The sequence below is a fragment of the Pogona vitticeps genome, chromosome 4 (assembly GCF_051106095.1).
Source record: "Pogona vitticeps strain Pit_001003342236 chromosome 4, PviZW2.1, whole genome shotgun sequence".
NCBI lineage: Eukaryota > Metazoa > Chordata > Lepidosauria > Squamata > Agamidae > Pogona > Pogona vitticeps.
The window spans coordinates 62,909,804-63,052,428 of record NC_135786.1 but is presented as its reverse complement, the minus strand read 5'-3'; the positions used below and the strand labels follow the sequence as shown (position 1 = coordinate 63,052,428).

General features: G+C 40.9%; 7 protein-coding genes and 5 non-coding genes across 21 annotated transcripts in view; 9 read left to right on the top strand and 3 right to left on the bottom strand.

Moving 5' to 3' along the window:
* LOC110073776 (riboflavin-binding protein) overlaps positions 1–4,556 on the top strand; it is a 17,478-nt gene extending 12,922 nt beyond the window's left edge. For 2 of the 3 annotated variants that reach the window (XM_020783352.3, XM_020783353.3), the window contains exons 6-8: positions 520–631; positions 1,443–1,702; positions 4,379–4,556. In XM_020783352.3, the coding sequence (XP_020639011.3) occupies positions 520–631; positions 1,443–1,694 (364 nt within the window). In that variant the 3' untranslated portion in view covers positions 1,695–1,702; positions 4,379–4,556. The remainder of the gene's footprint in view (positions 1–519; positions 632–1,442; positions 1,703–4,378) is intronic. The other variant, XM_020783354.3, reaches the window with a different exon arrangement.
* A 17,610-nt stretch (positions 4,557–22,166) lies between these two features.
* IPP (intracisternal A particle-promoted polypeptide) lies at positions 22,167–35,933 on the top strand. Of its 4 annotated transcripts, none has more exons than XM_020783347.3 (9): positions 22,167–22,447; positions 23,826–24,169; positions 26,336–26,767; positions 28,293–28,448; positions 28,550–28,717; positions 30,402–30,539; positions 31,115–31,237; positions 32,776–32,996; positions 34,559–35,933. In XM_020783347.3, the coding sequence occupies exons 2-9, from the start codon at positions 23,878–23,880 to the stop codon at positions 34,781–34,783; spliced, it is 1,755 nt and encodes a 584-aa protein (XP_020639006.3). In that variant the 5' UTR covers positions 22,167–22,447; positions 23,826–23,877; the 3' UTR covers positions 34,784–35,933. The 4 variants fall into 4 exon arrangements, with proteins under 4 accessions (XP_020639006.3, XP_072853665.2, XP_020639008.3 ...); XM_072997564.2 differs by having other exon boundaries at positions 22,194–22,443; XM_020783349.3 differs by lacking the exon at positions 22,167–22,447 and adding an exon at positions 22,766–22,812.
* Positions 35,934–38,517: 2,584 nt separating this feature from the next.
* Positions 38,518–42,985, bottom strand: TMEM69 (transmembrane protein 69). Its single transcript, XM_020783350.3, has 3 exons — positions 42,812–42,985; positions 40,728–40,777; positions 38,518–39,295 (listed from the first exon to the last, which is right to left on the bottom strand). Exons 2-3 carry the CDS (start codon positions 40,764–40,766, stop codon positions 38,582–38,584), a joined length of 753 nt encoding a protein of 250 aa, XP_020639009.3. The 5' UTR covers positions 40,767–40,777; positions 42,812–42,985; the 3' UTR covers positions 38,518–38,581.
* Positions 42,986–43,156: 171 nt separating this feature from the next.
* GPBP1L1 (GC-rich promoter binding protein 1 like 1) lies at positions 43,157–93,733 on the top strand. Of its 5 annotated transcripts, none has more exons than XM_078392855.1 (12): positions 43,157–43,736; positions 59,364–60,220; positions 60,817–60,931; positions 75,501–75,630; positions 76,459–76,736; positions 79,827–79,899; positions 81,097–81,290; positions 82,025–82,165; positions 82,334–82,498; positions 88,130–88,251; positions 90,679–90,781; positions 92,830–93,733. In XM_078392855.1, the coding sequence occupies exons 3-12, from the start codon at positions 60,872–60,874 to the stop codon at positions 92,977–92,979; spliced, it is 1,416 nt and encodes a 471-aa protein (XP_078248981.1). In that variant the 5' UTR covers positions 43,157–43,736; positions 59,364–60,220; positions 60,817–60,871; the 3' UTR covers positions 92,980–93,733. The 5 variants fall into 5 exon arrangements, with proteins under 5 accessions (XP_078248981.1, XP_078248980.1, XP_020639002.1 ...); XM_078392854.1 differs by lacking the exon at positions 43,157–43,736 and adding an exon at positions 48,587–48,706; XM_020783343.3 differs by lacking the exon at positions 43,157–43,736 and adding an exon at positions 48,760–48,888.
* A 4,060-nt stretch (positions 93,734–97,793) lies between these two features.
* Positions 97,794–102,074, top strand: RPS8 (ribosomal protein S8). Its single transcript, XM_020783341.3, has 6 exons — positions 97,794–97,902; positions 98,370–98,476; positions 99,328–99,427; positions 100,041–100,216; positions 101,168–101,297; positions 101,912–102,074. Exons 1-6 carry the CDS (start codon positions 97,899–97,901, stop codon positions 102,019–102,021), a joined length of 627 nt encoding a protein of 208 aa, XP_020639000.1. The 5' UTR covers positions 97,794–97,898; the 3' UTR covers positions 102,022–102,074.
* On the top strand, positions 98,198–98,282 carry LOC140707222 (small nucleolar RNA SNORD55/SNORD39). The gene has a single exon (XR_012087141.2). It is a non-coding gene; the product is annotated as a small nucleolar RNA SNORD55/SNORD39 (small nucleolar RNA).
* On the top strand, positions 99,138–99,240 carry LOC140707225 (small nucleolar RNA SNORD46). Its single transcript, XR_012087144.1, has one exon. It is a non-coding gene; the product is annotated as a small nucleolar RNA SNORD46 (small nucleolar RNA).
* On the top strand, positions 100,374–100,446 carry LOC140707224 (small nucleolar RNA SNORD38). The gene has a single exon (XR_012087143.1). It is a non-coding gene; the product is annotated as a small nucleolar RNA SNORD38 (small nucleolar RNA).
* LOC140707223 (small nucleolar RNA SNORD38) lies at positions 101,632–101,700 on the top strand. Its single transcript, XR_012087142.1, has one exon. It is a non-coding gene; the product is annotated as a small nucleolar RNA SNORD38 (small nucleolar RNA).
* Positions 102,075–102,688: 614 nt separating the features above from the next.
* Positions 102,689–102,821, top strand: LOC140707239 (small nucleolar RNA SNORA35). The gene has a single exon (XR_012087159.1). It is a non-coding gene; the product is annotated as a small nucleolar RNA SNORA35 (small nucleolar RNA).
* A 1,251-nt stretch (positions 102,822–104,072) lies between these two features.
* BEST4 (bestrophin 4) lies at positions 104,073–118,727 on the bottom strand. The gene is made up of 9 exons (XM_020783340.3): positions 118,549–118,727; positions 117,054–117,148; positions 113,754–113,987; positions 112,496–112,650; positions 108,927–109,004; positions 108,677–108,829; positions 107,119–107,199; positions 106,094–106,248; positions 104,073–105,087 (listed from the first exon to the last, which is right to left on the bottom strand). The coding sequence occupies exons 1-9, from the start codon at positions 118,698–118,700 to the stop codon at positions 104,682–104,684; spliced, it is 1,509 nt and encodes a 502-aa protein (XP_020638999.1). The 5' UTR covers positions 118,701–118,727; the 3' UTR covers positions 104,073–104,681.
* Positions 118,728–124,090: 5,363 nt separating this feature from the next.
* LOC140706622 (uncharacterized) lies at positions 124,091–140,510 on the bottom strand. Its single transcript, XM_072997562.2, has 2 exons — positions 140,276–140,510; positions 124,091–126,541 (listed from the first exon to the last, which is right to left on the bottom strand). Exons 1-2 carry the CDS (start codon positions 140,502–140,504, stop codon positions 125,307–125,309), a joined length of 1,464 nt encoding a protein of 487 aa, XP_072853663.2. The 5' UTR covers positions 140,505–140,510; the 3' UTR covers positions 124,091–125,306.
* Positions 140,511–142,625: the final 2,115 nt, after the last annotated feature.

Below are 142,625 nucleotides of genomic sequence, written 5' to 3'. Positions count from 1 at the left end.
GTGGAAAAATACTATACTGTGCTATACAAATCAGGAGATTTATATTCCACTTATTCAACTTTATACTCAAGCTATATATAAACAATTGGTGTAAAGATGAAGCCATAGACTAACACGGTGACCTATTTCCCCCCCTACACATATAGATGTACTTTTGTGGTCCAATGATACACTACAACAGTTCCAGAATCATTAAGTGTACCCTTAGGTATGATCTTTGTTTGCAAGAGTTTCTGCTTTGAAATACAATTTGTGTAAATGTGTTTTTCTTTAAGAATTCATCATTAGGAGAAAGCAAAGCCAGTGTATTGTTATTGATAGTGTGGATTTTTGGGAAGCAATTGCCAAATTTGCTTCCCAATATGCCAAATGAAGAAACTCCATATATTTTGTTTTGAGGTAAATCAATGGAAGGAAATATTTTCCACATAAACTGCATGGCTTCCTCTGTGTTGTATGGGATGGTAGAAACACAAGCAAGATTATTATCTTTTGTTTATTTTTCTCTTTACTCTGTAGGTTTGAAGCCTGTAAAGATGATCTCACTTGTGTTAACAACTGGTTGACAGACTGGCAAATTGATGAAAAAGGAGAAAACCACTGTAAAAATGAATGCATCCCCTACAGAAAGGTTGTATATAATATGTATACTAAATAGAAGGCAGGATAGAGTCCTGAATTCAACATCAGTGTTCTAATCTAACAAATATTCCTTTAGTGAGAAAACCTACCTATTCAGTCCTTTCCAAAATTCTGGTATTCTTTAATAGATCTTATATACAGTATTCAGTATTCCTACAGAAGCAAAGGAAACTGAAATTTCTGTTGAGGTTGGCCCACACAGCTAAATACAAAAGCAATTAAACTCCAAAAGGAATAGAATTTGACAGTACACTGAGGATAGAAGGTCTGTTTCAGTATTTTTCCAAACCATTTAGCCTTTCAATACAGCTATTAGCAGCTTTCTGTATGATATGTGCAAATAGCTGAAAAGACTGGTGGAAAATCATTGTCTTATTGGAAACAGTTTGTTCATGCTGCTAGATCTTGTACATGCCATCTAAATCTTGCCAGATAAAATGCTGACCTGGAATTTGCTCTTTGACACAGCTGTGTTAACAGCATTCAAAGGTGGTAGGAAAATGTGGCCCAAATTGCCAGCAAAGAGCTGACAAGAATTGATCCTATGGGAAAATGTGCGTGCGCGATAGTATTCATGCAAGTGGTTTGTGCCCTTTCATGGGGTCCCTGCTGCATGACTGATCACATACCAGTTGTAAAATTGGTTGTGCAACCAGGTGTGCCACTGACACCCTGCCAAGGTTTGCCAACCACTTGCACAAATATAGTAGTTGTGCAGATAATTTATTTGGCAGGATTCTAGGCACAATCTTTAGACTGGATAATTTAAATGTTACCATCTTTGTCTGCCCAACTCCTAGATGTATGCCAATGGAACTGACATATGCAAGAGAATGTGGGGCCATTCCTTCAATGTTAGCGATTCCACCTGCCTCTGCCTGCAAATGGATGAAATGGATGACAAGGCAATCAAGCTAATTGAAGAGAGGTTCTCCAGTAACAGCAGCAGCAATAGCAGTGGCAGAAGTGAAGAAGACCATTACTGTCTCCAGAAGATGGAGAAAAGGAGGGAGATGAAGAAAATGAAAGAAGAAGGCATGGAGACATCCTGAGTTCTGAGGTTTGGTGGAGGGGAGAAGCATATTCATGTTATTTCTCTATTAAATTAAAACCCTGCCATGATCTTAAAAATGTTTCAGGGTAGCTGATAACCACTGAACCATGAAAACAAAGCAGTCACAAAAAATTAAGAATTACATCTTAAAACCCCAGATAAAACATGTACAAATCAGTATTTTAAAAACCAATGGTAATTAAAAGCCCTGTCTAATAAACGTATCTTCATTTGGTAGCAGAAACTTAAATACTGTAAAGTGAGAAGGTTTCTGTTTCATTGAAGAGACCTCACCTAAGGTGTTGGCACTTTCTATGCATTTTGACCAATTAGTAGCAGCCCATGTTGGAAGTCAGATAACTGCCTTTTCATCAGAAAATTCCCAGAGAGCAAACAAGGTACAGGAAAGATGGTATTTAAGGAGGTACCTCATATCCAAACCATTTAGGATGCTATAGGCAATAATAAATACAATTAGTGGTGTAGCCAGTGGCATAGAGTGGTCGTATAGACCAGATGGGTGGGGTACAAATCAAATAAATAAAATAAATGAAAATAAAATAGTGACAAATTTGAGCATGCAAATGCTATTTATAATAGTCCTTGCAGTCATCGTGCTCCACTCTGCCCAGAAGAGTCCAAAATCACAAGCTACCAGATTGGTTCATAACAACAAAGGAGGAACAGTTATTTGCAAGGCTAGTAGCTCTTAGTTGTTTGCTCAAGATTAAACCAAATAGTCAAATACCTGATGCTGTAACAGGAAAATCTTGCAGCAATATACTGATGCTAGAAAAAATCAAGTTATCTCAACTGCTATAACAAATGTAGCTAAGCTCAGAAGAAACAGGGAAGCCAGAAAGGCAACATCATTGTCCATGCTACTCAGAAAGTCCCAGGGTTTTGACCTTGTGAGCTTTAGCTCTACTACACCACTGTTAGTAACATACAGGTGCTTGCAATTACATTTGTAAATTATTCTAAAATGGGTGTAAGACACTCACACATAGGAGTTCCCATGAGAACAGGATGCATACAATTGTGCTTTGGGATGCATTGAAACCTTTAGGTACTCTTCAGTAATATTTATGAAGGCTTTCACAGCTGGGATCTAATGGCTGTTGTGGGTTTTTCGGGCTCTTTGGCCGTGTTCTGAAGGTTGTTCTTCCTAACATTTCCTCAGTCTCTGTGGCTGGCATCTTCAGAGGACAGCGCTCTGTGCTTTGGTCCAGAGCACAGAGTGCTGTCCTCTGAAGAGGCCAGCCACAGAAACTGGCAAAATGTTAGGAAGAACAACCTTCAGAACACAGCCAAAGAGCCCGAAAAACCCCACAACAACCACTCTTCAGTAGCATCTACATAGATCTTATTGCAGTAATTTCACTTTAGCCACACAGCCACATTAGCCACAGCCATGCGTGTCTGGTTAGGCCAAAGCGTGGGTTGCTGTGGCCATCTGTTCTTGGCTTTGGTGTAATCATGTTGGTCTGGACTGCTCTCTCCATTTCAAAGAAGATGTTAATTAAAAAGCAGAATAAATCAACTGCAAGCTTCATCCCTTAACTCAGTGTCTCATAAAATTACAGAGCCTGCTAATTGATACACATTTGGCCAAAGGACTAGTGCACCTAAAAAATGCAATAAATTTCAGATTTATAGAACTAGGTTCTTTCGGGACTTTTTCTGAGGTCTGTTCAGCAATATCAGTGCTGAATGAATTGCCATGGCAACCACCCTCAGCAGTTTGATCCCAGCCTCTCAATTTATGAAAAGGTTCCAGGCTGGCTCTCAGGATTCACAGCTGTTCCTGCTTGTTACCTTTGGGAAGCTTCCCTGAATTTTAACCCTGAAATGGGGCTGTAGTGGTGCTTTCTCTCACTGATTAGTTACTTGGCAAAAACATACTATCTGTTAGTTTGATCTTTGTAGGCCATGGTTTTGATCTATTCTCTTAGAAACAAAATTCTAGCTGCTGAATCCTAATGGGTTCTTTTACTGTTTAAATACCTGAAATTCTAGCCACAAAGGCTGCTGTGTTATCCTACACAGCTGTTTTTAAAAACAAGTAAGAAAAGGCAAACCCTGGCAGGTCTTCTTGAAGGCATTCACTGCCAGGATCTGATGGCTGTTGTGGGTTTTTTGGGCTCTATTGAACCAGAGCAGAGACAGAGTTCTGACTCCTGTCCTCTGAAGATGCTGGCCAAAGAGACTGGTGAAACGTTAAGAAGAACAACCTTCAGAACACGGCCAAAGAGCCCGAAAAACCCACAACAACCACCTGGCAGGTCTGTTTAAAAATAATTCAGAATTGCTGAACTTTCCCCCTTATTTCTGATTCTGTTCATCTGATAAGTCCAAATAATTGTAGTTCATGTGTTAAACTGATGAGGTGCTTACTGGGAAATGAGTATTTTTTTTATTTTATTAAAAAAAAGCGTAGATGTATTCTTGAAGGCAGAGCACAGACAGAGTTCCTACTCCTGTCCTCTGAAGATGCCAGCCACAGAGACCGGCGAAACATTAGGAAGAACAACCATTAGAACACGGCCAAAGAGCCCGAAAAACCCACAACAACCAAAAGGCATAGAATTTTGAACACCTCGTTAGTCATTGAATAAAGCTATTGTAAATGTAATGTGCACAGGAAGTATTACCTTTTGTTTCTTTGTTCATTTCCTGCAGTGTCTTAGAAGTTCCAGGACTCTTTTACCTGCCAGGTAATCTCCCTGAAGATCACCAGAATTGATGCTAAGCCTGGCATGAGGCAACTTCTGTCTTAGCAGAAATCAGAATCTGCACTGGTCAATCTTTCCCATTGTTCTACTAACCAGAAACAAACAACTACATTTAATCCAACATATCATTTGTGTTATCTGTTATTTTAATACAATAATGCCACCATTTGCCATAGGCTTTTGTAGACTGTGTGGCACTTTGTCAGATGCATCTGATGAAACACATCTGATGAAATGGATTACAGTCCACAAAAGCATGCACTAAATAAAATATACTACTCTTTAAGATGCTACAAGACTTTGTTTTTGCTGCAGTAGACTAGTGGAAATAACCCCAGATGGTCATTCTTTTGTTGACAAAAAATCAGCCAGTCATAGACATAAACCAACTTTTAAGAAAGCATGTTGCTGAAATGCTACTATGCTCAACAGAGTTATAGGCTGATCTCTTTCAAAGACTATGTGTGGATGGGAACAAGGGCGATGAAAGAAAATCTTTGAGATGACTACTGTAGTCAGTAGCACAGATGAACACAAAAGCTGTATGTTCAGCTATAGCAGAAACATCAAAGACTTCTTTGGCTACAGTGTCATTTTCCAAGGAAGTGTGTGCCTTTGTAGAATGGTAGTTTCTGCACTTTATACCAATTACATCTTTCCAGTCTTGTTACCCAATCTGGCAAGCTCCTCAGGTTTGTTTAATGTTTTAGAAACAAGTTTGTACTTTTCTCAAAATTCTGTTTCATTCACATTGTATTTTCACATAAGCCTCAGATGTCCCTGGCTGTCTTTTAAGTGTTCTCTGTTCATTCCTTGCCACTTATTTGAGCAATTTCTGCAGTGACCTTGGTGTACTATTCTAAGGGAAGTACCTACCATGTTCTGAACCTCTTTTTCTAGTGGTTTTCATAGTAAAACATCATGTTCTCTATGTATTACTACTGAGCAATCCTAAAAATATTGTCTCTACAATCAGCTCTACATAAATCTTTTTGTTTGATAAAAAGCTGGTAGCCACAGAGAGCAAAAAATGTGGAAAGCATTAGGACAGGCTACATTTATAGAATGACCTACCAAAATAAGGCTACACAAGCACATTGTTAAGATAGGTTTTAAAAACACTTACAGTAGTGAGATAATTAATTTTTTCCCCAAGAACCCAACACAGCTATTTAATATTAAGGAGTGTTGGGCACCTTTCAAAATCTGGCTAAATTTGCTCCAGAAAGCAAAAGAGCACTTTTGAGTCCTCCAGGTTTTTTTAAACAAGGAGTACAGGAGTGCATTTTGATTCCTGGAGGCTGCATGCTTCCCACCTCTGACCTACAAGGATATAACAACTTTCTATGAAATATAGATGTAGCTGATAATTGTGAGGAAGCTTTTCAGATGTAAGATCACAAGCAGAAGATAAGTTTTTGATTCTCTTCTAACCAGGATGTCCTATGTAGTTTAAATGTGAAACAGTAAATTCCTAAACAGAGAACTGTTTTGGAAGAAATTTTGAAATCAAGAATTCTAGATGAATCTCAAAGAAGCAAGGATAGAAAAAAATGTCAGTAATAAAGTTATCATAGTTCTCAATCTTCATAGTTTTACATTGCCTCCGGTACAGAGAAGAGGTTGCAGCAAATGTAACTGGCCACAAGAGAAACTTAAAGTAACAGGGAATGAGCAGACCATGCTTTCTACAGATTCCTGAAAGTCCTTCTGCAAGTTTTCTGAGTGTTGTCCTGTTCAGTGAAGTGAAGTCATGACCTTGCACTTCAACCAACTCCCTACATAATTCAAATGTCATAAAAATAATAATCTGTCACAATTCTTTGAATGCTTGCTGCATAGCAGATGTCTTAATTCTGTTTTTTTAGAAAGATCAAAATTATTAATATTAGGTATGTATAAATCAAGGTGCTTATTGTGAGTAAGTGGAAGATCAAGTTTTAATATTTCAATTATAAATATGAAATGCATGTTATTTTTTTAAAAGAATAATCTCATGTTATATGAAAATACATATAAGAATTAGGAAAAGCACAAAACAGAGACAACAATAATACTTACGGTAACTACAGTACTTTGTTTAGTGCCTTTTATCCAGGAAAGTCTGGACACCAAGCAGAATCATCAGATGTATAAGCTTCCTAGATTTCCTGTGTTTCAAGGTGCTGTCAGTTCTGTGTTACTTAGGTCTCGGCAGCTACAAGCAACCTTGTGCTATACTTTTGTCTTTTTACAGTCAATTGATTACTTTTCACAAAGGTCAGTAGTTACCTGGTATCAGAGCCCATAAATAGATGAAAAGGAATAAACAAGATTATAAAAAGAGGGCTTACGAAAATAAACAGTGTAAATATGTAAAGGGGGGGTAATTGCTACAGTAAATACACTTCTGCCATATAGCAGAAATAACATTTAAAATTGGCTGGGATGAAGTGGAAATAGATAAAATCCCAAATAGATAAAAACCAAACATGATGTGCACAATTCCTCACCCACTGAACATGTGCATAAATAAGTCTGCCAACTCGGACAACATTCTGTGCATCTGGTGAGGTGGTCTGTGAAACATTAGTTTTTAAGGTGTCACTTCATGGGCTCTGTGATTCACGGGCTCTCTTATTCACATGTATGTGTACTTATGAGCCTGTGCAGATCGTCTTGGGAACATTCTAGATCTTTAACCCCTCCTCTTAGTTAATATACCACTCCACCCAAGAGTTGCCCATTTGTTTCCTCTAATCCCCAGCTAGGCAGCATCTTAGGAGTGTTCAGAGCAAGTATGCTGTCTTCGAAATAGTTATTCCTTTTATTTCTGTGTTACTTAATCTTATAACCTACCTTCTCTTTGCTTTCATCCTTCATCAAAAAAACATTAAGTGTTGTTCATTGTTGTCATTGTCCCATTTATGGCCTCTAATGCCCCATTCAAGCACTGTGTATCTTGTGGAAACAAGATACCCTTAACTGACAGCTGCAAGGAGTGTCTCTACTGTCTGGATGAAGGTCAACAAAAGCAGAAGTATAAACTTTGCCAAAATGTCATGAAGGTGGCCCTAAAGAATAGGCAGTTGAGGAAAAAATTCCTCTTGTGAGAGCAGTCACTCACGGACATTGACTCCATCTCTAAAGAGCAGGCCTCAGTTTCAATACCAACACCATCAATTTATCAAACTTTATTTTAAAAATATAATAGAGACTGTCTAGTCAGAGAACAATGAAAGTTTAGCCAATAAATAAATTTTTACCTGCTAAACCAGCCCCAAGAAAGCCTCATTCCAAGAATCCTTAATCTGCTAAACTAGCCTCAACAAAGCCTTATTCCAACTGTCCGGTTTCCAAAATAGCAAAGTAATTGACACCAACTTCTTTGATATTGAAGAAAAGAAAGAAGGTGCCCAAGTTGGAACCTTCAAAGTCTAAAAAGAGAAAGGGGAAAAAAGAGAGAGAGTTGGCAAACAAGGATTGTCCCCCCACCAACATGTATTTCAGATTCATGAGAGATTACAGATATTGCCTGTTTGGATTCGATATCTGACAATAAAGTGATTCCTTCTCAACAAGGTCTGAAAAAAATCACCCAGAAATGATTCTTATACTATCCATATGGAGAGATTTGGTTAAAGAAGATAGATCACCCTTTAGAGAGAGCTCAGTTAATGGGGGGAACCCATAGCTCACCCATATCTTTTCTTTGCCCTACTACACATACCTTTCTATGTGGGTGCAGATTGGCATGTACCCATGTCCTCTTATGATGAACAATGGGCTAGAGAGGTATTTCAAAACCTGTTTAAAGAGATGTTGAGATCAAGGTCTCCTTCAGGGATGTCAAGCCATAAGTACTCAATAATGAAAACATCAGCACCAAGAAAAGCTTCAAAACGAATGGATACCTCTTCAGCATCAGTACTGAAAAGAAGTCACCATTGAGTCTTCTCAGAATAGCATGCAAAAAGCACTAGGGCAGGTCCTCAGTTAGTTTAATGTTTCAGACTCCAAACACCAACTTCAGAATTGACCTCCTACTCCAAAACTGAAGAACCAGTCCGTTTCAAAGCAAATGGGAATGTGTGATCAGGTCCACTCTCCTTTGCCTCTTTTTTCATAGATTCATTCAAAGAAGACAGTAGACCAAAATCTTCTAATAAAACTGGTTTATTAATTAACATATTCTCATTTGCATATGTAGTCTATTCATCTGTCTCTGGCTTCAACAACAAGTCATAATTTTAAACTTTCTTAAAATCAGGTAACTCTCCATGGTATGAAAAAAGGGAAGAACTAACAACTTCTTGGGCCCATCTTGGCTCTGAACCGCACATTTGGGTTTCATGTTTACAGGTCTGAGTTCCGAGGAGGGCAACCCCATCCCCCTTGTGGTTCCCATACCTTTGGACCCGGGTTTGGCCTCTGGCGTGGTCTGAAGGGACTAGGCCCACGGGATCTCCCAGGGTTCATTGTACATCCTTTCTGCTCTTTCTTTTGTTCTTCTCTTCTAACCCAAGCCTTATACTCTTTCCTTTGTTTCCTCTCCTCCGTTTTACCCCAATATGGTGGCTTTCTGCATATCTGTTTCTTCCACTCTTTCTCCACATATTCTTGTGGCACTCTAAATTCTACCCATTTGCCAATCCACGGATCCTCCTGAATTATCTCCACCAATTCCTCTTTTTCTCCTTCTCCTCTCTTCCCCAACAAGCTTCTTCCTCCCTTTTCTCTGCACACCCCTTTATTCTTCTCCCCCCCCCCGATTAGTGCCCTCTACTGTCTCTGTTTTTATATCTAATTGTTTTAATCCCTCTTCAATGATTTTAACCTCTTCTTCTTCCTTTCTTCTGTCAGAGACAGATGGTGCACCCCGCGGAGTCTCCTTGAGGGGACTCTCAGCCTCACAGAATGATAAAGAAAAAAAAGTAAAAAACAAGTTAAATTAAGCTCAAAAAGTACTAATCTAATCACCAGCTAAGTCGCAGGACACTGATATATATTTTTCCCAAAAAGAGTCAATGGAAGGACAAAATGAATAACCTCAATTTGACACAGATAATTGAATTAGAATCCTCTGATGTAGAAGGCAGTGTCTTGTCCCATCTATCTCTGAGCCCAAGATATGACAGCTCCAACAGCCTTTTAAAAAGGGGTCCAAGTACAGGACATTTGCAAGGCCGCAACTTGGTCCCAGCCTATGACTTTTGTGAGCCATTTATAGTTTGGATTTTAGGCAAATTGGATGCATTGTTCACCCATGCAGTGCTGTCTTTTATACTTGCCTGACATTCCACCACCTGGTTAAGTTAGCTGGGGAGTCACCTATGTGTGTGAATCACAGAGACCACAAAGGAGGACAGGTTACTTACCTATATCTGTGGTTCTTCAAGTGGTCATCTGTAAATTCGCACGATGCACCCAACCTTCCTTCTGTCTGTCATAGTACTTCCACTTATGCTGTGGTATCGCATAGAGGGAACAGAGCAGCATTTGTTGGGTGGAATGGTATGTTAGCTGAGAGGAAGCTCCAGTATGTTCCTATCTGTGCAGACACAGAGGTATCCATGTGTGTGAATTCGTAGATGACCACAGAGAACAACGGTTACATGTAAGTAACTTGTTCATCAACTCTTGTTTTTGCTGCAACCCACTACATGTAAACATGTTTCAGATCCCTGGAAATATTTATATTATCCATAAAAATAGATGGTGAAGGTGAACTAAAGTTCAGAAAGCTTGCAAAATTAGGTAGATCTTCAACATGTAATTGAAAAGGACAAGGTGGAGTTCGTTGTGGTGAGAGGTTTCGGGAGAGCTTCTGAAACGGACCGAGGCCCCTCAGTTTTGAGCCCCCCAATTTAGGGGGCAAAAGGACGGCCCACTAGGAAAAGCGGCATCTGAAGCAGCAGAGGTGACAAAGAAGGGGAGAAGAGATGGCAGAAGCTGTCCCCCCCTCCTAAAGTCACATCTGAGTGCATGGACCGAGGAGGAAGCCATTTTGGGCAATGAGCTGGGAACACCCCTTGCAGAGAGTGGAAGAGTAGAATGATTTTGGAAAATATTTTGACCAGGACTCTAAGTCAAGATGTTTGTTTTATATAAGGAAAACCTTTATGGACCTAAAATAATGATACAGAAAAGAGCTGGGCATAATGAGTCAGTGGAAATGGATTAGACCTGTTAATTCTCTGAGCCACGACAGAAGAGAGCCTCCCTCATCCCTCAGCCTTGATTGGAAGGAGAAGAAGAGAGAAGGAGAAAGAAATAGGATGGGGGAGAAAATTATTTTGTGAACAAATTGTATTAATCAAAGGCAAAAACTTGCTTCTGCGGGACAGTTTAATTTTAAACAGTCTAATTACAATTACTACAATGATGGTTGTTAGTAGAATCAGAGACAAGAACTTTTGAATTTTGAAAGAGTTTTAGTTTGTGTACAATCATCAGATTGGAGGCACCTCTGTTTCTTTGGCACCGTGGTGGAGGCAACTTTCCCTCCTTCAGCTCTGAGCAGCTTTGATTAAAGGGGGAAAGGAAAAGAGAAGGATATTAAATGAAGGAAACTATTTTAAAGAAGACAAAGCTCTTCTCCCCAGTTAAAAAGGTAAAGGTTCCCCTTGACAAATGTCCAGTCATGTCCAACTCTATGGGGCAGTGCTCATCCCCATTTCCAAGCCGTAGAGCCAGCGTTTGTCCATAGACAGTTTCCATGGTCACGTGGCCAGCATGACTAGACACGGAATACTGTTACTTTACCACTGTGGTGGTACCTATTTATCTACTTGCATTTGCATGCTTTTGAACTGCTTGGTTGGCAGGAGCTGGGACAAGTGACAGGAGCTCACTCCATCACGTGGATTTGATCTTACAACTGCTAGTCGTCTGACCTTGCAGCACAGAGGCTTCTGCAGTTTAACCCACAACACCACCACTGTTACACACCCCTAATTACTGAGCCTGGAAAGAACGATTGAACTCCTAATGTTATTTGCCTCAAGGCACTGTCTGTTCCTTTAAACACTCCTTGTTTTTATTTGCAGACTCTAAGAACAGTTTTAAGGGACGTGGTGGCGCTGTGGGCTAAACCACAGAAGCCTGTGCTGCAGGGTCAGAAGACCAAGCAGTCGTAAGATCGAATCCACGCGACGGAGTGAGCGCCCGTCGCTTGTCCCAGCTCCCGCCAACCTAGCGGTTCGAAAGCATGCAAATACAAGTACATAAATAGGGACCACCTTGGTGGGAAGGTAACAGCATTCCGTGTCTAAGTCGCACTGGCCATGTGACCACGGAAGATTGTCTTCAGACAAACGCTGGCTCTATGGCTTGGAAACGGGGATGAGCACCGCCCCCTAGAGTCCAACATGACTGGACAAAAATTGTCAAGGGGAACCTTTACCTTTACCTTTTAAGAACATTTTAACTAGAGGGAAGCTCTAATTTACCTTCCGGATTTGCTGTGTAAATAGTGTTGAATGGAAGAAAAGTATGGCAACAAAGATACCTGCTGAAAGGAGACCCAAACGGCATCCTTTGATAATAAACAAACTGGAAGTATGGCAATGAAAGGAGGAAAAGAAAAAAAAACTCAAGAGGTTCACCTGCACAAGAACAAAGTCTGAGTAAGTTATTGGGGCAAGAGACACTTAAGGATTGGCAACAGATATGTTATCTACAGGATTACAGCGAATACAAGGAGGGATGGCTCAGCTATCTGAACAAATCAAAGATACAGTATAGGTATATAAATGACTGATATTAAACACCAAATTACAGAAAATAAAAAAGAAATACCTAAAATAGCAAAAGTAACCCCCCCACACACAAAAACCCAGAAAAAAGAGTGGAGACCATGAATGCAGAGCTGAAAAAGAGACAACATGAAAGAAAGCAAGATTAAATCAACCTGGTAGAGCTATAAATGGAGGGAGCCAACCTCATACTTAGATTCCAGAATCTTCTAGAACAAAAGGGTAAAGACACAGTGCAGTTTGTAACTAATATTTAGCCTCACTTATGGAGATGTGACCAGAGGAAGTACAGCAAAATATAGATATAGCACAAATAATTAGTACAGCATATACCAGGAATAATAAACTCCCCAGAGAAATTTGAGTTAAATTCACGAGTATGGCATTTTGAAAAAAAGTTCTAAGAAACATACAATATAAAGAAAGCAGTATAAAAGATAAAGAAATCAAGATTTTGAAACAGATTTTGTGGGAAATAAGACAGAAAAAGACAATATGCAGCGCTGACATATTTCTTCAGAGCAAATTCAATTATATATAAGTGGTTGATACCTAAAGGTGTCTTTTTCCAATTCCAGTCACAGAGATATTCTATTAATTCAACAGTGAAGGCAGAAGACTTTATGAAAAAAAGGGGAAATGGCTGGGTAGGAAAGAAGAGGAAAAAGGCAGATGAGAAACAAGAAGAGGAGCAATCAAGTGGACCAACCGGATCACATTCTGAAGGAAGTTCAGAATATGAGCTAGAAGACTAAATGGAAAGCACCAAAGGAAAACCCATCATGGAAACAAAAGGATCCAAGAAGAGGAAAGAAAATCTTAATAATAAAGATGGATCAAATGAATTTAAAAATCGCTCAAAATTTTTTTAGTCAGCTTAAATGGCTTAAACTCACCCCAAAAATGTAAAATAATTTACCAACAATTGTAGAAATTAAAATTGGATATTATCTACCTCCAAGAAACTCATATGAAAAGAACAGATCAACATCTATTAAAAATAAAAAATAGGAGGGCACAAATATGGCAGAATAATATTTACAAATTTACAAAATCAGTAAATTTCAAAGAAAATATATATAAGATGTTTTATAGATGGCAAATGACTCCAGCTAAACTTTCTAAAATGTATGAAAATGTCTCCAACAAGTGTTGGAAATTTAAAATGTAGGAGGGTACTTTTTATCATATCTGGTGGACATGTACGAAAGCAAAAAATACATGAAATGTTACCCAAAAAATGTATCTTGTATGATACCATTCAAACCAGAATTGTTTTTTTAATATTATGCCTGAGATTGTACATAAAGAAATGAAATATTTGATAATACATGTAATTATTACAGCAAGGATACTATATGGGAAATATTGGAAGCAACCAGAAATACCATCCCTAGAAGAGCTGACAAAAGATACTGGAACTGGCGGAGATGGATGTACTAACAGAAGCATTAAATGAAAGGTCGTTTCAAAAAGGACTCAAAAACCGGGAATGATTCTATAGCTGGACTCGAAACATGGATTAGAAAATATAGATAAAAGAAGAATGTGAAGGTCCAACTAGGGAATGGAGAGATTAGTAACTATAGAAATTCTGGTAAAATTTGTTAAATTGTTTTTTGTTATCTTCCTCTTTAGCACAATTGTATAAGTGGCTGCAAAAATACTCTCTCGCTCTCTGGAATTTTACCTTTCCGCCACCCATAGCCATTCCTTTCTATTACCCTCCCATCCCCCTACTCCAATCCTATTCCAATTGAAAATGAATTTTTTTAAAAGCATATAACTGGAAAGAATTATCTTCATATGTCTAATACCAGAAGGAAGACTCTTATATTGGATGACACCATCTTAATGCTATGCTCACTATATACAAGCTTTGCTATAGGCACAGACGTTTTCCATGCAGTAGAAGGCAATCCATATCGTACATTATAGCCGTCTTTTGGAACTACAGCCATGTAGGACTGTATACAGAAGCGTGTCCATGGTAGCCATAATTAAAACTTTAACTCAGTTGTAGGATGAAAGCTCATGCTATGAGGAAACACACTGATTAAACATTCTAGAGAACTTAAATGCATGCTCATTGTTTTATAGCATTTTGGTTGGTCCTGTTGCTTAAGCATGTGTTTAGATTTGACACAAGTACAGTTACTACAAATGTGAAGTCTGAAAAGAAGAAAGCAAAGAGAAGTTGGTGTACATGCAGCTTCCTCTTTCTGCTCCTCTGAAACAACTCTGCAGTTATTGCAATATGGGGACCACACCCCTTTAACTCTGAGCCTTGTTTCTGTCCTTAAGTTATCTCTGGTTCTCCCTTTGGAATGGAAATGCACTAAACCCTTTGTGAATTCAGCACTTGGTTTTCTTCTCACTCACACAGCTGTGATGAATTCATTAAATAGACTCTTGAGTTAATTCTGTTGTTAAACTCCTTCCTTTTCAGTAAGACCATTGTTCCCAAGGGGGAAATGATATGTACTACACTCTATAGGGCTGAAACCTGACAAGCTTTTTCTCAGGATGTTTGCTTATACAAACAAGCTGCTTCACTGGATTGTAGCCAGGCTTGGGACTGAAACATAATATTTATCCATACTTTAAAAAAAAATCAGAAGTCAAGCACTATGAGAGGGAAGAGAGAGACAGAATATTAGCTGTTGTTCTGTGTACCTCAGTACTAAGGAATACTTTGAGCAGAAACATAAAGGATAGGGATCTTTTACTACTAATACCTACGTAGGACTGGGAAATTTCCAAAGCAGTTTTTCATATATGTTCCAGCAAGAGTGAGAAAAATTGTATATGAAGCATGACCTTTTTTTTGCTCTTTTGATTTATTTACTGTATATTCCTTTGTGTATATGTTTTTTAGGAGTGGAGTGGCCAGTTTTATTCCTTTCCTCATACTAGCAACATACACTGTAGCAGAGATGGGTCTTATTCAGTCTGAGGAGAGTTAGTAGGAGATCCCTGATACATCCTCCATGTTGCTTTCACTTCCTCCACTTTCAACCTAACAAGAAAGAAGTCCAGTCCCCATGACTCAGATTCCAGATAAACACACCTGGGATGGCTGAGAATCTTCAGAGATACACAGTCAGAGAAGTATTGATAGTTGAGTTTGTACCACATATAATCCTTGTCCTAAACCTCCATTTTCCTCTCATCTGATGTGAGGTACATAAATATAACAAGCTATGACTGAGTACACGTACATGTCTGGTTACCATAAGGGATATTCACTTAAGAATCCCCCCCCCAATTTATTATTATTTATTTATTTATGCAATTTATATACTGCCCCATCAGTGCTGAAGCACCATTCTGGGTGGTTTACAAAAGATTAAAAATAGAGAATTTGTATTTGTATATGAATACCCTTACACAGCTGTACTTAACAAGGGTCCAGTCCCTGAAGTCAGACTGTCCACTCACATGTCCAGTGTAATGAATTGAAGGATACTGGGAGCTGTAGTCATATAAAGATGGAGTGTGTTAGGTCCTGTGTAAGATGAGTTAAAGGCAATGGAATGTGTGAGACTGTTTTTGCAGAGCTGACTGGTTCAGAGGTGTCTGGTACAGAAGATAAGAAGGCAAGGCTGAAGAAGCTAGAAAGGAGCCCAAACAAGAATACCACTTCATTGAGAGCGAGATAAGGCACCTGTGGATCTCATGTGAAATATGGGTGGAGAGTTGGGTTAAGCTTTCTTGCAATTAATTGGTTGACAGATAGATAGCGTCAGGAAGGTGGAGAAAAATGTAGAAAAATGATTGATTGTTTATGTAAAATGTTGGTTTGTGGCATGTGGAGGAATGCTTGCAGAATGTAAAAGAAAGAAGGTTTGCTTTTGAAAAGAGGAGAAGGGGGAGTGAATAGCCCAGCTTGGAAGTTAAAATGATTACTTAGCTTAGATTTTAGTTGTTCTAATTTTAATTAGAAATAGCAGCTTTATTTAACCATTGTAATGGGTGGATATGTTAAATGCTATTGCTTTACTGCAACAACTATATTCTAATGAAAACTACTTTATTTTATTAATAAAACAAATATAATTCTTACAGAGGACTAGTTTATTGAAACAGCAGGACTTACACCTAAATCCAGTGGAGATTGGAGAAGGTCACTAAGTTGCTACCATATTTGAGTGGCCCTACTTTACCAGGCTGTTGTGTTGTCTAAGGAAGCACAAAGTCAATGCTTGTTTACTTGGAAAGTAAGCAAAGGTTTTCTTTTAAGGTCAGGATAGTTCATGGGGTTTCTACACACTTCTGAGGCTTAAAGGACCTACCTCAGAGATAAAGGTAGTAGTTTTGCGCCCACAGTGACTCCCTGCCCAAACATCATACTCTCTTTAGGGGGAGGTGATCCTTACGTCCAGCAGAGGTGGCAGCCTTGGTCAGCCTTCCAATCACTCCCGGAGCACCACTCTCTTTCCACTCATCTAGCCACTCAGCAGCCATGCAGGGAGACTTGTCCTCCCCCACCCCCCGCCTGGAGTTGGCTAGATGAGTGGAAAGAGAGCAGGGCTCCTGGAGCGATTGGAAGCCTGACTGAGGATGCTGCCACCGCTGGACACATGAGTGCAAGGTCCAGGACCTGGGACTCAAGCTGTTAAGTCCCAGCTTTGCAGGGGTATTCATATTTGTATACGAATACCCCCATCTCTAATTAAAAACAAAACTACACAACAGAACACTAAAATTTAACACAAAAAGCAATAATGTGGCAAGAACATTGAAAAAGAATCAGTGGCACCAACAAACTATCATGACCCCTTGTCTGTAACCAGTTGTGCCTCATGAAAATTGAGGGACAAACCTCAGTGTTGAGGGACAAATCTCAATGATGAAGGAGGGGTGGGGGAACTGCTAGGGGGGCAAGAAATCACCCAAAAGCCAGTGGAAAAGGGGATGGGAAAATTTGCTTCCACAATTTAACATACAGTACTTTAGAATCCAAGGCACAATGTAGAAGAGAATTGTGGCAGATGCAATTTATCATCTCATATTGCTATAGAAGTCAGAAAAGCTGCTACTCAGGTCTCATTTAGAGCCAAAACCATCCCAGAACCCAGATATGGCCTATCAATTGATCTCTGGCCTCCTACCAAATCAAGGTGGGGTAAAAAGACATTTAAAATATTCCTAAAAATTGTGATAGACTCTCTACATGAATACAACATTTTAAAGTGCTATTTGCAATGCTTCAAGTCATGAGCTGCACATCTGTAAAACCTTCTTATTCCTTGATGATTGCTAAAATGTAGTGTCTCCTGAATCACTATGCGGAGATCACACAGTAGCATCCAACAACAGAGTGGAGTTGATTGGCTGCCCTTGCATGAACAGCAGATAAAAACATAACATTCTCAGCACAACAAGCAACTTCTGCAAAGCAAACTGGAAATGAATGTATAGGAAGAAATTAATTAGAAAATCCCAGGGCTGTTGCAGAAATTTCCTGGGGAGTAGAACTGTTAGCCTGTTGCAGCAGAAATTTAGAATAGATTTGGAACACCTCAAGGTTGTAAGATAACTCTTTGGATACAGTATATTTGAAGGAATAAGCTACAGTCCATAAAAGCTGATGCCAAACAAAACTTGGTAATCTTTCAAGCTGCAACAAGGTCCTTCATCCTGTTGTTGATCACCATAACAGCAGAACTTGTGGTATATATTGGCTATATTTTTCCAGAAGGTGTAACAGAGCAGTCTGCTTCCCTCTCTAGTACTTACCTACACAGACTAGACTCTCATCAGATGTGACTTTTGTTTCATCTGGGAGGTGTGTGTGTGAAAGGAAGGCTGTGTTAGTTTCTGTTTGTTTTTACTAGATAGTTTTCTTTCTCTCTGTTATTCCTAATAAAAAAGAAGCAGTTTATGAGCCTGTCTGTCAATATTTGAAATTTTGTGTCTATAAGATGATAAAAATGATGGTAGTTGGAGCATTCTTTGGCACTGCCCTTCTTTGGGATTGGGATGTAGACTGATCTTTTCCAGTCCTCTGGCCACTGTTGAGTTTTCCAAACTTGCTGGCATATTGAATGTAGCACCTTAACAGCATCATCTTTTAAGATTTTAAATAGTTCAGCTGGAATGCCATCACCTCCACTGGCCTTGTTGTTAGCTACGCTTTATAAGACCCACCTGACTTCACTCTCCAGGATGTCTGGCTCAAGGTCATCAACTACATTATCTGGGTTGTCCGAGATATCCAAATCTTTTTGATATAATTCCTATGTATATTCTTGCCACCTCTTCTTGATGTCTTCTGTTAGGTCCCTCCCATTTTTGTCCTTTATCATATCCATCTTTGCACAAAATGTTCCTTTAATAGCTCAAATTTTCTTGAATAGATCTCTGGTTTTTCCCTTTCTATTATTTTCCTCTATTTCTTTGCACTGTTCATTTAAGAAGTCTCTCTTGTCTCTCCTTGCTGTTCTTTGGAAATCTGCATTCAATTTTCTGTGTATTTCCCTATCTCCCTTGCATTTTGTTTCCCTTCTCTTCTCTGCTATTTGTAAGGCCCCGCTGGACAGCCACTTTGCTTTCTTGCATTTCCTTTTCTTTCGGATGGTTTTTGTTGCTGCCTCCTGTACAATGTTACGAGCCTCCACCCATAGTTCTTCAGGCGCTCTGTCCACCAAATCTAGTTCCTTAAATCTGCTCTTCACTTCCACTGTGTATTCATAAGGGATTTGGTTTACATTATACCTGACTAGCCCAGTGGTTTTTCCTACTTACTTCAGTTTAAGCTTGAGTTTTGCAATACTTTAGCATTCCAATTCCCTAGAATGAGGAGAACATCTTTCTTTGGTGTCAGTTCTAGAAGGTGCTGTAAATCTTCATAAAATTGTTCAATTTCAGTCTTCTCCGTATTTGTGGTTGGTGCATAAACTTGGATTACTGTGATGTTGAAAGGTCTGCCTTGAATTCGTATTGACATCATTCTATCATTTTTGAGATTATACCCCCATTACAGCTTTTCCCACTCTTTTGTTGACAATGAACGCTACTCTATTCCTTCTACGGGATTCTTGTCCACAATAGTAGATATGATAATCATCTAAGTTGAATTCGCCCATTCCTATCCATTTTAGTTCGCTGATGCCCAGGATGTTAATGTTTATTCGTGCCATCTCCTGTTTGACCACCTTCAGCTTCCCAAGGTTCATAGATCTTACATTCCAGGTTCCTATGCAGTATTTTTCTTTGCAGCATCAGACTTTCCTTTCACTTCCAGGCATGATCACAGCTCAGGATCCTTTCGGCTTTGGCCCAACCACTTCATTAGCTCTGGAGCTACTTGTACTTGTCCTCCACTCTTCCTCAGTAGCATGTTGGACGCCTTCCGACCTGAGGGGCCCATCTTCCAGCATCATATCTTTTAGCCTTTTGTTTCTGATCATGGGGTGTTCTTGGCAAAGATATTGGAGTGGCATTGCTAATTCCTACTCCAGGTGGATTGCCTTTAGTCAGAACTCTCCACTATGGCCTGTCCCTCTTGGATGTCCCTGCACGGCATAGCCATGACTTACTCAAGCCCCTTCGCCATGACAAGGCAGCAATCCATGAAGGGGACGGCTAATAATATTTTTCAACACTGTCCTATGCATGTAAGCTTTAAAGAAAGCCAAATTAAATCGGACTTATTCATGGGAAAGTATGTACAGTATCAGGATGCACTGTTAATTTGTTAAATCAGTCTGAAAGCTTGTATTCACATGTTCTTTCCATTAAAATAAAATACTATGGCAAGCAACTTCCACAACTGTTCAACCCATAGTTATAGTATCAATATATATTTAAAGCATGCTGCAGTTATGCCCCCTGCTGGAAGTATCCATCTTATCATCTTTCTTTATTCATACCACAATTTAAAACTATGGACACTTATGAAATACTGTATAGATAAATGCAAACAGATTTAAAATATTAAAATAAAACAATTAGACTATTTTGACTAGAATCAGACAACTTCAATAGTGTTATCTCACTTCTTTTAGTAAACATGTAACATTTACACATGGTGGGGCACAAATTACACACACACACACAAATGCTGCATTGCTTGAATTTCTCCACAGTCACAGAAAATTTGTCCTGTATCCAAATAGCCTAATTTTCCTTGATTTGATCTTCCTACTTTGCTTCAAAGTTTAATAAGTGACTTCCAGATGGTCCAGCCAGAATCTTGTCCTGGATGAACGCTGTCCACTCTTCGGGATTCATCCATTCAGCAAGATTTGTATTTTTTTGCTCTCTACAGATTTAGCCTAGCCTCTTCTGGTTTAATATTTAGCAGTTCCTCAATCATAATAGAGAAATATGGATTCTTTTCTCTTGCTAGGAAAATTTGGTGTCTCTCTCACTTGTGAATCTTTGGCACTGCAAATGATGGTCCTGGGCTGCAAAATCTTTAAACCACATATCATACAACTGTGATTAGGCCACAATTGACTGTGTGCCACAAGTAGTAAAAAAAAAAATTACAGCATGATTACAGCACAAAATTTAAAATCCATTCAAAACTGATGGCTAAAAAAAAAACCAATACAACTTTGCAATAGTATTGTGTACCTGGTAAAGTGTTTTGTGAACTAGGACAGAAAAAAACAATATAATATTGTTAATGTACATAAATAAATAATTATATAAAGTCAATTCTGACTTATGGTGACTTTTTTCAGGGTTTTCTAGGTATGGAATGCTCAGAAGCCGTTTATCATTACCTTTATCTGGAAGTGTCGTGAGATTGTGCGGTTTGTCCAAAACCACACAGGTTGTCTCTTTCCCAAAGACACACCGTGGGGAATTGAACTCCCAACCTCTAGCTCCTCAAGGAGGTGCCCCTCTCACTGAGCTATCCATCCAGCTTCATGTACACCTACAGGCAGATTAACAGGAACAAATTTCACCATTGAAGTCCTAACAGCAAGAACACCTTGCCGCCTTTTGTAAGATTTATTGGAACAATTTAGGAGGTATTATTTTCCCCAGAGTTCCTCAGGAATGACTATGTAGTCTGTCCATCCTTGCTTCAATTTTTTTAAATAACTCAGTGAAATAGAGATACAGTACAATGTTTTCCAGCGGCATTCTGTTTTTGAAATTCCACATAAAGAAACCGACCGGCAGACCTGGGCTGTAGTCCACAAAAGCTCATGACAGCTAAAGCTTGTGAAATATCACATGAACTCTCATTAATGTGTAAAATACTGTACTGTATAAACTTAGTATCGGGAGAGGGGATATGAGGAAAAAAATGGGACATTTTTCACTCACAGAAAGCCTCGACAATATTGGGACACAGGACGCTGACGAGCTGGGACCATTTCTCTCACAGAGCGTATCCTAGTATTGCCCGGCTAGAGCACTGGTTCTTAACCTTGGGTTACTCAGGAGTTTTGGACTGCAACTCCCAGAAGCCTTCACCACCAATTGTGCTGGCTGGGGTTTCTGGCAGTTGCAGTTCAAAAACATCCGAGTAACAAAGGTTAAGAACCACTGGGCTAGAGCACTGGTTCTTAACCTTGGGTTACTCAGGAGTTTTGGACTGCAACTCCCAGAAGCCTTCACCATTAACTGTGCTGGCTGGGGTTTCTGGGAGTTGCAGTTCAAAAACATCCGAATAACAAAGGTTAAGAACCTAGGGGCTAGAGCAACACAAGACTCAGAAGAAAATTCAACGTATTAAGAGAACAGAGCTTAACTCTCTGTACTAGGAGTAACCGCGCTCGCTACCGCCTTTCCCTCTCTTCCTGGAACCGCAGAGGCTCCCCTCAGAAGGCAGGCCCTTCCGTTGCCTGTAGGCGGGCCGGGCAAAGGAGCCCGGCTTTCAGGCGCTTCCCGCTCCCTCCGCACCGCAAGGGCCGGTTGTTGTTCCCGTCCTCGCACAGCTCTACCAACCAGGCGGGACGCCGCCAGCTCCCATTAGCCTGGTGCCCGGTGACGTGGGCGCCTCGGGTGCACAAGGCCGGCCCCCCCCGGCTCCTCCTCCTCCTCCGTCGCGAACCCGTCCCCTTCGGTGCCTGTCGCGCTGCCCGGCTGGCGGAAAGTGTACAGTACATGGATGGGAAATTTCCGTGTGAGGACCGTGTGCCTTTCCCCCTGCTTCCAGGGTGGATGGACGGTTTCCTCTCCTTTTAGTGCCTTCGGCTCCCAAAAGAAAAGGAGCGCCTCTCCCGGTCGGCTTCTTTAGGGGTGACGCCGCTGTTGCCAGGCGCAGGTGTTCCCAGCTTGTCCTTATGCAGGGAGCTCCGGTCTCCTCGTGAGTAAGTAACGAAACGGGCAAGAGCTTCACACTCTCTCCCGAAAGTCTGCAGCCCTCAAGAAGTGCGGGCGATGGCGAAGGCCGGAGGCTTATCCGGGGCCTGCCTCCAACCTGCAGCGGGGCTTGAACCTTAGCAGCTCTTTTAAAAAGCATTCAAAAGCAATAAATAATTGTACAGTATTGCCGGAGTTTCATTAAGTTTTGCCTGCGGCATCACACACACACACACCCCGCCTCGCCCCATATATCGCTCCTGTTGTAATGATCACGTGGAAAGCTCAAAGCTCCTCCTATTTCCCTCAAAAGTTGTTTATAAAATGAACCGTAATCGGATGTCCGGGTCTTCCTAGCTTTTCCGCAGAAATGGTGTACAGTATTTTTTGTGTCGTGGTCTTTGAATTGATATTAAATTAAGGATGGGCTGTAATCCTATTGACATTAGCTGGATGCAAGGGCTTCTGTAGAACTGATGGCAGGGGTACTGTTTATTAATGATGCCTATAGTTTGTTGACCAGATTGTTGTTTTCTTCTGTGTGAATTTAAAGAAATACTAAGTTTATTATGTGTGTGGGGGCGCGCACACTCCCCTGCCCCATCCTCCACCCTCTCAAGAAAACCATGCCTGGATATCATAGTGTTTTAAGACTGGCTTGAGAAACTGACTACTGAGCAAAACCTGGGTAGGGCCATGTGGATCACAACCAGCACTCTGAGTTGTGCCCAGAAATGAACCAACAGACATGAGGCTGATGAAACAGGAGTTGTATGTTCCTTGTAGCCAGCCCAGAAATGGATGTAACAAGATATCTGTACTTAGAATAAATTTTACAAAATGGAGCTTCCAAAGTGAAGCTTGGAAGAAGTAAGAGCAAACAATAATACTTGTGTGGTGTCAAGTCAATTCTGACTTATGGTGACACTTTTTAGAGTTTTCTAGATAGAGAATACTCAGAAGTGGTTTACCATTCCCTTCTTCTGGGGTCACCCTGGGATTATGCAGCTTGCCCACGGCTGGCTCTACTCACAGGAGGCACAGTGGTGAATTGAATGTCCAGTCTCTGGCTCTGCAGCCAGATACCTAAACCACCAAGTAATAAGAATGCAATGAAGTGGCAGCTAAATACGTAATTGTTTGGTGTAACCATAAGGAAAACTATCATTTAATCAGCATTCCGGCAGTTTCTTCTTTTATAATCACAAACACAGAATTTCAGACCATTGCTGGATTGAGATCACAGATACAGTACTGATATCAGGAAGTGTCTTTAGTTTAATCAGATTACGTATTTGGATTTATAGTTGATTAAAGCTGCAGAAAATGTGTATGATTAGCACTAACTTTGTATTTAGAGCTTTAATTTTAATTTGTCCTTCCTAGGTCAACTTCAAAGAATAGTGGACATGAGTCATTCAAATTTTCTGTGACCGTCATGGCTTGTGTGGCAGGTCCCTGTACAAATGAGTCCCCTTTTTTGGCAGACAGACATGCTCACCTTATACTGGCCCAGATCAACAAGATGAGATGTGGTCAGCACTTCTGTGACGTGCAGCTCCAAGTTGGAAAAGATGTGTTTAAGGTCCACCGGCTGGTTTTGGCTGCAAGTAGCCCTTATTTTGCAGCTCTGTTTGCAGGAGGGATGAGAGAGTCTTCAAAGGATGTTGTAGGGATACTAGGTGTGGATGCTGACATCTTTCAGATCCTCTTGGACTTTATTTACACAGGTAAGCTGTTTCTTACGAAGTTTTGTAGTAAGGCCTTAGTGACATGGATATTTGAGAATGAACCATTTCAGTTCAATAGCTGCTTACTGTTTTACCTCTTACCACTAATAGTTTTATAGGCTACCCCCTCCCTGTTACTGTATTTCAGAAGGTCTTCATTGATAGACAAATAAGTTATTTGGTCATATGCTGTTTCTCCACCCAGTTTTGGTATCCCCAGCTGCTTCTAGGTGACCTGAGTAATTACTTCTACTGAGTAATATTTAGAATACAATTTAAGTCATGCATCTAAAATTTATTCCCCACTGCAATTAATGGGACTCCATGCAAGTAAAGGCAGTTTGAGTTGGGATGCACAGCAGTAGCTATGAAGAATACAGAGTTTCTGTTCCTCAGAATATATTTCAATCTGCACTTCACCACTTTATTTGAAGTTGGAGATTCACACATCTGAACACTCCCCATACAAAAACAATTTCCTGTTGCCCACATGTGGGAGAAGGGTTCTAGTCAATCTTTCTTTCTGACATATTTTCTGTGCAGGAATTTGGGGAGAGAGGTGCAGGAATGTTCAAATCTTACATTTTCTTATTGATTTACTGTCTTGTCTACAGCTTCTTTAATGAGAGTAGAGTTAGTGCTTTATTACCCTAGCACTGGATGCTTTATCATCCGCAATCTGTGGAGAAACCTTTGATCATTTAGGAGACATGAGAAAGTGTGTCCATATTGACAGTTCCTAATGGATTCATTTAAAATTACTATGGGTTCAACTCTTAAGATAATAATAAATACATGAGATTATTTGCCTATATCTCCTCTATGCCCCATGCTGGACTATCTGAAATTAAAATCAAGAGAAAAATATATACAATTCAAAAAGTGGAAAAGAATTGGAATTTATAGAATAAGAGACCTATTTGACGCAGGGAAACCAATGACAATTAGACATTTAGAGGACAAAACAAAGGAAATGAAAACTTGTTGTTTAGTCGTTAAGTCATGCTCGACTCTTCGTGACCCCATGGACCAGAGCATGCCAGGCCCTCCTGTCTTCCACTGCCTCCTGGAGTTTGGTTAAAAAAACAAATAAACAAACAAAAAACTAATTGGCTACAATTAATACAGGTAAGAAATTTGGCAATTCATACCACAGTTCCGGACCTATGAGACTGCTCACAGAACTAGAACAATATAGTGTAGAAAAAGATTGAAATATGTAAAAGGAAGGGAATAATGGTTTTGAAGGTAGTTCATAGATGATATTCGCACCCCACAAAATTACTCAAAATTAATGGAGAAATCTCAGGTGCTGGAGAAACTGACCAGACCAGATGGGCAGGATATAAATCAATCAAACAAACAAACAAACAAACAAATTGTGGAAATAAAGGCACACTAGAACATATGTGGATCTCTTGTCCCAAAGTGGAAGCATATTGGCAGGAAATAATTAAATGGATAGAAATATTATTGAATCAAAAAATAATTAAAAATTAAGCTTTATTATTATTTTCAATATTTAAGGATGGAAATGAAAAATTAATTTAATAAAGACCTAATTGCACACCTTATTGGTGCAGCAAGAGCTGAAATTGCACAAAACTGGAGAAATGCTCAAGATCTTTCAGTACAAAAATTCGAGAACGGAATTTGGCAAATGGTCCTGATGGAAAAGTTGATCAATCAAATTAAAATATACAGAGGAGAAATAAAACAAGATAAATTTATGAAAACCTGGCAACCATTATTAACATGTGGAATTAGCTCAAGAAAAAAAGAATGTGAAATAGGAAGTATTGTATTTTAATTGAATTTTAATTGTTGTAAGCCACCCAGAGACCTTTGGGTAGAGTGGGCAGCATATAAGTTAAATAAATAATATTTTAAAAGAATTAAGTAATGTTAAAATATTGTGAATGTGTAAAGAAAGATGTGCTGATAGACTGTGTAATCTGATTGTATTGTACTACAATTATTCTAACTTGCATTGTCATACTATGGATGTTAATTTTTAAAAAAGTTTTAAAAAAGATAATAGTAATCTGATGTTTGTGTACAGCCATACCTTTCAAGTGACAATCACCATTTTTATGGAAAAGCTATATGTTGTCATTTTGAAGATATTTTATACCAGCTGAAAATTGATCTCCTTTATATATTCAGGCATAGTCAATATTGGCGAGAATAATGTCCAGGAATTGATTGTGGCAGCAGACATGTTCCAGCTTACAGAAGTGGTGGACCTTTGCTGTGAATTTCTAAAGGAACAAATAGATCCTGTGAACTGCATTGGACTCTTCCAGTTCTCTGAGCAAATTGCTTGCCATGATCTGCTCGAATTTACAGAGAATTACATTCATGCCCATTTCCTGGACATCCACAATGGAGAAGAATTCCTAGCCCTGACAAAAGACCAGCTTATTAAGATTTTGCGAAGTGAAGAGCTGAGCATAGAAGATGAGTACCAAGTTTTCACAGCTGCAATGCAGTGGATTCTGAAGGATGTTGGGAAGAGAAAGAAATATGTCGTGGAAATACTGGATACAGTTAGATTTCCATTGCTACCTCCGCAAAGACTCCTGAAGTACATAGAAGGTAACTGAGTGTAGGATACTATGTGAATTTGTTCTTTGTGTAGTTTCATGCCATTCACTAATCCATTGTGGGCTCCAAGTATTGAGTTTGTGAACACTTAGTAGCTATAAACATGGATATCCTAGCAAAGGGAGCCTTGTCTCAGATCTCATTACAGTGGTGCCCCACTTGACGATTACACCGCTTGACGCTGAAATTGCTTAATGATGAGGTTTTTGCGATCGCTATAGTGATGGCAAAACTATGTTTCAATGGGGAAAATCCACTTTACGACGATCGGTTCCCTGCTTCGGGAACCGATTTTTTGCTTCACGATGATCTTTACAGCTGATCGTCGGGTTTTCAAAATGGCCACCCGCTGTTTTCCGGACCTATTTCCGGAAGACAGTGATCGAAAATGGCTGATTGAAAATCCCTGCCACATTGGAACTGCAGGTACTACTGTAATTATTTGGAAATTTCCAACTGTGAGTAGTATTGGGTTCTACTAGAAATAACTTGCAACATGATGCAGAACATCGTGGCATTTCACTTTTCACAGGCAAGGAAGCACTGGATATCTTTTCATCTGAAGGAGAACATGGAATACTGACAGTTTGGTCAGGAAGAGAGGTAAGGCAGAGGAATTATGGAGTAAGTGCCTAACCTATTCTTATGTGGTTACTGAATTACAGTACAGTGGTGCCTCGCTTGACGATGTTAATTCACTCCAGTGAAATTGCTGTAGAGCGAAATCATTGTCAAGCGAAAAAAAACATAGAAATGCATTGAAAACCATTCAATGCGTTCCAATGGGCAAAATATCTGCTCGTCCAGCAAAGATCCTCCACACGGCAGCCATTTTCTGGTGTCTGTAATGTGAGGAATCCGTCCCTAGCACAGCAGGGAGCCATTTTCTACAGCCGGTGGCCATTTTGAAACCCGACGATCAGCTGTTTGCTGATCGTCGTAAAGAGAAAAATCGGTTCCTGAAGCAGGGAACCGATCAACGTTAAGCGAAATTCCTCCATCTAAACATTGTTTTGCGATCGCAAAAGCGATCGTAAAAACTTCAACATTAAGCGGATTCGTCGTCAAGTGGGGTAATCGTCCAGCGGGGCACCACTGTATTGTAATTGAAATATTGATGGGAAAAACTGATGTACTGTATTAGAGGGTAAAAGCTCATACCAAATTCAGTATACTATGACTACATTGTTTAATCTCAACCTTTCACAGAGATCAACAGTGATGTATCCAACTGCAGAAATATAAGCTTAGGAGCCTGCAGATAATTTCCTTCCATCAGCTAAAGAAAATCAGAAAGGCTATATGGCATTTTGCTTTATTCTGCTTTCAGTAGTTGAGGTTAAACAAGTAAGAAGAAAGGGACATGTATTTAATATTTTCAGATTTTTTGGAATCTACTGTTCTTCGAATGGAGACAAACTACAGTGAAAATGAAATCACTCAGATTGCATGCATATCTTTTATTTGTAGATTGTTTATAACAAAATGTTTCATTTCCCTTTTTTTCCTTCCCAAGGTGTTCCTGATTTCAGTCTTAGAGTAGCTCTTCAAACTCTCTTGAAAGAATACTGTGAAGTGTGCAAATCTCCCAAAGAGAACAAGGTTAGCAGTTTCCTGCAGGCAACTAAAGCTCGTCCCCGGAGGAAAGCCAGGAAGTACCTTTATGCAGTAGGTAGGGATCCTCATTAGTATTCAGATATATTTAAAACCTGAAATATTGAGAAAATGCTTTTGGGCAGCTAATCATTTGTGTCTTCTCTGCTTCTTGAATAGGTGGTTACACTCGCTTACAGGGAGGCCGTTGGAGTGACAGCAGAGCTCTCAGTTGTGTGGAGCGTTTTGATACTTTCAGTCAGTACTGGACTACTGTGTCTTCCTTGCACCAGGCTCGCAGTGGGCTGGGAGTTGCAGTGGTAGGAGGCATGGTCTATGCAATTGGAGGTAACATGAAGGATCTCTGGGGCTGGAAACAGGCTACTTAATACTTTAAGGAGCCAGAAAATGGAACTTGGGATCTTCTGCATGTGGAACATTTTCCCCTTATTATTGCTGATGCCAGACATTCATGGGAAGTTTTGCGCCCCAAAGAAAGGAACTGTGCTTATCTCGGCGACATGTTGATAAGGAGTTGGGAAAATTCACATGGGCAACAGGATTTTGCCCATTGAATATTATGCAAACATCCTATGCAGACAATTTCAGGAATGAAAGTGGTGTAGCCAGTGTATGTGATTGAAAATTCTGTATACAGTAATGTAAAAAAAGTACCCCCTCTTTGAATTTTATGTTTTTACATATCATGACATAATAAAAAATCACCTTGTCCTTAACAGGTCTGAAAATTAGGTCAATACAACCTCAGTGGAACCACACATGACATATTACACTGTAACTGCAACTAAAATAATCATGGTGATTCCCCCCAAAATACTTTGCAATGGGGTCATTTATTTATTTATTTATTTATTTATTTATTTATTTATTTATTTATTTATTTATTTATTTATTTATTTATTTAATATCCCACCTATCTGGTTGGGCGAGGACCACTTTAGGCGGCTAACAATCATAAAATAATACAATAAAAATGTAAATAGACAGTTCTAGATCATAAGAACACTACATTACGATGCACAATAAACAAAACATAAAACAGTAAGGGAGGAAAGAAGGGGGTCATGAGTTATGTGATGGGAAGGCCTGCCGAAACATCCATGTCTTTAATTGCTTCTTAAAGGTACCCAGCGAGGGAGCCCCGCAAATCTCAGGAGGTAGGTTGTTCCAGAGGCGAGGAGCCACCGCCAAGAAGGCCCGATTTCTTGTTTTTTCCTTCTGGGCCTCCTTCAGCGTTAGGCTCCTCAGCCTCACCTCCTGGCTCGCATGAGTGACACGGGTAGATCTTGGTGGGAGTAGGCGTTCCGCCAAGTATCGAGGCCCTAAACCGTTTAGGGCTTTATAAGTAAGCATCAACACTTTGAAGTCGATGCGGAATCGGATGGGCAGCCAATGCAATGCGGCCAGAGTGGGTGAGATATGTTGGTGTTTTTTCACTCCACTAAGTAATCTGGCCACCACATTCTGCACCACCTGTAATTTCTGCAGCAGCCTCAAAGGTAGCCCCACGTAGAGCGCATTACTGTGGGGCTACAGTAATCTCGAGATTACGAGCGCATACACCAAGGTAGTGAGCGCCCCCACATCAAGGTAGGACCGCAGCTGGGCTATCCGCCTGAGGTGAAAAAAGGCAGTGCGGACCACCGACGCCACCTGGGATTCCATAGTGAGCGCCGGGTCCAGATGGATCCCCAAGCTGCGGACCCCATCCTTGGCAGGCAGAGTCACCCCCCCAAAAGAGAGGGAGCTTCCCAAATCCCCAGCTGTGGGGGCACCCACCCTCAATACCTCCGTCTTGTCCGGGTTCAGCCTGACCCCCATGTTGGGAAACCATGATTTAGGGCTCTACATTGTGAGAGGGAGAGTGTCTTAGATTTGGCAATGACACATAGTATGTATACTATAACACTTATATTAATGAACTATTGGTCTTTCAATGGCTGAGCCTTGTTTTGAAGAGGTGTTATATAAAACAAATTTAATTACTCTCTATTCTTGTTTTGCTTTAAAGGTGAAAAAGACTCCATGATTTTTGACTGTACCGAACGCTATGATCCTGTTACAAAGCAGTGGGCTGCTGTAGCTTCCATGAATCATCCTCGCTGTGGATTAGGAGTGTGTGCCTGTTACGGGACTATCTATGCTTTTGGCAAGTTCTTCAGCTACTGAATCATTTGATTTGTGTATCATTGAGAATTAAAATAAGAGCAAAATGTGCATAACAAAAGCTGACTACTGGTTTGTGTAATAAAGTATCCTTTTTGGCTATAGCCACACACATTTTTTTCATATAGTAAAACCTTTGTTTAATTTAATTAATGTCTACCCCATTATTCTCCCTATAGGGACTTTTAAAACTCCAAAAGCAAAACTACTTGCTGAGTTAGATGAGAACAGTCTACCTCCAGCTGCTCTATTGTATTGTTTATTTGTGAATTATGTGCAATAGTTTTAATTAGAGTTATACAGCATATAGAATATCCAGTGGCTTTAAACAAGATAGAATAATGATGAAACTTGTATTAAGAACATTAAAGGTAGACATAAAATGGCTTTAATTTAGATGCCTTAGAAGCCTCTCTTTTAAAGTCTAATATTACACATTGCATTCTGTTGCACAAACCAGATAATATTTTAAACCAAATACAAATGTAGCTCCTTTAAGCAGATGGGAAACACATAATTCCACTGCATTTCTTATCTTCGTAATCATGTGGTTTACAGGAGGCTGGATTGGAGCTGAGATTGGAAACTCAATTGAACGTTTTGATCCTGAAGAAAATAGCTGGGAAGTAGTAGGCAGCATGGCTGTACCACGCTACAATTTTGGGTGCTGTGAAATGCAAGGTAAATGGACTTGAATATTTGGGTAACAGTAAGGTAAAGGTAAACATTTACCTTGACATTTAGTCCAGTCGTGTCCGACTCTAAGGGGCGGTGCTCATCCCCGTTTCCAAACCGTAGAGCCGGCGTTTGTCCTTAAGACAGTTTCCGTGGTCACGTGGCCAGCACGACTAGACAGAATGCCGTTACTTTCCCACCGTGGTGGTACCTATTTATCTACTCACATTTTTACATGCTTTTGAACTGCTAGGTTGGGTAACAGTTATTATTAATTATAGTTGTAAAGTATCCAATGGGCAAAATCTATTGATAGCTACATGAGTGTAACTCAGTGTTATTCCCATGGTAAGTACAATATTGCCAAGGCAGAAGTACTACCCACAAAGCACTTCTGCTGGTGCATTGGGCAGAGATCACAATCTTTCTTTATTCTTATTGGAGTGTTGCACAATTTAAAACTATTGTAGTGTATGAAACATAAAGTTCAAACCAATTTAAAATGTTAAAATTAAACTATTCTTGACCAGACGTGGGTTACGTCAATAGCATTGTCTCAACCATTTACTAGATCTTTAGTACATGTGGTGGTTGCAATGGGAATCATACAATCAGAGTTTGCAGTTCCCTGTTACTGGGTATGACTGCCATTTATATAGATGTGACTTTTTGTTGCATCACACAAACAGGATTTTGCCCAGTAAGTATTTATTATGATTTACACTGACATCATAATAACGCTGAATGTGTTACATGCGATGTAATGTTACATTTCCTAGATACAAAATATTGTGTATAGTTCTACAGTCCTGTCCACAGTTACTTGGGAGTAAACCCCATTTGGCTCACTCAATGTAATTTTGAGTAGACTTGCTTAGGACTTGCTGGCAGTATTGGAGAAATTAAGTATTTTTATAAAGGGCTGTGTTTCCTTGAAGGGCATTACAGTGTGTTCTGTTTCTCAGAGGAACTCAGGCCACCCACCATTCCTTCAAATAACTCCTTGTTTACCCTGTTTCCCATCAGAATTTAAAATTATGAGAAAGAAGACATGTGAGGAGAATGCTTTCTTCAAGCACAGTCCCTAGAAGGAAGGTTGGGTACAGCAGCTGTGGCTGGGCCTTCATTTTTAATTTCCTATGATAACTGCTGGGATGCAATTCCTGTGATGGTAACAAAGGTGAAGGCTCCCTCCCACTCCAACAATCTGCATCAGAGGTGTATTTAGGGAGGATTTAACCTCACTTCCATCCCAAAAGTTCTGCTTAATTTTGCTGTGATGGAGGCAAAGCTGAAGCCTGTTCTCCACCACAGTGATCTTTAGCAGCAAGTATGTGCGCACATGTGAGTGGACTATAGCTTCTAATGGTTTCTGGAAGAGGTGTCCAATACCCGTCCCACTTCATAGAGTTATCTATTTCCACAGTAAGAAGAAGCCATTAAAATTCTTATGAATAGCTGGCCTGTGAACTGTTGTTTTTTATATGTCTCTTTACTAATAACTGTGTGCAGGTGGGTTTAATTGAAAATCTTTATGTCTCTAGGTTTAATTTATGTTGTTGGGGGCATTGGCGGTGAGGGAATAGAACTGTGTTCTGTGGAAGTCTATGACCCCATATCTAAGCGGTGGTCTGCCCTCCCTGAAATGGGCACTCGAAGAGCATATCTAGGTGTGGCCACTCTGAACGACTGTATCTATGCTGTTGGAGGATGTAATGAAACTCAAGATGCCCTTCCAACTGTGGAGAAATACTCTTTTGAAGAGGTAGGATTCAGTTTTCACAAACCAGATTACAAGTCCTATTCATTTCTGTTTGACTCTCAGTAGAGTTTGTCTTGTTAACTGCACTAAGAAAAATGACAGCCAAACTGCCAGTAAGTCTGATGATGAATGGTGCTCCATATTGTGGTGCACTAGGTCTCCCTAAGGAGTGACTGGCACTTGGTCAGAGAGTTCGACAGGCCACTTACCTACCACCTTTGTGGTGGGGCAAGTCCCAAGACCTCAGCAGTGCATAGCGTAAGCCCTTTGAACAACTATGACTTTAAAAGAACACTTTACGTTTACTCAGTACTTTGCAAGTACAGACACATGGGCTTTGTGATTCCTCAGAACTCACAATAGCTCAGTTAGGTAGGACTCTTAAAGATAGCTAGTTTGTGGCCCTCTCCACTCCCTAGATTTAGCCAGTCCCTGCTGTTCAAGAGACCAATCGGTTTGTAGAATTTTCATAATTAATTTTTATTAGAAAAATAGTTTCATAGAATCAGTTTATATTGTAAAAGCTTTAGCATAAAGAACATATTCAAAGATCATTACAGTTAAATAAAATAACGATTTCCCATTAAAATAATAAACACTACTAAGCTGGGCTACAGTGGGCTAGCCCCACCTCCTTCTTTCTTTGTACTTACATCCTCTATCAATTAAGTCACATACTTAAACCATCATTATGGAATTGAATCGCAGAACAAGACCATCTCCATCTCCCCCATCTTCTCTCACATCTATTTTCTACACACTCTAATTCCTCCCTTCTTCTTGACAATTCTGGCTGTTAACCAGTTAGCCTCAAGAGTCTGTAACACCTTCCTCCTCCCTTAATTCCCATGGAAGTCCAGGTGTTTTATCTCTTCTCCAATTAGCTCAGAATGTTAAGTCTTCCACAGGCCTCTTTGTCCAATCTTCGGTGCTATTTCGAACCAGGCTGGCTTCAAAAAAACATTCTCAAAACACTTACAAAAACATATTCCAATGTCTCTCAAATCATCTTCACGCAGAACCTGTCTGACTCCGTCTTGCATTTCTCTGACTACATATCCCATCAAGACACATATTCTTTGGATTATGATCAGAGAAGTGAATCACACAGTTAGCTGTTAGCAGCTAGAACAGGCACAGCGCTTTTAAGTGAGTTCGTTCCAAGATTGTCCACTGTTTGATTAAGTCTTGTGACCATGATCAAGCCCTCTCTCTCTTATCTTACCTCCCAGTATGGCTTCACACAGTGCTGACTGATTGACTCTAGTGGCAGCCATAAATACCCTTCTTACCCAAAGCACCATGTTGTCTAAGTAAAGCCAACTCTAGAGCTAATCCATTACATGAATCAAATGTGCTATTCTACTTCAGACGTTTCTTATAATTTAATTATTTTAATAACTGCAATCTCTTATCCTTTACTAGTAGGAGAATGAAGAAGTCAGTTTGGCAGAACCACTACAAAAAGTTTGTATCACCAAAATAAATGTAGAGCATACTGTATTTCTGGAGAGGAATGTACTGCACAGAAAACTTTTGCTTTGTTGTGTTATTTTCCTCATTAGGAGAAATGGGTGGAAGTTGCTTCGATGAAGGCCCCAAGAGCTGGAGTATGTGTTGTAGCTGTGAATGGCCTCCTTTACGCAATAGGAGGCAGGACTGCAAGCTACGATTCAGCTGCCCCAGTAACTTCAGATACTGTGGAGGTTTATAACCCACATATGGATTCTTGGACAGAAATTGCTAACATGATCACAAGCCGCTGTGAAGGAGGTGTGGCAGTGCTTTGAAAAGTAAAGGATTTTTTAAAAGCAAAGAAAATTGAGTTGTGAATATAATCATTGAAGAAATGGTAAGGATTTGAAAGTCTTCTAAGATAATGTCTCTACAGATAATTATTTCCAAAATATGTACAAATGTCCATAGCAGTTGCTAATGACTGTGCTGAAATGTTTACACTTCTGATGCGTTCATAAATAATTCTAGCAGCAGCAATGTCTTTGAATTAGCAGCTACCTTTCATATACGTGCTCTGGTATTTTGTCATTAGTATAACAAAGTAAAAATTAAATTAGAATTTGTTATCCTCTAGGTAAAGAAAAGAGCGAGTTATGTTAAACACACTGGTCATCAAGGAGGATCCTAAGTGACATGGTTTTATTGTCAAGTCTGTTGACCTTTTTTAAGAGCAGGCTTCTGCTTTGTATTGCATAAATTGATTTACTTGAGAAGGACATAAAAAATAAAAGCAGAGGTTTTGTTTAGAAACTTGTTTGGGAATTTTGTTTTAGACAGTGAATTTCTTAAGAAATAGAAGACAGAACTTTTTAAATTGAAACCTCCTTCCCACTGGATATGTAAGACAAAAAGATTGGTAGTATATATCTTATTCTTTTTCCTTGCTTCCACGTGGATAGCAAGAACCTATTATCAGTTTTGGGTGTACTGCTTATACAGTATATTTAGTTCCTGCCACTTTTTTCTCCTAAAGGTCATGGACATTGTATAGTATCTGTTCAATATCAGATAAGAGGGGGTTAATTTCAAAGTTCTTTTTGCTGCTAAGGCTAAAGAATAGCTTAAAAGAAAAAAATGTAGAGAGGTCTGTAAAATCCTTTAATTCTAGCAGCAGAAAGAACACTGAAAGGACTTGCCTCATAGCCGATACTTTCCTGTTGAAGTGAACAAATTGTATAAAATTAAAATAAATGATTTTTATAATAATTGAAGAAAGTTGGGAGAGGAATGTGGCAGCAACAAAGGATAGTGCTGTATTCAGCTGTGTGCTTGATGCAGCTAACATGTTTTGTAGGTTACTCAACAGAGGCACCATATTTATAACAGAGTGCTGTTAACGGCAACTGGAAAACAGCTGGCTACTGCCAAGATTTTTGGTTTTGTTTTGGTTGTTTGATTGGCCTAATAAACAGATTACTGTAACTTGGATTTTGGAATTTCTTATACCGTCAGTTACTGCCCCCTTTTTGATAGAATGTTCAGAAGTCTTATTTTCTTCCTATGCTGGCTAATTTTACTTGAAAGTAATACTGATTTAAATGGAATGGCCAGTATCATATGGCTAGTCTCAGAATCTGAATCACTTACTGAACTGTAAATCATTGAGTCCATAGGCCTCCTCCTGTTGGGGTTAGGAACAGGTTACTGATCAATGTGTTTTAAATTAAATATGCTTAGATTGCTTTGGTGAAAGGAAACTATTTTCTATTTTCTTGCAAGATAGTGTAACATGCTTGGAAGAGGTGCAAGGAAGAGGGAAATACTTACTCATACACATACGGAGGATATTTTCCCTTTTGCAAGTAAAGTGCAGTGGGAATGCTAGTTTGGTGTAGGTCACACATGTTATCTTGACACTCATATAATAAATATGTACTGTATGTTATGTGGTATCAGTCAAGAATACAGACACAGTGGTAAGAAAAATGCAGTTTCCATTTTATTCCCACGTTTAAGCTTGAACCTGATTAAATCCTCACAACTTTTTGTTTAAAGTGTTTATTCTAGGGGTATGTTCTTGTGTGTTCTTACAGCAATTACTGGTAAGTGCAACAAAGAGGTCCAATACTTTTATTCACATTGATTACATTGTTTTTTCTTTTGGCAAAAACAAGAATATGACCAATATTTAGCACAAGAAATTAAGCTACACTTATAACATTGATTAACTTACACTGGAAGTGATAAACTACAGTTTAAATTACAAAGAGAAAATGCTTAAAGGGTATCCTTTGTACCAATACAATATATCAAATATATAATGAAAACACATTGTTACATATACTACCCTGGGTCTTTTAAAATGTCTAGAACTCATGCACTAGCTTTTTGACGACATTTCCTCCAAACGTCTCATTGTTTTCCTTAAAACTTCATGGCAATTATAATTAGCATTAGAGATGGTTAACTGTCAAAGGTGAGTGACGTTTTTAAAGCCACTGCTGTTCTTATGTTTTACCCCTCTAATCCCAATACATAAGCCTCTTCACAAAGCACCAAGACCAAATGATTTTAAACAATTTTATCTATTGGTAAGTATGTCTTAAGGAATGGTCTTAGTTGTGTTTACACATAAATATCACGAAACTTAACTGATAAGCATGCAAGGAGTTGCAATCTTAACACCAAAATGTAGTCATTCCTAGGAATAATTGAATGTCACAGAACATCTATTGTAAAATAACAAAAATACATGTTTTTTTCTGTTCAAATATGTATAGCAAATGCCTTGGAAGTACTCTAACAAAGGAGCTTTGAACAATAACAAAGACATTATCTGACTTCCTGTATCTTCTCACAATCATCCATTAAAATTGATTGTAATAAGAAGTTAAACTGTGACCAAATTGCTTTAAAGCAATGTATTCTCTATAAAACAACTTCATGAAAAACTCCTATAAGATGGTTAAAGCAGAAGCTGAAAAAGAATTCTGAGCTAAAGGCATGTTTGGTCTCATTCAGCAGGGCAGTTAAGTTCCTATTCGAATTTTCAACCTCCAAATGACTGTTCTCACCAAAGTACAGTATCTTACGTGTTTACTGCCTGTTTTACTCAAAGTCTTGTCCTCTGTCTGTGGGATTGAAACTAAGCTTTAAGGCTGAAATTTTCAGCATGTTTTCTGAAGTGTAAATGTTAGTGTGTTCAATAGGACTTCTGAGCATGTTTGCCTAGATGTAGCCCTTCGAACTGGGTGATACAATTACATTTAAGTAAAAGCAGTATCTCTTATGTAGATAGGTATGTCTTAGTATTAAAGAAGAGCATGTCACAGTTGTGTTTTCTTTTAATTAATTTCAAGCAGTGAGCCTCTCCTTCTTATTGAGAGAATAGATAAAATGGATAGAGGGAAGCTCTTTTCCCTCTCACGCAATACCAGAACCAGGGGACATCCACTCAAATTGAGTATTGGGAGAGTGAGAACAGGCAAAAGAAAATATTTCTTTACCCAGCATGCTATGAGTCTGTGGAACCCCATTGCCACTGGATATGGTGATGACATCTTGCCCAGATGCCTTTAAAAGGATTCATATTCCTGGAGGAAAAGACCAACGCAAGTTATAAGCCATGATGGGGATGTATAATCTCCAGGCTTAAAAGGTCCTTCAAAATGCCAGATGCAGAGGAGTGGTATCAGGAGACAGGTACAGTATCTAGTTGTCTCTTGCACTCCCAGAGGCATCTGGTGGGGCCACTGTGAGATACAGGAAGCTGGACTAGATGTGCCTGATCCTGGTCTGATCCAGCAGGGCTCTTCTTATAGTCTACAGCAGTGGTTCTTAACCTTTGTTACTCGGATGTTTTTGAACTGCAACTCCCAGAAACCCCAGCCAGCACAGTTGGTGGTGAAGGCTTCTGGGAGTTGCTGTCCAAAACTGAGTAACCCAAGGTTAAGAACCAGTGGTCTACAGTTATAGATGCAAAGAACTCAGCCACATTTTCCTCTCACAGCAACCTTCCTTTCAAGCTACATATTTTCATAAGACAGTCTTGTGAATAAGCCCCTCTAGTACATGGGCCACTTCCTTTTTTTAAAATGTTATTTATTAATTATTATTATTATTTTGTTCATTCATTTCAATTTGCTATTTGTTCCCCTTATAGTATCAGCTAGATGTTTCTCAGGGAAAAAGTTCATAATAAATATTGTGGCCAATAGGGAACCTGCAGCCACTATAGTTAAGATTATCCTCAGGCCTTTAAACCAGCTGGGATATGTGGGAAAGAATGCAAGGTCATTATGTAGGGCTATTCCTAATCCTACAATAATCATGAATCCAGCTTCAGTAGCACTATATAAAAGCAAAGCAAGCCAGGATATTAATGGAGGAACTATGCCAAGAAACAGATTAAACCAATCAGGCTTCTCAGGGCTGCCTTCTGGAAGAGCAAATCCCCATCTGATCCCTCCCAGGAAAGATAGTATAGACGCACCATATGCAATCTGAGCAAACACTAATTCTGAGTAAGAGACCTGCTGGATAGCCATTACTAATGGCATTGAAACAAATGGTATTAATCCTGCAAAACCCAAATAAAGGGCAGGCTTTGGAGAGTCCTTGAGTGATAGTATGTTATACCTTGCCAAACTGAGGTTGTTTAGCTCAGGTTCTGGAAGCTTCTTTTTTTTCCAGCTGCATCCAGAATGGTGGAAGTCCTGTGCTTTGATTATGCTGGCAGGTGCCTGTCTTAGCAGCTGAAGTTTTGGCAGACGACAACTAGAAGAATAAGCAGAGTAGATGATCTCTCTCCTTCCCAGCTGCAGAAGTCTTTGATGATACACTACCTGCAATTATGCACATAAAACATATTAGTATACAATAAAGAAGCAACTGCTTCACAGTTGGTCTCGGATGTAATCATTTCAGTCTTAATAATGTAGGGCAGTTTGAGGAACTATCAAAGTCAGAATACATGAGACGAAGAAATGGGGGAACAATTTCCAGGTACCAAAAATTGCCTGCCCTTCATATGTTCTACAACAGCATCTTACTCAAGGACAACTGGCAATGGTATGAAAATTCCACAAAGATGGTCCAGAATGCAAACAGCTCTCCCACCTAACTACAATAAAACAAAATCAAGAAGAAAATGATTAACTGATTTTCTTTTTGGCACTCCTGATGTGAGAACACTAAATACTTTATTTACTGATGGATAAATATATTTGGTCTCCAGAACACAAAGCATACAGAAACTTGGGTCAATTTGACAGGCTCTTATTTGAGGAATGCAGGTGTCGCTTGCACGCTTGCCATCATGGCATTTAGGCTGTACTTTAGAGGCACACCAATGATAATGCCAAGCCTGACAAAGGACTATGTCACCAACCATAGTATATCTTTCCTATAGGGCATACTAGGGACTAATTATGAGCTCAATGTAGGAAAAAAATTGACATGCTGTATGCCAACTTACTAGAAATAAATATTGTTCTTGATGGATTTCTGGCCTAAGCTATCAACAGTTTTTAAAAGTTGCTTTAGGAGAGAGAAGAAGAAAAACCCTATGTTCTACACTTGAAATCTAGCCACAGAACTCACTATTGTCACAAATGTTTATTTCTAAATATCCTGCATGGCCCACTCAGCCCAGTAGCGGTCTCGCAGGACTATTGAATGTCACAGAAAATCCTTGCAGGATTAAAGGAACATTTTATCCTGTATTTGTCATAACCAACCAGCCATTTTTGCCAAGTCACAGAAAGAACACAATGGAACTACACAGAAACAGATAACAGCTGCTCTCTTCTGCTGTACTACAGAATCTACTGTGACTGGTCTACTGCTTTTCAGCAATTTAGTAGTATGCAGTACTTCGTCACAAACATTATACAGTTGTTATAGCGAAATAACGCTAGTTATTTCAACTGTTGTGTTTATACAGGTTTTTTTCCTTGTGATCTCCAAGATAGTACTAGAAGAAAAACAATGAACCCAAAAAGCAACTGCTACTGCATGATGTTTTTTATATGGCAATCAAAATAATTTAAGTAATAAAGTAACATTCTACAGTGATGACAGGATGATATAAAATCCCAATCTTGCTATTTGCACAGACCGCTTAACATATGAGAAACCTACAGAGAAGAGTTACATGCTTTCTATGTATATGAAGAAACCTGTTCTGGGTTTTTACCAGTAGAATTCCTTTCACTGCTTTGAATATCAGTTTCTGCAAAATGAAATTTAAAAATAAATTGTTTTTGAGAACTTTACCTTGGAAGGAATTTGGAAACGTTGGAAAAGATGGAACATTTTCTGAGATCCTGAAAAACAGAGCATGGTTAATCTGAAAATGCACTGTGAATTGCCTGGAGGCATGAATACAGAGTAGTATCACATCATTGTTATTCTATGCTGGAGCAGTGCACTCATGTGAAATCCAGAAGATTCCAATCACAAGTGAAAGATTAGGTCCATGAATCAATATCACTAAGAGAGCTGAGAATGTGAAAGGACACTTAACCTCTAAATGAACTGTAAGAGATCTAAGAATGTGAAAGGACATTTAACCTCTAAATTAATGGGAGCAACATGACACTGATGGTTGTTGTAGGTTTTTTGGGCTGTTCGGCTGTGTTCTGGAGGTTTTTCTTCCTAATGTTCACCAGTCCCTGTGGCCAGCATCTTCAAAGGATGAGAGTTAGAACTCTGTCTGTGTTCTGTGGTCTGGGACTTCTAGCTCCTGTCCTCTGAAGATGCCAACTACAGAGACATGTGAAATGTTAGGAAGAAAAACCTCCAGAACACAGCCAAACAGCCTGAAAAACCTACAACAATCGGATCCCAGCCGTGAAAGCCTTTGAGAATAACATGACACTGGTTTGCAACAACCACAACAGCTGGAACATGCACCATTCTGCACCTGTACCTGGAGATGACTGATCATGGCCGCCTATGTTAGTGAGGGATATCAACAGTTGAGGAGGAGTGGATAAAATCATAGATCTATTTAAGATACAGGAGGACCCTCTCTCCCAGCACAAATTTATATCATCTTTGGCATACAGTTAGACATTCTGTTTATTCCTCACTCCCTTCTACCCAGAAAGCTGCATTTGAAAACTTTTTATGGTCTCAACCACAAAACATATATATATATGTTATATATATTCGTGGTTAACAGAAGAGCAATGGATCAAAAATAGCCTGAAAAGTGGAATTATGACTTGCAATATCAGAAACTCAGTGGAATAATTCATGTCTCATCTGTGTAAGTCAATATCAGCAAAAGGTAAGAATTACAATCATGCTCAGATGCACTTAAGCCTTAGAAACTTATCTCACTATAATAGTACTAATATATTGCCAGTGTACTGTAAACTGCCCAAAAGTTAATTCTGGAAAACCTGCCAATAATGTGGGAAAAAATAACAGGAAAATATCAGCTATTGTGGCAAGTTATTATTATTGTCAACCTTCATGGGTATCCGTGAAAAATTAATTCATTAATTTCATTTATGTTGGTAGCGCCATATATTTTAATAGCAATACCTAGGAAGGATAGTGAAAAAATAACAAAATGCAGTTGACATGGTACGGGAAACAGCATTATCTGAGAAGTGGATATAAATAAAATATTTTAAAAGGAACTGAAAAAATTGACAAGTAAACTGCAGTATAGCTTCATTATATTTACAAATTTAGAAAATACAGTACATCACCAAGAAAACATTTTAAAAATTACTTTAAAAGAATGTTTACAAGATAATGAATTTTGTATCCTAGAATTCCTGAATTCCTCACTCAGTTGGACTGAAGACTGAAGCACAAGATCATGGCTAAACGTTCATGGTTTATTTGAATTATTCATACATTCATTGTTATAGTTAGCTGTTTTGAAAATGCACCTATAAAAATCATGGTATAAGTACTAAAACAATACCACTGCTTTTGAAGGGAAAATGAATATAAAAACGAACCATAGAAAAATGCATTTAAACACATGCTTGTACTGGAATGAGAAAACTAAATAAAAAGAGAAGAAAAAAACGTACTTCAGTCATGGAGCCTACCTAGCCAAACTACCAATTCAGAACAGATTACGTCCACGACATTTTTATAAAATAAAAGACACGTGTACTACTGTATACAGCTCGTTCAGATGCAGAACTTTGTTTTAACTGGTGTAATCTGAAGACATTTCTACTTGCTCTGTCTTCAGTATTTGTACAGAAGAATCATCTCTTCCTGAAATTCTTGGAGGTGTTGGAACATTGCTCAGTTGGTTCTTTGCTCTCTTTCCCCCCAAAACTTCCCTGATCCCCAACCTGCTGCTTGTCTATAGATACAGTACTTACTTTGCAGAAGCAGTAAAGAAACAAGGAAACCACAGAAAGTTCAAGCAGCAGGCAATTTGAACGTTACTTTCAACCGCGCCGTTCATTAACTCTCAGCGGCAACGGAAGTTAACACCTGCGACTCTATCGCTTTGCTGATTTGCCATAGAAAGCATTTCCGGGATCGAAGGGTATCAGGCCGGATGATAACAATGGGTTCCCTGGAATTGTACGAGGCGAAGAGCGTTCAGTGTCTTTGCAGCTTGACTTTCACAGCTGCTGCCCACGTATAATTCACACAACTGGAGACAGAGGGAAGGAGCTTCCGGTGCTCCCATTTCAGTCCACGGGGCGATCGCGTTCACCGCTTAAAGCTCTCGGCCTGAAAGAGGCTGCAAAGCTCTTCCTGCCTGCAGAGGGAAGCGAGCGTATCTACCCACCCTTCCCTTCTAAAAGCAGCTACTGCACCCTGCTGCCTTCACTTCTGTACGAGGCGGATCTCGTCGTGAGAAGTGCGATAAATTGAGGCAAGGGATCTACAAATGTATTTGAATTGGAAAGCCGTGGACTAATTTTAGGACGAAATAGAACTTACTACTGTACCCGTATTTGGGATGGGGTTTTAAGCCTTCGACGTTAATGGATATTTTAGGATATTTATTTATTTGAACAAATTTAAAGGTAGGTATTAAAAAGTATTCCTGTATCAAACAGCATAGAAGGAATGGAAACGCGTGGTTTGCGAGTATAACTCGGGCGTTCTGCAGTGGCACGCAGCACACAAATCCTTTGCTTCCAGAAGAGTTGCGCTGAAACAGCACCAACACACCCACTTCATGGACACCGACTCCCTGGATGATGACTGAAGTTAAGGAAAAGTTTCTGCACACAACTCAAATCCTGACAGCTTCTGGTCAGGAATAGTCTGATTGTCTTGACATTTTAGGTGTGTTTTCTTTTAATTCTGCGTACTTTTTGTGTGTGTCCATGGTTCTGAAGTATGTAAGAATCTGATTGGAATAAAGAAAGCGCAAACTAAAGAGGAAGTCTTGGAGTAGCATAGCAATTGCACCAGAGTCTTCATGCAGATATTAGAGCTGTAGTCTGTTGCTAGCAGATAACTCTCATCTAGTCTTGTAGACTGGAACGTAAGATAAACACTCCTCTCATCTGGTCATATAGTTTGGATAAACATTTCAGTCACAAAGATCTAAAATTTTTTAGATATCTTAAAACAAAAAGCAATTATGAAGAACTCAAAAATATTTTTCATCTCACTTCCATACTACCAGAATCTGAACTCATCTAGTAAAGCTGCATGGCAAAAGATTCTGTTCAGATGAAAGCACAGACTTAACACAGCACATAGTTAATTTATATAGTTGTCTCCCACAAGGTGTAGTGATGACCATCAGTTTAGGTCAGTGTGAAAGGGTATTATCCAACATACACAGAGAATAAGACTATCAGTGGCTACTAGTTATGATAGTGATATGTTAACTAAGAATTTTGTAATTGTTTTATTTTATTTTGGATGGCAATTTCACAAGTGCCTCAGTTTTGGCATATTGGGCTGGAAGATTCTGGGATTTTTTTTTCTTCCAGAAAGTAACATTTTCACATTGTGGAGGTAGCATGTTTTTGAATCAGTAACAGCAATGATAGAGAACTCCCAGAGAGAGTGGTGTTGATGAATAAGGAAAAGCCAATACTCTTACCAGGATAATACCTTTATTAAGCCAACAGTAGAAAGAAATGGGAGGGAGCATAGTTATTGTTACCCTGAAAGCTTGAATGCAATTTCATGACTTCTTCTCTCCCTCCATGTTTGGTTGGCCTCATAAAAGTATCACCATCATCGTTCGTTATTACAGTCTCAGACCAGCAAGATTATGGGAAAACAGAACATACAGAAAAAAACTGTATGTAGTACAGTATATTAATCCTTCTTTCAATGTGATTGCAACATTTCTCTCCAGTTCTCATAGCAATCAATAAAAATTTAGACACCCTGTCAGTAATATAAGTGGACGCACCCTCTAAGCAGGTCAGTATCAAATCTGTGGGGCTACCATGCAGATAGACACCTATTAGTGGAAAGATTAACTTCTTTCTACAATCATCATACATTCTGCAGTGAAAAATAATTTATTTGATTTGGCTTCTTCATTTCCACAAGGACGTTCCGTCATTAAATGGAATTTCCCTAAATTGCCCATCTAGTATAGCTGAAGGCAATACATTCAAGTGAGCTAACATGAATGCTCTCCTATATTTTGGAATGGATAATGCATACAAGGATGGACCAATTAAGAGTCCGTAATTATTAATTTTATTATAGATCAGTGGAGAGCAGCCTTTATTAGCTGCAGTTTTTAAGAGCTGTAGATCCAAGGCTATTAAACAAGGGATTTAACCTGATAATCATAACTACCCACATCTTCTACTGAAAAATCTAACTTAAATAGTTTCTTCTCCATCTTTCTCTACCATTGCGTAATATAGGTATTGTTAAGCAGTAGAGAGATATAACTTCCATGGACTGCTAGAAAGTGTAGATTTAGCCACCATTTAAAGGCTGTGATCCATGCCTTACATTCTAATGATCGAATGTGCAGCTCCAGATAGATAGCAGCAAAACCCACGCAAGATGGAAGGCCCAAGAGTTTCCTTAAGAAGGCAGATTGAAGTTTATCGACTTGGGAATTGAATCCCAGTACGTATCCAAATAGGGATGCCATAAATAAGTTGGTCCAGAGTCTTGGCCTTATAAATTTCAATAGCAGAAGGGATATATTGACCCTCTTGCATATAGAAAACCTTAGGATCTGCTGCTGACTAGAACTAGCTGACTAGAACTCACCTGCCTTCACTGTTCTACCCAATATCCCACAGTTGTATGCTTAAATAGTTTGTGCTGGCCACTTGCTTAATGGCATTACCATTTAAGGTCCATCTATATTGTTTACAAGCTTCAGAGAACACCAGGACTTTTGACTTACTATAACTGATGATCAAATTAATCTCAGAGCAATAATTCCCAAAGGCAGAAAGTAGCCTATTTAGCCCAGTTCTTTATATTGATAGCAGTATTGCATCATTGGCATACAAGAGTAAAGGTATCTTGGTATTTTATAGTTTGGGAGCATGAAAGTCAATATTGCTGAGATAAAAAGGCACATCTTTGAAAAATATGTTAAAGAGGAGCCCCCACAAAATACATCCCTGTCTTACACCTTTTATTACCAGGCTAATAAAAGTATCACACATTTTTGTGTTATTTTTCTTTGGTCCCCCCTTCAGTTAGTCCAATAAAGGTGTCACCTAAGATGGAGTTTGAATTTTGAACAATGAGAGAGGGCTGTTGCCATCATGTTCAATTTATGAATTTCCCACAGGTTGACCACTTTAGAAAATGGGATACTTAACTAGATAAGCCTATGGTCTGATCCCGCAGGACTATTGATATATCCTTAGGTGCATTTGCTAAAAAAAAAGTTGTGTTTATACGGATATGTAGGAATATACTGTAAATGAGATGTTTTGTGTGGTTTGTACTATACTAAATAAAAACTAATATGAACTATAATACCTATCAGACATTTCAATTTCTTAAGTTTCCATGTTAATTATTTTACGTATGAATGTTTATATTAACAGTTGAGGATTTAATAGCTGGTTTCCTCTGATTTTCTTTTAAGGCAAGTTTCATTCTAAAAATAGTTTTTACCAATTTGTCCTGTTTCGCAATGAATAAGGAGGTTTGGAGGAATCTGCCTTTAAAGGGAAGTATATGAGGAATCACACATACTGTATGGTGTAAGCACATTGTTGGCTCTTCTGTAAACATATATTGTGAACATATTTAACTAATGCTAGTCATTTTACAGCATGTTTCATATTAACCCCCTTATATCTGCTTTGCTAGGCAGTCATAAAATATTAGTTCACTGCCACTTCTTTCTACCTCTGCTTTCAGCATACGCAGTTTTTATCCTGTATTCATTAGGTTTGTTACTGATCTTGTGCTACATAAATTATTAGACTCAGCATAACACACATAGAAGCAGATGGACAGGAGTGCAAAATGTTTGGATGTCATTAAAGAGCTAGCATATTTTGCCTGAATGCACAGCGAAGAAAGTCCAATGAAGATTGGGGAATCATGTACAAATACTATATAAAGTTTTCTATGTTTTAAAACAAAGCTGACATAGTTGTTTATTTTTGCCAGCTTTATAGTCTTATTGAAAATTAACTGCTGTACAGTCATATATGATAATCTTAAATGAGTATGGGAAGACCAAATTGCCTGGCTTGTCTCTTTTTGTTCTGCATTATTTAAAAGCATTAGGTGATGACATTTAATTAGCAGTTTTCAAAAGGTTTGTCATGTTCAACTCAGAATGAATAGCTAAAATAAAAACCAAACAGTTGGTGGGTACTTTAAAGATAAACAGATTTGCTTCAGTGTGAGTTTTCTTGCATTACAATCTGCATCTTCACACACATGTATTTGACTGGACTACAACTCATAAAAGCTCAAATATAAATCATCTGGTCTTTCAGGTGTCCCAAACTCTATTGTTTTTATTTTCCTATAAACAACTAACTACTGTCTCTGAAGGTCTAATCCACTTTGAGCTGTCCTAGCATACAAGGACTTAAAACAGAAACTATTAGCTGGTTGCCTTGTATGGAAAATATCTTCTTCTTCCTCAATTTGACACTGTAACACTTGTTTTAATGTGTATGTTTTTGAATAGTATCAGTGCATTCAATGCTTTTGATCAGAAAATTATGTTTTCGGACTACAACTGACAGAAAATCGATATGGCTTGGCCATACTTTTCAAGAGATTCTGGGAGTTGCAGTCCAAAAAAGTAACTGTCACATGTTTTGGGATTGACATACAATTTATTTAAGTATGACCTTATCTACAGGAAAATAAAAACCAAATTGTATTGCATTTTGATTAAATTTAGGTCATTTATGTTGGAGCATGCTGATTAACAACAAACCTTATACAGAGCAACTGTTCTTACACTTGGTTGTTGTAGGTTTTTCAGGCTGTTTGGCCATATTCTGGAGGTTTTAATTCCTAACGGTTGGGCACTGACCGGCATCTTCAGAGGACAGGAGTTAGAACTCTGTGTTCTGGTGTAATGTGTGGGATAGTTGAGTATTTGTAGCTGTAGGATCAGCTTTTTTTCCTTTTCAGGAGATTGTGTGATTATGGTGATAAGGGTGTTTTTTGTTATGGGTGCATTGTTGTGATCTGTCACTGTGATAGATGGGTGCTGTTAGCAGTGATCACCCATCCTTGTGGCTGGGTAGAGTTTGTTGGCCTTTTTGCAGACTGTATTTTTCAGTGCTGGGAGCCAGGCTTTGTTAAGTTTTAAACTTTCTTTTTTGTTGAAGCTGTGCTGATGTTCGTGGATTTCAACGGCAAGAACACATTGATCTTATGCTTATTTGCAAATGATTGGCATTCCAAATAGTAGAGAAACGAGTGCTAGACTGTTTAGCGTAAGTTCCTTGAAAGACTATGTATGAACGTCTAACCTTTTATAAAAAGGAAGTTTAATCAGGACTGTTTGACGAGGGGAGAAAAATAAAACAGGCTACAGTATATTACAGCACGCAACAGATCTTTACAAGTGCAAGCTGAGCGGAAGAGGAGCAAGGAAGCGAAACTCATAGGATTGCGGAAATAGGAGTTGCAAGTTGTTTTGTCGACAGCTTTTATTAACGTAAGCGGGACATTGACGCATGCGCAAAATGGGCTCGCGCTCGCGTCCGTGGGTACTCTCTAGCTAGCGCACGAGAGACGGCCTACCCGCCTCGGAGAACGAGACCGCGAGCAGCCAAGAGGAAGTGCGCATGCGCTGTACGCTTTCGCACAGGCAGAGCCAGGTGGGTGTGTTTCTGCCCTCTTCTTCCTCCTCCACCCCTCCCCTCGCGTGAGTAGTCCCGCCCTCTCCGGCCCCCGGCCGGGCAGGGCCGAGCAGCCATTTTGGGCAGAGCTTTGTTATGATTCGGTCTGGGGAACTCCAGCTACACGAAGAGTGAGGGGGGGCGAGTCGGGGCCTGGTCCGGTAAGCACGGCCTTTCGTGGAGCAGAGGCAAGAAGAGGTGGGCTTTAGACAGCGTTGAACGGCAGCTAGTGTCTGTGTTGAAACTGAGGGAGGGAAGGAGTGGGGAAAGATTCGAGCAGGCAGGGGGGCGGGAGTGTAAATAAGAGTTGGTTCGGTGGAGGAAAAGGGTGGCTGAAGGCCTCCTGTGCGACTTTGACGACTACGGTAGTAACCTGGGCAGTTGGAGGAGGACTGCTGCGGAAAGCCTTCGGAAGAGAGCCTTTGGGACGAGCGCCTTGAGGTCGGGGAGCGCCTCTGAAGTCGTTCGGGGACTAAAGGGGAAGGTGCTGGCCTGCGGGAGGAAATTGTGTGAGACCTGATTATTTTGGGGTGGGGGGGGTGACCGCGCGCGGCCAAGCAAGCAAATGGGCTTTGAAGAAGAAGAAGAACACGGTAGGGCGAGACCTGGATTCAGGAGGGGGTGTGCGAGTGGACCAGCTGGGCTGAAGAGTTGGGGAAATAGAAGAGCCGCTCTAGGCCTCGCAGTGCAAAGTTGATCCACGGTGGGATGGTCGGAGGAAAAGCGGTATGCGGTTCGGAGGGTGGCTGGGAAGAGGTTTGTAACCGAAGGTTAAAAGCAGAGGGAGCCCTAGGTTAAAGTGCGGGTGTAGGAAGGGAGGAAACGACGGGTGCCTCCTTCGGAGAAACGAAAGGTGGTTGTGAGAGGTGGGGTAAACAGGTCTGGACGGGTAGATTAGGAAGTGTGGTGGTTCGGAAGGACAGCCCTTTCAATGCTGAGTGAAGCATAGGTTTTTGCGCCTTGCGATGGGGGAATCGGGGCCGCTCTGGCTTGTTGTTGGGCAAGTTATTTATGAACTAGAATCAAACACATATGATAGGCTAAAACCGGGACAGTTTAGGTAAAATACGTAGTTCAGGACTGCTCCTTTTGGAGCAGTTTTCACTTTCTTTTCTAAGTCCCGAACTGTATGTTTCAGGAACAGTGCCATGGGTTTGCTGATTATCCTTGCAGACAGAGCTAATGAGGACTGCCCTATAAAGTAATCTAGCATACTTCTTGCTGAGTAGGCTGAGGAGGAGGGGTTGATTTGGGGTGTGTTAGGGAAACACAAATAGGGTGTCTTGAATATACAGTATATATAAGAAGGAAAGGTTTATGGTTATGCAAGACTTTTGGTCACAGATACTACATTAGTGCAGATGCCTTTTAACTTAGTGGGTGCATGTTGATTCTATATAGTAACTTTGGTTTCAGACTGCACTGGTAAATATTTTTCTATTAAGTAAAATATACATTCCGTGCTTTTCTTGTTTGATACGGTTGATGTTTGAGCCAAAATGTTGCTCTTAAATAGGACTAAAGTGCAAATGGTGGATATTGTTTTTGTTTAATGGCTGTTTTGCCTACCTTGCACTTATGTTACACAGGATATACTAATACACATGTATACTTGGCATGCTAAGAATAGTTTGAAGGGAAGGAACACTTTTTATCAATAGAAAAGAGTATTGATTATAATATCAGCACAATTACTTGTTTTTTTAAATGCAGTAGGAGAAAATTGACAAGTGTTCTCTTAGGTTATTATCATAGAGTGGGGGCTGGGAGAATTAAGATTACAGTATCTTGGATGGAGATGGTGTTTTGTCATCATTTTGATAATTTGATCATACAGTATATGTTAACCTGTACAAACTGACATGGAGTGTTCAGATGTCTATTACAGATGTAATTCAATCTAATAAGTGGTTTTGGGAAGACTTGTATTTCAACCAACAGTTCCTAGTAGGAGCCAGTTTACTTTTAGCATCCCTTGTACCTAAACATGTCAATGCAAAATTTGCTGTGCAATCTAATGAATGCTAGAGAAATACTGTTAATATTTCTGCTGATGGCAAAGATAAAAATAAAGTCTGTTTTTACTTCTGTTTTCTCAGAATAAAAAATAAAAATAATGGGAGTATTTGTGGAGTTGCAGCTGCTTGGAGGCTGTTTCATGTAGAGTGCATGTGTCATATTCAGAAGGTCTAGAGGAAAATATAAAATTCTGGTACCTATCTCCCTATACAATATATGTTTCCCCAGATTTCAGGGAGGCCCTTTTTGTCTTTGTCCCACTGTCCTTATAGTTGTGCATAGTGAGGACACAAGAGAAGAATATTTTTGGTGGCAACTTCCAGCTGATGCAGCTAACTCCTTTTTATGGGAAGCTAGGTTACCTGCCTCCCTGCTGATATTCTGCCAGCAGACCAAACTTTTATCTTCAGGCAAACTTTTCGCCAATGAATTGGCTACAGTGAAAACAGTTTTTGATGTGGGTGCCTGTCCTTCTCTTCTTTTCTTATTTTTTGGGAATTTTTTGCAATGGAAATGTTTAATTACATTTTAATATTGCAACGTATCTTTTTTCTTCTTTAACCCATTTTTAGACTTCTTGGGTATTTGCACTGGGAGACAGTTAAGGGTATATAGAATAAAATAAATATTTTTTTGAAATAGAAACATAGGAAATTATCTTACATTCTATCAATCCATTAGTTTATCTAGCTCAGTATTGTTGACTCTGACAGGTAGTACCTTGGATCCAAGGCAAGATGTTTGTTCTCGCTTTGCACATGTTGTGTGATACTGTGCTGAAAAATATTTGGAAACTGCAGGTTTCCCACAAGAGCTAGGATACTTGTGGGAAAAAAGTGCTTAGAGCATAATGTACATTTCCTGTGTAATTGATGTTCATTGCTAATCTGCTTCTGGACTCCATTTCATTGTCCTGATTTTGGTTGTAAAAGTTCTAAATACAGTAGTTTGGAACTGTATTATCCAAATAGGTGCCTGTGCTAAAGGAACCCCCCTTCATGGATTGCTGCCTTGTCATGGCGAAGGGGCTTGAGTAACTCAGAAAAGCTATGGGCTATGCCGTGCAGGGACACCCAGGACAGACAGGACATAGTGGAGAGTTCCGACTAAACGCAATCCACCTGGAGTAGGAACTGGCAATGCCACTCCAGTATCTTTGCCAAGAATGCCCCATGATCAGAAACAAAAGGCTAAAAGATATGACGCTGGAAGATGGGACACTCAGGTCGGAAGGCGTCCAACATGCTACTGAGGAAGAGTGGAGGACAAGTACAAGTAGCTCCAGAGCTAATGAAGTGGTTGGGCCAAAGCCGAAAGGATCCTGAGCTGTGATCATGCCTGGAAGTGAAAGGAAAGTCTGATGCTGCAAAGAAAAATACTGCATAGGAACCTGGAATGTAAGATCTATGAACCTTGGGAAGCTGGAGGTGGTCAAACAGGAGATGGCAAGAATAAACATTGACATCCTGGGCATCAGTGAACTAAAATGGACAGGAATGGGCGAATTCAGCTCAGACGATTATGATATCTACTATTGTGGGCAAGAATCCCGTAGAAGAAATGGAGTGGCCCTCATAGTCAACAAAAGAATGGGAAAAGCTGTAATGGGATACAATCTCAAAAATGAAAGAATGATTTCAATATGAATTCAAGGCAGACCTTTTGACATCACAATAATCCATGTTTATGCACCAACCACCACTGCTGAGGAGACTGAAATTGAACAGTTTTATGAAGATTTACAACACCTTCTAGAACTGACACCAAAGAAAGATGTTCTTCTCATTCTAGGGGACTGGAATGCTAAAGTAGGGAGCCAAGAGATAAAAGGAACAACAAGGAAGTTTGGCCTTGGAGTTCAGAACGAAGCAGGGCAAAGGCTAATAGAGTTTTGTCAAGAGAATAAGCTGGTCATCACAAACACTCTTTTCCAACAACACAAAAGGCGACTCTATACATGGAAATCACCAGATGGGCAATATCGAAATCAGATTGGTTATATTCTCTGCAGCCAAAGATGGAGAAGCTCTATACAGTCAGCAAAAACAAGACCTGGAGCTGATTGTGGCTCTGATCATCAGCTTCTCATAGCAAAATTCAAGCTTAGACTGAAGAGAGTTGGAAAAACCACTGGGTCACTCAGGTATAATCTAAACCAAATCCCCTATGAGTACACAGTGGAAGTAAAGAACAGATTTAAGGAACTCGATTTGGTGGACAGAGTGCCTGAAGAACTTTGGATAGAGGCTCGTAACATTGTCCAGGAGGCAGCAACAAAAACCATCCCAAAGAAAAGGAAATGCAAGAAAGCAAAATGGCTGTCCAACGAGGCCTTAGAAATAGCAGAGAGGAGAAGGGAAGCAAAATGCAAGGGAGATAGGGAAAGTTACAGAAAGTTGAATGCAGACTTCCAAAGAATAGCAAGGAGAGACAAGAGGGCCTTCTTAAATGAACAATGCAAAGAAATAGAAGAAAATAACAGAAAAGGAATAACCAGAGATCTGTTCAGGAAAATTGGAGATATTAGAGGAACATTTTGCGCAAAGATGGACGTGATAAAGGACAAAAATGGGAGGGACCTAACAGAAGCCGAAGACATCAAGAAGAGGTGGCAAGAATACACAGAGGAATTATATCAGAAAGATGTGGATATCCCGGACAACCCAGACAATGTAGTTGCTGACCTTGAGCCAGACATCCTGGAGAGTGAAGTCAAGTGGGCCTTAGAAAGCCTGGCTAACAACAAGGCCAGTGGAGGTGATGGCATTCCAGTTGAACTATTTAAAATCTTGAAAGATGATGCTGTTAAGGTGCTACATTCAATATGCCAGCAAGTTTGGAAAATCCAACAGTGGCCAGAGGATTGGAAAAGATCAGTCTACATCCCAATCCCAAAGAAAGGCAGTGCCAAAGAATGCTCCAACTACCGCACAATTGCACTCATTTCACACGCTAGCAAGGTTATGCTCCAAATCCTACAAGGTAGGCTTCAGCAGTATGTGGACCGAGAACTCCCAGAAGTACAAACTGGATTCCGAAGAGGCAGAGGAACTCGAGACCAAATTGCTAACTTGCGCTGGATTATGGAGAAAGCCAGAGAGTTCCAGAAAAATATCTACTTCTGCTTCATTGACTATGCAAAAGCCTTTGACTGTGTGGACCACAACAAACTATGGCAAGTCCTTAAAGAAATGGGAGTGCCTGACCACCTTATCTATCTACTGAGAAACCTATATGTGGGACAGGAAGCAACAGTTAGAACTGGATATGGAACAACTGATTGGTTCGAAATTGGGAAAGGAGTACAACAAGGCTGTATATTGTCCCCCAGCTTATTCACCTTATATGCAGAATACATCATGTGGAAGGCTGGACTGGAGGAATCCCAAGCCAGAATTAAGATAGCTGGAAGAAATATCAACAACCTCCGATATGCAGATGACACCACTCTGATGGCAGAAATTGAGGAGGAATTAAAGAACCTTGTAATGAGGGTGAAAGAGGAGAGTGCAAAAAACGGTCTGAAACTCAACATCAAAAAAACTAAGATCATGGCCACTGGTCCCATCACCTCCTGGGAAATAGAAGAGGAAGATATGGAGGCAGTAACAGATTTTATTTTCCTGGGCTCCATGATCACTGCAGATGGAGACAGCAGCCACGAAATTAAAAGATGCCTGCTTCTTGGGAGGAAAGCAATGACAAATCTTAACAGCATGTTAAAAAGCAGAGACATCACCTTGCCAACAAAAGTCCGAATAGTTAAAGCTATGGTTTTTCCTGTCGTGATGTATGGAAGTGAGAGCTGGACCATAAAGAAAGCAGACCGCCGAAGAATTGATGCCTTTGAATTGTGGTGCTGGAGGAGACTCTTGAGAATCCCCTGGACTGCAAGGAGAACAAACCTATCAATTCTAAAGGAAATCAACCCTGAGTGCTCACTGGAAGGACAGATCCTGAAGCTGAGGCTCCAGTACTTTGGCCATCTAATGAGAAGAAAAGACTCCCTGGAAAAGACCCTGATGTGGGAAAGTGTGATGGCAAGAGGAGAAGGGGACGACCGAGGATGAGATGGCTGGACAGTGTCTGCGAAGCAACCAACATGAATTTGACACAACTACGGGAGGCAGTAGAAGATAGGAGGGCCTGGCGTGCTCTGGTCCATGGGGTCACGAAGAGTCGGACACGACTAAACGACTAATCGACGATGGCTAAAGGAACCTGCTTAAGCCTTAAGATCGTTTTTCCCTGATTCATTAGCTATGCTGATCACTGATTAAGCTGACAGGAACCAAGGATAATACTGTACTTTCTTGGTGGCTCCACATCTTTCAAATCTCTGCAGCAGATAGAGAATTTCATAATTGCAGGTTGAGAAAACAACTCTGAAACTGCATTTAATCCTTTATGCCTACAGTTCTTGGTTAAAAAAAGAAATGTCATTGTATTTTAATATTTAGAAGCCACTGTGGCCTGAAAGGCAGGTTAAACAACTGTTAAATCGGGTGGACAACATGTTTGATTACATATAGCCCCCTCTCTGGTATTGTGTTATCCCTAAGGTTGTTACTGTTCCCAGCTGTTCTGTTTGTAAACAAGGTGTGCATGAGTGTGCCTGTTTAAAGGGAAAGCTTTGCTCTTTCTGCCTCTCCCCAACAATGAGGCAAATTTGGTGGTATTGGTGGGGTTGTATGTTGTCCATTGGGCTAAAAAGTGTCATTGTGCCTCCAAACTTGACAGTTTAGTTTGTTCACCCCACATTGACTAAACATATACGCCAATTGTAACAGCGATGGTTTATTGCTCATATATAATGTGCAGTGTATTCACCAATAAATGTGGGTTTAATTATCGTATGTCAGTTTTTCAGAAAGACCACTCAGGGTTCAGCTGTCAGGATTGATGTATGTTTTCCAGAAAAGTAAAACTGAAATTTTTTTCCAGAACATTTATCAAAACTAAATGTTATCTTATTTAGCTTGTTTGATGTAAATGTTGTATTCAGACATGTTCAAAGTTTTATGCAGGCAATGAATGTTGAAAGGTAGCTCAGAGACATTTTAAATAGTAGCAGTATGAAATCAAATCCTAACCAATGTCTAAATCCCCCCCCCTCCCCAGGAAATGTACCTGGAAATAAATTGAACCTCAGTTAAATTTTGAGATGTCTCCTGTTAGTGTGCTGCTATCTGTTGTGATAAGAGTCTTCATTTGAGAAATCTGCCTGATCAGATTCCAGCTGGCCTATGAATTATTAGCCTCTGTTCCACTCTCTTCCTCCTCAATGAAGTCATATTGTAGTCATGTTTTACACATGCAGCCACTCCACTTGTGGTAGACATGTCTCTACAGCAGATATCTCTATTCAGCTGTGGAATAAAGAGGTGGGCCTGGAACTGTTTTTGCTCATGCTTTCAAACTCACAATTTTTTTTAAAAAATGTCTGGATAGGACTTCAAATACAGAGAAATGAGTGCTTCATGAGGACCTTCTGAGAATAAGTAGCCTTAAATTTGAGGGTGCCTTAAATTTGGATATGAACATGAATAACAGGCCCAGACTGTCATAGAAATAGAAAACTCTAGATAGTTCTTCTTTTTAGTATAATTATTTCTAGGAAGCCTGTAGCTTCAACGCTTCATCTAATATGAAACCTTTAGCTACAGATAATTATCCAGACCCAACTAAAAACATGGTTATTCATTCAGGTCTTCTCTCCTGTCACTAGCTAACTTTTTTTTCCCTTCCATTCAATATTCGTTTATTATTGTATGTGTTTGGATGTATGTTTTATTGTATATACCTTTTTGGAAGCCGCTCAGAGTGGTCGACCAGACCACATGGGCGGGATATAAATCAAATAAATCAATAAATCAATAAATCAATAAATAAATAAATAAATCGTAGAGAAGCAAATTGTCTTGGCCTGTTCACATTTAATTCAAATTCTGTGTTCCAGGCAGTTTATTGTTTTTTCTCATGGCTGGCTAGAGGGCAGCTAAATTTAAAGTAGTGAATCCAAATGTTTGCTTTCAGTTTTTTGGGTGGTGGAAACCAATTTCTAACCCGGTTGCATCTATTTGATAGCCTCAAAAAGTAAACAGGTTTTAAGTCCCTGAGCAGACTGCTTTGGGCGTGAACATTTTTTTTTAAAATGTGTGTGCTGCAGTAATGTATGCTACCACCTTCCTGGCTACGATTCTGAAAAGAATAAGATCAGATAATGCACACAGGCAATCGGGTAAGGAATTCACCACCACAACAAAGGTACAAAATAATATACCTCTGCTGGTTATGCGAAAATGTTCTGAAGTTACACCATTGGCCAGGAAAATGTCTCCATCTTGACTGTACGTCATGTGACCAGGAAAAAAAAATGAACTGGGGGATAACTAGAGAATATTTTCCTCACGTGACCAAGGGCCTCGGTAGGCTAGGAGTCCATTCACTGCAAGCCTTTTGGCAGAAGCAAAAATGGGAAGTCATTTGTGACAAGACTTACACTGATAGGAGAGTAGCAGAATTGGTCATATTCTTTAAGAGGAGAGAGAGCTTGAGCTACCCAATAGTTCAAATATGGATTGTTGCCAAGAAGAGCTCTCTGAATGGGACTAACTGCTTGTTTAAAAATGTTCCACTTCTGAAAGTGTAACATGATATTTTAAACTTGGCATAGATAGCAGACATTTGCTTGAATTTCTATTTCAGAGCTCCATGTGCACAATAATGATGAGCATCAGCAGCAAATAACAACTGATTAAGGGTGCACATTACTTGCCCACAATGTGTTCCATGATTTCAGCCAGTAAATTAGCTTATTTAAAATCATATCTGTTCTATCTGCCCTTGTGGCCTACTTTGAGAAATTTGTACTTCTACCTGTGCTGTCATTTGAATAACAATAGCAGGTATGGATGTGTCCTGTGAATCAGACATTTATTTTAAAAATACTGGACAACACCAGCAATTATTACATTAGACTGCACAGGGAAGCCATTGAAACCCACAAACCAGCAGAGCTTCAACAAAAAAGAAGTTTAAAGCTCAACAAAGCTTGGCTCCCAGCACTGAAAAATACAGTCAATGAACTCTATCCAGCCACAAGGACCGGTGATCAGTCCCGGCTGGACCCCCGCCGCCACATCCCTTCCCTAAACCATTGTGTTGTTATTGGGCTGAATAGTGAAATACAAGTAAGGATGTGAGGAGTGATTGGTTATTCATTAAACCAAGCATATAATTGTGTGTTGTAAAGACTATTCTGACTTATGGCAACCCTTTTTCAGCATTTTCCAGGTAGAGAATACTCAGAAATAGTTTACCATTCCCTTCTCTGGGAAAATCCTGGGATTGTGTAGCTTGCCCAAGGCCACACAGGCTGGCTGTACCTGCAAGAGGCACAGTGGGGAATCAAACTCCCAACTTCTGGCTCCGTAGTCAGGTATCTAAGCATAGCCAGTGTTGATACTCTGGAAATGAATACATGCAAGCAAAATTAAGGATTTTATTAAAGTTCAGTCAGACAAGGCATGTTCCTGTAAGTTTCCTCAGGAGCAGATTGGATTGGTTAAGTGTGGATAATAGCAAGATCCTCTGAATTTGTTAACTGTGTTCTATTTCTCCACTTTTCTTTTCCTAGCTGCTATAAGCAATTTCTTTTCTAACAAGACTACAGTTATATAGGCTTTCAATAATGCAATACATAGTTTGACCTAAAACAATTAGTGTCATTTTTCTTCCTTCCTTCCTGTCTCCTTTTACCCCCTCTCAACCTCAATAGTGATGAAGTCAAGGAATTTAGGTTTCTTATTCTATTACATATTCTTTTTGTTGAATAAAAATGTTTTAGGGTGGGATGACAGATACACAGTATATAGCTCTACTATGTGTATGTAGAGCCTTGATAAATTGGAAAAGGGAAAGAGTGCACATCAGAAACATGTGGCACAGATTTGGGTAAAAGTAATTGCAAACATTTGTTTTCTGCAGGGCAAAAAAATCTGTTTTAGAAATAACAGATTGAATGAACACAAATTAAACAACATGGTTGGAATAGATACCACTCATGTCTAAAATTAAAGGGGTGGTGATTATGTGTGGGAAGCACATATATGTAGTTATATCATCCTTAGTTCTTGTTTCTAAAGGTTTCCTGAGTGTGCTGATTTTTCCATCTTGTTTCACAGTGGGTTTCTCAGAGGCTTTTACTTGGCTCCATTTCTGTAGGTACTGTCTTCTTGGTTTTTTTTTAACCTAAAACAGGAAAACAGTATGAAGATCCAGAGAAATACCAGTGTATTCTAAAATTGGAGAGTGTTGTTTAGTGACAGAGTAATCTGAAATTGTTACTATGCCATGAAGCATACTGGGGAGCCTTAATAAATCAGTTTCTTAGCATAAAGTGGCTCACAAAATGTTTATCAACATAGCATAAGATTTTATCCTTCAGAGGTGGGTCAACTTTAAATTGAAGAACACTGAAATAAAACATCAAGTGAAAGTAGAGGTACTATAAAAATTATAGTAGAAATTGAAAATGATGTGAAACTCTTTAAATTCTGTGCTGTTTTGGATCCTTTTTCTGTAATTAGTGATATATGTTATTTTTCCCCTTCAGATACTACATCGTGAATTCTACTTTTTTGACAGAAGAAGATTGTCACCTAAATGTGAACTCTTCGTTATAATACAGCACATTCTCTATTTTTTTCAAGCAAGAATTCTAGTAGACGTTTAGAGGGAGATTGCTTTCCAACCTGTCCCTTTATTTTTATCTTTAATTCAGTGTTTAAATGGGAGCTACAGAAAGACAGACATAATTGTGATTCTTATATCTTCATCAAGTTGCTGACAGTTTCTCTTCAAGAAAATTTAAGTTGCATGATCTGAAAAGTTTTTCAATTTGCTGTTTCTAAGAACGCTAAATACAACATTATTAACTTTAGAAGTGAAGATGAGTCTTGTATTTCAAGACTTCTGAAAAGAGAAGTTCCATACAAAGTTCTATAATCTGCAAGACTTGACAAGATCCACTCTCTTCATGTGTCCATCCCCTGCTGGTTGTTGAATCTGGATTTCTTGTGAAAGATGAATAGAGGGATTTTCTGGAGTTCACCATTAATCATGGTGTTTTTCTGAATGCTATGCAGAACTGATAAGTATTTTTGTAATGTAATACCTGGGTTACATAGTATTGTGACAACAGGGAAAAGTTTAATGAGGTGAATGTGGTTCTGGCTTTCCAAAAATGCACACTCCCTTTTAGGAATATTTTTTCTCACATGAGTGCAGAGAGCATCTAAGATGAGCAGCTAGAGAAGTTGAGGGGTGCAGTCAGCACGAAGTGCGGCTTCTCGTGCTTCCTTTGGGACTCACCGTTGCCACAAAGCTGGCAGAGGTGCTCCCTGGAGAAGAAAGGAACCTGGAGAGCCAAAAGAAGTGCTAAAAGGGAGAGGACTGCAGAGGCCAAACTGGGTAAGTCTTTGTGGGACTTTGCCACTTTAAAATTGTATGTAAGTACACAATTTTGGTATGTATATCATGTGAAATACTTCTAATAAGTATGAATATGTAGTATTCCACAGAGCTTGGGAATCTAAAATATTCTAAACAATCTGATAGAAGTCTTGTATGACAGTGAGCGCTAAAAAAGTCATGAGGGAGGTCTGACAGTTATGAGCACAAAATTGTTCCTTAATCTCTTCTAGCAGAAACTGGATGCTTATAGAGTTAGAAATCTCTGGTCATCTTGGCTGAAGTGACCATTGGGGGTGGGGGGTGGAAGTTGACAGAAGCTATAAAGCAGCAGTGACTAGAATCTTATTTACACTGCCATAAGTGAAATATTGCTACTTAATAACAAGTTGCCACTGCCATTCTTTGTTATATACCAAGTTGTGTGACTTGACACATGATGAGAATGTAAGTGGCAATCCATGAATTACCAAGAGTCCGCTGCCACAGTTTGTGTTACTGCATTTACACACATAAAATACCCAATAGAATTCTAGACAGTAATTTGAAAATAAGCTGTTTTCTAGTTTTAGATTCCCCCCCCCCCTTTGTTTCAGATCCTGGCGATGAGGTTTGATGCCTCGCTTTATTGAAGAGAGACACTGGACCTAAATGGCGCAGCATGACTTTGTTCCTGCCTGGCTTAACTTCTCTACACCACAGTCTTCCAAGGTAGTTATCACCTCTTGGATCAGTCCCTTGCCCTTTGTTAAGGGCAAAGTGAGGCCACAGTGGGACTGGGGAATTACTTTCGTGTATCTAAACAAGTTAATTGGTCATGTTTGTTTTTATATTTTTGATGCACCTTTTATTTTATGCTTCGTTTCTCTCAGCAACGGGACTCAATATTCAGTCTTCTAAAAAATATAAGTAGTCAAATGGTAAGAGTTTAAGTTTATCAAATAAGCAAATGTTGTTTCTGTTCTTCAACACTGAGAAAGTATTTAATTGAGCAGAATTGCATTTCTTATTTGGTGCATTAAAAATCGTATGAGAATCTTTTCCTCTGTTTCTAGGAAATTTTTGCAACCTTTTGTGATAATTGGAGTAGGATTACATCCAATTCCTTTTGGCAGGCGGTTAAGGCTAGGATGCTATCTCTCAGCGTTTTTGTTTTCTGTTTGTTTCATTTTCATAAAGGTTTGTTCCAATAGAAAAGTTTCTGCTATTACAACTAGCACTATTTTCAGAATATATTTGCACTGCACCTAATCCTTTGTAATCACTACAGACTATTTTCAGTAACAATAAAGTATCTGGATATGGAAACTAACATAGCAGTCAGATGTTTCAAATATTAATCACTATATTAGAGATGAACATAATCAAAACAGTGTTATTACTGTACGACAGAGCAAATAAGTGTTCCATAATCCTACTTTAAAAATGAGGGCATCCCAAACAAAAAAAATCATAACTTTGAATCTGGGCATCTGATCATCACCAGATTTGGCACAAATGTAGCAGACATTCCACTCTTGTGCTTTACCACATTTGGGGATGTTTGGGTAAATAAGTTTTGAATTATGATTTTTAAAATGTAAAATCATTCCCCCCTATCATGCAGACATTGGCAACCTTTTCTGTCTGCAAATTTAAAACGGATTAAATGCATTGAAAAGACAAAACTTGTATATTTTGAAAGAGGATGGTTGGTCCCAGCCCCTTTTATTTGGAAGAATCAAAGTATGGTGGAGAGGTTAAACTGAACCTGAGAAAAATGATAGAAATTGACTTTCTGATCTTATAAGGCCAGTGTGGCTTCACAAAAAGCTCAGGGAGGACCTAAAAACCAAAAGAGAGATGTACAGTAAATGGAAAGAAGGCCAGGCTACCAAGGAAGAGTACAGAAAAGTAAAAAGGAAATGCAGGGATGGCATTAGGAGGGCAAAAGCTCAGAATAAGCTGAGGTTAGCTATAAACACTAAAACCAATAAAAAAGCATTCTTTAGGTAGCAGTAGCTATCCTTCAGTCTCGAGAGACTATGGTAATGTGCTCTGTATGGAGGTCTTGGAACAGCATCTAGTGTGGCTGAGAAGGCCAATTGGAGAGTGACAATTCCTTCCACACTGAAGACAAATACAATCTGTCCCCTGTCCAGCTCCCTGGTTTTGCTGCTTTCAGGACTTCCTCTTTGCCTCGGCCTGCTAGACAAGGGTCTCTTCAAATTGGGAGAGGCCATGATGTACCGCCTGCCTCCAGGCTGAACGCTCGGATGTTAAGGTTTCCCATCTGTTGAGGTCCATTCCTAAGGCCTTCAGATTCCGCTTGCAGATATCCTTGTATCGCAGCTGTGGTTTCCCTGTGGGGCGATTTCCCTGCACTAATTCTCCATACAGGAGATCTTTTGGAATCCGACCATCAGCCATTCTCATGACATGCCCAAGCCAACATAGACGTCACTGTTTCAGTAATGTATACATGTAAAAAAGTCCTCCTTGTATGAGGGCTACTCTATTTGGAACTTTGTCTTGCCAGGTGATACCAAAAATGTTTCAGAGATAACGCATATGGAACATGTTCAGCTTCCTCTACTGCCGTGCACAAAGGGTCCAGGACTCACTGCAGTACAGGGGTGTGCTCAGCACACAGGGTCTATAGACCAGGATCGTGGTGTATGCCGTCAGCTTCTTATTAAACCATATTCTCTTTGTGAATCTAGAGAATATGGTAGCTGCTTTGCCATTGCGTTTATCCAGCTCGACATCTAGGGAGAGAGTGTCAGAGACCGTTGAGCCAAGGTACACAAAGTCATGAACAACCTCCAATTCTTGCATGGAGATAGTAATAAAGGGAGGTGAGTCCCCACCCTGGCCTTTGTGAGATCTATGAAGGCCACAAAGAGCGGCTGTTGTTCCCTACGTTTCTCCTGCAACTGTCTGAGGGAAAATACCATGGATCTGTTAGCTCGAAATCCACACTGTGATTCTGGATAGACTTTGTCTGCAAGCACCTGGAGTCTCTTCAGTACAACACGGGTAAGCAGCTACAATGCTGAGAAGAAAGATACCACGGTAGTTATTACAGTCGGCCCTGTCTCCTTTGTTTTATACAATGTGACAATGTTTGCATCCTTCATGTCATGTGGTACTCCACCTTCCCTCCAGCAAAGACAAAAGACTTCATACAGCTCGGTGATGATGATCTCTTTACAACACTTCAGCACTTCAACAGGGATGTTATCCTTCCTGGGTGCCTTGCCAGAGGCGAGGGAATCCAAGGCCGTGATAACGGAGAACAAAGAAAAGTCAGAGGCGCTCAATTCCTATTTTAGTTCTGTCTTTTCCTATAAGAAAATGAACTTCCAAACAAATTGGAAATGGAAGGTGGGGGGACAGGATTCCAGCTGGAGATAGATAAACAACTACAGTGGTGCCCCGCTTGACGACAACCCCTTTAGATAATGAAATCTCCTTACAATGAGTTTTTTGCGATCGCAAAACGATGGTTCCTGTGGGTTGTTTGTGTTTTTTTTGCTTGATGTCCTATTAGGTGCGTGCTTCGCGAACTGTTTGTTCGCAAAACAATGATTTTTCCAGCTCCGCAAAATGGCTTCCCTTCGTAAAATGGCTTCCCTCCCTTCGCAAAATGGCCGTTTTCCGGACCCCTGCTTCGGAAGACAGCGATTTTAAACAGCTGATCGGTGGTTCTCTGTGGGCGATCTTCGCTGGGCGATGAGGTATTTCCCCATTGGAACACATTAACCGGTTTTCAGTGCATTCCAATGGGTATTTTTTCGCTTGATGACGATTTTGCTTAATAGCGATTTTCCTGGAACGGATTATCGTCGTCAGGCGGGGCACCTCTGTAGTCAGGGAATACCTTACCACCTTGAATGAGTTCAGATCTCCAGGGCCAGATGAACTGGATCCAATAGTACTGAAGGAACTGGCTGAAGACCTCTCGGAACCGCTATCCATTATTTTCTTGAAATCGTGGGAAATGGGTGAGGTGCCAGAGGATTGGAGGAGGGCCAATGTTGTCTCTGTCTTCAAAAAGGGCACAAAAGAGGAACCTGGGAGCTACAGGCCAGTCAGCCTGACATCAACCCCAGGGAAAATTCTGGAACAGACTGTAAAGCGGTCATTGTGCAAGCACCTAGAAAACAATACAGTAATAACTAGAAACCAACATGGATTTGTCGAGGACAAATCCTGCCAAACTAATTTGATCTCGTTTTTTGATCAGGTAGCCTACCTGATAGACAGGGAATGCTGTAGATGTAGTATATCTTGACTTCAGCAAAGCTTTTGACAAAGTGCCCCATGATATCCTGATTAGCAAGCTAACTAGGTGTGAGCTGGATAGACAAGCGTCAGATGGATGCACAATTGGCTACAGAATCATACAAAGAGGGTGATGATTAATGAGTCCTTCTCTAACTGGGAGGAGGTAACTACTGGGGTACCCCAAGGCTCAGTCCTGGGCCCAGTGCTCTTCAATATTTTTATTAATGTCTTGGATGAGAAAGTACAGGGAATGCTTGCCAGATTTGCAGGTGATACCAAATTGGGCGGAATAGCTAATAGCTTAGAAGACTGTAACAACATTCAAAATGATCTTGATAGGATGGAGCACTGGGCCAGAAGCAACTGAATGAAATTCAACAGGTATAAGTGCAAAGTACTGCACCTCAGAAAAAGAAACCAATTGCACAGTTACAAGATGGAAGATACCTGGCTCAGCAAAACTACGAGTGAGAAGGATTTTGGAATTGTTGTAGATCACAAGCTAAATATGAGCCAACAGTGTGATGTGGCTACAAAAAAGGAAAATGCTATTTTAGGCTGCCTTAATAGAAGTATATTTTTCAAATCCCGCAAGGTGCTACTCCCCCTCTATTCAGCACTGACTCGGCCTCACCTTGAGTATTTTGGCCAGTTTTGGACACCACACTTCAAGAAGGATGCTAACAAATTGGAACAAGTTCAGAGGAGGGTGAGAAGGCTGATCAGGGGGCTGGAAACCAAGCCTTATGAGGAAAGGCTGAAAGACTTGGACAGTTTAGCCTTGAGAAAAGAAGACCGAGGGGTGATTTGATAGCACTTTTCAAATATTTGAAAGGCTGTCAAACAGAGGAGGAGAAGATCTATTCTCAATCATCCCAGAGTGCAGGACACACAACAATGGGCTGCAGTTATAGTAAGCCATATTTCAGTTGAATTCATCAAGAAAAACTTTCTCACTGTTAGAATAGTACGACAGTGGAACCAGTTACCTCGGGAGTTGGTGAGTGATACAACACTGGAGGCATTCAAGAAACTTGGCTGAAGAGAAAGGTCTTTGCCTGTTTTCTGGAAGGGCAGCAAAGATGGGGCCAGCCCAGCCATCTGTGGGGGGGAGTTCCAAAGTCTGGGAATTGCAGTAGAGAAGGTGCTCTCCTGTGTTTCCACCAAACACACCTGTGAAGGTGGTAGGGCCAAAAGAAAGGCCTCTCTTGATTATCTTTAACACCCAGGTAGGCTCACAATGGGAGATGCAGTCCTTGAGATGGATTGGAACAAGTACTTTGAATTATACCTGGAAACAGATTGGTAGCCAGGTGATTTGCTGTAACAGGAGTAGTGGGGTATATGATCTTTGTGACCAGTCCAAGTTAGCAATCAGGCTGCCATGTTTTGGACCCCTAAAGTTTCTGGACACTTGGTAGGATAGGCTCTGGTTGCTCATTTTTGCTGTAGTGAGAGTTCAGGCTTGACTTTTTTGCTTTTCTATCTCTTTTGTATATGTACAGCTCTCCATCACATTGTAAATGAGTTACAGTGGAACCTCTACTTACGAACTTAACTTACATACTGAAGCAACTAATTGTTGAAAATTGAGGGAGGAAGAGATTGTGTGTGTGTGTGCGTGAGAAAGAGAGGGAGACAGAGAGACTTGACTCTTTCATGAAACCATGAAAAAGGAACGTTCCAAAATTTAATCTCCACTGCATTTAGCTCTGCAGTTTCTGCTGAGAACAGCAGAAGTCTGAAGTGTGTAGCAATCATGTTCATCTATATCTCTTCCCCAAAGCAGACAAGAGTATCATAGTTTATTCCCAAAATCTGAATCCCAGTCTTTCTGCTCCTGGTCCTACTTTGACTGCAGCACCAAATAAAAGACTATGGGTTTCTTTATTGAGTCATTCCATCTCATGTGCAGTTTTCCTCTTTTCCTACTGCATTGCACTTTTTCCTGCATTGCTGCCTTTTCCAGTGAGCTTGCCCTCTTATGATGCCACTGTAGTAGAGTACCCTTTGTTTGGTTATTTTAGCTTCTAATGTAAGCTCACACTTAATTTGCTTTACTTATCTTTCTGACAAGTAATAATAGGTTTGTCATCGCTTTCTTCCCAAGAAGCAAGTCTCTTTTAATTTTGTGGCTGCTGTCCCCATCTGCAGTGGTCATGGAGCCCAAGAAAGTAAAATCTGTCATTGCCTCCATATCTTCCCCTTCTATTTGCCAGGAATTGATGGGACCAGTGGCCATGATCTTAGTTTTTTTGATGTTGAGTTTCAGACCGTTTTTTGCACTCTCCTCTTTCACCCTCATTAAGAGGTTCTTTAATTCCTCCTCACTTTCTGCCATCAGAGTGGTATCATCTGCATATCGGAGGTTGTTGATATTTCTTCCGGCAGTCTTAATTCCGGTTTGGGATTCTTCCTGTCCTGCCTTTTGCATGATGTATTCTGCATATAAGTTAAATAAGCAGGGGGACAATATACAGCCTTGTCATACTCCTTTCCCAATTTTGAACCAATCAGTTGTTCCATATCCAATTCTAACTGTGGCTTCCTGTACGACATACAGATTTCTCAGGAAGTATATAAGGTGGTCAGGCACTCCCATTTATTTAAGAATTTGCCATAGTTTGCTGTGGTCGACAGAGTCAAAGGCTTTTGCATAGTCAATGAAGCAGAAGTAGATGTTTTTCTGGAACTCTCTGGCTTTCTCTATAATACAGCACATGTTAGCGATTTGCTCTCTAGTTCCTCTGCCCCTTCGAAATCCAGCTTGTACTTCTGGGAGTTCTCAGTCCACATACTGCTAAAGCCTACCTTGTAGGATTTGGAGCATAACCTTGCTAGCGTGTGAAATAAGTAGCGGACAAAAAAGCTCTACAGAGAACCATTAAAATTGCCCAGAATATAATCGGGCTCCAGCTACCAACCCTGGATGACATCTTCACATCCCGCTGTCTGAGGAAGTAACACAGCATCCTGAGAGAATCTTCCCATCCTGCTTATAACTTTTTTGAACTGTTACCGTCTGGCAGAAGATATAGAACAATTAAGACTCGGACCACACGTTTTCTGAATAGTTTTTATCCCAGAGCTATAATTGCAATTAATAATGAGCTTAAAGGCCACCAGTAGTGAATAATTAGTTGGACTGTGTTACTTGGCCTGCGGTGTAGATGTTTGTATTTTTAGTGGGGGACTTCTAGTGGGTGGGGAGTGTTTGGGGAATTTTATGTGTGTGCATGTGTCTGGTCTCTGGGTGTCTGTGAATTTCGTTGTATGGGTACTGTATACTGTGTATATACTTTCAGTGACAAATTATGATGATGATGATGATGATGATGATGTGAGGCTTTCCCTTCTGTGGTGTTGGAAGGCATATTTAAGAAGATCCCGAGGGAACAGAGATTCTGCCTTTGTGGATCTGATGAGATAGAATCTATTGAGCATATGATGTTCAGATCTAACAGGCATAATAAGATTCGAGGAAAATATATTACAGCTCTCCTAAAAGATACGGCAGGTCAGTTGGACTCGGAGTAGTGTAATCAATTGTTAATCGACCTAAATTGGACTACTACGGAACTGGCAGCGGAAATCTGGGTGGCATGCTATAGTAGCCAGAATAGACAGCTAAATCCTTAGACTTTGGTCTTATATTGCTATATTTGCTGTTTTAGATATTTTACTTTTTGTGTGTGTGGTATGGCTCTTTATAGTACATGCCAGTCTTTGAAGTTTTGCATTCAGTTTTGTTTTATGTATAGCTCGATGCCGTAACAATAAAGTATGTATGTATGCTTCTCTACCCATGATTGAAAAAGCTGGGAAATTGCCTGATATTGCTGCACAACATAATGTCCGTATTGTGAGCAGGAAAAACGATGCCAAGCTTTACATAGCAAAAGGCAGCCTGAATGTTAACAACCTAAATGGGAGCAGTCAGTATGGTCTACAGATACACTTTCTACTCACCACCATTCAGGCTTTTTGAAAAACAGCACTAACCATTGCTTTGTATTTGGGTTAGAAGTGGTTAACTGATGAGTATAGGAGTCATCTTCTGGGATTCTCCCTTGCATGGTATAACTTTGTGAATGGTAGTGAGCACAAGAAGGTATCCTGTAGTGTAGACCAGGGGTGTCCAACCTTTTACCTTCCCTGGGCCACATTAGAAGATGGAAATTTGTTTTGGGCCGCAAATAAATTTGTTTTGGGCTGCGTGGGGGGGCAGCCCTAGCCGTCCTCCGCAGCCCTGCTCCAAGCGCACTTACCGGCAGCTGCAATCTCAGACAGCAGAGGCTGCCAGCTTCGACTCCAGCGGCTTCATGGGGCCGGAAGGCGGTCCACCTATTGACGGGGACGGCGCAATGCAGTCACGCAGCCCCCTGTCCCCTCCCTTCCCACTCCTTCCTTCCTTCCCTCTCTCCCCCTCTACTGTTGTGACATGCCCCGGCCACATTCCGGCCACAAGCGCCAGCAGTGTAACTTGAAATTTTGGAATTACTTTAAAATAAAAAATTGCACTGGGCCGCATTACGAGCTGACCTGGGCCGCATGCCTGGTGTAGACCATCTTCCCCTGCTTCAGTAGTAGGTACATTACTCTCCAAATGAGTTTTCAGTAGAGGGTATGTGGAGATGGGGTTATTAAACTACCATTTAAAACGTTGTTATGCAGTCAAAAAAAGGATCACAAAAACTCAGTCGCTATGCGGATTTGTCGTTAAACAAAGCGCTCGTTATGCGGGGCACCACTGTATTGTGCAACTCACATACATGATCTATATTACATATTTATTAAGTATACATCAAACTTAAATTTTGTATTTAGCTTCCTCTAATTGGTTTTAGAGTAACAGTTCTCAAATCTTGGGTAGAAAAAGTAGGAAGAAGCTGCACAAACTGTCAAATGTGTATAATTAAAACTGTGTATTTAATCTGCTTTAAGGGATCATAAGTATGTGCACCCTAAGCAATCATGTTGAAGTTCTGGGAAGTTCAAATGCTGTAATATTACTGAACCTAAATAGTTTTTAGACCTAGATGGAAGACTGCAAAAGGAAACTGTTTATAATTTGGATAGTTTGTAATATCAATTAAGAATGTAAATTCATAATATTAAGAATTTAAATTTGTTCTTTTTCACATTTTGATATGTGCACAAGTTGGTCTCTTAGAAAGGAGAGACCTGGTCATAGTATTTCACTATACAGTGGTGCCTCGTATAACGAGTGCCCCGTTTAACGATGAATTCGCATAGCGATGGCATTTTGCCATCGCTTTTGCGATCGTATAACGAAGGTGCCTATGGGGAAAATCGTTTTGCGATGTTTTCCCCATAGGCACCATTTTTCCCCAGCTGAGCGGCGGGAGCCTCCAAAGGAGCGCTCCCGCCACTCAGCTGGGGGAAAATGCCTGCGGTGGCCTTCGAAGGACCCTTCCGTGGGGGGAAGGTGGGGAGACCCGGTGCCTGTCAGGCATCCTGGGCTCGGCAGCGCAGGGCCGCAGGGACATGGTGGAGGGGTCCTGAAGGTTTCCAGGCTTTTGCCTGGAAGCCTTCGGGATCCCCCTCCACCCTGTCCCCTTCGCTGGCAGCCACCCTCACTGCTTTCCCCAGCCTGGATCGGGCTCCTGGGAGTCCGATCTCGGCTAGGAAAGGCAGCGCGGGGCGGCGGGGACAGGGAGGAGGGGTCCCGAAGGCTTCGGGATCCCCCCTCCACCCTGTCCCCTTCGCTGGCAGCCCCCCCTCGCTGCTTTCCCCAGCCTGGATCGGGCTCCTGGGAGTCCGATCTCGGCTAGGAAAGGCAGCGCAGGGCGGCGGGGACAGGGAGGAGGGGTCCCGAAGGCTTCGGGATCCCCCCTCCACCCTGTCCCCTTCGCTGGCAGCCCCCCCTCGCTGCTTTCCCCAGCCTGGATCGGGCTCCTGGGAGTCCGATCTCGGCTAGGAAAGGCAGCGCAGGGCGGCGGGGACAGGGAGGAGGGGTCCCGAAGGCTTCGGGATCCCCCCTCCACCCTGTCCCCTTCGCTGGCAGCCCCCCCTCGCTGCTTTCCCCAGCCTGGATCGGGCTTCTGGGAGTCCGATCTCGGCTAGGAAAGGCAGTGTGGGGCGGCGGGGACAGGGAGGACGGGTCCCGAAGGCTTCCAGGCTTTTGCCTGGAAGCCTTCGGGATCCCCCACCCACCCTGTCCCTGCCAGTTTTTAGTCCATTGGAACGCATTAACCAGGTTTTAATGCGTTTCAGTGGGCTTTTTAATTTCGCTTTACGATGTTTCCGTATAGCGACGTTAATCCTGGAACGGATTAACGTCGCTATACGGGGCACCACTGTATAGCATGATCCAGATTGGATTATCCTAATGTATTCCACATGGAATGTTTTTATAGACGATTTGGAGATTTTGCTAGGTTTAGAATGTAGTTGCCTGAATTCTAACTAGAGACGGGCAGAAAAAAGTATATAAGTCCAGTATATACAGTGGTGCCTCGCATTACGGCATTAATTCATTCCAGCGAAATCACTGTAGAACGAAAACGTCGTAATGCGAAATTTAAAAGCCCATAGAAACGCATTAAAACCCAATTAATACATTCCTATGGGCTTGAAGCTCACCATCCAGCGAAGACCCTCCATAGCGCAGCCGTTTTCATGCCTGTGCAGAGAGTAATCCGTCCCAGAAAAGAGCGGGGAGCCATGTTTTTTACCCGGCAGCGATTTTGAAACCGCCGATCAGCTGGCCGAAAATCATCACTTTGCGAAAATCGGTTCCCGAAGCAGGGAACCGATTACCACAAAGCAAAATTCCCCCATAGGAAACATCATTTTGTGATCGCAAAACCTTCAACGTAAAGCGATTTCGTCGTAAAACGGAGCACTCGTAATGTGAGGCACCACTGTACTTTAATAGTGTTTGATGAACACTTTAGGATTCTTTTCCAAAGTGTTGATTGTTAGCATTAAAGATGTAAATAGCCTTGAATGGCATTTCTAAAGGATTGTTTTTTCTCATATATACCTACTCTGCATAATTTGATCAGCAGTAAACAGCCTATTCTTCTTCGTGGTCTCTGTGAATGCACACTAATGGGCTTTATCTGCGCCTGCACAGAGGTTTCCGGAATCTTCTAGAGCTTAACACTGTTCACGAGGACCGCCCCCTAGTACACATGGTCCGCCCATCCTGGCAAGTGCCTCAGTTCCTTTTTGTCGCCACTGAGGTTTCTTCTCTTCGACAAGCTCCACTCGCTGTGGCGTTCAAAAGGAATTTGTGAGAGACTTTGTGCTTTTTTCTCCTCTCCACTGCTCCCTTCCCCCCTTTTCCCCCTGTTTTCACTCATCCCTTTTTCATAGTTTATGGTCTTCTCTGGGCCTTTCAAAAGGTGCACTTCGTTCCCCAGTAAAATTCCTCTGACGGACGGCCACGACTCTTTTCTCTTCTGTCTCAGCAAGGGCCACCAGCCAGCTTCTTGCCCTATTTGCAAGAAGTTTGCTGAGCAGGCTCTTAAATTATGACAGCAGCATCTCCATTCTTACTTCTGGGAACGTTCTCTTTACCCTTCACCAAATATGGGATCGGTACAGCCGCCACCACCTCCATCACCGTCTCCAGACGCTTCTGCGACCTCCTCAGTAAAGTCCAAATCCAAGGCTAAACTGCTTTCCAAGAGTAAGTCTGGTGGTTTGACACCCAAATCTACACTGGTACCGGAACAGCAGCCAAAACTGAAGAAATCCAATTCTGCTGCACAGCCTATTAAACATCAGAAAGACAGACTGGTCTCTTCAGTACCACTTCATGAGCGGCAGACTATCTGCCTTGATTCCGTTTCAGTAGACGATGATGATTATCTACCTCCACCATCGGGACAACCACCATCACCTCTGTTGGCACAGTTCCTGTCTTGGGCCAATACTTTGGCTGACGTTACTGTGCTTCCAAAATATGACCAATCGAGCCCCTGTGGCAGCCTATCTCTGCACATGAGGAATTTCCATCTTCTCTTACATAGACGACTAGTTACTCATCTTCAAGCTCTGCACAACATAGACTTTATTCTTTCCCTCCTAGAGAATCTGGGCCTAAAGGTCAATCGAACCAAATCTACACTCATTCCTTCACAATGGGTGAACTACATCAGGGCAATTCTAGATTTTCGATCAGCGAGAGCCTTTCTTCCCCGAGAACAGGCTATGAAACTGTACAATGTGATTCAGCAATTCCGTCCCAATGTTTTGGTCACCACACACCATGTCCAACGACTACTCGGACTCATGCCATCAACAACATCAGTGATTCAGCACACACACATGAAAATGCGCTCTTTGCAGCCGTGGTATCTCTCCCTCAATCTCAACAAACTTCATCCATCTCCCTCTCATACCTCATCAACTCATCCAAAACCAAGGTCGAACCTTTCACCCCGACCTTCACACTCCATCTTACGGCATGGAGGATTCGCCCACTGTAGCTTCTATCCTAGCGAGTACCAGAAATCCTATGACCATTTAATTATATTCATATAAGTGGTCACGACTCAACATCATCTTCCTATTATGCCTACGATTCTTACAGCTGTCATACAATTTCTGACTCATCTCTTTAACATAAAGCTTATTCTTTCTACACTCAAGGTCTGCTTATCGGCCATAGTAGTCCATCAGCCACAAGACTCAGATGCTGCTACGCTCTTTCGCCACCCCACTGTAAAGCAATTTCTTAGGGGAGTCACCAACATGCAACCCACTATACCCCACCTCCGTCTGCACTGGTCCTTGCACACCATCCTCCAACGCCTGCTACCACCATTTGAGCCTATGGCTATGACTTCTGACTGCCTTCTTATGCTTAAGACCCTCTTCCTTGTCACCATCACCTCCATTTGCAGAGCTTCAGAGATCACTGCTCTTCGCATTGATCCTCCCTTCCTTCAATTTCACCCAGATAAAGTCACCCTTTACCCTGATGTGTCTTTCCTCCCTAAGGTTGTCTCAGATTTCCACCTTCGTCAACCTTACCTACCTTTTTTCCATCGCCTACCTCTGATCTGGAACGCTCTCTCCACCTTCTGGATGTTAGGAGAGCACTGGCTTTTTATGTCTCAAGATCTGTGTCTTTCAGCAAATCCAAGAGACTGTTTCTTTCTACACACTTACTGCATAGAAGATCTCTTATTTCTGCCCAAACTATCTCTAAATGGATAGTGGCAACTAACTATATGCCTTGCGTATCAATTGGCGAGCAAGCCTCTTCCTGCTGTAATTAAGGCTCATTCTACAAGGGCAGTAGCCACTTCTACAGCTTTCCTCAAGGGTGTTTCTGTCCCTGTTACCTGAAGAGCTGCCACATGGTCCACACTGTCCACCTTTGCCTTGAATTACCATTTGGATTTATGGGCAAAGTCAGATGCTGCATTTGGACGAGAGGTTTTGTCAGTTGTTCTTCTGTGACATCCCTCCTCCGGACAGGTAAGCTTGCTAATCACCCATTAGTGTGCATTCACAGAGACCACGAAGAAGAAAGAGAGGTTATGTACTGTAACTTTGGTTCTTCGAGTGGTCATCTGTGAATTCACACTTCCCACCCATCCTCCCCTCTGTCCAACACGCCAAAATTTTTATACAGTGGCAGACTTTGTGGGAACTGAAGCACTTGCCAGGATGGGTGGACCACGTGTACTAGGGTGGCGGTCCTAGTGAACAGTGTTAAGTTCTAGAAGATTCCAGAAACCTCTGCGCAGGCACAGGTAAAACCCATTAGTGTGAATTTACAGATGACCACTCGAAGAGCCAGAGTTACGGTAAGTAAACTCTCTTTTTTTTGTTTGGGGTTTGAGGTAGGCATGCAAGGCAGGATTTATCAGTTACCACACCTCGTTTATGAAACGCTACCAAATGAAGCTCACTGTTTGATCAATGTCTTTTGGCACTTGTCCCAAAGCTTACTTTTTAAAAAGATCTTTTGTGAAAACTGTGGTTTGATTGTTTGGTCATACTGAAATACTTTCACTTGTATTTAATTTTGCCACAGCGTGTTACTAGATTTATATTTTTAACTGAGGAATAGATTTGTGTGCTTATCACTGTTTAGCTGTCTGGACAGCTCTGTGAACCAGGTATCTGGCTGTAGAGCCAGAGATTGGGGGTTCAATTCCCCACTGTTCTTCCTGGGAGAAGAGCCAACCTGTGCAGCCTTGGACAAGCTACACAGCCCCAGGATGCCCCCAGAAGAAGAGAAGTGTAAATCACTTCTGAGTATTCTGTACTTAGAAAACCCTGGAAAAGGTCGGCATGAATCAGAATTGACTTGACAGCACACAATTATTATTTATCACTGTTTGTGTTTCCTAGTAATTTGAAAGTATTGTGTTTGCAAATGAGTCCAGATCTATTGACATAATCAGTCGATGCAGAAAAAAGTATCTGACAAGATAGCTTTAAAATCCACAATAAAATAAAAATAAAAAATGTTCTCTTTCTTTGTAGCCATGCAGACTAGCCTGTGGTCCTCCTGATTATCATTATGATAAAGGCTATCTAGATGAAGATGTATAAATATTTGGCATGTAGTACCACTCTTATGTTTGAGGAAGTGGACTTGTCCACAAAAGTTCATGTTAAAATGTAGCAGTTAGTCTTTAAGGTGCCACAATGTTTTTCTCTTCTTTATTTTTTCATTTTTCTTTTGATCTTGCTTGACATGTTATCTATTCTAGGTGGTTTGTTATGGAAAATAAATGTTAAATGGTATTAGCCTGATTGATGTAGTTATAATAAGGGAAAATATGTCACAGTATTTTTAAAATGCTTTAGATGATGTCTGAAAATATATTCTGACACTGCAGAATTGCGTTACTAAAGCTGGTTTATAAATTTTATAATTTTGTAGCTAGTCTTACTGTGTATGGCCAAAAAACTTTTCAGCAGAGCACACATCATCTATTGATACAGCCTAAGGCTTTACTTATAGATAATGTTGGAGTAGAATTTTTTATGATTTTAAATTGTTTTTCATTTACAGGCCCCTGGAGCTGCCTTTGAGAAGCACGGAGAGCATCTTTCTCGGGGAGAGGGCCGTTTTGGAGTAAGCAGGAGGCGCCACAACTCTTCAGATGGCTTTTTTAATAATGGGCCCCTCAGAACAGCAGGAGGTATATAGCAGGGCTTATGCCAAGTCTACCATACATGTTTTTTAGATTTCCAGTTTCATCCTTCAGTCAGGTGCTATAAATATTAAATGCAGTGAAGGGACAGCCTGAAGTAGTTTATTTTATTAGAACTTTGAAGGTTTTCAAGTTGCACAGAGGTTTTCTGCTTCCTGTGAGAAATCTTTCATTCTATTAAAGTTGCTGGTACTCTTTAAGGTGTGGCTGGATCCAGCTGCATAATGATATGGCTCAGTAACTTTTATTGACTGCAGGAGGTTGGCTATAAGAAAAGTCCACAGTCTTCTTGTATAGGTAGAGGAACTTTGTTCACACTTTATATTAGGGAATGACAACTTCTGATGGTGTAAGGAGTATTTTTGCTCTCTCCATACCTTCATGGGCCACACAAATATATAACTTTCACATACCCGGAGTCTTCCCCACCAAAAAAAATTAGTCGCGCAAATGACAAATTTGTTTTCTTACAAAGGCATTTTCCTAACCAAAAGAGATCTATGCAGAAGAGGATTAAATTTAGAGGACAAATAATGCTCCATTGGAGGCTTTGGTGAGGTTGATTTTCCTCTTTTAACAAAAAAATAATTCTGAAGGTTTGAAGAGAGTTGGAGGGGTTGCATCTAGACCACTGGTGTCAATTTGCCTACCCTTCGGAATGGCTATAGACCTTATGTTTAGATGAAACTGCATTTTCCAGTTCTATATCAGAATAATCTCTTTTTCATTTGGGCTTCTGCAGTAGCGGAGTTGCCATGTGGATCATTTGTAGATGCCAATTAGATTTATTCACACAACTGCGTTCTTTTTGTGTAGATTGCTGGCATCAGCCTTCCCTGCACCGTCATGACTCTGTGGATTCTGGTGTATCTAAAGGAGCTCATGTTGGGCTGGCTGGTAATCAGCCTGGCTGGCATGGTTCTTCAAGAGGCCATGATGGTATGAATCAGAGAGGAGGAGGGACAGCATCTCATCGGCACTGGAATGGCAATTTCCACTCCCGAAAGGGTTCAGCCTTTCAGGAAAAGCCACCTGCTGAGGCCAGAGAAGAGAAAGAAGAGAAGGAGAAACTGCAGTTTGAAGAGGAAGACTTTGTAAGTGTTCTAATTTTTTCATTAGGATTCAAGGGCATCTTTAAAAAAAAGCAGTCAAGGTACATTTCAGGAACTGAATTGGTTTCTTCTGAGCTATCATGCTATCATCTGATTTGAATGAAATATTTTATGAGACTCTTGCTTTCATAAGTTGCATTGAATGTTTTTTTCAGTACCATAGTACTGCAAAAAACCTCTGATGCTTTAGCCCTATTCCTTCATTATCTAAGTGAGCCCACACACATTGAAAGAAATGTTCCAGTTCCCCCATTTCCATCACTTTCAGCACATAAAAATAATGAGCCGGAACCCCAGATAAGAACACCCTCTCTCTCTTCATACTGTTACTTTCATCTGCTCTGAAAGCAACTACAAAGGGGCTCCACAAAGGGGCTAGCATACTCCCTGGGCTCCACATTCCATATTAGATTCTCCCATATATTTATAACTGTATCTTCAGTGATAAGTTATACAGCAAATAATATATGGGCTACAAGGGAATCCTGCATGTGATCATCTGTCACTATTCCCCATTCATACCATTAGCATATTTTTATTCATCTTCCTCTGAGGTCAGACATCTTACGAGATCAAGGATTTTTATTCGTTTACTATTAGGAAACAGTACTGGCCTTTCCAAATAGCAAGGGAGGGAAAGTATTGTTTAAAGTTCTATGGATTGAATCCAGTGACAACATTCTGTTCATGCAAAGTGTTTATCAATGTTTTCATCCTTGTACAAGTGTCAAATCCAATACTGTACTTTAATTTCACTGGCATAAGCCATTCCATAAGTCATTAACATTTTGTTAAGGAGCCTGATGCCACAGTGGTTAAACTGGTGTACTGCAGCCAAAATTGTGCTCACGACTCTGGGTTCAATTCCAGGTAGTTGGCTCAAGGTTGACTCAGCCCTCTATCTTTCTGAAATTGTTAAAATGAGTACCCAGCTTGCTGGGGGTGGGGGGCAGTGTGTAGCCTGCATAACTTGTAAACCAGCCAGAGTGTTTTAAGAACTATGGGGCAGTATATAAACAATAATCTCCCCCCCCCACTTCATTAGGATGGATATGGTTTCTATTATTTCCATCAGTGGTTGCACAAGCATCATTCAAACACTACTTTTCCCCCTCACTAGCTTAATATTGGGTGTCTTGTTATATAGCCTTGGCATAGATATTCTAAACTGCTTCTGGCAATAGAGTTCAGTTTCTGTAGAAGAATCTGTGATGTAATGGACAGATTCAGCTATTCAGGTCAATGAGCAGCTGGTGGAAGTTGGCAGTTGGCATGGGAAACTTCCATAATTCTGTATGACTGAAAATACAGTAATGTGAGACAGGAGGCTAAAAGAGAAATTGCCAGTCAGTTTAGAAATAGGGATGTAACTTGGAAGATAATTTGTTTATGGCATTGTGGACCTGAGGGCAGAGCATGATTATTAGGCTTGTCATGTATATAATGTAGAAGGTTGTTACTTCTTTCTGAGAAGTTGGGAATTTAGACAGTGTTGAGAGGTTTTTTTTAAAAAACTTATTTCTCCTTCAAGCAGGACAAGTTGAGTGCATACCTTAATTATGAGCATGTCAGATACTCTATATAGGATGGGTTCCCTTTGTAATGGGAAACCAATCAGTTCAGAAAAAAAAGAATCACCAATGGTTTCTTCACAATATCCTCCTTTGAATAATTGTTTTTCAGCAGTTTATATCCTGTATTATTGTGCTTGCATTCAAATGCTGGAGCATCTGAATTTTCTTCCCCTCCTGTCATTCTGTAGCCACTGTGACACCTGAAAACCAACTCCAGAGGGTTCTTTTGTCCTCTAGCACAGATTTTGGGGTGTACAGGGGCTGGAAAATGATCATCCCTCACTTAGTCATGGGTCAGAAGAATAATCCTGCTGGCTCCTACTTAAACAGTGCATTTGGAGATATTTTGACATTTAAGTCGCAAAGAAAAAGTTTAAGAACTAATGTAGGAAGACATTAACTAGACATTTTGTATTGTGAATGGGAAATAAGTGATCTTTTGGAAAGATGTAACTTAAATTCATTGTCTGTACCAGAGTATTGAAAGGTAGCTAATGTAACATCATTTTTAAAACAAGAATGAAGGAGAGATGAAGTGATCCAGTAATTACAGATATGTTAGTTAATCTTTGCTGCAAGTAAATTGGCTGAGAGGTTGCTTTCCTATACTTGCTTGGGATCACAGAGCAAAACAGCATATACAGTATTGCTAAGTTCATATGAATACAGTTGAGTTTGAAGGCTAGAATTATCTGGGGAATAATTATTATAGTTTATGCACAAAGACGCTGTTGTAGAATTTCAGTGACAATTTATTCAGATTAGGATTAAAAACCTACATACTAAACAGTGTTGGGGCTATCAGTCTATATTAATGTAGTTTATGTCAAGGAAGTAACAGCCTAAGGATTAAATAAAGAGTAGAAATGTGCTGAGATTGGAAGTGCTTAAAATATTCAAATTACTATTTCTTTATGGCCATAAGATGCTCCTACCACCTTCTTGCAAAATCTGAAACAAAACAGATTTTAAGTGCTGGCAATTGAGTGGAAGCATGTTGGAAAATGACAGACTACAATAATGTTACATTATATTAAATTGTTCTAATTTTTCATCTTGCCACCATTCCCATCTACAGTTTCAGAGTAGCAGCCATGATAATCTGTTGCAGCAAAGACAATGGGTTCTGTAGCACCTTGAATACTAACAGGTTTTATTAAGTGGAAAAGTCTTTGCATGGCCCATACATTCACATAGGTGATCCAAGACTAAAATCAGAGGAGATGGAAGGAAAAGGAATGCATATGTTAAATAGCCACCTAGAATGGTCGAAATGACTAGATAGGCAGGGTATAAATACAATAAATAAATCAATATGTTACAAGTAAAGAAAATCATTACAGGTTACAAAGTGTGTGTGATATAACACTTGTTAACTTTTAATGTGCCACAAGACTGATTTTCATTACTGCTGCAAAATTTCTAGTTGCATATCTAGAAAGTGAGACTAAAATTGTCACATGATATGAAATGCATGTGTTTTCTTGTTCTTTTACAGCCATCATTGAATCCAGAAGCTGGAAAACAGAATAGCCAGTGTAAACCACTTGGGACTCCATCTGGTGTTTGGGGTAGGTATTGAGGCAATATCAATGGGGTATCTTCCATAGAAATATTAGATCAAGATGAGCTTTAATAACAACAACAACAACAACAACAACAACAACAACAACAACAACAATAATAATAATTTAATGTCATTGTAAGTATATACACAGTATACCCATACAACGAAATTCACAGACACCCAGAGACCAGACACATGCACACACATAAAATTCCCCAAACACTCCCCACCCACTAGAAGTCCCCCACTAAAAATACAAACATCTACACCGCAGGCCAAGTAACACAGTCCAACTAATTATTCACTACTGGTGGTCTTTAAGCTCATTATTAATTGCAATTATAGCTCTGGGATAAAAACTATTCAGAAAACGTGTGGTCCGAGTCTTAATTGTTCTATATCTTCTGCCAGACGGTAACAGTTCAAAAAAGTTATAAGCAGGATGGGAAGATTCTCTCAGGATGCTGTGTGACTTCCTCAGACAGTGGGATGTGAAGATGTCATCCAGGGTTGGTAGCTGGAGCCCGATGATATTCTGGGCAATTTTAATGGTTCTCTGTAGAGCTTTTTTGTCCGCTACAGAGCTACTCCCAAACCATGCCAGAATGCCATAGGTTAGGACACTCTCAATGGTGCTACGATAGTATGACAGAAGTAAATGCTGAGATAAATTTAACTTCCCGAGCATTCTCAGGAAATACAGCCTCTTCTGTGCCTTCTTCATTAGCATGTTGGCATTTATATTCCATGAGAGGTCCTCTGAGATGTAAGTACCTAAAAATTTAAAACTATCAACACTCTCCACTTCCTCACCATTTATGTACAGTGGTAAATGTACATTTCTCTTCCTCCTAAATTCAATTATGAGTTCTTTAGTTTTTTTGATGTTAAGTGTGAGATGATTTTCTTAATGATAAGCTTGCATTAGTACACATAAAAGAATAAACCCTTACTATCTTAGGCCTGTTCTATTTAAAGGATTTCATGGTAACAAACTTTACTTAACTTGTTTCATCAGATTGCAACTGTAAAATCTGCTTTTAGTGAGTGTTACAAATGGGGAGGACTGCATTTGAATAGCACAACTTTCTTCTCAAAACTAAAGTTGAACTATTGATTTACTAATCAATATGTGTAGTAGAGGTCAACTAGATTTATGTGTGCACAATTTCTGAGCACTCGACATATTTTGTTTTACTAGAAAATCCTCCTAGTGCCAAGCAACCTATCAAGATGCTGGTCATCAAAAAGGTTTCAAAAGAGGATCCTGCTGCTGCTTTCTCAGCTGCATTTACATCTGCTGGTCCTCAGCTTTCAAATGGCAACAAAACAACAACCATTGTCCCAAGTGTCTACAAAAATCTGGTTCCTAAGCCTGCAGCACCTCCTTCAAAGGTATGAGGATTAGTGGACGAGAAGATTAAAGAGGGAGGTGAAAATACTATTTGTTGTCCTTAGAAGAATTTCTGATAGTAAATGCTAAATAAGTGCTGTAGAATTTGTGGTTGCTGTTTGTGTATATGGAAATAAGGGAATTAATTATACAGCACTCGATTGTACACTTTACCATTCTTTTCCGTCCATCCCTGTGAATGTGTATCCATCCTGTTCTTGGTAGTCTGTGTGTCTGAATGCATGTTGAATTGCACAGTGAACTGTTCAATTGACTGTTCAACTAACTGCACACTGACCCTACAGCTGATAGTACTACTGCACCCTGGAACTGCTTCCAAGGTACAACTGCCATATTGATGCAAATTTTGCAACAGCCTGTGCAACTTCCAAGTTACGCAGGCATAACTAATTAACAGATTTTCAGTCATGGAATAGATGTGTGTTATTGATATTTTTTGACAAAAGAAGGGAGCCTGGTATTGAATTTTCAAGAATTTTTGATTTGTAGATTTAGAGGATTTTGTCACTTATTGAATGCAAACTTTTAGACCAAAGAAATTCCCTGCAGTAAAAGATACTGTATGTAGTCTATTCTGTTGTGCTACAAGTGGTATTTTAATTGCTCAGTCTGGAAACATGCAGATCTGCAAAGCTGAATTTTCGATTTATTGTTGGTTTTGTGCAGTTTGTTGCTATCTAATATTACTGTATTTGTTGTTTCCTTCTCATTATAGACGAGTCAGTGGAAAACTAACAGAAGTGAACATAAATCAGGCTCACTCACCTCCACGCGAGATTCTGCTTTCACCAGTCCAGTATCTATAACCAAACCAGCTGTATTGGCTAGTGGCTCTGTTCTTTCCTCTTCCAAAGAGGTAAGCATGTAAAATTGTAGCAAAAATATGATGAATTGGAAAGAAGTTAAAGAACATACTCTAGGATTATCCCGGTTGAGTGCCATATGTGGAAAGGAGAACAGGTTCCACCTAGGAAATAACCAGTGCATTCTGGAAGATTAGCAAACACTATTGTTTTCTTTCCAGAGTCCCTCAAGCACCACCCCTCCCATTGAAATAAACTCCTCGCGCTTGACAAAGCTGATGCGCCGCACCACAGATAAGAAGAGTGAGTTTTTGAAGGCTCTGAAGGATGACAGGAATGGAGAGTTGCCAGAACGCCATGCAAGCAACAAACTGGAGGATGCAAAGGTGCACCCCCTTCTTTATATTGGAAATATTAAAATATGTATTAATAGTATTCATAGTATTAAAGTATTAATTTTTATAAGTGTGGACTGCTATCTTCTCTCAAATTTTCTGCCAGCACTGGCGGAGGCCCCACTCTGTGTGTGCAGGGTTGCGACCACAGCCAGAATCAAACAGGCGACAACACAGCTGCACGACAACATGGCTGCAGGTGCATGGCACCAATGCAGCGCTGAGTAGCCGTGCAGTCATGGTACTTACAGGGAAAGTTGGTGGAGGGTAAAATTACTTAGCATAGTAAATTGTAACCAGAATTATCCCATCAGTGGAACTTAGAGAAGAATCGAGTCCCCAAATCCACACTGATTCAGTGGGTCTGTTCCAATTGCAACAAGATTTCAGCCTCAATGTTACAAAGCTAATCTTCACCAAATATTCTAGAATGAGACTGAGAATATAGGTTTTTGTGGCCCTGGGCTACTAATTTCCAGTTTCTATAAAACATAGTAAATAAAAAATATTACATAGAAATGCTAGTGAAAGATAAGGCATATGTGTTGATTGTATTGATGGTATGAGTAGGTACAAACTAGAAAATATTTCCAGAAAGGTATACTCTGAGAACTAGGAAGCCCTGATAAAGGTCACCATATGTTGGAATTGATTTAACTGCACATTAATTGTATATTTGATTATAGGAAAAAGGCAATGTGATCTTTAAACAAAATAAAACTGACACAGGAGGGACCCTTCATGTTAAAAAAAAAGCCCCAAAACAAAAGAGGATCTCTTTTGTGTAATTTATGTTCTGTTGGCAGTTACCAAAAGAGAGCCTCTTAAACATGAATGATTCATGTTTACAAGAAAGAGACAGAGAAGTTTTGCATTTCTTTTATGTTTCCTCTTTCATGTAATCTTTTTGCGCTCTTTCTCTTTTGTCAAATTACCTGAGAAATGTTTCATTGACTAGCACCACAAGAACTGTTAGCAGCCATCCGGCCAGTCAGAAGATGTGAGGTGGTAGTGGAAATTTTGAATCTATAAAGTGGCCTGGAAATCTGGGAGGAGTGCTTTTTTGCCTCAGTGTTACTTGTGAGATTACTGTGTGCTGAACTGGTGCTCTCTGTCTTTGATTGCTGCCTGCCTGCCCCCGTGCTTCCATCTTGGACCCTTTTTTTCTTGATTGTTTGGGGAGGACTCCCCCATTTCTTTGGACTATTTTGGCTACTGCCAGGCAGCCTTCCTATGCCACCATAACTCCTTGAGTTTATTTTTAAGATCCCTTCCCCTGTCCCTGATTTCTTTGGGAGGGGGTGTTCCTTCTCTTTTTTTATTGGTCTTTTCCTTTCTTGGATTGCCTTTGCTGCTGCCTGGCCTGCCTGATGTTGCCTGCTGGATTTAAAGAGGAGATGATAAGGTATCAAGTTGTAGTGGGGAGAAAAGTCTCCCAATGTTCTAGTAGTATTGCTTGGGGGGGCCAATATTACTAGAAGATTGTAAAAAAAAAATCTGTATTTGTTTGCTTTTCTTGGTTTTTGGGAGAGCAGGCTTTTAAAAAGAATTTTCTATTTTATTCCTCTGTGCAGACTTATTAAAAATGATTTGCAGGGCTTGAAAAATTTTAGAATGTCTCACCAGTCAATCAACAGTCAGCATGACCGGACTATACCTGTGTAATTTATGTTAACAAATTTAAGCTAGACACTTGTTCACTTTTATTTCTACGTAACAGTGCGTACAAACCCAAAATAAATTGTATTATGTACAGTACATGGTATTCGCCTCTGTCTTCTTCGTAGAAAATGGACTGCTGTCAGAGGTGTTGCACTTGTGTCCTTGAACATGCCTGGTAGTTTTAGCACTGAAATACTATTTATCGATGGCTTTAGTAAGGTTAAACTGTGGTAGTGGAAAAAGCAAAAGCGCCCTGCTTCTTAAGGAGCCACGGCTCCCTCCCACCCCAGGATGTATCCTCGTTTGGTTGAAATTAGGAGCAGGGAATCTCCATATTCCCCAGCATGGGACTACTCTATCTTCTCCTGCAGAGCTATACCTCTATGTGCCACTCGAACTTTCTTCTCGGGGGAGGACTGCAAGATTAGAGAGAGGCAAAGGGAAAGGAGGCAGGCAGGGAGGGAGCTGTGACTCGTTGAGCAGCATTTTTCACTCGTCACAGACAAGTGGACAAGTGCATTTTTCAAGCCCTGATTATTTGGTTAATTTAATATTCATTTAATATATCCTGTTAAATGTGTATATTTTTAGGGTTCTTTAGGAGACTGTCTTACAGTGGAACCTCTACTTAAGAACTTAACCCATCCCAGAAGATGATTCTTAGTTGAAACTTTCGCAAGTAGAAGCAAAATTTCCCATAGGAATGCATTAAAAACCATTTAATCAGTTCCGGCTGTTTTTGGTTCTTATCTAGAGGTGCCGTTCTTAAGTCGAAGCATTAGTTCCTATAGGAACTAATGCAAAACCGGTTAATCTGTCCTCTACCACTAGGGGGAGAATTTTTCTTCTTTTGACCTAAGATGAACTTAGATCAAAAAAAGGGCAGGAAAGGAGGGGGGGGAGGGATCACCTTCTAAACAGAACACCTTTAAAAACAAGTAGCTTTTAAACAAAATTAAGCCAAGCCAAGCACCTTTTCGGTAAAAAAAAGGGCAGGAAAGGAGGGAGGGAACAATGAGGAAAAGAAGAAAGAAAGAAAGAAAGAAAGAAAGAAAGAAAGAAAGAAAGAAAGAAAGAAAGAAGGTCATCACTGGGGCACACAGACCCCTCAGACAAAGCTTTGTGCTTTAGAGCAGTGGTCTCCAACCTTGGGCCTCCAGATGTTCTTGGACTTCAACTCCCAGAAATCCTGGCCAGCAGAGGTGGTGGTGAAGGCTTCTGGGAGTTGAAGTCCAAGAACATCTGGAGGCCCAAGGTTGGGGACCACTGCTTTAGAGCACAAAAATAGAGAAGACAGAGAGTTTGGAGTCTAAAACACATTTTAAACAAAACACATTTGAGTCTAAACTGCAGTTTAGAGCAAACCAGCCAGCACAGCCCCCTCACAGAATATTTTCTGATTTTAAGAAAAAAAGACTTTGGAGTCTAAACTGCATTTTACAGCCTGCCTGCATCAACAACCAGCAACTATTTCTGTATTCCAGCACAGAACTCCTCATTACAAAAAGAGAGCATGGGGGGGAGGGTAGAGACTTAAGTCTAAACTCCATTTTAAAGCCTGCTTGCACCAACAATCAGCAACCATTACTGTATTCCAGCATAGAACTCCTCATCACAAAAAGAGAGCATTGGGGGTGGGGTGGGGGGTTAGAGACTTAAAATGGAGTCTACACTCCATTTTAAAGCCTGTGCCTGCCTGGCTGCCTGCGTCTACAGCCACCACAGCCCCTCACAGAGTACTGTATTTTCTGATTTTAAAACAGACTTTACAGCCACATTTTAACCACACACATTTTAAAACTAAAATCTACACTGCAAGACCCATCAGAGCACAGAAACATAACCCCCCACCTAGCCCTACCCCCCCCCCAGTTGCCAAAAACCCTGTATAGTAAATACAGTGTACTCACCCAGAACAGGCAGTCTCTCTGTTTAAAAAAAATAAGTAAAAAATCAAAAATTAAAAAAGCCAAAAAAATACAGTCCATACAGTACAGTACCAGGCAGTACTGTGCCGTACCAGGCAGTCTGAAGACTCTCTCCCTATCCACTCTCTAACCGCTTGGACAAGCGATGTTGCAAACAAGCTGGCCAACGGTCAACTGAAAGTTCAAATTTCACGCTTTCCCCACCTCACCCGTGGGTTTTTTTTCCCCGTTCGTATGCTGAAGCTCCGTTCACAAGTAGAAGCAAAATTTTGCAAACGGAGCTTTTTGTAAGTTGGATTGTTCGTAGGTAGGGACGTTCGCAAGTAGAGGTTCCACTGTATTTGCTTCTATGTAGGGGTGTGAGCCAGGTGGTGGAGTGTGCCAGTATGCCATTGGGCTGTATGGTGGTAGGTGCTGTTGACTGAACAAGCTTGAGGCATTTCCCTCTTGTTCTTGATTGCTGAGTGGGTTGCTGCATACCTGCTTCCTTGTCTTTTTTTTTTTTCATTGCCGTGCCCAGGCCCAGTGGTTTTTTATTTTGGATGGGTGGCTGTGACCAGCCCCAGCTCAGGCTTGTCATATTTTGAAACATCTTTTCAGTAGTGTATCTGACACCAGCAATTAACCACACTAGACCTGGTGGCTAAAGAGTGAAAATGATAACTTTTAATTATATAGGAACATAAGACTGGGGAAAAAATTTTGATCTCAGGTTTTCTTCAACTACAACAACCAATTAAGATAATTCATACCCACAAATTCTTTTTCTTTCTCCCTAAATTTAACATTTGCTTAATTCTATATTCTCCCTTTTCGTCATAACCTTTATATTTTATATTTTCCCCCTTTTATTCCTCAAAATCTACAGGCTCCTCCCTCTTTATTACTCCAGCCGTCGAGCCTCCTCCTCCTTCAGGCTCCAGGATAAGCTGACTATATACACCACCCAGCCAGTCACATTGCTACCCTGTTAATAAGCGGATTAGACAGGGTTTCCTTCACAGTGACACTGAACTCATACCATGTTTTAAATGTGATAATATACACTAGTGCCTGCATAGGATTGATTATGACTTTTCTCCTCATTACTGTTAACTGCTTTTGGAATAGATTGATTCTTTGTTATCTTGCCTCTGATTTTTTCAAGTAATTTTAAAGGGTTATTTAGATATTTTGTGGTGCCAAAAACATGCAGATGAAAGGACATATATATAAAAAAATACAAAAATGAAATACACATCCCTAAACCTAACCTATATTCAAATTTTATAATTTTTTAAAAAAATTAAAAAACCCAAGAAGAGATTAGCTCAATGAAATGCTTCTCCCCCTGTGCTAACCCAGCACTTTGAACTATTTGCTGTGTTTTCACCTTGAGAAAGAGATAAAGAAGGCAAGACTGCTGCCCTTGGAAGCAGAGAATGGTTGTTTTCCACAAAGTTGTCCGTGGTTTGATAATTATGCACAATAGCTTCAGCAGATTGGGGTGATCATGCTTCCATCTCTGCTGTACTTACTGATGGTTTGTAAATTCAGTTAAAGGCGAATTGCATTTAACACTATGATGAAGATCTGTACATAATCCTGATTGCAAAATGTAAGTATACAGCCTGGGAATTTGCACAGGCAGCATGCCTTGTACGCCTGAATTTCACTTGTAGAGTTGTTCTGCCATTTTATTAGCATCACCAGAAACATCTTTTTAAAAAGTCCCTATAACATAAAAGCTGATAGAAAACCTGGATTCATATTGGCTCTTTTGTTAAGAGTATATAAACTGGTCACAATGTAATCATATGTGTACTTTGTTCAGACATCCCCTTATATTAAATTAGGCTTATTCTGAACTAAGTGTATTTAATATAGCTGCTGTAAGTCATACATGATAATACTGGAGTAGTTGATTTTAAAGTCCCACAGAATATCCATCTAACTCTTCACACCTCATTACCATGTGATGTTGAAATTTGTGATTTTTGCTTCACATTCCTCAAATCATTTCTCTGTATTTTTCCCCCTCCTCTCCCACTAGATGGAAGAGGGCAACACACCAGAACCAAAGGAAAACTGGGAAGAGAATTGCCATCAGAATGGTCTTTCTCTGCCTCTGGAAGAGGGGAAAAACCTATCTCATTCATTAGAAGCAGAACACAGGTGAGTGAAGGCAACTAGCTAAGAAAGATTTCATTCCATAATCACTGTGTATCAATAAAATTGATGAACTAGGCTTTTGTGTATGTTCTATGCCGTCAAGGCAGAACTGACTTATAGCGACCCTAATAGGGCTTCCAAGCAAAGCAGAAAGCAAGCAAACCCCGCAAGACCCATCGGAAATGGGGGGGGGGACTCACAAAGCAAGGAAACCCCCCAAGACCCATTGGAAATGGAGGGGGACCCAAAAAGCAAACAAATCCCCCAAGATGGTTATTGTGGGTTTTTCGGGCTCTTTGGCCTTGTTCTGAAGGTTGTTCTTCCTGACATTTCGCCAGTCTCTGTGGCCGGCATCTTCAGAGGACTGGAGTAGGAACTATGGACAGAGTTCTTACTCCAGTCCTCTGAAGATGCCAGCCACAGAGACTGGTGAAACATCAGGAAGAACAACTTTCAGAACATGGCCAAAGAGCCTGAAAAACCCACAACAACCATCAGATCCCGGCTGTGAAAGCCTTCGAGAATACCAATCCCCCAAGACGCATTGGAAATGGGGGGAAAAACCCAAAAAGCAAACAAATCCCTGAAGACCCATTGGAAATGGGGGGAAAAACTCCAAAAAGCAAACAATTCTTCCAAGATCTATCAGAAATGGAGAAAAGAAACCCCCCCAAAAAAACCCCAAACCCATCACAGCACAGAAACATAACACCCCCAGCCCAAAACCACACTGCAAAACCCACCCAGGACAGTTTTTAAAAAGCAGAAAGCAGCACATTACCCCAGGCAGTCTGAAGCCTCCTCCAATCGCACTCACTCTAACCATTGGGGCGAAAGAGCTACAATGAAGCAGCCTCTTCGCCTACCAACGGTTAGCAATTTGAATTCCCGCTTTTTCCCCCTGCCTTTTTCTGTTTGTAACTGGAAGCTCCGCAAGTCAAAGCAAAATTTTGCGGCCAGAGCTGGTCGTAACTTGAAATTGTAGTAAGTCGGGACGTTCGTAAGTCAAGGCAAAACTGTTTTGAACTCTATTCTCCAGAGTCCTAGTCCATCCCTTTATCCACTGTACCACACTGGGAATCTTTTACTGCTTAGACAGGAGTAAAAGAGAAAGTGTATCTTCATGTGCCATTATCAACACATACCGTTCCTGTACATGTTAAACAGTTTGAGCTCATTCTTCTGCAATATTGTGCCCTCCTGCTAACCCTCTGTGCCTGCTCATACACTGGGGGAAGTCAGTGTAAACCAGTGCGCTGGGCAACTGTGGTTTTCTATATGTTATTGGATTGCAATTCCCATCAGCATAGCCATGGGGGCGGGGGAGGAGATTTTGGAAATTGCAGTCCAGCAGTACTTGAAGGACCTAATGTTAACAGTGGGATAGATGTATTTTTACCATTCATTGCATGTGAGTACACTACATTGTTTTTATGAGAGACAGTAACAGGATTCCCCAACCTGTTCCAGGTAGTTATAAACCTAGATTTTTTGTTTTGAAGCAGCTCATAATCTCATGAATCCTCCCCAGTGGTTCCTGAGTGTCAGTATCACTGAAGGAAGTCTCTGCACAGAAATAATTCCACCTGTGATGTTTAGGGGTGTCCATATTTGAACAGATGAATTTAAAAAACAAGATGTTGTCTTGTCTTTTGCCCTTGCATGGGCTCTGTTGACAACACTGCTGTTGCCACCAAGTAGACATTGGGAGACCTTTCTATTACATTTTGATTTAGCAGCATTAGCAAAAGATAGAGAGCATAATGGGCTGGTTTAAACAGGGCCTGCTACTCACTCATTTCTCTTACGATTATGCTGACAAGAACATAATAGGTAAACTAATTCCTATATTATTAATGTACCTAATGTTGCTTGAGGCAGTTGTTCTAATTAAAGGAATTGGGTGGTGGTTGTGGGTTTTTCGGGCTCTTGGGCCGTGTTCTGAAGGTTGTTCTTCCTGACGTTTCACCAGTCTCTGTGGCCGGCATCTTCAGAGGACAGCAAATTGCTGTCCTCTGAAGATGCTGGCCACAGAGACTGGCGAAACGTCAGGAAGAACAGCCTTCAGAACACGGCCCAAGAGCCTGAAAAATGCACAACAACCATTAGATCCCGGCCGTGAAAGCCTTCGCGAATACATTGAATTGGGTGGTGATTTTTTTTTCTTTCCTCTTCTCTCCATGGTACTTTTCATCACAGTCTCCTTCATGAATGCATGAATGGTTCTGCTAACTTTTTACCCAGGCTCTGTCCTTAGACTATTCTCATCACTGAATAATATGGAAACACTACACAGAACTTAACAAATCACTGCTAAGATCACTGGTAGATAGCAACAGGAAAAATAGGAACACAACTCATCTTTTATTTTTTATGAGGGGTGATCTCTTTTCTCCTTTATCTTCCATCTCTGCTTCTTTTATTTCCTAGATTACTGAAAGCAATGGGATGGCAGGAATACCCTGAAAATGATGAGAATTGCCTTCCCCTCACAGAAGACGAGCTCAAAGAGTTCCAAATAAAGTCAGAGCAGGTAAGTACAACTTCTGTGGTTATGTGCTTATCATATCAACTCTTTAAAGACTAAGGTCTGACATAGGAAGTCTGACATGGGAAGCCATAGTGATTATGACTGCAGCAGAAATGTCTGCTGAAAGTTAAATGATCTTCTTTGCTGTATCTGATAGGCAGTGATTTGGAATTGAAAATTTCCTAGATGATTTTCTAGTGCATTATTTTTCCTCAGAAAATTTTCCATTTCTAAAAAAAAGTTTCATAAAATTAGTTAATACCGTAACAGTGAATAAATACCAGTACAATATTAGGCAAGCTTGACAGTTTCAAAGCTATCATAAAAACATCATTCTTGTATTCTTAAGCAAAACTTAAGTCGGAACCCAATTTAGTTACAGTGGGGTCTCTACTTAAGAACGTCCCTACTTAAGAACAATCCAACTTAAGAACAGCTCCATTTGCTAAATTTTGCTTCTACTTGAGAACAGAAATCCAAGATAAGAACAGGAAAAAAAACCTTTCCTGCTCTTTTTTTAACCTTAGGTCATCTTAGGTTAAAAAAAAAATTCTCCCCCTAGTGGTAGAGTACGTATTAACCAGCTTTGCATTAGTTCCTATGGGAACTAATGCTTCAATGTACGAACGCACCTCTACATAACAAAAAAACAGCCAGAACAGATTAATTGGTTTTCAGTCCATTCCTATGGGAAAGTTTGGTTCAACTTAAGAACGTTTCAACTTAAGAACACCATTCCAAAACGGATTAAGTTCTTAAGTAGAGGTTCCACTGTAGTTTCTATGGACGGAAAAGAGCAGATACGGATTAAATGGTTTTCAATGCATTCCTATGGGAAATGCAGATTCAACATAAGAACGTTTCAACTTGAGAACCACCTTCCAATACGGATTAAGTTCTTAAGTAGAGACCCCACTGTACATTATCTTTGTTATGAGATTATATATAGGAAGTATGTCTGAGAATGCATATACAGTATGTTTTACTGATTTCTCAATTAAAACTGCAGATATACATAATCAAACCAGTGTCAAGTTATGAACTCATGTTTTGACAATGCAGGTCCGATCAAAATGGAACTGGTGTGAATCCTATTGACAATTCTCACATGTGTAAGGGAAATTAGATACAATTTAGTGGCAAATTGGGATGTGGCAGCGCTGCGGGTTAAACCACAGAAGCCTCTGCTGCAAGGTCAAAAGGCCAGCAGTTGTAAGATCGAATCCACGCGATGGAGTGAGCTCCCGTCACTTGTTCCAGTTCCTGCCAACCTAGCAGTTCAAAAGCATGTAAATACGAGTAGATAAATAGGTACCAACATGGTGGGAAGGTAATGGCATTCCGTGTCTAGTCGCGCTGGCCATGTGACCACGGAAACGATCTATGGACAAACGCTGACTCTACGGCTTGGAGACTGGGATGAGCACCACACCCTAGAGTCGGACACGACTGGATTAAATGTCAAGGGGAACCTTTACCTTTACCCAGTGGCAAATTGCTGCTCATTACCACGTCCAGGAATGCTACCAACACCTTGTTAATAAGCAGGAATTTGCCACGAAGACTTAAATGATTTCCCTTACACAAATGTAAACTGTTGTGCACAACAAGCCTGTTAAGTCTCTTATCTACCACACTACATTTGGCCTCCAGTTAAGATTCTGTGTGATCCTCCACTACATTTTAGATTTACAAGACAGGAGTGCAGGCATGCTAAGGATACCTGTCAGTGAGAGAAAGGTACGAGAGAGAGTGACTTGTCCAGGATCACACAGTGATATCACTGTGCAAAGAAAGGTATTCAGAGTTCAAATATTTATACACTGTTCGGAATATGGTTTACTAAATTTAATTCAGATAAAATATGCTAAATGAAATCAGTTTACAGCATTGAAAAATATTCCAATTCAGAATTCCTCAGAAAACCCAGAGCACTGTTAACACAACATATATGCACTTTGTATACGAGTATAATTTGGATGAAGTTTGCTTTGATCTTAACTGTACAAGGAGAGAAACAAAACATGAAGCACATTCTTTCTTTTTTCCAGCTAAGAAAAAATGGCTTTAGGAAGAATGGATTTCTTCAAGGCCGTTGCAGCAGTCAACTGTTCTCCCACTGGAGAAGCACTTTTAAGTCAGAGTTTGAAGAATCAGACACAGAAACAAGCAGCAGTGAAACTTCAGACGATGATGCCTGAACATGGGCACCTCAAAATTCACAGTATAAATCCAACCCAGCAAACTCAGTTTGTAGTTCAGCACATAAATGTTTGGGGTTCAAATGAAGCAGAGTTTATTCTGTCTCGAGTCTGTTCAGTTTCTTTTTATTGTTGAAAACTTCATGCACAAGGGAAAGAATTATATCCCAAAGAAGAAGGCTATTTGGCTTATTAGTTTTTTGTTTTGCCCTATGCTTCATAGAGACCAGTCCATGCAGACGGGTGACTCATGGCCTTCTGGAGCAAGGCTTCAGTTCAGTCTCATTGGGAGCAGGATTTAAGGGACTGAGTTGGGCAGCCACAAGCTTCTCATACTGCCGTCCACATAACAAAATGCTGTGCGGCAATAATGTGCTAAAACAATCATTGTCAATGACAAAATGGCTATGGAAGTTCTAATTGTGTTAAATTAATGCTAATAACATGGAACTTTTTTATTTTCTTGGCGGCTCGGGGAGCTTCATCACTTAACCAGGCGTGTTTGGTTTTTCTTTTTTGGGTACAGCTGTAAAATATTTGGATATAGGAATTGTTTGTGTTCTTCTTGCAACCTTGATATTCAGGGTGGATTGTAAAATATAAATTTTTGTGGGATTTCAAAGATTAAGATTATTTTGATAACATTATTTACAGATTTAAAAAAGTGACTATCACATTGAGTCTGTATGAGGGGGAAAACTACTGCATCAAAAGATAACTAACTTGGAATAAATATTTTGCATCAGTTTGCCAATTCTGTGTCTCATTTCTCACAGAAAATTCCTGGAATTTCTTAATACTGTATTTTGTTTTAATTTGATCTTCTTGTTACCACTACCACCTCAAAAGCATAGTAGTACCAGGGTGCATTCCTAAATAATCAAGATGGCTGGAGACAGCTGGGCTGAATACAAACGCTTCTCAGCCTAGGTGTGTTGGGAGACTACTTTGAGACTTCTGGCCTAACTTTTGTGTCAGCAGATGTTGGGACCAGGTTTCCTGGCATGAGAGGATTTAATCCATCCCAAATGCAGTACAGTCAGCACATCTATGGATGAGGAAACTATTGGCTATTGTGATCTGTTAAGCAAGAAATACCAGCTCTATCATGCTTGTTTCTTTCTACATGTTCTTTATCAATAATGTATTATTAGACCTGGTCTGAATGGAGAGAAATGTTACGTGTCAAACACCTATAAAAAGATAACTAGGTAATGAAAAAATTGATACTGAACATAACAGAGTGGTGTATAGTACACTGATATTTATGTTTTACTTCAGGAAAACTGGGATTTTATCCTTTAATCTGAGACACAGGATTTCAGAAGGATAGGGTATTGCTTTGAACAAACAAGAATGCTATTACATATGAAGACACTGAGGTACAGGATGAGGGAAGATTGAGTGCTTCAAGAATTTTTCAGCTGTTATTTTTGTGCAGTTGGAATCCAACATCCGTAACACTGATGAACAAATAGTACTGTACTTTCATTTTAGGCTTGCTTAGTCCTACTGATTGTAGAAATAGCTTCCATTCATATATCATTGAAAGTACACATTGGCTGACATGCAAAGATCTGTATAACTACTTTCTTATTGCTTGTCTCTTGACTATAATATTCCTAGTACAGCAGTTCTCACTGCAAGTGACATGGCAATTCATTTATTCACTTAAGAGGACAATATAGTTAGATAATGTGGTTCAACAAAAGCAATCAATGTACACATCCTCAATTCTGCAAAGCCAGTCAGAATAGTGATATTCAGCAGCCTCTTATGCATGCAACTGTGTAATGCTGCATACTCCGTTTTTTAATTAGTTCAGTCACTTCTATGACTAAAATACTTTGATTACATGTTCGGATCATAAGGGGAGTATCTGTAGGTCAGTGTAGCACAAAGGTTGTGTCCTTTCAAGACAAAAAATACTCTAGTTTGAAATATTTTGCTGCTAAGTAGTAGGCATCCTTCAGTCTTGAGAGACTATGGTAATGTGCTCTGAATAGAGGGAACAGTGTCTAGTGTGGCTGAAAAGGGCAATTCGAGAGTGACAGTCCCTTCCACACTGAAAACAAACACAATCTGCCCTATCCAGCTCGCTGATTTTGCTGGTTTCGGGACTGCCTCTTTGCCTCGGCCTGCTGAACAAGTGTCTCTTCAAATTCACGGAGGCGAAGTATGCTGGGATAAATTGTAAAATGGTTGCAATAATCCAGAATATATCTACAACCTCTTTCAAATGTTTGCCAATAGACCTAAAATTGAATCGAAATTCCTGGATTTTCTAGCACTGGAGATGGCGTCTTCTCAAAAGTCTGATGTGACATGAGTAGAGTCCTCCTCAACTGATATATATATATAAATATACTGTTAAGGAATGGAAAGCTGTTTCTTTTACAAAACAGAGATGATAGTAGCTAGCCTAAGATTCTTCTGAATAATCTGGCTCAGATCAGTTCTCAAACAACTCCAGATGGAGGAATCTGAGAACACAACACTGCCAATAAAATGGAAAAGGGAAGTGCATAGAAGACTACTTACTGTGACGTGAAGGACATGCTATAGGAGTAGAAGGGAAAAGCAAGCTAACAATGAACTGATGTGCAATGTTTCTATGCTTGACATGATGTTTACATCTTACACTTCAGTATGATGAGTAATACATCCCTATTTAAGTAAGTGGTCAAGCAATTACGAGTTTGGTCTTAGTGTGTCTTACAGATACATTGGCCTACAGCTCACACAATGGTTTGTTCACTATAATGGCTAGCTTCTATGAGTTGAAGTCTATGGATAGTTTTAGTTGACTGAGAGAGAGGAGGCCACTGACACGGGTGCCCTTGTTGACAGGTCCTCGTTTGGTCCTTGGACCTGCTGAATTCCGAAGTGGTTGCTCTCTGGTAGGCTTCAGGGAGATGGGTCTAGCAGATGCCATGCCTGGGGAATCCAGACTGAATCTTGGGCACCTTGAAGGAACCCAGCTAGAAGTCCTTGGGTGGAATGAACCCGACAGCTGCTAAGGCTGAGTGGAATGACTCCTATAGCTGCTCAAGGGTGCCTGGGACTTATGCAATACAAGAGAGCCACTGGAAAGAGAAGGGAGGAGTGTGCGAGAGATGGAGCAGGGTATATAAACTAGGGTCCTACTTCTAGATGTGACAGAGGAGAAAGTTGAAGGCTACCAAGTGAAGGGAGAACCCCTCCCACCTGGAGACTGGGAGTGTATTTACAAGGAGTACCTTTGGACTGGAGTGCATGTACAGTTAAGGGCCCTTCTGGATGAGGCAGATAAACATCTGAGCCCCTGGGTGCCTCCAAATCCTCTTGTTCTGGAGAGCAGTGGAAGCAAAGGCGTAAGGAGCAATACACCCGGAGGAGCCCTTGGCAATCCAGCTGTGATGGAGGCAGCACCAGTGGGCTCTACAAGGCCAGGAAGCAGCAAACCGTTGATCTGTCTTTCTCTCATCTCACTTTTAAGTTGATTCTGATTTGATGGTAGGACACACAACAAACAGGAGAAAGAAAATTACTGTAGTCTTTTCCACTTGTTCTTCATATAAACTAGAAATCTTTTCCTACAGAATTGGATTGCTACATTGGCAGAAAACAAATTCCACAATTTATTTTATTTATTTATTTATTTGATTTATACCCCGCCTATCTGGTCCAAACGGACCACTCTAGGCGGCTAACAACCATAAAAATAATATAAAACAACGAAAACAGACAATTCTAAAAGAAGAAGGCACTACATTAAATCATATAATACACAAAACAAAAAACAAAAACAAAAAAGAGGGGGGTCAAGAGGAGTATGATGGAAAGGCCTGCCGGAACAACCATGTCTTCAATTGCTTCTTGAAGACACCCAGCGAGGGAGACCTGCGGATCACAGGAGGTAAGTTGTTCCAGAGGTGAGGAGCCACCGCCGAGAAGGCCTGATTTCTTGTCTTCTCCTTCCGGGCCTCCCTCGGCGTTAGGCTCCTCAACCTCACCTCCTGGCTCACGCGAGTGACACGGGTAGATCTTGGCGGGAGAAGGCGTTCCGCCAAATATCGAGGCCCTAAACCGTTTAGGGCTTTATACGTGAGCATCAACACTTTGAAGTCGATGCGGAAACGGATGGGCAGCCAATGCAAGGCGGCCAGAGTGGGTGAAATATGTTGGTATTTTTTTCACACCGCTGATTAATCTGGCCGCCGCATTCTGCACCACCTGTAGTTTCCGCAGCAACCCCAGAGGTAGCCCCACGTAGAGCGCATTACAATCTATACTAAGGTGCAACTTTCATTACGCCAACCAAAACTGAACACACAAGTCCTGAATGCAATCCAATGATGTGCCAAACATTCTGCCTTAAGGCGACACTCCTAGTGTTTTCTAGGTATAAAGCAGTCAAATCCTGTTTACCCGTCCCTCCTCCTTCAGCCGCCCTTCTGGAACCGCGCAGCTTGCCCACAACACAGGTGAGAGGACGTGTAACCCCACCAACCACCTGCATCGCAAAGGATTTCCGTTGATCTGTCTCTCTCGGCACGCCTGGGATTTGAAACGGTTCAGCTGTTACCCACTGAACTACAGCAACTTTGCGAACATACTTAAAAAGTTATAAAATAAAATAAATGCACAAACATCGCAAAGTATTCGACAGCGGTGCAGAAGGGCCTCTGCAAGGTATAAGCTCTTGTCTCCCCCATCCCCTGCCTGCCCTACATCATTGCACCTAAAGCACCACCAGCTACGCTTCCAATTTCTCTTTGCCACAATCTCACCCTCCCGTCTCGTATTGATGACGACAACACTCAGCCCTAACTAAACAGTGCGACGGCCTTTGAAAACTAACGCGAGATTTCCTACCCAGCAAATCGCCCCGTGATGCTTTGCGGCTTCCTCTTTGCAGTCGGCGCCTCCGGAGAAGGATGGGTGAGTAGTTTGCTGGCCGGGCGGGAGCGACTTTTTTATCCGTTGCCATCCAACCAAGGGTTTGTCCGTATCCCTCTGCAGCTCGGGCATTGCGGAGAGAGACGTTCGTACGTTTGGGAGCCTGGGTTATGGTGCCCGGGCTCTCGCTGTTCCGCGGCTTGTTGAGGTCGGGGCCTGCCTTTGGCTTGGGCCGCGGTGGTACATGGCTGTCGTCCTGCAGGAAGAGAGACTGCGCAGAATCAATCCGTCTCCATGTTCAGAGTGCCCGGGCCTTTTATGTATTCCTTTGCCCCTTATTGCAATGATGAAACTTTTTCTACTGCTGCATGTGGCCGAGTACACCATGCGGAAATTTTTTTTACCTTGGAGAGCTGAGTAATCTGGGGCATTAGGTCTCCTTCCAGATGAAATAGAACTGCAGAATGGCATACTCTCGTCTTCACCCTTCGGCTTTTCTGTCCATCCAGGTATCTCCAGGGATAACTGGCATAAGCGCCGTAAGACTGGAGGAAAGCGGAAGCCCTACCATAAGAAAAGGAAGTATGAGTTGGGGCGACCCCCTGCCAATACTAAAGTAGGTGATTCTTGTGGGAGATGGGAGGGTGTGAAAAGCTGTTTGTCTGGATAGCAGTTTTTATAGTGCTTATGTATTAGCTTCGAAATTCATGAGAACTAGTTTAAGTTAGAAACAATTTGTCTGTAATGCCTCCAAAAAACTTTCAGTTGAGTAACCTGAAAGAGTTCAGGAAGTAGCCTGTATTGGGGTTTAATTCTAGTTTGTCTTCTTACTTAGAAGGATAAATCCAAAAATTTATACAGATGATTGTGTGTTAAAAAAACGTTGTGCCTTTGTTTTGGTCCTGATTCTGAAATAGTATAAATGTGTTTTAAAAATGAGGGTGCATTTGGAGTAGAGGTAATCCATTACAGTTCTGTGTGTACTACTCAGCTTGATCTACAGTAATTTCCCCAGGTTTTTGCAATCTGTCTGATTATAATAAGCAGACATTTTTTTCTAAAATCAAATATACTGCACAGCTTGATTATGCTTTATGTGTGTTTAACTTAATATTATGTACACAATCATATTAGAACTTGTTGAAAGACACTTTAGCCTTGAAAGAGTTTGTCATGCAGCATGAGTTAATAAACACAACACTCATAGTGCCATGAGTATACAGTACTTTGTTGGTTGCACAGCTCTTTAGATTCCAATTATTCTCTGGCTGGGAGGCGACTGGAGTGATGAAAACTACACCTTAGGTGGGTGCTGTAGGCCGTTTTGGTCTTCATTGCACTCACCAGTGCTAGGGGTTGTCATAGTTACACTGACCATGTTGCCATCTAGATTGGGCAGTTATGAATCAATTTCAGTTCTCTTGTGTTTCTGTGTTTTGACCCAGTGCACTGTACTCTTTTTTATAGATTGGTCCCAGAAGAATTCACACAGTAAGGGTACGTGGTGGGAACAAAAAATACCGTGCTCTGCGTCTGGATGTTGGAAACTTCTCTTGGGGGTCTGAGTGTAAGTCTAAAAGTGGATGTTTTGTATAGCTGTTACATACAGAGTGCTGCTGGCACTTCATAGGCACTGCTAAAAGATGTGATGGTAACTTTGACCCCAAGAGAACTTTGGTGAATTCCTAAGCTCTCAGTGATAGGAGTGTCATAGTTACTCTGAGTGTACATGCTTTACTCCAGGGACCGTTAACCTTAAATTAAAGGGATATTACAATTAGTTGTGTGCGTGTGTGGAGTATTGTTGAATAGTTGTGCAAATGGTGGTATGGATCACAGATGTTGACAAATATTGGATAGTAGTTTAAAAGTGTAATTGCATACTATTTAACAGTTAAGATACAGTAGAATGGGTGGGAGGAATATGTGTGCCAGAGAGCAAAAAAAAAACTGTCAACAAAAATCCTAGATGTGTTTAGAGAAAATTCAAGTACTTGCCTAATGCTTATACATTACGTGTATGCTTGTATTCTGGATGTATTAGTTGATTTTGATTAACAGTTTAGCTGTTATTCCTGCTGAAGTTTATTTAAGAAACTGTGAGTCTGCTATTATAGAATGGAGTATATGACAGATAGATTATTGTACCATAAATTTGTCTTGGTCTCTTTTCTTTACAGGCTGTACCCGTAAAACCAGAATAATTGATGTAGTGTACAATGCATCTAACAATGAGCTGGTGCGCACAAAGACGCTGGTGAAAAACTGCATTGTACTCATTGACAGCACACCATACCGACAGTGGTATGAAGCCCACTATGCCTTGCCCCTTGGGCGCAAAAAGGGTGCCAAGCTGGTAGGTATAAAGTAAGCTTAGTGAGCTTTTACACAGCTCATCTTGTTTCCTTCCACTAGGAGTTGCAGCCGGCTGTTCTGTTAGATTTCATATCATTTTGTGCTCTTGAATTGTTTTATATTCAGCTGTTGTTTCCTAGAATGTGTGACTTTTTTGTCTTCTGTTGATGATAACCTTTGTCCAGTTCTGCTGCTGAATAAAGAGCGATGACAGGTATTGATCTGAAGAAGACAAAAGGCTGGCCTCCACAGGGGTTTTTGCCTGTATAAAGCTGGATGCTTTTTAGCCCTCCAGCTGTACTGCTGCCTCTGGCATCCTTAGCTAGCATAGCCTCTGATGAGTGATAATGGGTTTTGTAATGCACCAACAAAAGTTGCTTGTCCCTAGTTTACACTGTCTCATTTTAGGCTAATGTCTTGAATAAAATATACACTCAAACTATTAAGACTTTCTTTTTATGAACATTAACTTATTTGTCAGTGTCCATTGCCCAGGTTAAACAAGTGAAAAAGCTTGCCAGAATAGAACCACTCTTTCATTTGTATGATAGATGCTAGAGAAGAGACGATTCTCCACCTTTCCCAATATACAGTGGTGCCTCGCACAGCAAGGGTTAATCCGTTCCGGATTAACCCTCGCTGTGTGAAAGCATCGCTGTACGGATCAAAAAAAGCCATTGGAACGCATTAAACAGCGTTTAATGCGTTCCAAATGGTCAAAAACTCACCGTACAGCGATGCTTTTCCGGGTCCGGCAGCCATTTTCGCGCCCTCGGTAAGCGAGGGGAGGGCGCGAAAACACTGCGCACAGCCATTTCAGCCGCAGCGAGACCGCGGATTCATCGCTCTACGAGGCGCCCGTTGTGCGAGGCACCACTGTACTTTGGTGAGGTATGCTTTGTGAAGTGGTAGTAATGTAGCCATTTTTACTTACCTTATGCTCTCATTCCAGACTCCTGAGGAGGAAGAAATTTTAAACAAAAAGTGTTCCAAGAAAATTCAGAAGAAGTACGATGAGCGGAAAAAGAATGCTAAGATCAGTAGTCTGCTTGAGGAACAGTTCCAGCAAGGAAAGCTACTTGGTGAGGGCCAGAAATAGAAAAGAGTGAACTAACTAGGTGTCAGAAAAATGTCTGCAAAGGTGTTGTGTTTGTCAGTATATTAGGTTCATCTGCAGGGAATGGTATCAATTTAAAGCTTGTGTAAAGCTGGAGCTGTTTGTAAGATGTAATGTTCATGTTAATACTCCAGTCCGAAGTTGCAAAGAGGCATAGCTTATTTGCAGACTGCTCATTTGATGAGGTCTGTGAAATGGAACTAGACAGATTTACTAGTTATAATTATACATGAGAAGAATGTCGTCAAAAAAATGCATTGGCCAAATGACCCGCGTGATTCAGTAGAATTTTGAAGTTGACCTTGTGATGAAAAATTTGTCCAGTTCTGCTACTGAATGCAAGTGGTGACAATTTGGATTCTGAAGGTTGCTTTGTCAGTAGAATGTTTTCCTGGGCTTTTCTGTATGAGCCTTGCAGTTTGATAGAAGATAGGACCTTCAGTTGTTTAATATGGTCCAGTTAGGAGTAGACTACAGTCTTGAACTCCTGAGATTACCAATTAATAATCTGATGTGAAAGACTGAAGCAACTTGATAGTTCCAATTGATACTTCTCTAATAGTGTGTTTTGTTTTGCAGCTTGCATTGCCTCCCGGCCTGGACAGTGTGGTCGAGCAGATGGTTATATTCTGGAAGGCAAGGAACTGGAATTCTACCTGAGAAAGATTAAGGCCAGGAAAGGCAAATGAACAGTCACTGTACTTACTGGGCTAAATAAATACAACCAGAGTCTTCTAATAAACTATTGATGTGATTATTTGAGTCCAGTGGGTGAAGAGGCTACACAAAATTCTTCAGAATTATTGACTAACTGACTTACCTTTACAGTGTTGGGAGGGGGATGTGAAGGGATTCTTAAGAGGGCAGAATGGATTTTCTGTAATGGAACACTTCTAGTCACTGTTGCTGCCTCTAAGTATATGGATAGGTGGGGGTTCCTTTTTCTTTGTTCAGGAAAATTTAGAACAAGAGCATCATTGTAATGTTGTCCAGTATCTAATTTTTGCTTCCAGATATTTTGGAGTGTAATAGCAGACTTATTACTATACCCTGGGGTGTATGGAAGGATGACCATCAGCAGTAAGCTAGCTTACATTCACTGAGTTATTCAGTGTGAGCCTAGTAGTTGTAAATATCATGCTTCATTTGGGTGCTTCAGTGGACCTAGGAAATGTGCATTGATCATTTCTTCAGAAGTATAGAGAATGATACTTCACAGTGATCTGCCTAATGATCTGATATAGGTACAATACAGTAAGAGTAGTCGAAGGAAAAATTATAGAGGATTTGTAGAAGTGAAGACACTTGAGCTGTCATGAGTATCACTGCATTATTAACTATTGAATAGAAGTGTTGATGCACTGCTAAGTGACCAGGCTGTCTCTTTTATGACTTTTTGGTCTCATTCCAGTGCAAGATAAATCCCCTTCTAGCAGAAGGGCCAGGCTTCCTTCCAAAGGCCTGGTTCTTTCGAAGGCTGGGTACAACTATTTTCTAACATGTTTACATTTTTATTTTTGAGAGCCTTTTGATATGAATGGGAGCATGAGGCCATAAGTGTTAGTATCTTCAGGCTTAAGGCCATCTTCCACATGATATCCTGTGAAATAATAAAGCACGCAGCTTTATACTTTGATGTAGTGTTCATATGCCTCACTTCTGTGGGTTGGGACAGAAAGAATCTCCTCCAGACCTGCATCTGACTTCCTGTGTTCAAAACATACTTCTTCCAAGGTTTGAATACATATTTGCAGTGTTTTATGGGCATGAACCCAGTGATGTGGAATGAAGCCAGTAGTGGGGAACACAATATAAGTTTACCTGGGCAACTTCAGTAGAGTAATGGTTAAATTTGAAGCCACAAATCAGTTTACTCTTCAAATGACTGATTCTAGGAAATGCATGCAATTTACATACACATTCTCCTGGTTTCAGGCATGTTTTTCCCCTTAAAAGTGAAGTTATAAGCACACTAAAGAATAACCCCCATGGAGCTCAAGATTAACTTATAGCTGAATGAATACACAGGATTATCCTGGCAAAATCTAAATGTACGGTAATTACACGCATTTAATAAAATTAATGTTGGAAGTAAAGTTCTGAATTTGTTTAAATGAAAATTAAGTTATTGGTTGTATATACAGTGGTGCCTCGCACAGCGAGGTTAATCTGTTCCGGATTAACCCTCGTTGTGTGAAAGCATCGTTGAACGGAACGTAAAAACCCATTGGAACGCATTAAACATGGTTTAATGCGTTCCAATTGGGCCGAATACTCACTGTTCAGCGATGCTTCAGGATGGCCGGCAGCCATTTTCACGCCCTCCGCTCGCTTTACGAGGGCGCGAAAACGCTGCACGTGGCCATTTTGGGGCTTCCGGTGGCCATTTTGTAGCCGCCGAACAGCTTACCGACCTTAGCGAACTGCTTACCGACCTTCGCTCTGCGATTTTCGCCCTATGCTGGCACCGTTTTGCGATCGCAAAACCAGCCTCGTAGAGCGAATTCATTGCTCTGCGAGGTGCCCGTTGTGCGAGGCACCACTGTATATCATATTTCTTCTCATAACAATCCTCTGAAATGGTTCAGGTTGAGAATCACTCACCTTGTGGGAACTAATCCTTGGATCTCATAAGTCCCAGGCTGCTGCTCTTAACACTTAAATGCCTTGTGAATCTTTTGCCATAGTTGAATAGTTCCAACTACATTTGCTGCTGGAAAAAGTACCTGATATGTTTGTCCAGTGTGTAAAATAGCAATTTCCTGCTACATCCTCTTGCACACTAAGAATTTGAATGGCTTGGAAAGCTTTGTTTTCAAAATGTGGGGTAAATTGGATCTCTAAGGAAAAATATAAAATGTTCAGGATCAAAACTCCACATTTCTTTTGAGTCCTTCAGCTTAAGCCTTTCTTAATCCCTTGTGAAATCCATTGATAATCTAGATCATTGGTTCTGAAACTAGCGTCCCCAGATGTTCTTGGACTGCAGTTCCTAGATGCCTTCACCACAAGCGATTCTGGCCAGGATTTCTTGGAGTTCTAGTCCAAGAACATCTGGGAACCCAGGTTTGAGAACCACTGATCTAGGTTACTAAAATGATACAGTTTTGTGTGTGTGTGTATGGATGTGGCAGTACTGCAAAGTAGATATGTTTGTATTATGTACTAGCACAATCCATGTTTCCTGTATATAGGAATCTAGCATATATCTGTAAATGTTATTATTTATTAGCCAAGACAACTATAATTAGTCTACAAAAATAATAGGTATACTTCTAAATTGTTTCTCATATTTGTTGAGATGTGTTGAATCTTGCACTGGTTACCCCAGACCCTGCAGTTGATGAGCTTAGCCAGATGGCTGGTCAGATATGCTAATACTATCATCGAGGGCCTCCACTACTCTAATAAGGGGCAGATCCTTCCTCTGTGTCTCTGTACTGTCTAACTTCCATGAGTTTGGACTAGGAGAGTTATTAAGTTTAGTTTCATCATCCTCCATCTCTTCATCAATGCGACCAACTGTGTCCAGATCCTCCCTGCGGTAGAAGCTAGGACTGCCAGCAGGGAAAGTGCCCTCTGTCCTCAAACGCAGGAGTTGAGCATGGTGACTGCGGCTGCCCTTGCCAAAATTTTTGAGGCTAACTGCAGGGGAGGCAGCTGCAGTGAAGAAACGGTTGAGCAGGGGTGTCTGAATGCGATTCATACTGGGTGAAGCATCTACCTGCTGACTTTGCTCTGGATCATCATTCATCCTGCCAAGGAGGGAAAGTGGATAAAAGAAAAAGAACAATGTTACAGCTCTAGACTGCTAAGCTGCGTACACGGGCTTTTCTACTATTAATAGCATAATGGGTAGGTGATATGCAAGGTTGATACCAACTGAGCAATTGCACTTTTACTGGGCTTTTCAGTAGTACAGGTACTCTGCGCATGTTCAAGAAGGTTTTCACAAAAACTAGCCATGCCTTCACTGAGATAGAATCTCATCAAGCATGGTACTGTGCCAGTTCCTGTATTCAATTTGTTCTTTTGTGTCTTGTTCTGCCTTCAGGAAATATGTCAGATGGTTGTCCATTTTTCTCTTTAATGCCTCTAGTGTTGGAATGCTCAAGATGATGATCAAGAACAGATTCTGTGCCTCTGTATGATTACTTTTCAAGTATTTAAAAAAATGCCATCATATTTTCCCTCAGCCTTTTTTCCTCCAGGCTAAATATGCCCAGTTCTTTCAGTCTTTCCTCAAAGGACTTGGTTTCCAGTCCCCTGATCATCTTTGTTGCCCTCTAAACTTGCTTCAGCTTGTTGGCATCCTTAAAGTGCAGTGTCCCAAACTGGACACAAGATTCTAGGTGAGGCTAAGCAGTGCTGAATAGAAGAGGACTAGTATATTGCGCCTATTTTATATGGGAAATTTTACATATCTTTTTAGAAGTCTAAGGTATGTAATACCTACTGTTGACCCCTAACTATGTGCTTGTTAATTGTTTTCTGGAACATTGCAGTCTTTACTTGCAATGGACTTGCCCTTGCTGTCTTCCCTATGTGGTCTTTGTGTTCTTGGAGGGTCTGCAAACTGAAGCAGCTTTGTCAGGGGGAATGAAGTCTGGTATACCAATGGCTCCTATTCCCATTGGTGAGTGAATGTGGTTATATTTTGCTGGTTGAATGTTACTGGGCATCCTTCACCTTTTCCAGGTTTGGATTCATAGGTTTTTGTTGGGATAGAATAATAGCATTCAACTTGCCAAGTGCACTTACCTCATGTCAAAGGTGGAGCCCATAAATGAAGGTTTTAAGGTCTCTGCCACAGTGGCCATTGTGTATGGGGGCTGAGCTGTAGTCTCATTCCAGTATTTGTCCTTGCCAGTAGGAGGTAGGTTCTGGTACATATCATCCACGGAAAGGAGCGATACCTAGCCATATAAAACAATATTTCTGAGCCAAGAAAAGCTGGATAAAACCCGTATTGAAGAGAATCGGGACAGCAATATACAGTAAGGGGCAGCTAAATAATAGAGAACTCTGTTTTGAAGGACCATGAGGTCTGCTAATAGGGTGTTGGGGAGTATGGATTGTCCTGATGTCAGACAGCTCAGCCTGTCAAACAAATGGGCAAATATATTCCAAAGTCCATAGATACATAGTCAGAAGCTGTTGGGAAAACTAATGAATATTACATCTAAAAATAGTTTAATGTTTATTTCATGGGTAGAAGCAGGATGACTTAATGGCTAAAAGAATAATTTATGAATACACCTCACCAAATCTTTCATTGCATTAGTAATTCTCACTTGAACTTTTGGAAGAAGGTTAAGACTTGGGCTAGAACAGTGTAAAAGTCATAAAAGGCATAGCTGTATATCAGAAAAAGTTTAAATAAATGAAAACGGTACTCTGAGATGCATGACCTTTTTCAGTACGTACTTGGTTTCTATTTTACAGTTGTTAAATGTATCCACATTAACAAAGATACATATTATTTCCTTTTATCTCTTCTTTTTCAAATGATATTCTATATTAGTTGAACTGAATCATTACATTTCTCCTTTCCATCTTGCCACAAGCTATCGTTGGCCAGTAATCATTCTTGGTTACATCTTTCATCAGTTGCCATGATTACACTGTGTTTAATGAATTATTACATTATTAATTGATGTTCTCTGTAATTCCCATTCCTTTTGAATTTGCTTAATTTCTGCAAAATATCCAGTTTTCTACCAGTTATAACTTAAGTCAGGTTGAAGTGTTACCTTTTGTTTCCTATCCTTTTGTACAGTGCTTACCTGAAAGTTTCTGTCTATCAGTTTATTGGTTTCAAAATCATCATCATCTTCTCCAAAGGGATTGATTATCTGTTCTGCTACCTACAGAAAAGGGAAGGTAGGGTATGTGAATATACAGTATATTAAGCATTCAAAGGAACACGATTGTGGTGTTCAGCTGTGCTCTCACCTGTCCGTCATAGCTGGGCAGGGGAACCTCAGCCAATGAGAGGATGGAGGGTGGTGCAGAAGTGGGAGGAGCTGGGTTATATAAGGTGTGTGTGATGTGTGAGAGGAGATCAGTTTGAGAGATGAGTGATTAGATTGATAGAGAGTGAGAAAGAGCCTGTCAGTGAGGGAAAAAGTCTGTGTGAGCTAGTGTCTTATAAACAGTGATTGACAACTTGATTTTATACCTGTGATTTACTCCTTTTATTTTTGTCTAATCAATAAACATTTTTATTTGTTTGAAAGAAACACTTGTCCTTTTGATTTTAAGGATAGGTTGGTGGCAGCAGTTTTGGTGAAAGGTAGTGAGCACTCTTAGAGGCCTGGATGGGTAAAGGCTTGAGAGTGGCCTGCTACAATGATAGTTCCAAATATTAGAACCGTCCTTTTAAAAAATTTAAGTTCCTTATGTTCAACTAGCAGTCAATTGGACTGAATTTTAAAATGCCTTTATCTCACTTGTACCAGAATCAAGTATCAGAAAATGTCAGTTATTCAGCATTCTATTGAGAATCCCCAGATTTCGCCTTTTGAGCATTGGTTGGTTGGTTGGTTGGTTTGTATACTGCCCCATTAGTAGAAAGCACTATTCTGGGCAGTTTACAACAATCAGTAAAACATACAATATTAAATAATTTTTAAAATTTAGACAGTAAAATTAAAACAAGGGCACTTAAGCCCTCCCATTCAGTTTCAAGTAACGAATGAATGGGACTCAAGAAACAAGGCTAGATTTTCAATGGGATGGGTAAAATATTTTCAAGGATTTTTACTCCTTTGAAATTTACATAATCCCCAATAACTACAAAAGAACTGAAGTTTCAGCATAATTGAAACAAAAGACCCACTTTTTCAGATAAGGCACTTGCAAATTTACATACATCTAATTGTTCCATGCAGATACACTAAGCATCTAAGCTTAATTGCTCTTTTGATGTGTTGTCAAGTAACTTCAAATTTAGGGTGACTCTGAGTTAATGACCTCTAAAAGATCCTATTATTAACAATCCTAGCATGCTAAAAGGTCACACATCAATTTTATAGTTTGATCAGTTTTCTTTCCACAACAATGTTTGTGCTCCCCTGGTGTTATGTATGTCACTGGTTAAGAGGTGCTCCCATGAAGCTGACAGTGAGACCTGGGTTTGGAAGCCCTGCTTTCAAATTCTTGTTCCACTAGCAATCTTAGGATATCCTTGGTTTAAGAGTGCAATTAAATAGCGGGGGAGATGTGAATGGATCCACTGCCAAGTTGCACTAGGGGAAAAGGATTTCCTTAAGTGAAATCACTTTAGGTAACCCCATAGGAGTCAGCAAAGAGAGCAGAGGGAATAGGCAATAAATATCTCACCTTCAGCCAGCCGGCATAGAAAAAGAACTGTAGGAGTGTGGGGAGTGGAACATACATATCTAGATCTTCATGTTTTTCTCCATCTGGGAGTTGCAGGAACTGACGCCCAACCACACAAAAAGCAAAGAAGGAATAGACAGCTATAGTGACCACCTATGGAGAAGATAATATATGGATTAAAATTAGTATTTATCCCACTTACCCAATTTTAAAGAAAAAATTAGCATTAAACGCACTGCTGCTCACTGACCTGTGTGTAAACCAGGGGGATGCTGATCCAGTCATAATGAAAAAGCATGCTGCATTTGGAACGGTAAAGGTTCAGCTCCTGAGCAAAGAAAGGCAAAAGATTTTTTTCAGAGTCTGCACTGCTGGTCAGCAGATTGTGCCACAAACAGCTGGTACTTGAGAGGAATCCCAGGCTTCCTGGCCTATTTTTCTTCCCACCTGTCAATAGGCATAAATTGAAGACACATACTGTAGAGGATTTGCTGCTGCCAGTGTGTGCTAGGATTTTTGCAGCATGGATGTCAATCCTTACATGTCCTTTTCATACATATCACCTACGAACAACATGTGGCACCTTTGCTGCATAGTCAAAAGGACTGTTACTGGGGCAAGCTTAATGTGTTGTTTGGCATTAGTAGAGTTGCCAGGTCTCAGGACATGGGCTAAATTTTCAGGGTTTTTTGGGTCGGCAGATGGCACAAATACCAGGGCACATTTCAGTGCGGGGGAAGTATTTTGTGTACGTGACACGTCTTTAAACCCCAGACATCACTCTGCAGCTGTACAAAGCTATCCAGTGGAGTCTTTTCAGATGGTCAAGGGCCTGTTGCACAGATATCCACAAGAGAGATGGTATATGTGAAGATTCTCAGTCTTCCAGGTGTGGTTATCTGGAAGGTGAGTTATGGCAAATGGACCTCTTTCTTGTTAGGTTGAAATGTTTCACTACTCATTCAAACAGCTTCTTCCGTCTGAGAAGAGTTGGTAGGAAATCCTTGATATATCTTCCAGGTTGGTTTGAACACGCTTGTTAGAAGGACAAAGGATTGGGGGTGAGAGATAATCCCACTTCTGCAGTCCTTCTCCACCCATTGTCATGGGTAATTAACGGTAATTAACAGTGGTCTTTCAGGTGTGTGTGTGGTCCTAATCTTTCTTGGGACGGATAAAAGGGCAGCATGATAAATAGAAGATGGATTGTATCTCAGGCATCCACCCCCTTTAGTGAGGGATTTTTTTCTGAATTTTTATTCTTTTCAATGGGAGTAGGATTATGGGGTAGGCAACTCTCCTCAGACTGAAGAAGCTGCTTGGATGAGTAGCGAAATGTTTCAACCTAACAAGAAAGATACTGTACCTAGTTGCCACGACTGGACCTCCAGATAAGAGAGAGATGGTGTTTGCACAGCACTTTGCAAAGTCACTTGGACACACTCTGATTTAGATGCTGTCGTTGACACAGGTCCTGTTGATATAACTTTGTCCCCTGCTTGTCCTGTTATAATTGATATGTTTCAGTTGGTGCAGCCTGAGGCTAGGGATCGGATCTTTGGAGAGGTTACAGCCATGACATCTGCACTGGGCCCTTGCATACCTGGCTTATAAAAGCAGCCAGAGGGGGACTGGCTGTGAGTTTGGGAAGCGGTGAATGTCTTATTGCAACAAGGCAAGAAACCAGAATGTCTAAATGAAGCAGTAGTAAGACTTTTGTTTAAAATGCCCTCCTTGAATCCCACTGTATTGGATAATTATTGGTCAATCTCCAATCTTCTAATTTTGGGCAAGGTTTTGAAGCCTGTGGTGGTCTGGCTCCAGAAGTTCCTAGATGATGTAGATTATCTAAATGCAGTCTGGCTTCTGACTTGGTTATGGAACCGAGACTGCTTTCATCACCATGATGGATAACTTAAGCTGGGAACTAGACAGGGGAAGAGTGTCCCTGTTGGTTCTGCTGGACCTCTCAGCAGCTTTCAGTACCATTGATCATGGTATCCTTCTGGACCATCTCTGTGGGATGAGACTTAAAGCATTGTTTTACAGTGGCTCCAGTCTGTCCTGAAAGGGAGAACTCAGAAGGTGTTGCTGGGGCAATCCTGTTTGACACTCTGGTAATTGGCCTCTGGTGTCCCTTAGGGCAGTGGTCCCCAACCTTGGGCCTCCAGATGTTCTCGGACTACAACTCCCAGAAGCCTTCATCACCACCTCTGCTGTCCAAAATTTCTGAGAATTGGAGACCCAAGGTTGGGGACCATTGCCTTAGGGTTCAATTCCATTCCCTATGTTACTCAACATCTATATGAAACTGCTGGGAATGGTTGTCCAGAGTTTTGGGGATCAGCGCCATCAGTATACGAATGACACCCAACTCTATCTCTCCTTCCTATCTGACTCCAAGAAAGTAGGTCTGTGCATAGACCAATGCCTGTGGTCAGTAATGGACTGGATCAGGGCTAACTGAAACTTAATCAAGATGAGACAGATGTGCTCCCTGGTCAGTTTCAAGGCAAATTAGGGGACTGGGATCTTGCCTGTACTGTATGGGGTTACACTCCCCTTGAAAAGTCAAGTTTGCAGCTTGAGTGTGCTCTTGGACTCAACCCTGAGCTTGGATGCATAGGTTTCATTGATGGTCAGGAATGTCCTTGCACAGCTAAAGCTGGTGTGGCAGCTGTAGCCATTCCTTAAGATGTTTGATCTGATGACAAATACCTTACTTCATCTCATCTGGATTGCTGCAACTAACTCTATATGGGGCTGATTTTGAAGAGTACAGTATTCAGAAACTTTCACCAGTTCCAAACTGCTGACTGGTGCTGGTTACAGGGAGTTTATAACTCCCATATTGCAACAACCTCACTGGCTGCCTGTCTGTTTCCAGGCTCAATTCAAAGTGCTGGCTATTACTTATAAAGCCCTGTACAGACTATTTGAAGGATTGTATTACTCCATATGAGCCTTCTCAGGTTTTAGGATCTTCTGGGGAGACCTTTTCTCACTTCCACCACCTTCCCAAGTTTGCCTGGTGAGGACACAAGAGAGAGCCTTCTCAGTGTTTGCTCCTGTGCTTTGGAATGCACTGCCTCAAAAAGCCAGGTTGGCCCCCTCCCTCTTTTCTTTCTGTTGTCGGACAAAGACTTTGCTTTTCAGGCAAGCTTTTGAGCAATAAGTGGGGGTCTAGGGAACACTCTCTTTATAAAATTTTAAAATGTTTTAAAACTGTTTTTAAATTGTTTTTTAATATTGGTTTTAATATTGATATATGCTTGTTTTAAAATATAGTTTCTATGGTATTTTAAACTTATTATTGTACAGTTTTAATTCTTGCAAGCCATCTTGGTTCCCTTATGAGGAGAAAAAAAGCATATAAACAAACAAACCCATTCCCAAGGGATATAAGGTCTCACTGGCTCAACAGAAAGGTCTTTGTGAGTGTATGTCATTCTTGCTCCTCACCCAACCCTTGCCTTCCCTGCCTGTGTCACATGACAAGGACCCAATCTTCTGACATCACCCGGATCCATTGCCCCACCTTAACTTTTGGGCCTGAAATCTAAGGGAATGGGATGCCTCTGTTTCAGTAACCCAAAGTACTGTCGTGCAAGGCCCTTTAAACAATCAAGGATCAGGTTATCCGAGAGACTGCATTGCTTCTCTCCCTCCTGCCTAAACTCTTTTATCTCTGAGGAAGCCATTCTCATTAATGCTTCACATTGCTTTGATTAATCTGGCAGCAGTCAGAAAAGGACAGAGAAGTATAGGAGTTGCTCTAAATGGCCCAGCTAGCAGTTTCCCTCTTTCCCTAGCACTTACATCAATGAGCAAACGGAGTGCCACATCATCTCGGACCCTTCCATCCCGTCGTGCCTGGGCTGCTAGATTGGTGAACCACACACAAGGGATCCAGTACTTGTTGAAGTCCGAGTGGAGACTCTCAAACATCTTGCGCTCATCCTGAGTCATGAAGCCTGCAAGAAAAAGGTGAAGGAAAGTTGACTTTCTGTTCTGTCATACTAGGAGGGACTAAGGAAATGAGATACTGCTGACCCACAAGTCCTAATAAGGTCTTCCATTGATACAATCAGAGCAAGCCTCATTCACCATTTTCCCTCATCAGTCATATGGAGCAAACTGCATAATACATGCTAAGAATGTGGGGATATAAATGTGGTGGCAATGGAGTCAAGCGTGCCATAATGTGGCACCACAAACAAAAAGTAATTGTCCTTCATGTTACTTACTGGCTGGCAATATGCCAAGATGGGAGGAATATCATAAAACACTAAGGTAGTCAGTAATGTTAGTGATACTACTAATGATGACTCACAGGTATTAGCTAATCAGGCTCATTCATGGATCTTTAAATTACCAGCAGGTAATTTTCTCTCTTTTTCTGGAGGGAAGGGGGAACTGATTGTGAGGGTATAAAGGACCTAGGGCTGAGAAGAAGAGTCCTTGTCAAGACAATGGCTGATGAGGAACAATAACTCACAGCTATTGATAACACAGAGACATGAGTAATACATCTTTTTTAAAATGTTATATTGGCTACTAACAAATTTTTGCACATATTTTGTTGGTTGAGTTTTACCCAGTGAAGGAGTCCTGTGACTTTATACTGACTTTTCATCATCTACTTAAATTAAAAGAATATGCTGCGCTCCTTTCTCATTAAAGTGTAATAAAACTTAACATTTATAGATAAATTCCAGCCTATCCAATGCCCTTTTTGCCTTCTCTCATACCAAAGAGATGTCCATTTAAGAAAGGGATAGAGCAACCTTCAACAGTTTGGGTTCTAGTGTAGTGAACCCTCTTTGTCACTAAATATTTCCTGCTATGAGAACACCACCTCCTGTCTGTAATTATAGAAAGAGAGATGAGAGTTTGGAGGTGGTTTTAATACTAAGAAAGTGAGTATTAAGCCCTTTCTCTATTTGCAGGCTGAAGAAACAGCTTTATCGCTAACCATGCCACAATATTATTTTTGACAAAAGTAGAGCCCATTTGAGACATTCATTGAGGTATTCATTAATCCAACATTTTTTTTCAGTCCCAAAGTCAAACTCACCAGCTTCTACTATGTGGTCCATGGTGGGAAATCTTTTAAGAACCCTGGTGCTGACTGAGCGCAGGATGAGCACAGATGACAAATTGGCATATCTGATGAGAGTCCTTCTCAAGATGCGGCCCTTGTCATCCCGTCCATGCACATTGCTGGAAATGACACACATCAGCTGGTCTGGCAATGGAATGCTGGTGTATTGGGCCCACCAGCGGTTCACAATCAGTGTGACATAGAAACCTGCCCAGAAAAAAGAGGAAGGGGCTTTTATTGTAGAGACTGTAGTTGGCATAAGCATGTTTGCTGTCTTGGCAAATCAGTACTATTACCTGAAAAATTATATTCAGTTTAACTCTAGCACCTAGTTCAACATATTTACATTTGGATAAATTATTTTAATATTAATATTTTAGTAATATTAATTGTGTGCCACTGTTAATTCTAGCTTTCACTGATCCTTCTCAGGGCTTTCTAGGTAGAAAGTACTCAGAAGTGGTTTACCATTTCTTTCTTCTGGAGACATCCTGGGATTGTGCCGCTTGCCCAAGGGCCCCACAGGCTGGCTCTTCTCCCAGGAGGCCCAGCAGGGAATTGAACTCCCAACCTCTGGCTCTGTAGCCAGAGACCTAACCCGTTGAGCTATCTTTACTATTGACATTTTGATATTTATTTGAGTTTTCTAATACAATTAAAATTATTTAAGTAGAAATTTCTTAAAATTAAGATGTATAAAATATTTTGGATCAGAATACATTTATTTTAACAAATTAACAAATGGAAATTAAAACTGAGCTTTTACAAATATATCAGAATCTTGTTTACATTAAACATTTGGTAATTAAATATATAATATAGATTTGACATTTGTTAATACATAACCAAAGAGTCCAAGTGTGCTTAGAATGCAAATGTTCTCTACTGGAAAAGGAACTTCCCTCCCCCCCCCCCCCAGGGCAAACCCTTATTCTTATCTGTGTTTGCTCAGCTACAACACACACAAAGATGCACACACACAATGTTTTCCCACTGCTATTACAGGTTTTCTATAAAAACAATATCTACAACTTCCTGTTTTATATAGCATGATCTGGGTTTTCTGAACCTGAAATAAAAATAATTAACCTGCAGGATTCACTGGGGCTAGGCTTTACTGTCCTTCTGCAAGCAGGCAAAGAGCTTTCTCTTCAGGCACGTATTCTCTGAGTGACTGGCTGCCTGAGTGGGCTTTTTAAATGGATTGTTGTATCTTACTGCATTGAATGTGTTTTTGATGTTACTTTTTTTTAGTATGATATTTGTTAGATCAGTTTTTGTATTTGTATACTCACAATTTTTAGCTTTATTTTAATGATCTGATACGGCTTTCAAACTAATAAAGTTATTTCCCTGTTATTGAAGCTGATATATGTTGTTTCTTTTTCTAGAGAAAATCAAGATTCTTTTAGGCTGTTTGTTCTCTCTGGAGACTCAGACATGTGCATTTTCCATTGGGGTAACCAACATGTAGGACTCTGTGTACAGTACTGCTAGACTCAAACTCAGGTCTGTCCTAGCTAGCAAAGCACTGGGAATTTGCAGGCCAGCAACATTTAGAAAGCCACAACTCCCACTTCTTATTTTGTATTTTCCCCCTATTTAGCTATGCATTGTTTAGACATAAATTGTCTTTCCTGTCGAGCTGCCCTTTAAATTTTCCCTACTCATTTCTGACTCCTTCACTTCCTCTTTTTTAGTTCTGTGTGCCCCTTGCACAAGTTATCTGTACACACCCCTCTTTCCTTATTTAGTCCTTGTCTTTCCAAGTATGCAGTATTACTTTGACTCCTGGTATGCAGTATTACAGGATAGCTGTTTAGCAGCAGCAACAGAAGTTCATAGCGAGAGAATTAGGTGAGAGGTAGGCATGGGTATTAATGACGCCCACATAAGTGTGAGGAAAATTTTGAAGTGGTTTCATATCTATTGCCAAGAAAATAATCTATGCATTAACAATAATAACTCTAAGGTGGTTGTATTTGGCAAAAAAAGAGAAAAACCCACAAATGTCTATAAATTCCAAAGATTTACAGCAGGTTAATGCTGCGAATGGTGGATTATAAATTAAAACTGCTCCTGGCTGAAGTTGGATTTACAATTGGAGTGTTAAGTGGGAGTCTGGGTCTGGACTGATTCATTTAACATGAAGAAGGACTGATTAATAGTTTGACTGTTTTATGGCTCCTAACTGAATTGGGAGTACAGGAAGGGGAGGGAGCCTGACTTGGTGGACGTGGGGCGAATGGGAGAGAAAACACAAGCAGAGATGGGCCTGCTGATTTATAAGAAGCAGTAGTGAAATATTTGCACTTATTAAAAGCTGAATTATTTTACTTTTCAGCAGAAAGTGTTATTCTGCAATAAATCTATATCCAAGAAGCAGAAAGGACAGCCCTTAGTCAATGTACAAGTCCATCAAAACTTATAATGGAAGATTCTTTTAAGAACTATATACAGGAGTTTCAAATTAACACTATCAATCAACTTAAGGATTCTATTAAAACCCAGACCCTTGAAATTACGGTGGTAACTTCAGGATATAAAGAGGATGCGGAAAGGAATATGCAGATGGAAGACCATTTCACCAGAGCAGCGGAAGCAGCAGAAAAAGAGACTTTAGAACCAAGATTGAAGGGAGATAAAATAATGGCCCTTTATGAAAGGAAGGTACAGGTGGATGAGTTGGTGATTTACACTAATGAGAAGATTACTAAAAATGTATATTAGTTTGACAGAAGAGAATTTAGAGAAGGAAACATGAAAGCAGTGATGATGGAAGGGGTACAAAATCTTGGCTGTAATTCAGATATATATGACTGGATTTGAATGTTGAATGATAATTATAGATGGATTAAATCAGTAAATTTGAGAGAATGTGTGTGTGTGTGGTTATAAAATATTTAGAGTTATAAGGTGGATTTGGGATTAAAATAGGATAGCTTGTTAGAGATATTATCTGAGACATTATGGTAAAGAAAACTGAAAAAATGCTTTTTATCAAGCCCAGAAATAAATATGAGTAGAAAATATAGCATAGTTTAAAGACTTTAGTACTGTAACATAGTTATGTAGTTAAGATTACATATTAGATATTGTATTATGGCAAACACTTCAAACTAGAAATGGTCTTGCTGAATTTAATATTAGAAAGTCTTGACTTGAAATATATATAATAAAAATGTATATTTAAAAAAAGCATACTGATTCCTCCAAATAAAGCAATTAAACACAGTCAGGCATGTAATCGAGAGCACCATAGATAAACCATACCTAGCACAAAAGACAGGGGTATCAGGTCCAGGGACCGGTTGCAGTATTGAGCTACCTTTTCGAAGAGACGTTTTTGATTCTCATTTAAAAGGTGCCTAAGAGGAGGAGGAAAGATTGTCAGCCTTTGTTTGGTAGGTACATTCTTCATATGTCAAACAATATCCAATGTTTTACTGTATCTTTCCTACCAAAGCCATTCCTCATTCACTGATCATCCTTCCTTCCCATTAAAGATAAAAACCAAGACAGCTAACACTGTACTTAAAATGAATTAAGCAATATAACTACGAAATCACAGAAAGCTAGCAAATAAAACTGTTAAAATTGGAAAACATTGGCTGGTCTTTGGCATACATTTCATAAGAGCTGTAAAATCAAAACTGATTGTAAAACTCTAAGAAATGTGTATCCCACAATCTGGGGGCAATGTAGGATAAAGACCTATTCCATTTGGCCATCAAGCAGGCCTCCACAAATGGTGATATTCTCAAGAGGGTCTTTTCTGAAGATCTTAACATCTGGGTGGGTTCATAGGGGGAGAGGTAGCCTCTTAAATAGCCAGGTCAAGCTACTTTGGTCTTTAGTAGTTAAACCAGCATATTGTAAACTAAGCACTGACAAAACAGTCAAGAGCCAAAACCAATATGATTCTTATTTATGAGGAAGAATGTATCTTTCCCACCAGACTGAAAACTAAGTTTATGGATCACAGTGTATAAGAGAATAGCCTTTTCAGCACAAAGGAATCAACATTTGAAGCCTGAGGTAGAAATGTACTCTGATGATGTACTTCTCAGTTGATAGTCCCACACAGGACCAGCACTAAAGGTTTTCAGAACGCCATAGCCTTGTCATGGTTGGAACATATGTTCAATGTTGGAGGAAATGCAGGGTACTGAATGGATGGAATGGTGGCAAAATGACACAAGAAAAGAGCCATCCCCAGACCAGTGGAAATTATACTGAAACACATCCTAGACCTTTGGAAATTTTGCACTACAGTTTGTAAGATCACTCAGTCAGCAGGAGCAGTAACCAGACAGTCTGTGAGATTTTGGGAGCTGCAACCCAAAAGTAACTTTTCCAAGCTCTGTCTCTATATTCTTATCAGATCCTAGGGTGAGCCTTGCCCACCTTTTCAGACCTCCCTTTTTGTACAGTCCTAAAGATCAGAAGAAGTGTCTTTTTTAAAAGCTGTAAATTTCCAGAAGATGCTACATTTTGGACTTTCCTTGAGTTTAAGAAGAATTGCAGATTGCTTGGTTTCCTGCATCCTGTGGAAATTACTAGTAGAAGAAGGCTTACATTGTTTCAAGGGGTAAAGTTCTGTGTTGAGGACAATTTGTTTTTTGAGACTAAATTCCCAGAACCCCCTAGCCAGCAGGAGCCATGGCCATGTTAGCTGGGAGATCCTAGGAGCTGCCATCGAAAAGAGGAAAATTTCTATACCCTACACAGCTAGTGATTTTAAATTTTAGAGGTGCTGTCAACTCACCTGTAGGTAGCACTGAGCACTGCATAGAGCATGATGAAGACAAGGAACTCCTTGTAGAGTAGCTTGTAGATACTCCCTTTCCATCGGAAGAGAAGCTTGGAGAAGCCTCCAAAACGAGCATTGGCTACTTTCAAGGTATATGAGATGGTCATAGCTGCTTCATCTGCTTCCCATGCAGGCACAAACTGGGCCAAAAAGAGAGATAATGTGCAGGGTGGAAAAATATCACATTGCTTTTCTCACCTGCTAATTTGATTATTGAATGCTGAACTCGGGATGTTGCTCCATAGCAAAGCATTACTGAATGTTTACATGCCATGGAAGCCCTTTCTTTAGGTATTAATGACAGAGATATTACAAAGATTTGCAGAGGTGTTTGTCCAGAGGTGCAAGGCATTTAAGCAAAGGGAACTCACTAGCCAGTTTCATGACTGGTGTTTGTTTTTGCCACTTGGCTGGTCCACAAGTAGTCCCTATGCAGTTGCTTGCCACAGAGCAAATTAGTTCATCCTAAGAGAAGGCAGTGTGTGTACAAAGGAAGGTAAAATTCTGACCATCTTATTCTTGCTGAGTCTCACGATTTCCCACTGACATTTTGTTCTGTCCATTTTTGAATCCAATCTCAAGACATTGCACACATGTTCAGCACAGAGATTCATGCACATGGTTTTTTAATGAAAACGGGCTAAAACTATTGTATTGCGGCAACTTTAAAATTAACAAATCTATTTCAGTGTTAGCTTGTGGGTTACAATCCATTTTCTCACAAACATGGATTAGTTGTTCCTCAGACTAATTCATGAAAGCTCACACTGGAATAAAGTTGTTGGACTTACATGTATACAATCCGACTGTGTTTGAAAAAGTGGATTAGTATCTTTAAAAGGTCACACTGAAATAAATGTGTTATCGGCTGCTTATCCCTAATGTCCAGCCTCTGCTGATGGAGAAGCAAGGGCTGAACCTCAAGGCTGGAGATTCTTAGTTGAAGGCACAGGAACTTCTAGAAGCTTAATTAATGTCCTGCTTGTGTAAACTACACAGGCTGGTGTTACATCTGGGTATGTTGTTGTTGTTTTATTCAATTTAGTTATCTCCCATCTAGCAAAGTCGCTACTCTGTGTGGTGTATAGCAAAAATTTAAAGAAAACATACTGTCAATTATGAAATTCACTATAAAAGCACTGAACTAACCTTACAAATAAATAAACAAGACTAGACAAGTGGCAAAATAACCGTTTCACAACTTACAATATTCCTCTCCTTTGTCCTCCTCTGTCCCAATTAACTGAGGAAAACCTCCCCAAAAGCTTTCCTAAAAAGCTCTGTTTTCAAGAGCTTTTTAAAGGTCTGAAGAGAGGGTGTCTGCTATAACTCCTGTGGAAGAGCATTCCATGGCTGAGAAAACCAGGTTTCTAGTTAACATTTTCAAGGCTTCTTAAGGTATAAGGTCTGCAACGGCCAGGTCAGATAGGCCACTGAACTTGGCAGAAGACATTTGGACAGATAGCGAGGTCCCTTTATATGCTAGAACCAAGATTGTGAATCTTACACTGAAGCAACCAGAAAATTGATTCAAAAACAACAGCAACAACCACAACAAATGCAGAGAGCAGAATAGAAAACCATGAAATGTAATGGATGGGAGGTATCATTGAATGGGTGTTCTGCTGAAAGATGATTAAGCAAAAGAGGGCAATTCCAACGAAAAGGGCCAATGCAGAAGTGCTATAAATCCTATTTTTATTAGCGCTTCCTGAGGTCATGCACTTCAGTAAATGCTAATAAAAATAGAGATTTAAACCACTTCTGCATTGACCGAGAGAGAAAATATCCCATTTCACTGAATGGTATAGAAATTAAAAGACAGCAAGCTTCTGAGAGATGCTGAAACTTCTATAGATGCTATAATTGAAGTTTCTGCTGAATAAGGATGGTGTCACAAAAAAGGCAAATAGAAGATAGACAACAAAGTAACTCAACTTTGGAGGCCCACCAATAGTCAAAAAGTAGCATGATATGATGTCACCTAGGTTACAAATCTACATGGCTGTTAACAAATGCCCTTTAAAGGATTTAACTTTTGAATACACATAGTTAAGATTGTAGGCAATCCAATATTAATAAATCTCCAAGAAAGGTTCCAGGTTACATGAAAAAAATGACAAGTTGTATCCATATCCCAATTTTCTTTGACCATTTCCCCCCCCCCCCATAGTTAGGTTCCTGTTACTTCAGTCTATTGGGTGGAAATTCATCAGGTCGGGACAGCATTAGATGCAGCTACTGCAGCTGTTAAATCTTTGCCTATATGGCAGCTCAGAGAGATGCCCTGTTAGAGGCAGGGGGTTGCCAACCATCTCTTATTGTGGTCTGATACAGAGAACTGAGAATAAGCTCTTACCTGTTTTGAGGGCTGGACTGTTGGCTTGCTGTAAATTGTTCCACTAGCACAGGGAAAGCAGAAACATTGCTGCCCACACCCTTTAAATACCTTGCACATGGTCAATAAAATCAAGTGCATGAAATGATAGATTGAAGGCTATTAGTTGTCCAAGAACAGGGAACTGTGTAGATGTGATATACATAGTTATCATTCATTTTTGTAAAACGTTTATGAAAACTTGCTGCAGTTTTTAAAAAAACCTTAACTGGAAAGGAAAGTCAAACTGCAGGTTAGAGTTTGGATCTTATTAAGCCCTGGATGAATGTAACTGTAGTTCCTTATGTCTGACCATTCCTTGAAGGAACCCAAAATGACGTTGCACAAAGTTCTCTCTTTCCCTGGCTGCCAGCTGTTCGTCAGTAGTGCCTTACGCAAGAAAACTGAGAATAGAAGCGTGGTTTACTATTAACTATTGCTTAAAATCCTATTCAGTTGTGCATCTTGCTTATACCCACCTTAATTCTGTTTCACATAATTTTGTGTTTGAACAATCATCATCACTGTGAGAAGCAGATGTCCAGGTTTAGTCTTAGAGACAGACATATGGTACCACACTTCAAAAGATCAGCATGTACCTATATGCATGTGGAAAGCTAATGTCGTATCGTGGTTAGAGTGGCAGACTAGAACTCAGGAGACCTGGATTCAAATCCTGTCTTGGCCATGGAAACTTGTAGGTGTGCTCACAAGTGTCTGTGTGTGTAACAATGGTAAAAGCACTCATATATTCTGAAAACCCTATTTAGGGTCTTTATAAGTCAGACACAGAACATATGTGTATCACTTGATGGCACAGAACATCAACACAGAACTTGCCATCAGAAGACTCAGGACAATTGCTTCTGTTTTTTCATTTCCTCTCCTTAACTGACTTGCTTGTGTCTTTTCTTTCTTGAAAGCGTTCTCTGCCAGTCCCTTAGGATTTTAAACACCTTTCCTATTCCCCAGCAAGTGCCCCTGTTTTCTCAATCAGGGTACAAGAATCCATTCTTATATAACCCCCAATAAATTTCATCTTCCAATTCATCTCCATCAAGGCATCTTGAGACTGAATGTCTGAAATGTATGGACCCCAAGCTGTGTTTGCTGCAAATGATAGAAGTGGATCACCTCCAAGTCCTTCCAACCAAGAGGCAATCTTTGCAGATCCTCCCTCTGTTCACCACCCTACATTACCTCTCATTCTACTCTAGATGGTCATCTAACCTCCCAGACCATCTTTGTAAAGAGTCGCAAGGTTCTTCAAGGAGAAGGAATCATAACAATCTTTCCTTTTTACCCTTTACTTCATCCTCTAAAACATGTGGCACTCCAGGAAGTGTTGCTCCAGATCCAGACCTATAAATATTTTACCTCACCTTGAGTAGAAAGGAAATCCTTTCTAAAGTCAGTTGATTGTACATACATGTCTTACGTCCCTCATTTCTTTCCTCACCTTCCTATTTCTCTCTAAACTTCACTTCCAACAACTCTCAGCTGAGAAGAAATTTTGGGAATCAAACAATCCATTGATACGAAATGTTTAGAATGCACTTTGCATTGTTTCATTCAGGATTATTTTAGTTCTCTTTCTGCTAAAAACATACGTGAAGAACTGATCTTAAAAATTAACAAAAAGATGTTTGTGTAGCCCTCCCTGCACAAAGAAGTTTAACCTCTCCATGAAAGAAAGAGGCGAGAGTGCGTTTGGAAAAGGAAATAGATTAGAGTGAGACCAACTTCCATATATTCTTACTTAAGCCCCTCTAGTACTAACAGCCCAGCAGTCGTCCTCAAAATCTTAGTGGAATGCTTGCTTTTTGTGAATTCCCCTGAGAAACATATCTGGACTTTACACCAACAATGAATTTACAGCTCCACAATCTCATAAAGTAATCATTTATCCCACAGAGTATGTAGGCTTGCTTGGTTTCCCGTGATTATTACTGCCTATAAACCTGTCTAGCTGGATAGTTCAGTGAGTTCGGTATCTGGCTGGGAGACAGAGGTTGGGGGTTTGACTCCCTACTGTGCCTCCTGGGAGAAGAGTCAGCCTATGGGTCCTTGGGCAAGCTGCACAGTCCCGGGACACCCTGGTTGCTGAAAGTCAGAATTGACTTGACAGCATGCAGCTTTATTATAATAAATCTGTTCTTCAAGAGAAATGTCTCCTTTACTTACTCTGTTTTGATGTTGAGAGAGGTCTCTGTACTTAGTGCCACAGGTGGAGCACCACTGCCTTTCCAAATATTTTTGCCTACAATTTCCATCATCCTCATTCAGGACAGTCAATGGGAAGGGGCCCCTGCTTCAGCCCACCCTTTTAGCAGAGATGACAAAGCCAATGCTCTTTGAAGTTACAATAACAAAAGCAGGGTGTCCAGATCAAGGGGTGTACACATCCTGAGATATGTAGTTTGGGGAACCATGACCCCTAGAGTCGTTTCCAACTCTGTGATTCTATGGTTCACACTAAGCCCATCTCATAGCCTCACTGACATGGAAGAAAGCTTTGAAGCAGATATGAGTTCCACCAGTCATGGTTTCATTTAGACAGAATAGGCAAAATGTGACCAACTCTGACACCCGTGTAATTTTTCTTGAAGGCTTCAGTGACTCAACCTAAGAGCTATTTCAATCTGTCCAAAACTAGGCCATTGTTGTGGACTTTGTAATAAAGTACTAAGTGAATTTAGGTGTTTCCTGCAGGTGAATAGTTAGGACAAAAACATCACAAATCAATTTGCAGATAACAACACTGGATTGCAAAGCTTTGGTGTTGCAAATCAACTTGTCTTGTCCTCAGATAATTGTGGCAATCAAAGAAAATGAATGGTACATTATCTCTAGTACTATCCCCTAATTGCTGGAGATAACCATATGCCTAAATGAAAAAAAAAAAACCCAAGAAAAAGTATGAGTATATGCAGCATAAATTGAACAAGCACAAGATGTGAGACTGTAGAACACCTGTACTGCTTAAACTGGGTTAATAACTTCTGGCCTGAGGGGCCACGTGTGATATTGTCTTGGAGATCTGGAGGCACACACGCATTCCAGTGATCCTCCTACTGACCATTTTTCTTTATATTATCAGCAGGGGGAAAGGAATACTGATAAGGCAAAGCATAACAATTTATTCCATTTCATTTACACTTTTTACATTTTGCTGATATTGTTTTCCTTGCTTTTGAAATAGGACAAGCTACAGTAGAAACACAATTTAGTAGAAGAGAGCTCAAATCCATCCCTTTTAAGTCAAGGCACGCATATGAGATTATTTATGACCGAGAGCATTTAAAATACCCCTCTCACTTCCTAAAGCAGAGCTTTATTGCGTCATAGTATGAATGACTTAACCAATGATTTCCATGCTTTAGGGCTTCATAAAAGTGGATGGGGCCAAAAAGCCACCTTTGATTTTAGAGGTGTGACCATCCAGCTCCCTCCCATTCAGAGAACAAGCAAAAGATCTATCAAATTATGTGAGAACCAAACGAAATGGACATAGTTACCCTAGATTTTTTTAAAAAAATTATTTGGATATCGAGTAAAGGGTTCTCAAATATTTTAAAATATGGAACAAAGATCGTTTTGGGGGTGGGCTGTTATATTCACTCCTTTCCACTAGGTGGTGAGCTCACTCCTCACATAGGTCCTGTGTAGCCAAGCTCTAAAATAAACTGGGGAAAATTCCTAAGGATCTAACCCCACCCAAGATTGCTGCCGAGCTTGAAAAGGAAGGAGCCTGCTGAGGCCAGCCCACAAAGCAAGAAAAGAAGGCCAGAGGAGAAAGTATGTGAATTTTGGAAGAAATCTTTGGTAAAGCCATGTAGGGAATGTACTGAGCAGCATCCCCAAAACTCCCTCAAAATAAAACGTTGTTTCTAAAAGGGCAATGCCGTGTATTGTGGAAAGTTGAACTATTTTCTTGTTCACACAAGATGGGTGAGTGTCAGGTTTTGTTCTAACTTTTTCTTCCTAGGAGGAGGCTGAGCCATGAGAAATCTTGACTTTTGTTGGAAATTGCAAAGTGAAATTCAAAAAAAGCACAGTGGTTAATTGTTAGAAAGGAATTGCTCATTATATACTTTATGTCACCACACCTTATGAATGAGGATAGATCTGTCCAGTCCTCTTAGAAGTTTTTTTTTTTGTGCTTAGTAATAGGTATACCATTCTATGGGCCCAGGAGACACAGCGACAACGTCCAGTATGCATACATGTCTGCTAGAAACTGCCAACTGGTGTTTGTTTAGTGATTCTGCCCTGTGCAACAGACTAGAAAATAGCACAGATCTTCTGTACGTTTAAGCTACTTTAACAAGAAGTCTCAGGAGAGATCAACATTCTCATATTCCATGTGGTCTGAATCCTCCAGTTCAATCCCAGGTACCAAGTTGTAATAATCTACTGACTGGTTCATATAAAGCTTCTCACGGTCAACTGAACCATTCAGAACATCTGTCATGCTCACAGTCTCAGCTTCAGTCTCCCCACCTGTGACACCACCTTCCTCTGCAGCGGCCAGTTTTTTGGATTCCAATTTGTCTGGACCAAGGCTTCCTTGCACAGTGGCATCATCAGAAGCCTCCACTTTGATTTCCACCTCTTCATAGAGGTCTCCGTCGCTCCCTAGCAGTGCAGTAGAAGGCTTCAACAAGACCTGGTTCCTCAACAAGATATTCTTCTCACTCTTTGCAGTAGAGGGGATGGGCAGATCACATGGGCTATAGCAGTGATGGTCCCCTGAACTTTTGGCTTCATTTGTTTCCACTGTAGCCAGCCGGCATTCTTTCCCATCACGGAGAACGTAGCCAGTCTTTTGCTTCCTCTTGCAAAAGCAACAGGTAGCCAGGACCAGAATAGCCACCAAAGGCAGACAAATGAAGAGAGCTGTGAGACTATGATTCTGACAAAGCCACTGCTTAGGGATGGTTTTGATGTTCATGCCACAGAAACGCTTTGGTGTGCTACAAATTATCTCAGTGTCAAAGGATGCAAGCTGGTATTTTTCCAAATGTTCTAGTAAGGTGCAGGTACAATCCCAGCTGTTGTTGGACAGGCCTAGTGTGAAGAGAGAGGGTTTGAAAACCCCTGAGGGAAGAGAAGTTAAGTTGTTAAAGTGAAGGTAGATCTCATGGATTTGGTCAGATGCTTCCAGAAACATCTCTGGTAGCTTCTGGAGCTGGTTGCTTTCTAAACTGAGGACATGTAAGCTAGGTGCATTTTTTAGGAAACTGTCTGGGAGCCTACTCAATTGGTTATGATCCAAGTACAGGATCTCCAGTGTAGAAGAACCACTGTCCACTTCAATAATGTTTGATATGCCACAGTTTGATAAGTAGAGCTCTCTCAAGCCTGAAATTCTAGCAAAGACACTCCAGTCCAAGATGTCAATGTTAGTCCTGCTGAGATTCAAGCAACACATTTCCTGAGCCAGTCCAGTCTGAAATACTTGGAAATCAGTAGCTGTGCTGCAGTTGCAGGTCTCCTCTAGAGCTCCGAAGGCAAATCCTGTTGCTAACAGGGCCAGGCCAAAGAATAGAAATGCCCATTTCTTGTGACCTACAACAAACAGAGGACAAGAATCACTTAATTTCCACAAGCTGTTATGTTATGACCGTATATCTCCTAGGTACTTCTAATTACTTTGAATTTGAGACAGGGTGATTGAATGTTTGAGAGCTAGCATATATTGCTGTCTTAAATTGAACTCTACTTCGTTTCACCACATGTTATATTATAATAAATATCATTTTTAAAAATGTTTCCATTTTAAAACCGCTTGGGCACATATGTTTTGGGCTGAAGGCAAGCCTATTAAAAGTAAGGGCATTTCAAAGGTGATTAGCCTGGGTGAGATCAGTCACAGTAACACATTACTTTCAGGAATAATAAGAGCATAATTGTGTTATTTTTTAAAAAGTAATGTAATGATTAGTAGCATTGGTGTTTTTTTTTAAGTACAGTATATCAAATATTCTATACTACATATTGTTGAAACATTGCTTTTGAGGAGTACTTTTCAGAGATCTGGGGTCATATTTTGTATTTCTAAATGCATTTTTAAATTAACTAAATGCAGCTTTAATAAAAAATGAGTAATGTTAACAAGTCATTTGTTTAAAATAATGAGCGATGAATTAACAAAAACAAAACAAAATAAAGTATCTTGTTATTTACAACAATAATGTTTCAAGTCCTAGTTTATCCTTTCCTCAGTGTTTTTATGAGAGAAAAAACAAGGAAAAGGCAGTAGGAAAACACAGGTGGGTTACAAAGCACTGACCCCCGGATAAAATCCCATGAATGAGGCAGAGTGGACGCAGCATGCTAAAAGTGTTGGATAGAAATACTTCTGGATAGGAAGAACTGGGAAACACACAAAAACAGGGAATAACTACTCTACATTAGTTACTCCCAGCCTGATGGCCAGCCCAACTTGTACGAGGACTATAAATTCCATCTGACACAGGTTGTGGTGCAATACATCTTGGAGAGCACCAAGTTGGGAAAAACTATAGTATACCTCCTAGGCACATGACCAAGGCCCTCTAAGAATAGTCCCCCCCCCCATCAGCCCCTGCAAGTTCACACACAAAAAAAGCTTTCTTAATATAGCAAAGCAGAGAAAAATAAATGCCATGTATTTGCATTGACTAGCTCTGAGAGGGTCTGTTGAGATACCTAGTCCAGTGATGGCAGACCAAAGATTTCCATCCCTCGTCCCACTACCTAAGATTTTTTTTTCTTCAGAGACAACCATTTTTAAATCTGAGAATATAAATGCATTTTATATGCATTTATATTCTCAAATTATCTTACATTTTCCACTCGTCTGTACACAGAATTTATTTCCACATGTAATCATCACCGGTCTATCTAATCAAACAGTGGAAGCATGCTTTTTCGCAGCCAGTGAAAATATCTGTTCTGACCTTCTGTTCCTTGTGGCAAAAGGAAGAAAGCCCCATTTTGGTGCAAAATGCAATGCAAACAGTGGCTAGTTTTAAGCAGCCTCTTAGACAGACTTGGTGACCACCAAGAACGTCCCATACCTCTGACTGAGAAGAACTGGACAACTCTACTTTGCCTGTCTGTTGGCTTCCTATGATGACAAGGGCCACTGACACCAATTGTTTGTGCCCCTGCTGGGTACTGGAGGCCACTGCGACATTACCACCTTGGTCACTGGAGGCACTGTGCAGCCAACAGTGAGTGCATACTTCCCCTCCCACTATTGGGTCGGATAGCTCAGTGGTTTGAGTATCTGTCTGCAGAGCCAAAGGTTGGGACTTCAGTTCTCCACTAAGCCACCTGCAGGTAGAGCCAGCCTGTGTGGATTTGTGCAAGCTGCACGGTCTCAGGATGTCCCCAGAAGAAAGGAATGGTAAATCACTTTTGAGTGCTCATTACCTGGGAAAACCTGAAAAAGGGTCAGCATAAATCAGAACTGACTTGACCACACATGATTAGTATAAGAGCTGGATGGATAGCTCAGTCGTTTAGGTATCTGACTGGGAAACCAGAGGTTGGGAGTTTGATTCCCCACTGTGCTTCTAGAGAGATAAGTCTACCTGTGTACTCATTGGCAAGCTGCGCAGACCCAGGATGCTCCCTGGAGAAAGGAATGGCAAACCAGTTTTGTGTATTCTCTACCTGGAAACCCCTGGAAAGTCAAATTGATAAATCAGAATCAATTTGGCGGCATACACAGAGACATGAGAAAAGGTCGCTGCTACTGACTGGTTCCAGTTAACAACATGCTTAGGACAGAATTGATGCTGATAGGTCACCCAGGACAAATGTAGGCTGAACATCTTGAGATGGTTAGTGGACAAGAGTTTGGGCTGCTTCCTCACAATATTATTCAGAGCTGGTTTGATACAACTGATTTCTGTTGTTGTTAGAATTACATTTAGCAAGATGCTAAACCAAATGCAAAATTTGTTTCCTTAAGTTAGCAATCTTAGTGTCATTTTTTTCAATTCTACTTTGTCTTTTTTCTTTTCTTTTATTCAAGCAGTTGTGAAATCTGGTCATCTTCATCAGCTGATTATTTCCAAAGTCATTTCAGTTCTTTTTCCATTATCATGAAGACCTTGACTCAATATCTTCTTTTGTCCTACATTGAGAACTCAGAAAATATAAGTAGCAAGAATAACACTCAGTATCTGTCTGCTGGCACAGTCAGTGAGAGTCTGGTAGTCTAAGAAAGTAGTTTTTTCAAGCTTTAACTGCAATGTGTTCAAACTGTTTTCAGGGTTTTCGTCTTTGTTTTCGCAGACCTGTCATGAGGTTCTTGGTTTGTAGTTTGGGCCTTTGCTTGGTTTTGGTTTTGCTTTCTTACTTCTTCTTTCAAGATTTCAGTATCTTCTATTTGTTTATCGTATTTCTTAAACTTCTGCTTTTTGCTTCCAAGTGCTTATGTTCTCTCTTTTTCTTTTTACCTTCCCTAGTCTGTTCTTGTAGACTGCCTCTTTGGCATAAAACATTTGTTCCTATATTTAAATAGCACCATGTCCCGGACTTTCTCTTCCCATCATCTCTGTTATTCTTATATTTTTATGTCAAACTCTTGATGTCTGCTTCTGTGAATGATCACTTTGCTTCAGGTTGCTTAAACTTTATTCAGAGTTGCAACAGGCTGGGCTTTTGCATTTTATCATCCTTGACTACTATTCACATCCTCCCTGCTTTTCTATGCTGCCAGCTAAGAGTAAGACTTGTACATCCAATGTAGTCCTCAAACTCTTGCCAAAATTGACACAAGACTCTTTATGTTAACTGCAACTGTTAGAAGACCAACATGGTAGTCTTTTGGAGGCCATGCTCTCATTTCAGTCTCTTTCAGATTGAGTAGTAAGAAATAACACACATACAATAAAAATAATAAACTAAAGCATACATTAAATAGCATTGGTTTTATTCAAATGGACAGTAACATTAAATCTGTTCTGTTTTAAAAGCTAGTCCTGGGAAAGTGTAAATCTGTTATAAACACAAAGCATGAAAACTCAGAAAGGTACTGTAGGAGTATGTAAGTATGAACTGGTAGAAACCTCTGATGCAACTACAGTCAAGGCAGAAGTGCTTTGTGTTTGCCTCTCTCTGTAGTCCTCCTCCAATGTTAAAGCAGAGCTAATTGATACCATGATTCTATAATGCTTTGTTTTTGCCATTGTATGAAATTGGAAGCTGTGGTGAATTGGATCCAGTTCAAAAGACATTGATTTAATCTAGCTAGTGATGAAACAATTAAAAATCTTACACCGGAATGTGGTTCCTCCCTGGGCCCTTCCTGAGCAATGACGTCAGCTTTTCCTCCCATTGTCATTTTCCATAAAGGCTGAGGGATAATTTTAATATCTTAAAGCAAGGTGAAGTCAACGACAGTTTCAAAAATAAAGTTTAAAAAGCAGAGAAATTTTAAAAAGCAAAGCTAGCAAAACATATTTTTCTGTTTTTGTACTACAATTTCTAAAAGCCACAGCCCAGCATTGCTACTAGACAGGGGATCCTGGGGCTTGTACTCCAAAGAAATAACTTTTCTGAATTGTGCCATGAAGGCAACTTATTGCTTACAGCATATTCCAATATGCTGGCCTCATCCAACCTTGACAGCATCTTAAAAAGCAGAGACATCACCTTGCCAACAAAAGTCTGAATAGTCAAAGCTATGGTTTTTCCTGTAGTGTTGTATGGAAGTGAGAGCTGGACCATAAAGAAAGCTGACCGCCGAAGAATTGATGCCTTTGAATTGTGGTGCTGGAGGAGACTCTTGAGAGTTCCCTGGACTGCAAAGAGAACAAACCTATCAATTCTAAAGGAAATCAACCCCGAGTGCTCATTGGAAGGACAGATCCTGAAGCTGAGGCTCCAGTACTTTGGCCATCTCATGAGAAGAGAAGACTCCTTGGAAAAGACTTTGATGTTGGGAAAGTGTGAAGGCAAGAGGAGAAGGGGACGACCGAGGATGAGATGGTTGGACAGTGTCATCGAAGCAACCAACATGAATTTGACACAACTCCGGGAGGCGGTGGAAGATAGGAGGGCCTGGCGTGCTCTGGTCCATGGGGTCACGAAGAGTCGGACACGACTAAACGACTGAACAAACAAACAAATCCAGTTTGAAGTAGTAAATGGAACTTGGAATATGCTACACATGGGCAAAAGTCTTTTGTTGGAAAGATCACATTGTTGCAGGATTGTAAAAATGAAATATTATAACTAGGTACAAGAAAAATATGTGGTACTCAAGCAAAACAACACAAAAAAACAACTGCTGCAGCAAAACCCTGTTAAGACAGTGATTGAAGGGATGTAGCACCATATTTTCTATCTGCTAAAACATTTTTATGGCTTTATAGTTCAGTGATTCAGGTACTGTACAGCAGGGGTCCCCAACCCCCGGTCCGCGGCCCAGTGCTGGTCCCTGGGCTTCCTGTAACTGGGCCGCGGACATGGCTCTCTGCCCCCCCCGCCCGCCCGCCCGCTCCCCTTCCAAAACAAACACATACACCTGCCTGCCGGATCGCCTGACTTTCCATTCCCTGGCATGGACCCCATTGCCTCCTTCTCACCTTACAAAGCCTGCGCGCACGCCCCCCACCCCCGCCCCAATTGCCTGTCTTCCCCTGCCTTCTTGCCTGCTTCGAAGCAGGGACCTCCATTGCCTCCTCCTCCCCTTCCAAAACGCGCACGCGCACGCGTGCAAACCCCCCACCCCCGCCCCAGTTGCCTGTCTTCCCCTGCCTTCCAGGTTGCTTGCCTGGAAGCAGGGACCCCATTGCCTCCTCCTCCCTTTCCAAAACGCGCGCGCGCGCGTGCAACCCCCCCCAGTTGCCTGCCTTCCAGGTTGCTTGCCTGGAAGCAGGGACCCCATTGCCTCCTCCTCCCCTTCCAAAACGCGCGCGCGCACGTGTGCAAACCCCCACCCCTGCCCCAGTTGCCTGTCTTCCCCTGCCTTCCAGGTTGCTTGCCTGGAAGCAGGGACCCCATTGCCTCCTCCTCCCCTTCCAAAACGCGCGCGCGCACGCGTGCAAACCCCCCACCCCCGCCCCAGTTGCCTGTCTTCCCCTGCCTTCCAGGTTGCTTGCCTGGAAGCAGGGACCCCATTGCCTCCTCCTCCCCTTCCAAAACGCGCGCGCGCACGTGTGCAAACCCCCCACCCCTGCCCCAGTTGCCTGTCTTACCCTGCCTTCCAGGTTGCTTGCCTGGAAGCAGGGACCCCATTGCCTCCTCCTCCCCTTCCAAAACGCGCGCGCGCACGTGTGCAAACCCCCCACCCCTGCCCCAGTTGCCTGTCTTCCCCTGCCTTCCAGGTTGCTTGCCTGGAAGCAGGGACCCCATTGCCTCCTCCTCCCCTTCCAAAACGCGCGCGCGCACGCGTGCAAACCCCCCACCCCCGCCCCAGTTGCCTGTCTTCCCCTGCCTTCCAGGTTGCTTGCCTGGAAGCAGGGACCCCATTGCCTCCTCCTCCCCTTCCAAAACGCAAACCCCCCACCCCCACCCCAGTTGCCTGCCTTCCCCTGCCTTCCAGATTGCCTGCAACAAGACAAGGTATTAATTTTTTTCTCTCTTAAATATAGTGTTTCTAGGCTATGAGACAGAAGAAACTGTGAGAAAATAGGGTAGGGTTACAAATGAGAGATCTCAACACTGGCCTCTCCCTAGTAAAACTGAATGTTTGAGGCAGAATGAATTCACAATTAAAAATATTTATTTATTTATTTATTTATTTATTTATTTATTTATTTATTTATTTATTTATTTTATATCCCGCCTATCTAGTCGATAGACCACTCTAGGCGGCTCACAACAAAGGGAACAACAACAATAAAAACCATTTTACAAAAAGGAAAACTTTCAATAATTGGATAACACACTAGGAAAGAGAAGGAAAGAGGAATCAGGAAAAATTAATCTGGAAGCATTCTTCCATTCATGTAGAACTTGGCACTGGTGCAGATGGGTGTGCACATTCTGAAAACATGTGGAGGTGTTGGTTTTTTTAATGTAACTTTGATGATTCTCCTCCCAAGGCAAGTCTTTTGTAAAACTAATAGGTCCAGATTGTACCCCAGACAGGATGGCTAATATTTGGGAATGATGGAGAGTGTAGTCTGAAATGTCTTTACCACATCTTTCTCCTTGAAAGGAACTAAGGCAGCTTACAACATTAAAAGACAAAATTAAGGCTAACCCAAGTGATTAAGGCTAACCCAAGTGAGCATATAAATACTAAAAAAAGGTCAAACAAATACAGTGGATATAAAAAGTTTACACACCCCTGTTAAAATGTCAATTGTCTGTGATGTAAAAAAATGAGACAAAGATAAATCATTTCAGAACTTATTCCACCTTTAATGAGACCTATGAACTGTACAACTCAGTTGAACAACAAACTGAAATCTTTTAGGTGGAGGGAAGTAAAAATAAAAAACTGAAATAATATGGTTGCATATGTGTGCACACCCTTAAATAATACTTTGTCGAAGCACCTTTTGATTTTATTACAGCACTCAGCCTTTTTGGGTATGATTCTATCAGTATGGCACAATCTCAGATTGCAAGGGCATCTCCTATGCACAGCCTTTTTCAGATTACTTCACAGATATTAAGTCAGATTCAGGTGTGGGCTCTGGCTGGGCCATTCCAAAAGGTTAATCTTCTTCTGGTGAAGCTGTTCCTTTGTTGATTTGGATGTTTGCTTTGGGTGGTTGTCATGCTGAAAGATAAAGTTTCTCCTCATGTTCAGCTTCTAGCAGAAGCCTGAAGGTTTTGTGCCAATATTGACTGGTATTTGGAACTGTTCAGAATTCCCTCTAGCTTGACTAAGGTCCCTGTCCCAGCTGAAGAAAAAAAAAGCCCCAAAGCATGATGCTGCCACCACCATGCTTCACTGTGGGTATGGTGTTCTTTTGGTGATGCACAGTGTTGTTTTTGCACCAAGCAGATCTTTTGGAATTATGGTTGAAAAGTTCAACCTTGGTTTCATCAGACCATAACACTTTTTCCCACATGCTTTTGGAAGACTTCAGATGTGTTTTTGAAAAATTTAGTCAGGCTTGGATGTTTTTCTTCGTAAGAAAAGGCTTCCATCTTGCAACTTTACCCCATAGCCCGGACATATGAAGAACACAGGAGATGGTTGTCACATGTACCACACAGCCAGTACTTGCCAGATATTCCTGCAGCTCCTTTAATGTTGCTGTAGGCCTCTTGGCAGCCTCCTTGACCTGACCAATTTTCTTCTAGTCTTTTCATTAATTTTGCAGGGACGTCCAGTTCTTGGTAATGTCACTGTTGTGAAATATTTTCTCCACTTGATGATGACTGTCTTCACTGTGTTCCATGGCATATCTAATGCCTTGGAAATTCTTTTATATCCTTCTTCTGACTGGTACCATTTTTAACAATGAGATCCCTCTGATGCTTTGAAAGCTCTCTGTGGACCATGGCTTCTGCTGTAGGATGTGACTAAGAATATGTCAGGATGGACCTACTAGCATAGCTGATCTTTATTTGGGATTCCTCAGAGGCACTTTAAATGATGGCATAACATACTACTGCATAACAAGTACCCCCATGCATGGACGCCCCCCCACACCACCCCCATTCATGGACACTGGCGGCGGCAAGCCCCCCCCCAGTCCTTGGAAGAATGGTCTTTAACAATACCGGTCCCTGGCATTAAAAACGTTGGGGACCACTGCTGTACAGTATCTAGCTGCAGAGCCAGAGACTGGGAGCTCAATTCCTCATTGTGTCTCCCCCTTGTGTAGTCATGGGGAAGCTGCACAGTCCCAGGATGCCCCCAGAACAAGGGAATGGTAAACCACACCTGAGTACTCTCTACTTGGAAAACCCTGAAAAGGGTTGTCATTAGTCAGAATTGACTTAACAGCATGCAATTATTATTATTATTTTACATAGGCTATTTCAGACCATAGGATGTTAGATGACATCAGTCTTCCAGAGGGAGCTTTTGATATCTTTGTTTATAGACAAAGCAACTGCATGTGTTGCTCTTGCCATATGGCACCCACTGCTGTACAACAACACTGGAGTCCAACTTTTTTTGTACTGGCAAAAGACATACCATATTTTTTCATGTATAAGATGCTACTTTTTCCTAAAATGCTTACACTAAAAATTGAGGGGCATCTTTTACACAGACATAAACTGAGATAGCTGAGGAGAGAACAACATGGCACATATTGCCTCTGTAAACGGGCTTCCTGCAGTCACGAGGCTGAGCTTCCTCCAATCAGGAGCCTTATGGAAGTGACCACAGCTGATGCTGTACAAACCAATTGGAACACACCTTGTTGGAGGTGAAGCCTGTGCAGTGCTCAGATTCAACAGGGACTCAAAATGTCCAACCGTTCTGAGCCCAGGGGCTGAATCCTCAAAGCTAAATTTTCTTAATTTTGGGGTTAGAAAAGTGGGGGGGGGGTTTCCTTATAAACAGGGGTGTGTTATAAACGGAAAAATACAGTAGGTGCCAAAAGGGACAGTGACTGAATAGTAGCAAGGAGTGCATCTACACTCCACAGGTATGGCAGTTTGATACCTCTTCTACTGTGAAATAGTTAGAATTCTGTGCTATAGTTCATGAGATTAAATGATAGCTTTCTAGCAGAGAATACCAAGTATATCCCAAACTACAAATCCCAGGATTCCATATGATGGAGTCAAGATATGATGGAATTGGGTTATAGTGGCATCAAACTGCTATACAGTAATTGTATAGTGTCAACACACACACAAGATGCCACAGCTGTGTGTACCACACAACTTTCTCTGTGTCACCTAAACTAGTCTGGGATGCAGAAAAGGAAGGGGGTCTCAGAAAGCAAAATGTTTTGTTGCAGCCATATCCCCTCTGTTTCTTACCCTATCTCCCACATCTGATTGCCAGAGCTGTTTCAGTTAGTGAGTGCTAGTACTGTCTTTTTGTGCTTCTACATCAATGCACCAATGGAAAACTCACACATTATTTTATAGAAATGCAAGATTGTCAAATAAAAGCAGACCTTATTGAATCTTCTTGTCCAAGAGATAATGAGTTCTCTACTTCTGAGTTATCCTAAAAGCACAGACACCAGGTATGCAAGTGACCCACCACTCCACTTTCATGCTTTCCCATAATGTGAAAAGCTGCCCAAAGAGGACCATTTCTAAAGATCAGACCTATTTATTGCTAAGCTGTTGGGATTGGCCGGAAACGGCTGCCATGTTCACCAAAACAAACAATCAAAGCCCATTGTATGATGCTAGGCTACAGCATTTTACAGTGCAGATGAACAAGTTCATGTTTGAATGCTTCTCTCTCCCTGTTACTATGTTACAGTCAAAAACTCTCCTGTATCCACCTGGAGAGCAGTTTGGAACTGGAGCCAAAAGAAAACTGGCTGCAGGTAGTTACAAGCAGCTGGCTCCTGAACAGACCAAGAGCTCACACTCTCCAGTCTTAGTTAGTATTCCATTATGCATCTCTTGGATCACAGGTGGATGTGTTTGGGGAAAGGGAGAAGACCTATGGCACCTCTTTGTTTTTTCAGCAGGAATTCAGAATTTCCCCACCACAACACACCTAAGTGTATCCTGACCCTCCCTCCTTGCAGAGGTTCCAACACTCTCTCTTCTTCTTAACCTGTTTGAAAAGCTAGGTAGCTCTCATCCAACGATTCCTACTGTTGGTTGTTGTGAGTTTTTCGGGCTCCTACTGTATTTCTCTGCTCCCCATCTAAGTCTGCATCAAGGTGAGCTGCTTATGGAAGGATGCCAGTGGTCCCAGTTGACCACCCTGGTGACCATCTGTCTGCTTTTTTTTACCTATTGGCTTCTTCTCTACCTATAATCCCATACACTGCATGAAGTTGGGGAGATACCTGTTCTTGATGTAGCCAGGCAGCAATACCAAGGGTGGGCCTGGAGGAAACATGGCCCTCCAGATATAGTTCAATAACAACTCCACTTAGTCCTAGTCAGCAAAGCCATAGCCAGTGGTGCTGGGAGCTTGAGTCTAACAACATCTGGATCACCAGTGATTCCCCAGACCTGGTCTAACAGGGCTACCAACTGTGCACTTTGTTGCTGCCATTTCAAGCAGATGTGTTAAGAAAAATAGACAAAAGCACATACTAGCTTTCAGCCTTCCTGGTTTTTTGTTTGTTTGCTTGTTTTGCTTCCATCTCACAGAATCCCTTAGACTAGTGGTCTCCAACCTTGGGCCTCCAGATGTTCTTGGACTTCATTTCCCAGAAATCCTGGCCAGCAGAGGTGGTGGTGAAGGCTTCTGGGGGTTGTAGTCCAACATCTGGAGGCCCAAGGTTGGGGACCACAGCCTTAGACAACACAGGTCATGGCCAAACTTTTGGACGGTGTAATTATATATTCCAAAATCTGCTATCCTGAAATCCTAGGGACCACCTTAGAAAGAACTTGCTATAGCTGTGGTTTAGGTCTCTAAACAGGGGCTGGACTTAATGATCTATAGGGTCCTTTCCATCTGTGCTATTATTATTATTATTATTATTATTATTATTATTATTATTATTATTATTATTATTATTATTATTATTATTATTATTATTATTATTATTATTATTATTAATCTTCTCCTGGAAGGTCTTTGAACCTTCTCTGGAAAAGGGCTGAAGGATGCAGGCAAATCACACACGACACAACCTGCATACATGGTATGTTCCTCCGTAATAAATTATATAATGAAGTCATGTAACATAACCTGGGGAGAAAGCTGCCTCCTCTGGGAATGTCTGATGCAATTATTTTGGTACCACATGCACTCGGGACAACTGTGACCACAGTGGACTTTGTGAGGTTTGCTGTGCACTCTGTTACATTTTGTCTCCATCTTTGCTGCCATAGCAATGGCTGTGCTGCTTATCCTTCTGTGGCCCAGCCCTTTTGCTGAGTGCTTGCAAGCCTGGCGTTTATCACGATGGAGATGGGCAACTGATTCTCCCTCTCTTGAGGTTCAGCCTATTAACTTCACAGCCCAAACAGGGTTTCCCAGATCGCAGTCTCTGTTTTTGAACAATAAATTTCTACAGCTCCTGTGGCCATCACATGAATTTTGAGCTTTTCTGCTTCTCTCTGCCTCAATTACAGATTTTGTAACACTCAGTTTGAAGGACCTGAAGATTTGCTAACTCTTTCTCTCTCTGTCTTGGGGGCCTAGTAAAGATATTACATAGTCTCGCTTTTGAAAGTATGAGCATGGCATCAACTCATAGTTGCTCCAACATTGAATATCTCAGCTCTAAACGATGATGTTTTGCATCCAAAACCTGTACTCCAGGTTTTTTAGCCAAGAAGCAATTTTCCTTTCTGCATTTATCTTTCCTTTTATTGTGCCTCAACTGATCACCCATAACCATCTGCCCTTTTTGTCTCCCATGCTTTTGAAGTATTCTACGTTTCTGAATTTTATCTACTTTGTGATTTCTTGGTCTTTTCTCGTTCTTCTTAGTAGTTCCTCACTGACAAGCCTCTTGTTTCAAGAAATTCTTAGCTTCCTGTGAAAAATTAACATTTCAAATGTTTCCATCTTTTTTTATATAGTAGCTCCTGTTAAAAAGTCCAATATTCCACACCATACAGCTGAAGAGAGAATACACAGAACTACACAATGCACCTTCTCAATGCCAATTTTTCAGTTTTTGTTCCCTTTTAAATTCTTTGCGGCAAGGAATCTAGCCTGGGCTATTTCTATTCTGAGGTTCATTGCAAGACTATAATAATTTAGCCAAATCTCAACCTATTAATGTCCGCCAACCTGCTCCACACTTCCATTTTGAATCTTTTTTACCTGCGCTTCTGAGACTGGGTGTTTTCTGCATGATTACAGTACCATAAACTTGGTTTTCTTAACAGTTCGTTTTCTTAATAGTTCCTTTTCCCAGACCCTCGCGTTGATTAATAGCCCCGAATTCCACTCCTGGAGCTCTTTCGCCCCTAAAAGCGCGGGAGGTGCCATCCAGTCCGGCAAAGAGAAAAACGGCACTTCAGAAGACGGTGGGAAACTGGGCGGAGGGAAGCCGCCCAGGAGGGAACGCGATACCATTGCTTGGACGCATTTCATGCAGCCGGGCGGTGGCGAGGAGAGACGCTTTTCATTCCCCTTACATGGGCGCAACGCTGCTCAGAAACCCAGGCATTCCCTCTCTCTCTCTCTCTCTCTCTCTCTCACACACACACACACACACACTCACACACACACACACACACACACACACACACACAAAAGTAGGCGCAGCGCGAGGTATCCGTTAACCTGCTTTCGTTTCCTGCATACACTGTTTGTTTCCACTTGGAGCGAGTCTACGACGACATTAAAACCCCGTCTGAACGCTCCACCCCACCGCACCGCACCCCGCTCCCTTTCCCTGAGGTCTGCGATGTTTTTGAACAAGATGATGGGTCCCTGTCCATGAATGGCGGGCTGGACGGGGGAAAGGAGGATAGCCCCGGTCCTTGGAACGAGCAAGAGGGGGTTGGTTTCTCTCCCTTCCACCCGTCCTGCGCCGACACTCCCGACCCCCCACCCCACCCCACCCCACCCCACCCCCGCCTGGCTCACAGAGGAACAACAATCAGAGCTCTGTTCCCTTAAAAAAACTCTTCCTCTCCTTCCAAAAGAACCGGGCCGGGGGCACCTGCCTCGTCTCCCACGATACCGGATTACAAACAGAGGGCATCTTCTCCCTTCGGCTGCCCAGCAAACGTCCCGGTGCCTCAGAGCCTTCCTTCCAACTGGGGACGGGAGTCTCTAAGGAAGAGACGCCGATCCGCAACGCTGCTGCTCCGACCCACCTCGGGTGCACCCCCTCGGCTCGGTTCCCACGCAGGCCATCCGGGAGGGCCATCTCCCAGAAACAGCCCCGGGAAGCCACGCGGGCGTCCGGAGAAAGCGACCTGAGCGATCGCCACTGCCCTAAGTGGGGTCACCCCAACTTGGTGCTGCAGAAAAGCCGCCCCGACCCTCATACCCCAATAAATGGCGTGTGTGTATGTGGGAGGGGGGAGAGGACGCCTCTTGTTCCAGGCGCTCCAACCCGCGTGCCAACCACGCCCGGCCGGCTTGATCCCGGGTTCTTACCACGACGCTCCTTCTGAGGCTCCGGCAGGAGGCGCGGGCGACAAGGAAAGCGAGAGGGCGCTCCCGGGCGGGCTTCGGAGGCGGGCAGAGTATTGGGGGTCCCCAGCCAAGCTCCCCTCACGGGGTGCTGGGGCGCCTCCCGGCCCTGCCGGCCTGACACCACTCACCTGCCCCGTCTTTTCCCATTCTCTGGGCTCCTTGCGCGCGCGCGGGGGGGGAAACACGCGTCAAGGCTCCTCCATGCCGCGGGCGCTCCTCGCTGTGCAGTCTCTGCCGGGCAGCGCTTGGCTCTGCCTCCTGCCTGCCCCGGGGCGTGGCCCGCCCGCTGCCCGAGGAAGGGCGTCCCCACTCCGAGCGATAAGTGCCCAAGGCGACGGGAGCCGAGGGGAAACCCATGCGCTCAAGCGCTTCCTCCTCCTCCTCCTCCTCCTCTACCGCCAGCACGACCAGTCGGAAAGTCTAAAGCCCAGGCTGTCTCCCACTTGCCCCTCTCCTTGCACAGTTATTGCGCTTCAAGAGATCGCTTGCTTCTCGATGGTGTGAGGTGTAGAGTCGGCTTGCCACTGTTGTCCTGCTACATGGCTAAGTTCCCCTTGCCCTTGGCTGCTGGTGCAGACTTCTGCCTCACTCGCACGTCTGCCTACTGCTACTGTGCAGAGAAATTTGAGCCAATATCTTTTCTTATTTTGTATTTATACCTGAAGAGCCAGCAAATATTTAATATGCACGTTCTGTTTCTGTTTAAAGCGCCGTCTATTAGAACCTCGTGGTGTATGTTTGGGGGCATTATAATTATTGATAATTCTGCCCCCCCCCTTTGAGTTGCTGTATTCTCCAGTACTGTATATCTCAACCCACGTTCTCTGGCCAAAGTTATGAAGGCAGCTGCTGACAAAGTCTTGTCTGGTAGTTCAACAATTAGGGTGCTGTACACTGGGACGTTGCTCTGAGCAGACCCGGTTAGAATAAATGAGGGGCGCTCATTTCAGAGCTTCAGTGGCTTCTGTCTCTTTATTGTATCTCATATTTTTAAAACACATATTTTGCATTTTGCCATCTTCTTTCTGAAAGCTCTTGAAGAAGGCTCTTTGAAAGAGTAAAACTCACTTTGCAAAATCTTTTTCCTTCCTGATTGAATGTAGATAATAAAATGCATTATATGTTCAAAAAGTAAAACCCCACGGACATGAGTTCACTTGTTAGTCTTATTGACAGATTTGTTGTTGTTTAGTCATTCAGTCATGTCCGACTCTTTGTGATCCCATGGACCAGAGCATGCCAGGCCCTCCTGTCTTCCACTGCCTCCCGGAATTGGGTCAAATTCATGTTGGGAGCTTCAATGAAACTGTCCAACCATCTTGTCCTCTGTCGTCCCCTTCTCCTCTTGCCTTCACACTTTCCCTACATCAGGGTCTTTTCCAAGGAGTCTTCTCATGAGATGGCCAATATATTGGAGCCTCAGCTTCAGGATCTATCCTTCCAGTGAGCACTCAGGGTTGATTTCCTTCAAAATAAATAGTTTTATTCTCCTTGCAGTCCAGGAGACTCTAAATAGCCTCCTCCAGCACCACAAGTCAAAAGCATTAATTCTTCAGCAGTCAGCTTTCTTTATGGTCCAGCTCTCACTTCCATACATCACTACAGGAAAAACCATACTTGTGACTATGCAGACTTTTATTGGCAGGGTGATGTCTCTGCTTTGTAAGATGCTGTCGAGGTTTGCCATCACTTTCCTCCCAAGAAACAAGCGTCTTTTAATTTCGTGGCTGCTGTCATCATCTGCAGTGATCATGGAGCTCAGGAAAGTGAAATCTGTCACTGCCTCCATATCTTCCCCTTCTATTTGCCAGGAGGTGGTGGGACCAGTGGCCATGATCTTAGTTTTTTTTTTGATGTTCAGCTTCAGTCCATTTTTGCACTCTCCTCTTTCACCCTCATTACAAGGTTCCTTAATTCCTCCTCACTTTCTGCCATCAGAGTGGTATCCTCCGCATATCGGAGGTTGTTGATATTTTTCCGGCAATCTTAATTTCAGTTTGGGATTCCGCCAGTTCAGCCTTTTGCATGATGTATTTTGCACATAAGTTAAATAAGCAGGGGAACAATATATAGCCTTGTACTCCTTTCCCAATTTTGAACCAATCAGTTGTAACATATCCAGTTCTAACTGTGGCTTCCTGTCCCACGTATAGGTTTCTCAGGAGGTAGATAAGGTGATCAGGCACTCCCATTTCTTTAAGGACTTGCCATAGTTTTCTGTGGTCCACACAGTCAAAAGCTTTTGCATAGTCAATGAAGCAGAAGTAGATGTTTTTCTGGAATTCTCTGGCTTTCTCCATAATCCAGCACATGTTACCAGTTTGGTCTCTAGTTCCTCTGCCCCTTCGAAATCCAGCTTGTAGTTCTGGGAGTTCTCAGTCCACATATTGCTGAAGCCTACCTCGAAGGATTTTGAGCATAACCTTGCTAGCGTAGGAAATGAGTGCAATTGTACGGTAGTTGGAGCATTCTTTGGCA

What these genes read in the sequence shown, in the direction of transcription:
- IPP (XM_072997564.2), top strand. Translation starts at nt 22,421, where the DNA reads ATGCAGGGAGCTCCGGTCTCCTC. An exon ending in CTTGGACTTTATTTACACAG is followed by an intron (nt 24,170 to 26,335) that starts GTAAGCTGTTTC and finishes TTATATATTCAG; the next exon opens with GCATAGTCAATATTGGCGAG. An exon ending in CATGGTCTATGCAATTGGAG is followed by an intron (nt 28,718 to 30,401) that starts GTAACATGAAGG and finishes TTTGCTTTAAAG; the next exon opens with GTGAAAAAGACTCCATGATT.
- TMEM69 (XM_020783350.3), bottom strand. Translation starts at nt 40,766, where the DNA reads ATGTTCCATCTTTTCCAACGTTTCCAAATTCCTTCCAAG. An exon ending in GTTTCCAAATTCCTTCCAAG is followed by an intron (nt 39,296 to 40,727) that starts GTAAAGTTCTCA and finishes GCATAATTGCAG; the next exon opens with GTAGTGTATCATCAAAGACT.
- GPBP1L1 (XM_078392855.1), top strand. Translation starts at nt 60,872, where the DNA reads ATGGCGCAGCATGACTTTGTTCCTGCCTGGCTTAACTTCTCTACACCA. An exon ending in TCATTAGAAGCAGAACACAG is followed by an intron (nt 88,252 to 90,678) that starts GTGAGTGAAGGC and finishes TTTATTTCCTAG; the next exon opens with ATTACTGAAAGCAATGGGAT. An exon ending in TCCAAATAAAGTCAGAGCAG is followed by an intron (nt 90,782 to 92,829) that starts GTAAGTACAACT and finishes TCTTTTTTCCAG; the next exon opens with CTAAGAAAAAATGGCTTTAG.
- RPS8 (XM_020783341.3), top strand. An exon ending in GCAAAAAGGGTGCCAAGCTG is followed by an intron (nt 100,217 to 101,167) that starts GTAGGTATAAAG and finishes CTCTCATTCCAG; the next exon opens with ACTCCTGAGGAGGAAGAAAT. An exon ending in CCAGCAAGGAAAGCTACTTG is followed by an intron (nt 101,298 to 101,911) that starts GTGAGGGCCAGA and finishes TTTGTTTTGCAG; the next exon opens with CTTGCATTGCCTCCCGGCCT.
- BEST4 (XM_020783340.3), bottom strand. Translation starts at nt 118,700, where the DNA reads ATGACCATCTCATATACCTTGAAAGTAGCCAATGCTCGTTTTGGAGGC. An exon ending in TCCCCCTGGTTTACACACAG is followed by an intron (nt 108,830 to 108,926) that starts GTCAGTGAGCAG and finishes TCTTCTCCATAG; the next exon opens with GTGGTCACTATAGCTGTCTA. An exon ending in GGCTCCACCTTTGACATGAG is followed by an intron (nt 105,088 to 106,093) that starts GTAAGTGCACTT and finishes CCTCCTTGGCAG; the next exon opens with GATGAATGATGATCCAGAGC.
- LOC140706622 (XM_072997562.2), bottom strand. Translation starts at nt 140,504, where the DNA reads ATGGGTTTCCCCTCGGCTCCCGTCGCCTTGGGCACTTATCGCTCGGAG. An exon ending in AATGGGAAAAGACGGGGCAG is followed by an intron (nt 126,542 to 140,275) that starts GTGAGTGGTGTC and finishes TGTTTGTTGTAG; the next exon opens with GTCACAAGAAATGGGCATTT.